Here is a 144,179-nt window from a genome sequence, read left to right as displayed (position 1 = left end):
GCCCTGAGGCAGGACAATTTCTTGACCTAGGAGCTCCAGGTCTCAGTGCGTTGTGATCGTGCCATGGCACCCCAGTCTGAGTGACACAGCGAGATTATATCTTAGAAAAAAATAGAAAAAAGAAATGAGTGAGTATGGCAGGAATAGGGACAGATAGCAATATTAAATAGAGTGGTCAGGTTGGCCTCCTAAGTGAAAATTGAGCAAAGACTTGAAGGAGGGGAAGGAGCTGGCCAAGGTACTGAGGGAAGAGCATTTTAGGCAGAAACAACAGAATAAAGATGCTAAGAGGGAACTCCGTGGTGTGTCTGAAGCTCAGGAAAGAGGTCTGTGGAGTAGAGAGAGGGAGAGAAGTAGGGAAGGAGGCCAGGGAGTTGTTGGACTCAGATCAGTACAGATTGTGTAAGCCCTGGGAGGCTATTGCTGGGGCTTTGGTTTTTATTCTGTCTGAGATGGGAGATGCAGAAGGGTTCTGAGCAGAGAGGTGACACGAACTGTCTACTGATTTAAAAGCATCCCATGGCAGCTGAGTTGAGAAAGATTGTGGGAAGATTTGGGTAGAAGCAGGGAGGCCATGCTGTGGCAACCTCCAGGAGGGAGATGATTGTGGTTCTGACCAGGTCCCTGGCAATGGTGAGAGATGGTTGATTCTTGTTGAAATGCTAAGTAATTAAAAAAAAACCACTACTGCTTTTCCCAATTATATGAAGTATGGGATGCTAGATTACAGAAATCTTAAGTCGGGCCAGGTGTAGTGGCTTATGTCCGTAGCTTCAGCACTTTGGGAGGCAGAGATGGGAGAATGGTTTGAGTCCAGGAGTTTGAGACCACCCTGGGCAACACAGCAAGACTTCCTGTGTACGCAAATAAAAATTAATAAAATATAATTATCCCGGCATAGTGGTATTTTCCTGTAGAACCTGTTACTTAGGTTGTTGAGGTGGGCAGATCTCTTGAGGGCGGGAGTTTGAGGCCAGCTTGGGCAACATAGCAAGGCTCCTCTTTCTACAAAAAAAAAAAAAAAAAAAAAAAAAAAAAAAAAAAAATTAGCTGGGTGTTTTGGTGTTCATCTGTAGCCGTAGCTATGGTGAGGGTGAGGCAGGAGGATCCCCGGAGCCCAGGAGGTCACAGCTGCAGTTAGCTATGAGTGCACCCCTGCATTGCAGCCAGAGTGACAGAGTGAGACCCGGTCTCAGAATACAGATACAAGTAAAGAAATCTCAGCTCAGAGCAGTCTGTTTGTCACTATGCAGCCTTTGCAACCCCATAGCTGCGCGATTGGGTTTGTGTTGCTGGAGGTGAGGAGACCCGTGCCCAGGTGTTGTTGCCTGTCTAATCAGTTTATTTTAAAATATATTAATGAAATTTATTTCATCATACTTTATGGCCTCATACCTGAGTGGTTTTTTGAATTCTCCTTTGAATAGCTTGTAACTATTCAAACCTCTTATTGGTTCTATAATTAATTCTTTTTCTAATTAGCTTTTTAAAAATCAGAATTGATATTAGACTAATCAGTTATTAATGAGGAGATGAAATTGAGTTGTTTGTACACTTTATCTAAGATAGTGTTATATTGGCTAACTCAAATCAGTAGTTCAGCAAATGCAGAATCAGAGCTTCTTCAGTGTGGAACTCTCTTGTGGTTCTTGAAGATGCCATTTCTTTCTTTTTTTTTTTTTGAGACAGCATCTTCCTCTGTCACCAGGCTCGAGTGCAGTGGCACAATCTCAATTCACAGCAACTTCTGCCTCCCGGGTTCAAGCATTTCTTTTGTCTCAGCCTCTGAAGTAGCTGGGACTACAGGCACATGCCACCATGCCCGGCTAAGCTTTGTATTTTCTGTAGATACGGGGTTTCAGCATGTTGGACAGGCTGGTCTTGAACTCCTGACCTTGTGATCCACTGGCCTTGGACTCCTAAAGTGCTGGGATTACAGGTGTGAGCCACCGTGCCTGGCCTCTTTTTTCAGTCTTTAATAAACTGCTGCCATCATTTCAGACCACTTGCTATTTTAGGCACTTAGAAATTTTTCACTGGAATTCATGTAAAGAAAGACCATGGGTGTTTGTACTGGATTTAGTATTCATCCTTCGACTGCATGACTCACCCCTAGTGCCATAATTTTACTAATGAATTTTTCAGATACTACTCAGCTGGCCACTGAACCTAACCAGCAACCCACCCTCAACCATTCAGTGGTCTTTTGTTCTTGTGTGTTTCTCCTGAATGTTGATTACTCTCAGAAGGTGATAAAAACTTGGATTTCTTTTTTTTTCTTTCTAGAGACAGGGTTTTGTTCTGTCACCCAGGCTGCAGTGCAATGGCATGATCATGGTTCACTGCAGCCTGAAACCCTGGACTCAAACAGTCCTCCCACCTCAGCCTCCCAAGTAGCTGGGACTACATATATTTGCCCCTATGCCCAGCTAACTTCTTTATTTTTTATTGTACAGATGGGATCTTGCTGTGTTGCTCAGGATGTTGTCAGACTCCTGGCCTCAAGTGATCATTCTGCCTCAGCTTCCCAAAGTGCTTGGATTATATGTATGTGGGAGCCACCTGTGTTCAATGCCCATTTTCTTTTTCTTTCTTTCTTTTGGAGATGGACTCTCACTCTGTCATGCAGGCTGGAATGCAGTGGTGTGATCTCAGCTGACTGCAACCTCCACCTCCCTGGTTCAAGCAACTCCCCTGCCTCAGCCTCCCGACTAGCTGGAATTACAGGCCCATGTCACCACTCTCAGCTAATATTCTTGTATTTTTAGTAGAGACAGAGTTTCAGTATGTTGGCCAGACTAGTCTCGAACTCCTGAAATCAGGCAATCCACCCACCTTGGCCTCCCAGTGTGCTGAGATCAGAGGCGTGAGTCACCACACCATGCCCAGCCATTTTTAAAATAATAACGTTATTGAAATATGATTAACGTATCATGCAATTCATTTATCAAAGTACACAATTCAGGCCAGGTGCAGTGGCTAATTCCTATAACGCTAAGACTTTGGGCAGCTGAGGCAGGTGGATCGCTTGTGTTCAGGAGTTTGCGACTAGCCTGGGCAACATGGCAAAACAGCATCTCTAGCAAAAATACAAAAATTAGCTGGTGTGGTGGCTCATGCCTGTAGTCCCAACTACTTGGGGACATGAGACTGGAAGATCACTTGAGCCCAGAAGCCATAGGTTGCAGTGAGACCAGATGGCACCACTGCACTACAGCATGGGTGACAAAAGGAGACCGTCTTTAAATAACTAAAGAAAAAAAAGAAAGTATACAATTGAGTGGTTTTTAGAATATTCAAGGAGCTGTGCATCCATCACCACAGTCTTTCTTAGAAGTGATCACCCACTTGTGAGTTACCCACTTATGAGTGAGAAACCCTCACCTCTTAGCCGCTACCTCCTACGTACCCCATGTTCATAGGCAACCAGTGATTTATTTTCTGTCATTGTAGTTTTGCCTAATCTGGACCTTTTATAGAAATAGAATTGTACAATGTGTGATCTTTTGTAATTTGCTTTTTTTTCTCTTAGCAGAATGTTTTCAAATTTCTATCATGTTATAGTGTGTATCAGGATTTCTTTCCTTTTGTAGCTGAGTAATAGTTTATGTTTATCCATTCATTAGTTGATGGACATTTGTGTTGTTTTTGAGTATTCACCATCATGAGTCAGGCTGTTATGAACACTCGTACGTAAGTTTTAGTGTGAACATATATTTTTATTTCTCTTGGATTTACACTCAGGAGTGAAATTGTTGCATTATGTGATTACTATACATTTAGTCTTTGAGAAACTGCCACGTTGTTTTTCAAAGTGGTTACACTGGTCAGGCACAGTGGCTCACACCTTTAATCTCAGGTATTTGAGACGCTGAGTTTGGAGGATTTTCTTAGCTCGGGAGTTCAGGACAACCTTGGGCAACATAGGGAAACAATATCTTGATTTTTTAAAAAAATCAAATGCCAAGAAAACACCCAAATTGATTACACCATTTTATATTCCCACCAGTAATGTATGTGAGTTCCAATTATTCCAATTGTCACCAACTTTTTTTTTTTTTGAGACAAAATCTTGCTCTGTTGCCCAGGCTGGAGTGCAGTGACATGAACATGGCCAGTGCAGCTGTGACCTTCCAGGCACAAGTGATCCTCTCACCTCAGCCTCCTAAGTAGCTGGCACTTACAGATGCATGCTATCATGAGCAGCTGATTTTTACAGTTTTTGGTAGAAATGGGGTGTTGTCATGTAGCCCAGGTTTGTGTCAAACTCCTGAGCTCAAGTGATCTGCCTGCTTCAGCTTCCGGAAGTGCTGAGATTACAGGTGTGTGCCACCATGCCCGACTGGTGTAACCACTTTGGAAAGCAGCCACTGAGCCCGGCCTTCACCAGTATACCAATATTTGTTAATATCGTTTTATTTTTTACAATTTTTCCATTTTTAAAAACTTATTATTTTACCTGTATTATTGATTATAATAAACAACGAATAATTTTGTAGTAGAGTTGAGTCCCCCCAAAAAGTATTTATTGTTTAACTGAAGTAGTTTTTTTTTTAACCTGGATATATATTTTTTCATTTTCACTTTATTTTTAGTGTTTATTTTTAAAAATTATTTATATGTATTTTTATTTTAATAGGTGTTTGAGAAACAGGTGGTGTTTGGTTCCATGAATAAGTTCTTCAGTGTTGATTTCTGAAATGTAGTACCCCTCATTACTCATTAAATTATATATTAAGTCATTATAAAATCATTAATAAACCAAGGACTTTAGTAAAATGGGAATTTTATTTTAACTTGCAACCTGGGACGTAACTGTCAAAACAATTAGAGAAATTACCACATTAAGGTTTTCAAATCTTGAACTGAAAAATGAAAACCTTGATGCACCTAAGAACCACCAGCCCACTGGTCAAAGTGAACAAAACTAAATGAAAAAATAAAACCAAGAAAACCAAACTCAGGATTATTAGGTATTCTGTAATGCTATTTTATCTTTGGACTCACAGAAAATAGTTATTATTATTATTACTATTATTATTATTATTATTATTTTGATATGGAGCCTCACTCTGTCACCCAGGCTGGAGTGCAGTGGTGCAATCTTGGCTCACTGCAACCTCTGCCTCCTGGGTTCAAGTGATTCTCCTGCCTCAGCCTTCAGAGTAGTTGGGATTACAGGCAGGTTCCACCATGCCTGGCTAACTTGTATTTTTGATAGAGACAGGGTTTCACCATGTTGGCCAGGCTGGTCTGAAACTCCTGATCTCAAGCAATCTGCCTACCTCAGCCTCCCAAAGTGCTGGAACTACAGGCATGAGCCACTGTGCTCAGCTGAAAATAGGTAATTTTATGTATATTCCAAGTCAGAATACATCCTATTTTTGAATATTTGATGACTTTAGGATACTATATTAACTCTTAATTGAATTAATACAAGTTTAGGTGTAAAAATGATGTTTATGTTGACAAAAATTATTAGTGTTTTACATATATGAAAGTAACAATATCATATATTTTTCGTACTTGTAGAATACTTTGAAATCTATTATTAGCTAACATTTTATATTCATTTTGGGTTTTCACATTATTGTTAGATCCAGAGAAAAGTAATATTTTGTGAATACTCAAATCATAAACATTTTGCTGGATGCATTCATAGATACTTTATTTAAAAAGTACACTAATTGAAGTTTTACACCATTTTATGATTCATCAAACACAGCAACTGAATACTGGCGTATAGCAACATTACAGATGATGTTAGTCTAAGATAAAACTCATAACACATTTTAAAAAGGGTGAAAGGAAGGAAAGGAAAAAGGATACAAGGCTGTAGAAAGATTTTAAAAACAAACGTCGTATGTCTGAACCTTTGCCTGGAGTTTCATATTTTGTGAAAAGCAGTTTGTAAGTAGAGGACTCGTAAGTGCACCTAGTACACTGCAATGGCACAGACACGGCAGATAGTCAATAAAATGATCTTTAACTTCTGATCTAGGTTATTTTTGTTGTTGTTCATGTATTAACCTAGTGAAACTCAGCCAATAGATGGAGTGGCATTGACCTGTACAACTTCCAAAATCCCATCCAACCTTAGTGTCCTCTGAAGTTCTCCATAACTTATTGTCTGTTCCTATCAACATTTAGCATAAGCTACAGCTTATATTGTTAATAATTCTTCTATGTTTATGTGATGATTTGCAAATAAATGGGCCTATATAGTCTTTATCTAGTGTTGGATTGGGATCAAAAGCTTCATGAAATCATTGTTTTTAGTATACGTACAGATGGATAATTGTATAAATAAGTACAGATGTGTATAAATGTGTGAGTATACATACATATATTTTCTAGCTCCTCTAACAAAAGGGCCTAGAAACAACATCATCCCAGTAACAATGAGAACACCACTCTCCAATTAAAGGAACCAAGGCTCCTTGTGGACATATTTGATATCAGGATCGGGCAGGGAAAATACAAGATTAGTTTGAAATATTTTGTCATGTTAGGAAGTAAGGAAATGCTCACAAAATGGGGAAAATGTGAAAGGGAAACAGATCCACTTTGAATAAACTTCCATAGCCAAATTTGAGAAAATTGGGGCAATAAAATAGATAACAATAGTAATATATTACAATCTACAGAAGAAAATTTTCAATTAATCCATGCCGGGTGCGGTTGCTCATGCCTGTATTCCCAGCACTTTGGGAGGCAGAGGCGGGCAGATCACTTGAGGTCAGGAGTTCGAGACCAGCCTGACCAATGTGGTGAATCCCTGCCTCTACTAAAAATACAAAAATTAGCCGGGCATGGTGGCACATGCCTGTAGTCCTAGCTACTCCGGAGGCTGAGGCAGGATAATGGCTTGAATCCCGGAAGGTGGAAGTGCAGTGAGCGGAAATCGCACCATTGCACACCAGCCTGGATGACAAAACAAGACTCCAACTCAAAAAAAAATCCATATTGACATAAATAATAAACCAAAGATTGAGAATGGGTAGTATTTTATTACAGTAAGATTTCATTAAATGTAGGAGACATAAAATATAAGAATCATCACTTTGCAAATATCATAGTAATAATTGTTGCAAGAAAGAACCTTGGAGGGATGCTAAGATTAGTGGTGAATATATGTTGGGAAAGAACATATTTGCATAATATGAAAGTATCTTCCCACAAGATAATTATAGAATAGTAACTTCAAAGTGGAGATGTCAACTTAGCCAAGTGATCAAAGTTAACATTACTAATAATAAGATAAATGAACTTCATGTAACTTCTTATATGATGCACTGAGTAGGACAAAACATCAATTCTATGGTATTCTTAGACAAAATGTATAACTTTAGTCCTAACCGTGAGAAAACATCAGACTAACTGAAATTGAGGAGGGACATTCTACAAAATAACTGCCAGTATTCATCAAAAGCATTTTAGAAAGACTGAGGAATTCTCCAGAGACATGGAGGCATGTTATCTAAGTGCAATGGAGAACATGCATTGTATCATGAACCAGAGATGGACAACAGTAGGATATGTACAATAACACCCCAACATTTGAACATTAAACAAAATACTTCAGAAAAACCCATTGGCCAAGAAAAGTTTCACACACAAAAAAAATAGTTTAAACTGAAAGAAAATTTTTTAAAAACTTAATAAAATGTGGGATGCAGATAAATCGTTTCTTAAAAGTACATTTATAGATGTAATATATTGAAAATAAAAGGCTTCAATCAATGACCTTTAGGTTCTTTTTTAAGAGGCTAAAAAATGAGCAAAGTATATCCAAATTAAGAAGAAGGAAGATGATAAAGATAAAAATGTAAACCAACAACATAGCAAATAACAAAAGGTGGAGCTAATTAATATACCCACAAATTGGTTCTTTGAAAAAAATTTTTTAATAAACAATGGCTAGCAAGATTTATCTCGAAAAAAATTACAGAAGCTACATAATGTAGATAATGGGAATTAAATAGAGGATGTAACTACAGAACCTACAGACATCAATATAATTATGAAAACTTTAGGCCAATACATTTGACAATTAAAATAACATGGGAAATTATTTGTAAAACTAATTCTTAAAACTGATGCAAAATGAAATAGAAAAAGTAATAGCTTCTCTATGTATTGAAGAATTTTTTTAATTTAAAAAGATTTCTATAATTACAGGCTACATGCTTTCTTAGGTGAATTCTATCAAACATTTAAGAAAGTACAGAGAGTCCTCAACATACAGTGGTTTGACTTGTGCTCTTCTGACTTGATAATGGTGCTTTCATCTGTGTACATTAATGATGAGCATCAATATGACCAGTTTTTCACTATCAGTATAGTTTTCAATAAATTTCATGAGATACTCAATATTTTAAAATGGGCCTTGTGGTAGATGATTTTGCCCAATTGTAGGATAATGTAAGTGTTCTGAGCAAGTTTAAGGTAGGCGAGGCTAAGTCATGATATTCAGTAGGTTAAATATATTAAATGCGTTTTAGACTTACAATATTTTCAATTTAGGATGAGTTCATTAAGACATAAGACAATTGTAAGTTGAGGAGTATCTATAATATCAATCTTGAAAGGACTCTTTTTAAGAAATAGAATTTAAGGGCCGGACACAGTGGCTCACACATGTAATCCCAGCACTTTGGGAGGCCAAGACGGGCAGATCACCTGGGGTCAGGAGTTTGAGACCAACCTGACCAGCATGGAGAAAACCCCGTCTCTACTAAAAGTACATAATTAGCAGGCCATGGTGGCGCTTACCTGTAATCCCAGCTCCTCGGGAGACAGAGGCAGGAGAATAGCTTGAATCTGGGAGGCAGAGATTGTGGAGAGCCGAAATTGTGCCATTGCACTCCAGCCTGGGCAACAAGAGTGAATCTCCGTCTCAAAAAAAAAAAAAAAAAAAAAAAAGAAAATTTAAAGGGACATTTCCTATCTTATTTTATGAACCCAGTATTGCCGATTCCAAATCGAGACAAAGGCATTATATAACTTTGATGTTTATCCCTCATAAACATAGACTCAAAAGTCCTTAAAACATAATAACCAGTTGAATGTAGCAGTACATAGAATGGATAATAAACTGTGAACAAATTAAATTTCTAGCAAGTTTGCAAAGTTAATTTATTATTTGAAAGATCAGTTTAATCAATTTTATTCACCTGGATGGTTACACCTGGCAAAACTCAGCAAACTGTGCACTTTAAAATAGTATTTATTTTATGTCAATTATGTTTCAATACAATTGATTTAAAAAAAAAAAAAAAAACGTTTCCCAGAGTGATCAAAATGGAGGGCAGGGAACAGTAAACATCAGTGCTTATGTTATAGCTACTAGAAGCCTCCCAATTCCAACGACATGCTTTCAAGCAGGTCTGATCCTTCCCCTGGAGGATACCTCTGACCCAGGTGTGCTACAAATGCATTGCCCCTAGTTGCTTCTGTCACCTTAGTGATGGAAGTGACAAGAGGGTACTGGAGAAAGAAAAGGTGTACAAGGTTCCAAATGTACATTCTATTTCCAAAGGACATTTGTGAAGCCAGTGGAAAGCGAACAAACAAGCTGCTAAATAAGTCACAAGTGTGTTCTCGTACAGTTTTGCGATTAACTAAATAGGACATTCAACAGATAAAATTTGTTTTACATAGTTACTCCTCTAATAGGATGAACTTGTGGATTGTGAGATAGGGCTGATATAACCTGTTTTCTCTCTGCCTCTTTTTTTTCCCCCAAGTTTTGTGTGCAATACATTAGGAAAAATATAATTGGGCTACAAAGCTACAAAAATGGCTTCCTGGCAGTTCCATGCTTGTTTCCATGTGGTGCCTATGTTTGGCACTGTGTTCTCATTTGCACTTTCCTACTTGATTAGTTAATGTATGAAGGACAAGCCTGATCTCTACTGTGAATTTTTACCAAGGTATTCTAGTAGAAAAATGAGTATGTAACGGTGCTGTGGAATTCTAAAGTGTGTAAAACATTAAGAATCTAAAAATATGCTCATTTCCAAGTTTTGTCCCAGAGCAACTGTGCACTCTGATTATATCGCTACTGCTATTTAAAGTTATCCATTTGCATGTCTAAAAAATAGATTCATACTGATTGTCCCATTTTGATCTCAAAAAACTCCTGAATATGAGAGTCGTGATCAAGGGACTCTTCATGAAATGTTCCAAAGTTAAAGTGTGCAATGAAACCAGATTTATCATAGCCTTATTTAAAATAATTATTTCTAAAATTGTTATTGTTTAATTATAAACGGTATCCTTTCAGGATACTTGGAAGATCCATAGCAGTGTTTTTATTTTCACAGAACAAGCATAAATTATTTATGAAATAATAACTCAGATACAGAGATTACTTCCTATTGGCCTTACATATGAATATAAAGAAATACATATTATGAACATGAGCATACTTATTTTATAATTATGTAAATGTTTGTGTAATGTTATATATAAGTGCAATAAAGTCATGCTTATACATGGTTTCAATTCATGCTTCTAAAAACCACTCAATGTAGTCATTATCATATGTTAATAAATAATCTCTGAAAATGTGCTTCTAGTAGTTGCACAATATCCCATCATAAAGATTGTCATGCTGTTTTTAAGTCATACTTTTGAGTATATAAGTTATATCTGATATTTTTCTGCTACATATATACTATTATAAATCTAATAGTAGCTGATTTTTTGTCAACACATATGATTGTTTCCTCACAATAGTACAAGAGTTGGTTGTAACTTTATTTCCTTCCAACATTTATTTAGGTTCAGCGGGTACATGTGCAGGTTTATTATATGGGTAAAATGTGTGTCAATGGGATTTGGTGTACAGATTACGTAGTCATCCAGGTAGTGAACGTAGTATCTAATAGGGAGTTTTTTGATCCTCACTCTCCCCCCACGCTCCACCCACAGTAGACCTTGTGTCTATTGTTCCCTTCTCTGTGTCCATGTGGACTCAATGTTTAGCCCCCACTTATAAGTGAGAACATGCAGTGTTTGTTTGGTTTTCTGATCCTGCATTAATTCACTTAGAATAATGGTATCCAGCTCCATTCATGTTGCTGCAAAAGACATTATTTCATCCTATTTTATAGGTGTGTAGTATTCCATGGTGTATGTACGCTGCATTTTTTTAATCCAGTCTTCTGCTAACAGGCATCTAAGTTGATTCCGTGTCTTTGCTATTGTGAATAGTGTTATAATGAAAATATGCGTGCATATGTCTATGACGGAATGATTTATATTCCTTTGGGTATATACCCAATAATGGGATTGCTGGGTTGAATGGTAGTTCTGTTTTAAGTTATTTCAGAAATCTCCAAACTGCTTTCCACAATGGCTGAACAAATTTACATTCCTGATGAAACTGGAGACTTCCCTGACTCCCCTTGGCAGGATGTGCAACAGGGGTGTGGCTTGTCTGGCCACCGTGTGTGCTGTCAAACCCCTTACTGGGCAGGGGAGCATGCAGACAGGCAGGTGCAATAGGCAGGGCAAGTGGCCATGGTACTGTCTAGGGGTGGGTTCCTGCGACTCCCACAGCCCAAGTGGGCATGTGTTACAGTGCACTCTTTTAGCTTTGCCATCCACAGACGGCTTAAGTGTTAACCTGTTCAGTGCCCTCTTGGTACCCAGTTCCTTGTCCAGCATCCAGAAAGAATTAAGTTGCACACAGACTTGAGGATGGTGAATGTGGGGGTTTTATTGAGTGGTGGAGGTGGCACTCAATGGGATGGATGGGGAGCTGGAAAGGGGATGGAATGGAAGATGATCTTCTCCGGGAGCTTTGCCATCCGGAGGCTGATCTCTCCAACCACTGCCAGCCAAACTCCTCTTGGCATTCAGATGCTCCTTCTCTTCTTTCTGCCACATCATTCTGCAATTCTGCTCTTCTGTTCATCTCCTCATCTGCTTGTCTGCTTCTGGAGCCTGAGGTCTGGGGCATATATGGGTACAGGACAGGGGGTGCATGGTGAGCTGAAAGACAACTTTTGGGTGCAAAAGCAGGAATGCCTGTTCCCATTTAGGGCCATGGGTTTCCAGGCTTGTGGGCAGGGCTTTGCCAGAGAACCACTCTCTTCTACCCAGTATTTCCCTGTCTCCTTTCTATATCACCACCAGCAGTGTATAAGCATTCCCTTTTTTCCACAAACTCGGCACCGTCTGTTATGTTTAGATTTTTTAATAGTAGCCATTCTGACCGGTGTGATATGGTATCTCATGGTTCTGATTTTCTGATGATTAGTGATGTTGAGTATTTTTTCATATGGTTGTTTGCCATACATACGTTGTCTTTTGAAAAAAGAATCCACAGACGGCTTAAGTGTTAACCCGTTCAGTGCCCTCTTGGTACCCAAGTCCTTGTCCAGCATCCAGAAAGAAGTTGCACATGGACTTGAGGATGGTGCATGTGGGGGTTCATGTTCTTTGCCTATTTGTAGTGGGTTTGTTTTTTGCTTATTGATTCTTTATACATGCTAAGTATTAGACCTTTTTCAGATATGTAATTTGAAAATATTTTCTTCTGTTCTGTAGGGAGTTCTCTGTTGATAGCTTCTTTTGCTGTGCTGAAGCTCTTTAGTTTCATTAGGTCCCACTCGTCAATTCTTCTTGTTGCAATTGCTTTTGGAATCTTCATCATGAAATATTTGCCTGCGTCTATATCCAGAATGATATTTCCTAAGTTTTCTTCTACGGTTTATATAGTTTTGGGTCTTACATAAGTCCTTCATCCATCTTGAGTTGATTTTTGTATATGGTGAAAGGAAGGGAGTGTACATGCCCCTGTGATATTGTTCCTAATATCCAGGTTGGTAGAGGATATTATACTCAATATTGCAGGAAGTGTCGACCACCCTGAATATTGCTTTTAATATCCGGGGAGAGAGGGTGATATTACTCCCAATATCATCCTCTCCCCCCACACCCTGCATAGTACAAGCAATAGCAAAGGGGGTCTGTGCAACACGTGCAATATTGGGAGTAATATCCTCCCCCAACATGGATATTAGAAACAGTATCACAAGGGGTTGTACACCACCTGTGATATTGGGGAGTACTATCATTTTCCTTCCCCATGGATATGTAGAACAATATCACAAAGGTGGTGTACAACCCCTGCTATATTGGGAGTAATACTGTACTTTCCCCACCTAGATATTAGGAACAATATCACAGGAGGTTATACACCACTGCAACATTGGGAGTAATATCATCCTTTCCCTCCCTGGATATTAGGAACAATACCTCATGGGTGTGTACACCCTGTTCCATATTGGGATTAATATTTTCTCCCTTGCTGGACATAAGGAACAATATAACGGGGGGTATACACTCCTTATGATATTGCCAGTAATATTATAGACTCCCCCCAGGGATATTAGAAAGAGTATCAGAGAGGGGTGTACATCCCCTGCGATATTGGGAATAATATTCTTTCTTTCCCTGGATATTAGGAATAATATCACAAAGGGGTTGTATACCCCCCGTGACATTTTAATTAATATCATCTTCCCCACTGAATATTAGGAACAAATTCCCAGGGGGTTGTACACCACCTGCAATATGGACAGCTATATCATTGTCTCTCCCCCGAATATAAGGAACAATATCACAAGGGGGTTGTACAACCCCTGTGATATTGGGAGTAACTTTTTACCCTTTCCACATGGATATTAGGAACAATATCACAGGGTGGGTGTACACCCACTGCGATATTGGGAGTAATATCATCCTCTACCCCCTGGGTATTATGAACAATATCATGGGGAGGGGGTGTATGCCCTCTGTGATATTGGGAGTAATATCATCCTGTCCCCTCTGGATATTAGGAATGATATCACAGCGGGGCTGTACCTTTTCTGCACTATTGGGAGTGGTATCACCCTCTACCCCTATGGATATTAGGAACAATATCACAAAGGGGGTGTACACATCCTGTGATATTGAGAGTAATATTGTCCACTCTTCCCCGGGATATTAAGAACAATATCACAGGCGGAGTGTACACCCCCTGCTATTTTACCTGTAATATTTTTCTCTCCCAACCTGGATATTAGGAATAATATAACACGAGGGGTGTACACCACCTGTGATATTGGGAGTAATATCATTCTCTCCCCCCATGGATATTGAGAACAATATCACAGGGGCGGTTTACAACTCCTGCGACATTTAGAGTAATATCATCCTTTTCCCCCATGGATATTAGGAACGATATCGCATGGGAAGTGTACACCCCTGCCATATTGGGAGTAATATTTTCTCCCTTGCTGGACATTAGGAACAATATCATGGGAATGCACACACCCTGTGATATTGCCAGTAATATCATAGTCTCCTCCCAGGATATTAGGAACAATATCACAAGGGGGGTGTACATGCCCTGTGATATTGGAAGTAATATCATCGACTCCCCCCACGGATATTAGTAACAATATCAGAAGGGGTGTACACCCCTTGCGATATTTATAGTACTATCATCCTATACCCCCTGGATATCAGGAACAATACCACGGGGGGGTGTATACCCACTGTGATATTGGGAGTAATTTCGTCCTCTACCCCTTGGATGTTAGGAGCAGTATCACAAGGGGGGTGTGCAACCTTTGCGATATTAAAAATAATACCATTCTCTCCTTCTCTGGATACTAGGAATAATATCACAGTGCTGGTGTGCACCCTTTACACTATTTGGAGCAATATCACCCTCTCCCCAACTTGATATTAGAGACAATATCATGGGGAGTGGCGTGTAACACCCTGCACTATTGGGAGTACTATCATCTAGTCTTCCCCTGGATATAAGAAACAGTATCACAGAAGGGGTCTACACCTCCTGAGATTTTGGGAGTAATATCATCCTCTCCAAATCTGGATATTAAGAACAGTATGATGGGGTGTGGGGAGTAATATGGTGGGAGTAATACAATCCTCCTCCCCACTAGATATTAGGAACAATATTGCAAAACGTGTGTACACCCACTGTGACATTTGGAGTAATATCAACATTTCCCCACCTGGTATCACGGGGAGAGTGTACACTCCTTACGATATTGGAAGTATCATTGTCTCTCACTCTCGATATTAGGAAAAATAGCACAGGGTGTGTATACACTTCCTGTGATTTTGGGAAGAACATCATACCCTTCTGTCTTTGATATTAGGAACAATATCACAGAGGGGGTGTACAACTTCTGTGATATTATAATATTCTTTCTTCCCATGGATATTAGGAATGATATCCTGGGGGGCTTGTTGTACACCCCCTGTGATACGGACAGTAATATCATTGTCCTTCCCCCTACATATTAGAAACAATATCACAAGGGTGGTATACACCCCCTGGATATTAGAAACTATCACAGGGGGGCTCTACAACCTCTTTGATACTGTGAGTAATACCATTGTCTCCTCTCCTGGGTATTAATAACAATATCATAGGGTGGGTGTACACCCCCTGCAATATTGAGAATAATATCATCCTCTCTTCCCCAGGATATTAGGAATGGTATCACAGGTGGAGTTTACACCCCCTGCAATTTTGTCAGTAATATTACTTCTGGATGTTATTGAATATATCACAGTGGGGGTGTACACCCCCTGTGATATGGGGAGTAATAGCATCCTCTTTCCCACTGGATACTACAAACAATATCGCAGATTGTGTACAACCTCCTGTGATATTGTTCACAATATTTAGGGAAGGAGAGGATGATATTACTCCACATATCGCAGGGAGTGTTACATCCCCTGTAATATTGTTCATAATATTTAGAAGACGACAGGATGATATTACTCCCAATATAGTAGGAAGTATACACTCCCCTGTGATACTGTTCATAATTTTTAGGGGATTAGAGGATGATATTACTTCCAATATCACAGGGAGTGTACACTGGTGATATTGTTTATAATTTTCAGTGGATTAGAAGATATTATTCCAAATATCACAGGGGTTGTACATCCCCAAGTGATATTGTTAATATCCAGTGGGAAAGAGGATGATATTACTCCCCATATCACGGGGGATGTAAACCCATTTGTGGTATTGTCACTTACATCCGGGGGAAAGAGGATGATATTACTCTGCATATCATAGAGGGTGCACACGGCTGTAATGTTGTCCATAATAACATCCAGAGGGGAAGAGAATATTATTCCCATGTTTCAGAAGGTGTACACACCCCTGTGATAGTCTCTGTAACATTTAGGGAAGAAGGGGATGATACTACTCCAGATATTGCAGGGGGTGTACACCCCCCTGTGATACTGTTCGTAACGTTTAGGGGGAAGAGGATGATATTACTCCCCATATCGAAGGGATTGTACATCTCCCTATATATTGTCCATAACATCCAGGGCAGGAGAGGATATTACTACTCCCCATATCACAGGGGGTGGACACCCCCCTCTAAATATGTCTAACATCCAGGCGGGGACAGGAGGATATTTTTCCCCATAACCCAGAGAAAGTAACCTCCCGTGATATTGTCCATAACATCCAGTGGGGAGAGGATGATATCACTCCCCATATTGCAGGGGGTGCACACTCCACTCTGATATTGGCCGTAATATCCGGGGGGGGGGTGAAGTATGAAGTCACAACACATATCGCAGGGATTATTAGTATCAGATTGTTTGAAGGGCTCACAGTAAGGGTAGTAGTAGGGCGAGTTCTAACTCAAATAGGGGAAATGTGATGGCTACTAGAAAGAATTTTATGGAGAAGGGAATGTGGGCAGAGGATAGAGGGTCAAATCTGCATTCATAAGGGCTAGATTTTTCTATATATATTTATTTTATACTATATATATATTTTTTTTTCTCTCTCTACATATATATATTAAGTTGTGGGCCAAAATGTAATAATTATTAGTAACAGGGCTAATAGGGTGTTGATTACTAGGGTTAATGCTAGGTGAATTACTGTTTTTTGGATGCTATCAAAACTTTGGAAATCATGGTACTATTTATACTAAAAGAGTAAGATCCTCATCAATAAATAGAAACATACAAGAATAGTCATACTACATCTACAAAGTGTTGATATCAGGCAGTGGCTTCAAAGGCAAAGTGATGACTAGATGTAAAGTAGTGGTATTTTAATTGGCGGAGAAGGCAGACTGAGGAATGTTGATCCAATAATGACGTGAATTCTGTGAAAGCCTGTAGCTATAAAAAATGTTGAGCCATAAATACCATCAGAAATAGCAAAGGGAGCTTTGAAGTATTCTGAGACTTGTAGGAGGGTGAAGTAAATATCTAATATAATTGTAACAAGTAGTGCTTGGATTGTATGTTTTTGATTATTTTTCGTTAGGCTGTGATGGGCTCAAGTAATTGAAACTCCTGATGCAAGTAATACAGATGGATCCAGGAGAGGTACTTCCAGGGGGTCAAGAGGAGAAATACCTGTTGGGGGTCAATGCCCTCCTAATTCTGGAGTAGGGGCTAGGCTAGAATGGTAGAATGCTCAAAAGAATCCAGCGAAGAGGAATATTTCTGAGATAATAAATAGGACTGTCCCATATTGGAGGCCTTTTTGAACAGTTGTTGTATGGTGACCCTGAAATGTACTTTCTCAGATACAGAACACCCTTGGTCAATTGAATACAGATCAATCACTTTAAGTAAGCTAAGTCCTTACTAAATTGATGAGACTTAAACCCATGAAAACTTAACAGCTAAACTCCCTAGTCAACTGGTTTGAATCTACTTCTCCAGCCACTGGGGGAAAAAAGGTGAGAGAAGCAGGATTGAAGCTGCTTCTTTGAATTTACAATTCAACATGAAAATCACCTTGGGACTGGTAAAAACAGGCGTTGACCTCTGTTTTTAGATGTACAGTCTAATGCCCTACTCAATCATTTTACCCTTTTTTCTCACTTCATTTATGTTGGCTGACAGTTGACTATTCTCAACCAACCATAAAGATATCGGGACATTATATTTATTATTTGTCACATGAGCAGGGATAGTCAGTACAGCTTTAAGTCTTATTCGAGCTGAACTCTACTAGATGATCAAATTTATGTCATTGTTATAGCCTATGCATTTGTCATAATTTTCTTTATAGTAATACTATAATTGGAGGTCTTGGCAACTGATTAGTCCCCCGATAATTGGCGCCCCCGATATAGCATTTCTCTGCATAAATAATATGAGCTTCTGACTCCTCCCACCCTCCTTCCTATTATTACTTGCATCCACTATAGTAGAAGCCGGCACTGGAACCGGCTGAACAGTCTCTCCTCCCTTAGCAGGAAACCTAACACATGCAGGTGCCTCTGTAGATTTCACTATCTTTTCACTCCACTTGACAGGTGTTTCTTCTACTTCAGGGGCTATTAACTTTATTACCACAATTGTTAATATAAAACCCCCAGCCATGTCCCAATATCACACACCCCTCTTCATCTGATTAGTACTAATTACAGCAGTTCTTCTACTCCTTTGTCTCCGAGTCCTAGCCGCCGGCATCACTATATTGTTAACTGACTGCAATCTTAATACTACTTTTTTCTACCTGGCTGGCGGAGGTGGTCCTATCTTGTTTTAGCATTTATTCAGATTCTTTGGTCACCCTGAAGTCTACATTCTCATCCCACTGGGCTTTGGGATAATTTCCCACGTCGTAACATACTATTCTGGAAAAAAAAAGAACCATTCAGGTATATGGGCCTAGAGTGAGCTATAGGATCAGTTGGGTCCTTACGGTTTGTTGTATGGGCCCACCGTTTATTTACGGTAGGGATAGATGTGGATACATGAGCCTGCTTCACCTCTGCTATTATAATTATTGCTATTCCTACTAGCGTCAAAGTTTTTAGCTGACTTGCTAGCTACACTTCACGGCGGTAATATCAAATGATCCCCCGCAATGCTGTGAGCCCAGGGATTTATTTTCCTTTTTACAGTAGGAGGCCTAACTGGCATTGTATTGGCCGAGGCTTATATTATGGTTCATTCATATATTTAGAAACCTGAAAGTTTCTAAATAAGTTGTAAAAAAGTTGTAAAAAAAACCCCAGCTGAAATAACTACTAAGGTGCCTTTAATATTCTGAAGACAAAATAGCTAAGATCCAAACTGGGAGTAGATACCCCGCTATGCTTAACTCTAAACTCGAATAGTTAGATCAACAAAACTGTTCGCCAGAACACTACAAGCAACAGCTTAAAACTCAAAGGACTTGGCGGTGCTTTATATCCCTCTAAAGGAGCCTGTTCTATAATCGATAAACCCCAATTTACCTCACCACCTCTTGCCCAGCCTAAATACCTCCATCTTCAGCAAACCCTGGAAAGGCCACAGAGTAAGCACAAGTATCTACATAAAAACTTTAGGTCAAGGTGTAGCCCATAAGGTGGCAAGAAATGGGAACGTTTTCTACATCCAGAAAAATGTCGCGACAACCGTTATGAAATCTAAGGGCTCAAGGAGGATTTAGCAATAAATTGAGAGCAGAGTGTTTAATTGAATAAGGCCATGAAGCATGCACACACCGCCCGTCATCCTCCTCAAATATATTCTAGAAACTCATTGTACACCCCCCTGTGATATTGTCCATAATATCCAGGGAGGGAGAGAATGATTTGATTTTTTTTTTTTTTTTTTTTTTGAGACAGAGCCTTGCTCTGTCGCCCGGGTTGGAGTGCAGTGGCCTGATCTTGGCACACTGCAAGCACTGCCTCCCAGGTTCACACCATTCTCCTGCCTCAGCCTCCCTAGTAGCTGGGACTACAGGCGCCCGCCACCGCGCCCGGCTAATTTTGTATTTTTAGTAGAGACGGGGTTTCACCATGTTAGCCAGGATGGTCTCGATCTCCTGACCTCGTGATCCACCCGCCTCGGCTTCCCAAAGAGCTGGGATTACAGGTGTGAGCCACCGCTCCTGGCCAGAGAGAATGATTTTACTCCCCATATCGCAGGAGATTTACATTCCCCTGCATTATTTTTCGTAATATCCAGGGGGAAGATGAAGATGTTACTCCCCATACAGCATGGGAGAACAATTCCTTGCGATATTGTTCATAATATCTCTGGGGGGAAAGAATTATATTTCTCCTTTTATCGCAGGAAGTTTACACCCCCTTGTGATATTGTTTATAATATCTAGTGGGGGAGAGAATGATGCTACTCCCCATATTGCAGGGGGTGTACAACCCCCTAGAATATTGTTCATAATATCCACGTGGGGAGGACATGATGTTACTACCCATATCGCCAGGGTGTACTGCCCCCTGCCATATTGTTTGTAATATCCAGGCTGGGAAAGGATGATATTACTCCCTGTATCACAGGGGATGTACACACCCCTGTGATATTATTAGTAATATCCATGGGGGAGATAATACTACTTCCAATACCATAAACACCCTGTGTGTACACCCTCTGTGATATTGTTTGTAATATCCAGGGTGGGAGAGGAGTATATTACTCCCTATAAGGCAGAGTGTGTATACACCCCTCTGTGATATTGTTCATAATATCCACTGGGGGATATGAGATTACTCCCAATATCGTAAACACCTCACATGTACACCGTCTGTGATATTATTTGTAATATCCAGTGGGGGAGAGGATGATATTACTTTCCACATCGCAGGGGGTTTACACCCCTCTGTGATACAGTTTGTAATATCTAGAGGGGGAGAGGGTTATATTACTCCTCATATCTCAGGACATGTACACCCCCCTGTGATATTGTTTGTAATATTGTTCCCAATATCATTTTCCCCCATGGATATAGGAACAGTATCACATACGACGTGTACACCCCCTGCCATATTGGAAGTAGTAGTGTTTTCTCCCTTGCTGGACATTAGGAACAATACCATGGGGGGGTGCACACCCCCTGCGATATTGACAGTAATGTAATCCACTATCCCTAAATATAGGAACAATATCACAATGAAGATGTACACACTTGGCGATATTGAAAGTGATATGATCCTCTCCCCACCTGGATATTAGGAACAATATCACAGAAGGGGTGTACACCCCTTGCGATATTGACAGTAATATCCTCTCCCACCCCTGGATATTAGGAGCAATATCACAGAAGTGTTGTACACTCCCTGCGATATTGACAGTAATATCCTCTCCCCCCCGGATATTAGGAACAATATCACAGAAGAGGTGTACACCCACTGTGATATTGACAGTAATTTCCTCTCCCCCCCCCCCCGAATATTAAGAACAATACCACAGGGGGTGTACACCCCCTGCGATATTGACAGTAATATCATCCTCTCCCCCCCCAGATATTAGTAACAATATCACTGAAGGGGCCTACACCCCCTGTGATAGTGACAGTAATATCCTCCCCACCCCCAGATATTAGGAACAATACCACGGGAGGATGTACACCCCCTGTGACATTGACAGTAATATCAACCTCTCCCCCCACCCCGGATATTAGGAAGAATACCACGGGGGGTGCACACCCCCTGTGATATTGGGAGTAATATCACCCACTATCCCCTAAATATTAGGAACAATATCACAAGGCGGGGAGTACACCCTCTGCGATATTGGGAGTAATGTCATCCTTTCCCTGCCCCTGCATGCTAGGAATAATATCACAGGGGATGTACACCCCCATATGCTATTGGGAGTAACATCACTCTTTCTTCCCATGGATATTAGAAACAATATCACAGAAGTGGTGTACACATGCTGCACTGTATAGAATAAAGCAGGCGGAGGAAGATGGGATAACCTTGCTAGCTGAAGCTTCTGTCTCTCTTTTTTTCTTCTTCCCGTGCAGGACACTTGCTTCCCTTCTTCCTGCCCTCGGACATGAGACTCCAGGTTCTTATGCCTTTGGACTCTGGGACTTGCACCAGCAGCTTCCCCGAGGCTCTCAGGCCCTCGGCCTCATACTGAAGACTGCACTGCGGGCTTTCCTGGTTTTGAGGCTTTTGGACTTGGACTGAGCCACTACTAGCTTCTCTCTTTCCCTACCTGGCAGACAGCCTATTGTGGGACTGCCTTCTAACCGTGTGAACCAATTCTCTCTGGTAAACTCCCTTATACATATACATGCATCTTGTTGGTTCTGTCCCTCTGGAGAACCCTGACTCATACATTTTGTTTATTTTTTCTCCATTGCCCTTTCCTCTGCTTCTAGGCTTACCTAGACCACCACCATTCTTTCCCCCTTTCTAAAGTAAAAGTTGTTTTTTTCTCACTAAATGCATGGTATTCTGCCCATTTTCCATGGCTTCCCTCAGCCCTGCTCTGTTTATTCTTGCTATCTTAAGAGGAAATCCCTGCCTCTTCCGTGGCTTTTCCCACTTGGTCTACACACTGGTTTCTGTTGTTCTCAGAGACACACTGAGACTTTTCACATCTCACTGTCACTTCTTGGAAGGGCTCTCTACCTCGTCTGCCTGCTGAGCAACCTCTTGGGGAGACACGGGCCCTCTTGAGTCACTGAACTTGAGCTATTTGGTGTTGGTATGTTAATTTATCTTCTTAGACCACTTACCACTTCTTTAACTTCAAAAGAGAAGAATAAGTATTATTTTCCATGGTTGATATGAAGAGTAGAAATAACTTATACAAAATGCATTGCAGTTAAGTGATAATAAATGGCCGTGAATGCCCTTATTAATGTTATTCTATCAGTCTCGGCTCAGATACCATCTGCTCTGTAAGTTCTGCTCTGAATCATATCTGCTTCTTCTCTGGGTTCCTTGTGCTCTGTTCTTAACTACTTTAAAGCAGTAATTGTTCTGATTCTAATTAGTGATCCTTCCCAATAAAATTTTAATTTTGTAGATCTCTTCCCCCCACCCCTGCCCCAGCCTAACCAGTGTTTTCTTACTTTTTTGTGTACAGGCTACATCACTGGTCTTTTATTTGTGGCTAAATAAATGTTGTGTTAGAAGAGTAAAGAGTTCCCAGTTACATGGGATCTATAGTTCTACAAAATGAATGTATACGTAATCCATGTAAACATTTCACTTATTTTAAAACAATTTTTTAATTTTTAAATTAAATTTAATTTGTGCATGTGTGTGAGACCAGAGTGAGACCAGAGATGGCGGCGGTGAGGGGCGGTGGTCTCACCATGTTGCCCAGGCTGGTCTTGAACTCCCCTTCAAGTGCCCCCCTCCTCACCTGGCCCCCCTCACCTTGCCTCCTCCCCCTCACTCCTATGCCAGCCCCTGCCATTCCCTATCCCCTCTGTTGACCGCAAGACTCAACAAGTGACTTGCTGAGCAAGCCCTGCTGAGAAGAGGTCTGTTTAGGGACACAGGAGGCCAAGTACACAAAAAAGCAAAAGAACTAGCATGCCTTTTTCATTGGATGTCTATTTTACAGGGCTGGCTTCATATTATTGTTATAGCTTTAAATAAAAGGACCGTTTTGTCATCTCGGCCCGTGGCCTACATTATTTCTCTACTGTCCATTGCCCTGGGCGCTTGACTAATAATTTAACAGCAATTTTTTTTTTAAATTTTAAATCATGATTCATTGCATTGCTGTAAGAGTAATTAGAGGTAAATTAGGGCTTGAAACTGCCTGTAGTGGGTTACTTTCTGAGATCTTAGCATAATTATCAGGTGAGAGGGTGAAGTTTTAATTAGCGCTAAGTGGGATAGAAATTCAATGCACTGAAACTGCAGTGTCCAATTCAGTAGGCGCTAGCCACCTGTAACTGTTGAGCACTTGAAATCCTGGCTAGTCCTAATTGAGATATGTTGTGTTAAATATACTGGATTTTGTCATTGGAGTGGGAAGAACAGCGAAGAATATCTGCTTGATATTTTTTTATATTGATTACATGTTAAAATTATTACTATGATTACTATTTGGGACATACTGAGTTAAGTATATTTAAAATTAATTTCACCTTTTAATGGGGCTTACTAGTACATTTAAAATTACATATATGGCTCACATATTTATTGGACAGCACGGCTCTAGAAGCTTAGGAAGAAATAAGAAAAATATTGAGAATAGGTAGCAACAGTAGGAAGTTTGAACTCCTGTAAGACTGATTCCAATAAAACTAATAGGTGATAGTTTTAATTGGCTTTTTCCTACTAGAAAAAGTAAGTGTACTTTACATGTCTCTTTGTTCTCCCTCTTTCCCCTTCAATTCAGTGGTTAGCGTGTATTTACTATATCAGGCTGAATATTCACTAAGCAGTGTTAAGAAGACTTAGGTAAATGATTCCCTGATGAACACACTTGATTTTCAAAGCACTTTCCTAACCCATTTTTAATTGGAATAGAGTCAAAGGTAGATGGCTTATTAGTAGTCATCTCTTTTAAACCTCATGGAATTTTCCCGTTAAATCTCAAAGTAAACAATTTGTTATAGGCTGTTTTGTCAAGTGCATGGAAGGGACAGCATAAGACATGTGGTACTTCATTTCAAAATTACTTGAGATGGTTTTCATTATAATCATACATTATTTGCTTCTGGTTTTCCGGAAAAGCCAGCTAAACCTGTGGTTCATTTAGATATAAATGAAATATCCTCAAAGGATTGCTCAAAGTGACTTATGCAACTTGAATATATATTTTTTTCTGTAGGGTGTTTATTCCAAATTATCTGGCCATTTGTGGCAATTTGCAGTTTTTTAGAAAACACCAAATATTTTTCAAGTTAGAGATGTTTTAATAAAAACAGTCATATTGAACTAGAAGCAGCCAAATAAAATGGCCCTTTATTTCACAGTTGAGAATTTGAAATTGGAAGGTAATTAACATATGTAAGGATGATGTATTTGCTGCCTGGCTTATAGGAATGAGCCAAGGTGTTTTTTGAGGGATGTTGTTGCTGTGTATGTCCCACCTATTTTGCTTCCTTAATGAACAATGCAAGTTTGAGACAGAAATATTTGAGAACATTTTTATCAGTTGCGACATTTTGATAGTGAACATTTTATATCTTCTGTCAACTTAAAATGTTTGCATCTTCTGTCTGCTTAAAATGTTTAATTTGTTATAGCCAAATAATTTGGCTATAATTGATAATTTAATTTATCAAATTAAATTGCTTTTTTTCCCTTTAGACTTTCTTCAGTCACATCTGAATAAATCCCTTAGAGGTAAGCTAGATGTAATATAATGAAATGCTTAAAAGGGCTGTGTATCTTCATATTACACTTACAGTGATTTTCTGTTGTACCCATTATATTCTACCTGCAGCTAGTTGAGGTAAAGAGAGGGCATTTAACTGTCAAGGGAACCTGTGAGGAGACTGTAGAAATCTGGAAAGTCTCTTGGGTCTTTGAGGGATTTTGGGATGCAGAGAGTGGGGCTGGGATCTCTGGCTAGGTTGGAGCCAGCCTGCATTTGTATCTTTATCTTGTAAGCAAACTTAGAATGCAGAGATAGATGTGGCCTGGATGCTGCTAACTTTAGCCAACCACTAAATCTTAAGGTGGGAGAGATGCAGGCTTTGGCTGGGTGCTAAGCTGCTGTAGCTGGTTGAATGTAGAGGTCACTATCTTTTCTGAATACTTGTAAGTAAATTAAATCATTCTCTACCCCTGTATGCCTGCCAACCAAATGGGAAATCGCTATAGAAAAGATGGTTTAAATTTTAGTCTTTGAAGTGGTTAATGCACGTTTCTGGAATCAAGATTTAATGTGGACTTGGATTGGATATTGAATGTTTTTGATTTGTCTACTTTTCTCTCCATAGGGAGCTTATAGCTTCATTGCACTGTGTGTGGCATTTGGGTCCTGTTTGGCAGCAATGACTGCCTTTCTGTTTAGTGTCTGTGTGCTATGAAGATTGCACACAGGGGTCCAGATGCATCCTGTTTTGAGAATGTTAATGGATACACCAGCTGCTGCTTTAGATTTCACCCATTGGCGGTTTCTATAAAAACTTTAGACACAGTGAGCCACTCTTCTCAGGGAATGGTGGAAACCCTCCCAATTCCAATTTCCTAAACACCAGCCAAGGGCCAGCCTTGCATGCAGGCCTTTCTAAGGATGGCAGTCTCTTGCCTGTTATATGAAATCTTTTCTGCACACTTTGTATAGCCCCAACTTAATTTTTGGTGTTGTTTTAAAATTTCATTTTAATAACATATTATAAGATAAGGTAACTTGGTACTAATTTCTGTTGTATGATCCATCTTAAGTTGCAGCGCTGGTTACTTTTTTGACTTTCGGTGACGAACAGCTATTTGTACATAAGTTACCATAGCAATGTTAGGTAATTATAATCTGTCCTATTTATCTCATTTACCTTTCAGTAAAATTGTTAAATAAGCAAAATAATTTCTGAGTTAAAATTAGAATAAAAATTGTCTTTTATTTGGATTACATGAATAATCTAGTTTTCATATTGTGCTAAAGCCCTGCTTAGAATTATGAAATAAGATAAAATATTCAATCATTTTTATCAATATTTTCTTACCTAAGCATGCAATTAAATTTACTTATTTTATATATTTTATATACTTCAATTTGAGAAATAATGACCACATGTTGTTACTTTGGTCTTCAATGATCTCTAATTTTTAGGGTCACCGTGTCTTGCTTAAATATATCATAGTAACAGGTTCAGTGAATATCTTTATTTTTAATTTTATTTACTTATTTTTTTTTGAGACAGAGTTTTGCTCTTGTTGACCAGGCTGCAGTGCAATGACACAATCTTGGATCACTGCAACCTCCACCTCCCAGGTTCAAATGATTCTCCTGCCTCAGCCTCCCAGGTACCTGGAACTACAGGCATGCACCATCATGCCCGGCTAATTTTTTATATTCAGTAGAGATGAGGTTTTACCATGTTAGTCAGACTGGTCTCGAACTCCTGACCTCAGGTGATCCACCCACCTCAGCCTCTCAAAGTGCTGGGATTACAGACATGAGCCACTGCCCCCAGCCATCTTTTTTATTTATTTATTTTAATTGTTGTTCTGGAGATCCTGGGATGCATAGACAGTGAATATCTTTTTTGTTTTTTGAGACAGAATCTCACTCTGTCTCCCAGGCTGCAGTGCAGTGGTGCGATCTTGGTTAACTGCAACCTCTGCTTTCTAGGCTCAAGCGATTCTCCTGCCTCAGCCTCCCGGGTAGCTGAAATTACAGGTGCCAGCTACCATGCCCAGCTAATTTTTGTATTTTTATTAGAGATGAGGTTTTGCCATGTTGACCAGGCTGGTCTTGAACTCCTGACCTCAGGTGATCCACCCACCTTTGCCTCCCAAAGTGCTGAGATTACAGGCATGAGCCACTGAGCCCAGCTGAATATTTTTTTAAAATCAATAACCTTGTTTCTTAGAGTAGTTTTAGGTTCACAGCAAAATTGAGAGGAAGGTACAGAGATTTCTCATATATCCCATGCCTCCCACACACGCATAGCCTCCCCCATTATTAGTATTTTCCACCAGAGAGTGTTCCATTTGTTACAACTGATGAACTTACATTGACACATTATAATCACTTGAAGTTCATAGTTTACATCAGGCCTCACTCTTGATGCTGTACATTCTGTGAATTTGGACAAATGTATAATGACATGACATGTATCTATTACTGTAATATTATCGACAGAACAGTTTCACCGCCCTAAAAATTCTCTGTGCTATGCCTGTTCATCTCTCCCTTTCTCCCTAGCAACTCGTGACAACCATTGATGTTTACTCTGTCTTCATAGTTTTACTTTTTTCAGAAGAGTCATATAGTTGGAATAAGAAGAGTGGATATCTTTTTGAGTAGTTAAAAAATTAAAGCTCCATGGCAGTTGAATGTAGTCATTTAAGATGTTCTTTGTCCTTTTGTTTTTCTTTTGCTTCTTTATCATTGTAAAGAATGATGTATTCTGATGAGATATGATTTACATACTTAGAAAACATGATTTGTATAGATATGTGGCACATAATAGAAAGGGTTGAGGAAAAGGACACCACTCCGTACTACACAGCACAACCTGGAGCATCTTGCTCTGTGAGGTGGGTCCAGATAGACTCTTTAGCAATGGAAGAGGACAAGTGCAAAGGGTTGTGATTTATAAAACTGGAATCACAAAGTCTTTCATACTTACCTTCGGTTGGAAATAAGACCAGGCAGTGAATGCTATTAGGTAAATACATAAGTTCCTCACTGATCCTCTTCCTTTGAGGGATGAGGTTGACAACAGCCTGTATTATGATGACATGACTCACCTACAACTAGATTCTGTCATGAGAGATGACAAGGGAGTTTTGCTTTATGCGAGGTGAAAAAATTTTTTTCTCCTACTAGGGAGATGGGCAAGCATTAGAACATTCTGGTAGTAAAAGGGCATTGATAGTTTTCTTTCTATATATTTTTTCACATCAGATAATATTGCCCGACAGCCTGCCATACCTCCCCAGTGTTTATTCAGCTTCTCTCTGAATGTGGATAAGCTCTTAAAGGAGTGATCTTTCCAGTGGTTCTTTCTGTGGGAGGTAAAATGGCAGGTGAATTTGGGGCTTGTTATACGTAGGCCAGAGCAAATAGCTACAACTAAGGAAACCACCCAGCACCTTACCCAGAAGAGTATTAGCCAGAGTAACACACTGATCTCTCTTGAGATCTTCTCCACTGGTGGCTGGAAAGTATTTGCAAGGATTCCTGTTTCTGGTCTGATTCCTATGTTTTGTTGGTTTCTGGCGATAGCATGTTTTATTCTAAACTAAACAGTTTGAACTGAAGAGCTAGAGAGGCTGTGTGGTGTTATAACAAAATAAGTGCAGTAACTACAACTTAACTGTGGGAGATACATTTCAAGACCCCCAGTGCATGCATGAAACCATGAATATTACTGAATCACAAGCTGTTTTTCCCTATACATACATATCTATGACAAAGTTTAATTTATAAATTAAATTAAATCTGATGTTATCTGTAGATAGGGTGTGAGAATTGAATTGTGTCATCAGCAGGAATGATTGCTTGTTTGTTGGTGGGGAAAAACTCTCCACACATTTGGTTACAGAAGCCTTCTTTGTTGATGATTGTTGCTGTGGTGTGACAGCAGAGAAAAACGTGTCAAGTATGTCTTTCTGCGCATATAGTGGATAAGGGGTACTAGTGTATACTCTGTTGTAATGGCCCCTCATATTTTGGTCCAGAAATCATGCTCTTTGACACTGTTGACTCATCACACCTGTTCTGCTAACAATACCATTTTTACTCAATCTCATAGGCTTTGGCTAGGATGACTTGTATACTTCAGTTCACTTGTAGATACCAAATTTTAATAAATTTATTCTTCTTTGCATCTAATAAATACAGAGGGAAGAGTTCTTACTGCATTAATTACCTACCAATACTTATAATGAATGTTAATTCTAATAAGTTCCCAGGCATGCTCCCAAAGGAATGCTTTGTAACAAAACGTCAGTCTTATGCTTTAAAAAACCAAACCAAACCAAAACAACAACAACAAAAAACAGGATCTAAAGCATACACACAAGTGTGCACAATTTTTTTACGAAGGTAGAGTCTTACTATGTTTCCCAAGCTGGTCTCAAACTTCTGGGCTCCTCAAGTGATCCTCCTGCCTCATCCTCCCAAGTAGTTTGGATTAGAGGCATGCATCACTGTGCATTCTTATGATTTTAATATTCTGTACATTTATTATTGATTTAAAATACATTTTACCTTTTTCTTTAATAGATGTTGGAATTTCTGATGAATCTGCAGTCAGGTAAGATTTCATAGATTTAAAAAATTATGTTAACTAAGAAAATATAGATGGAAGAAACTAATATCTGTTGAGTGTTGTATTCTGGGCTAGACATCCTAATATGTTCTATGCATTTATCATCTCATAAAGCCATCATAACATCTGTGTTCCTATAACCTACTGTTAAATAAACAACTATGGATTAGAGCTGATTAATTGCCTCATGATCCCATAGTTAACAAAGTAGCTGGCCTACAGTTTGACCATCAGCCTGTCTGCCTTCCAAATCCTTTCTCTTGCTCCTCAGCATAGATTGATAGATATCTGTGCAGCCCTTGGATCAAAGTATAGGTCTGAATCAGATCAATCAGATTCATTAATTTGATTAACTTCTAAATTAATGAGAGTTTAAATACCTTGAACTCTCATTTAAGTTTATTGTTAGAATGTGGTTAGTCCTAATAAATTTGACGATTTCAGTGGTAACCAGTATCTTATTTTTACCTTCAAAGGCTCTAGGGCAGATCTGACTTAGCTTTGGCCATAGGACTGTAAGTTTTACCAAAGCAAGTTTAGGCAAGTCTTAGAGACAAATTATTTGACTTCCCAGTTTGGTTTTCCATTTAGGCAAGTATTTCTGCTTACTTCCATAATACATTTTTTAGTCTTGTTGCTTTTTCCATGACTTTTATATAATCTTGTCTTCATTTTTTAAAACTTTCTTCTCTGTTTTTCTTGGTGTTTCTTTTGTTCTATTATTTTTTCAAACTCTGCTGCCCATGTATTCCAAGTTTTTCTATAGACAGAATCAAGAGGACATAGAATTACAGAATTTTAAGGAATCTTGGAATGAATTAAAATACCTTCTAGTATTTTTCTCTGCGTTGAACATTCTGGTCAAGTGATTCTCTAGATAGAGAATGTGAGGCTCAAAGAGATTACGAAGCTTTTTTTTAGACATAGGAATTGGCAGAAATGAGATTTGAACTCATGGTAAAGCCCAGTACTCTTGCTTCTTTTTATGTCCTATTGGCGTGTGTTTTCATAATACAAACGGGAGTGAGTCTGTGGATAGAATGAGAATGGAATTAGCTGGTGAACCCAATGGAAGTAGATAAGAATGGAATGAGCAGGGGCAGTCCAAGTTTGAAGATAAACAACACTGGATTGGATAGGAGTACGGACTCTTCTACAAGAGATCAAAGTATTGGGGTTTATGACAAGTTTGATAAAGATAAATTATAAAAATGAAGGACACAAGATGTTGGGAATTATCTACAAAGGCACATTAAAATAGAAGGTTCAAGGGAGCTCTAAAAATTTTGCTGCTTTTTTTTTTTTAAATCAAGGACTGACAAACTTGAAGATTTTTACTGAAAGATGCCAAAACATATTGAGACACTGGGAAGAATGTCTACAGCAGATAGAAATGTGGTGTCATCTACTTCCATCCTGACTTACAAAGGGGTGGCTTAGAGCCCCTGGAGTACTAAGGGGCTGGAAATTGCTGAACTACATAGATGTGTGGCACAGGGCAGGTGTCTCCTCACCTCTGCCTCTTTTCACAGTTCACTGATGTCCTTCCCATGTCCATGTGGGCTGGGTCAGGGGCATGATTAGCTGGCAAATCAGTCATGGAGTTCAGTTGGGTAGTTGGTAGTGTGTATAGCTGGTGGCAGGTGATGGAGACTCCAGTTAGCTTGTTTTTCAGGAGCAGGGATATAGAGAGCTCCTACTCCTGGTCATTTGAGGCCATTCTTTCAGGAATCTGTGCTTTCATACACTGAAGATTTGAAGACTGGAGACTTCTGTGGAACCCTGCAGAAGTAGAATCTGGAAGTGGGTGTCCATAGGAAGAAATATACTTAGATAGTACTTAGGGAAATAGAGGTACAACTATCATGACTCTGTTTCTTTTCTGGCAGTCTCTCTCCTTGGGTGTCTGAGTGCCTATGAAAATTTTTAAGGGCTTGCTAGTTTATGTGGACCTGAATAAGGTAGGACCTATAGAGTGAAAATAATGGGATTTTATAATTGTTAATATTTTAATCTTTCTGGGAAAAGTATTCTCAATAAGAACATACATCTTTGCTATTTGACTTCTGTACATTTAGCTTTCATACATTTCAAATATTGTGGGGGCTTTCCTGTACCAATTTAGGGTAAAGGAAATCAATAGGACCTTCCTAAGTTGGATCCATGCTGAGGAATCAAGACTACCATTTTGAAGTGATGTAGATTAGTGTTTTATCCAGAGACAGATCATGGAAAAGAGACAGTGGATCTTTCTACCTTGTTTTAGGTCATCAGTTTTATTCCAGTTTAGGGAACAAAATTTATGTCATCCATTAATTGAATTTTAAGTTCAGCTTCAGGACAGATAATTTGTGAGGGCACATTATTGTCAGGCTCTGCCAATATATTGACTGTCACTATTTGTTATAAACCTCAAGGTTAGCTTTCATTGAATATTTTATAGATTTAGACAGGTGGAGGCAGAAATAGGTAACTAAAATCTCTTTTTAGAACAGAGGACATATTTTAATTATATCAAGAATCATAATTTAATATATAGATCACTGACCTTTCCCCAGATTATGTTTTCCTTTTTTTGAGGGGGAAGCTGGATATAAACTGGCAATTAAAAAAATTGTAAAGAAATCAACTTGCTCATTTTCATTGTGTATTTTTGCTCTCAAGCATTTTGCATGAACTGTGTGTGGATTCATTGCCTACATTGGATGATGAAGACTTGAGTGTTGCTACTAAGGTAAAGTGGTCTCTTGTAAAATTAATCTTCTCACTCTGAGTGTAGTTTTGCATAGTATTTACTTTTCAAATTTAGCAGTGGTTTACCTATCATTGTTTTATGGTGGTAATGGAAAGCTGGTCAGAGAAAAACATACACATGGCTAGTTGATTCAAAAAATGTGTTAAACTTTGGTAACTAATAAAGATTGGTAAGTACTGTGACAGGGTGGGAGCTGAAAAAAAATGAACTGGAAAATAAGTAGTCACGGGAAAATCACATTAGGAAATGCTTTCTCCAATAGAGGAAATATGAAATTTGGTTAAAGTTTATTTGGATAAATACTAATACTTTGACTTTTAAATCATACGAGTGTGACTTTCTTAATATTTATTCCTGTATAAACCTTCAGTGGATCAAATTGTTTGCAGTAATCATGGAATCCTCCTGGTAATTTTTAGTGGCAGAAATGTTCAGCACATAACATATAGCTTTTGTTCTTGGAAACTTATCATTTTGGTGTCATATAGTTTTTAGGAGAGATTGTTTCTCTACTTATATTATTGGTTCTGTAGTGAGACTAAAAAAGTATTAAAAGTTGTAGAAAAATAGCTGAGTTTGGTGGTGTACACCTGTAGTCCCTGCTACTTGGGAGTTTGAGACAGTAAGATTGCTTGAACACAGGAGTTTGAGAACAGCCTGGGTAACATTGTATCTGATTTAAAAATATAAATTGTGGAAATGTAGAAATTTAAATTTATGTTCTCAAGATTTGTATTGCAAAGGGATTTTTATGTGATTTATGAGTTGTCCATGAAGAGTTTATATAAAACACTTCATCTAATTGAATAACATGTATTTTCCTGCAAATAACCAGTTCTAGAAGCAGAGACTCTTAATACCAATATGGTAAGTCTTTATCATCATAATTTTGTCATTGTAGTTTATTTAAAATATTTACTTGGCCAGGCGTGGTGGCTCACACCTGTAATCCCAGCACTTTTGGAGGCCGAGGTGGGTAGCTCCCCTGAGGTCAGGAGTTCAAGATCAGCCTGGCCAACATGGTGAAACCCTGTCTCTTAAAAAAAAAAAAAAAAAGCACAAAAATTATCCAGGCATGATAGTGCATGCCTGTAATCCCAGTTGCTCAGGAGGCTAAGGCAGGAGAATCGCTTGAACCCAGGAGGCAAAGATTGCAGTGAGCCAAAATCGCACCATTGCACTGTAGGCTGGATGACAGAGCAAGACTACATCTTAAAAAATAAAATAAAATAAAATAACCACTCAAAGTCCTTATATCATATTCTGAAAGTTTGAATGTCAGAAGGTTTTCTATTTAGTTTTTTAAATGATCATTGGAAGCTCCTGCATACCATAAGCTACTGGAGGTCAGTAAACATATTTGTGTGTATCCTGGAGTACCTAGAATACAGTCTTCCATGTAAGAAGCATTTTACTTGTTGTTTTTTGAGATGGGGTTTCACTCTGTCACCCAGGCTGGAGGGCACTGGTGAGATCTTGGCTCACTCCGATCTCCATTTCCTAGGCTCAGGTGATCCTCACACCTCAGCCATCCAAGTAGTTGAAACAATAGAGCTATGTCACCATAGACCTGTGTCACCATGCTGGGCTGAGTTTTGTAGAGATAGGGTTTTGCCTTGTTGCCCAGGCTCTTCTTTAACTGTTGGGCTCAAGTGTTCTGCTCGCCTCAGCCTCTCAAAGTGCTGGGGTTACAGACATGAGACATTCAGCCTTAATAGTTGTTTAATCTGAATAAATAAACAAATGAATTTTTATATAATGGAATGTTATAAGTAATATAATAAACCTAATGTATCTAATCATTAAATATTGTATTTAAAATATTGCTTACATTGTATTATTTTTTAATATTTAACGGTGTATAAGTTTTGACATGTTATGTTGAGAAATTATGCCATAATTAAAAAGGAAGTAAAATAGAAATAGGCCATCGGTAGCAAAGAGGGTTACAATATATTTTCTAGTATCATTCAACTGGAATCTTAACACTGAGATTTTAGATTAATATTTCTTAAGCTTTTTATTAAACCCAACTCATATTCCATTAAATACACCGTTTCAAGCCATACATTACTCTTTATTATTATTATTATACTTTAAGTTCTAGGGTACATGTGCACAACGTGCAGGTTTGTTAAATATGTATACATGTGCCATGTTGGTGTGCTGCACCCATTAACTCGTCATTTATACTAGGTATATCTCTTAATGCTATTCCTCCCCTCTCCCCCCACCCCATGACAGGCCATGGTGTGTGATGTTCCCCATCCTGTGTCCAAGTGTTCTCATTTTTCTGTTCCCACCTATGAGTGAGAACATGTGGTGTTTGGTTTTCTGTCCTTGCAACAGTTTGCTCAGAATGATGGTTTCCAGCTTCATCCACGTCTCTACAAAGGACATGAACTCATCATTTTTTATGCTGCATAGTATTCCATGGTGTGTAAGTGCCACATTTTCTTAATCCAGTCTATCATTGATGGGCATATGGGTTGGTTCCAAGTCTTTACTATTGTGAATAGTGCTGCAATAAACATACATGTGCATGTGTCTTTATAGCAGCATGATTTATAATCCTTTGCATATATATCCAGTAATGGGATGGCTGGATCAAACGGTATTTCTAATTCTTGATCCTTGAGGAATCTCCACACTGTCTTCCACAATGGTTGAACTAGTTTACAGTCCCACCAACAGTGTAAAAGTGTTCCTATTTCTCCACATCCTCTCCAGCACCTGTTGTTTCCTGACTTTTTAATGATTGCCATTCTAACTGGTGTGAAATGATATCTCATAGTGGTTTCGATTTGCATTTCTCTGATGGCCAGTGATGATGAGCATTTTTTCATGTGTCTGCCATACATTACTCTTTAGAATTCTGGTGACCAATTCTTTTTCTGGGTGGAAAGTTGATGGAAAGTTCCAGTTTTCTCTCTCTGTTATAATAATGTTCTTTCAGGTAATGGTAGATGACCATATTTAGTTAATTGAATGTCTTATAGTAAGAAACACTATCACAGAAGTACTTACAAAAAACTAATTGCAGCATAAATATTAATTAGTATTATCAGAGTTATGAAAGACCGAAGGCTCTGTTATAGATCTATTTCCCCATGTACTTTATTGTACTTCATGTTTTTCATTTTCTTTCTTGGCTTAAGCTCATATTTCATTGACTAATTAGGCTTGTTTTTTGTTTGTATCTCTCTTTGTTCTCACATTTTAAATTGAAATTTTTGGGGAGGCAGGATCTTGCTCTGTTGTCCATGCTGCAGTGTAGTGGCATGATCTTGGCTCACTGCTGTATCCACTTCTCAGGCTCAAGTGATCCTCCCACATCAGCTTCCCAAGCAGCTGGGACTACAGGCACACACCATCATGCCTGACTCCTTTTGGTATTTTTTGTGTAGAGATGTGTTCTCATTATGTTGCCCAGGCAGGTCTCCAACTCCTGAACTCAAGCAATCCACCCACCTTGGCCTTGCAAAGGGCTGAGATTACAGGTGTGAGCCACCATGCCTGGGCAACATTGAGATTGATTTAAAGAAATTGATTAGGGCTGGGTGTGGTGGTGCACACTGCTTATCTCAACATTTTGGGAGGCAGAAGTGGAAGATTTGCTTGAGCCCAGGAGCTTGAGACCAGCCTGGGAGGTATAATGAGGCCTTGTCTCTACAAAGATAACAATAAAAACATTAGCATGACATGATGGTATGCACCTGTAGTTCCAGCTATTCAGGAAGTTGAGGTGGGAAGATTGCTTGAGGTCAGGAGTTTGAGACCACAGTGAGCCATAATCAGGCCCCTGCATTCTAGCCCTGGGTTGACAGAGTGAGACCCAGTTTCATAAAAAGAGATTGATAAGAAACTCTTGATGCAACTCATTATAATTTTAAATGGAAACTAATTCTTGATATTACCTTAGCAGTGTGTCCCCGAGAAAGTGTCAGAGCCTTTACGTGGACCTTCTCATGAAAAAGGAAACAGAATAGTCAATGGAAAAGGAAAAGGTGAGAACCGTATTTTATTTAAAAAGTCATTTGATGGAGACCAGGCGCGGTGGCTCACGCCTGTAATTCCAGCACTTTGGGAGCCCGAGGTGGGCGGGTAATGAGGTCAAGAGATCAAGACCATCCTGGCTAACATGGTGAAACCCCATCTCTACTAAAAACACAAAAAATTAGCCGGGCATGGTGGCGGGTGCCTGTAGTCTCAGCAACTCAGGAGGCTGAGGCAGGAGGATGGTGTGAACCTGGGAGGTGGAGCTTGCAGTGAGCGGAGATCGTGCCACTGCACTCCAGCCTGGGTGACAGAGTGAGACTCCATCTCAAAAAAAAAAAAAGGCATTGATGGAATGTTTCTTTTAAAATATGAGCACTAATAGAGTTTAATAGCTAAAGAAAATGTCCTATTAACTGTATCATAAGTAAAAGAGAAATGAAATGTTGATAAGTGGTGTCTCTAACCAAGGGTCAGCAGTTGATTCTATTGGAAGTACCACTAAAGGAGCTGAGTTATGAGTTCCATTTTAACATACTCTAAGACCTGAGGCAAGTCAGGAGAGAGGGAAGAGGAAATGAATAAAAGAGAAAGAAAGAATGAGGAGGGCAGAGTGTACATGGAATAAATAAAAAAAAGTGGATGTATGTAATGGAGGGTAGTAAAGTCAAATTGATCTGTAGAAGAAGGAAGAACAGGGTGTTAGAAATAGGAAGGAAGATAAAGTGAGCTTCCAGTACCAAAATGTGTCATATAATTACAGTAACATTTTCCTTCTCTTGCTGTCATTCTCGCTACTGGGGAGGCATTAAGGATTGAGGTACTTTACCATGCAGACCTGTGTTTTATCTACCATAGATGAACATCACCATAAATGGTCAGCCATGTATGACTGTAATTTGTTTTCATAGAAAATGTTGTAACTTCATAGGATAGTATCATATTAACATAATTGAAAAGAATAGTGTTGGGTGATTTATTGGGAAGAAATTAATTAGAGAAGCTTTGCCTGATTAAAAGTTCATTAGAAACATTATGGCTTATAACGTAGTATTAAATTCAGGGACATAATAGGAAAGAAGTTGAGGCTAGGCCAAAAAGGCCAATTAGGGTAAACCAATATGGAAGCACACCAGTGTAGAACAGGGCATTCAAATTGTCATGAATTCGTTGAGGAGCTTCTGGAAAGTGCACATTCTGACTCAGCAGGTATTGGAGTCTGCATTTCTCATGAGCACTCAGGTGATGTTTGTGCTGGTCCTTGGACACAGCTCTGAATAGCAAGGGAATAGCCTTCCTTTAGAGAAATCTGGAAAAAGAACCACTGGAGAGCAATTTAAAAGATAACAGAATCCAGGGAAAGCTTTAATTTCCTTTTATTTCTGAGCATGATTCTAGCCACAGGGGAAGGAAAATGAGATGAAAAAAGAGAGATTACAGGTGTATACTACTGCTGAATACAGATGAAAAAAGTGGTCACAATCATCCATAAAAAGCAGTTAGGAAGGGAAACATCAGGATGACAGTTCTGATAATCATTTTTTCAAAGGAAGAGGGATGGTGAAAGGACACAAAAGGAGGAAAGAAAGACATTTGCTGGGGTCTTGGGAGTTAAAGCCAAGTTAACTTGAGACAACTCACTTCCAGTTGCTTCAGCATATGCCCAGTCTCACAAAAGAGGTTATTGCTGTGGAGAGTACTGGAGACAGGAGGGAGTGCTAGAGTTGGGGTAAACCACAGCAGCTCATTTCACTTGATATCTGTCAGGCCTCAGGGGGAGAAGTTTCACTGACATGAGTGAATAAGATATGATTAAGTTGCATATAGATGCTTTGGCGAAATTTTTTTGAGACAGCCAGTTCTTTGATATGATAGCTGTTTTATAAAAGTCCTTTACAGTGTAAGATAATATACCAAACTTAGTTAATTTTAGAAGTAATCATAAAATTCATTCCATGAAAACCAAAATTATCATTTTCATAAATACTGCACTGATTTTGAAATATAAATATGTATTAATATCCAGCAAGTCTGTGGTCATTTAATGTTTTCTTTTTTGATAAATATTTTCATATCAGAAGCTTATTCGACATGGTTTATTTGATGTGTTTTATGGACCATCTTGCATGAGTGGATCAAGGAGCTCTAATTCAAGGCCAAATGAGGGGATAGGAGAAATGTAGGTGCTGCAGTAGCCCATGTGATCATGGGAAAAATGAGTAGTTTGATTAGCTGTTATTTCATAAGTGTGTATCCTAGCTGATCAATGTAGAACCCTTTCTTTGATGAGAGGTGAATCACACATTCACCTGAACTGTCATCCCAACTGCGTATTTCCTCAGTGACAAGACAAGGGGAATTTATTTGTGCTGTGCTGCCAGCAATGCCTCTGGTGTGTGGAGTTAAAATACTCTGTACATTCACCATCAGCTTTGACATTGATTCTCTCAGGTTTGATTTGCCCCTCTGTTTAATGGTCCCTTTTCTCCTCATCAGTCCACATGTTCACGGTTATATCAATGCTTTTCTATTTTAAGTATAGGCATTTGAAACATAATCTCACTACTGAAATGTAAACTGTGCATTTTGTGAATCCTATATTCTTATTTTCCTCATTGTGTTTCTGTCATGTTGCTGTCCTAGGCAATGAAAAGAAGAAGCCAAGAAGAACCCTCAAAACCTTAAGTAATTATTTTTATAGCCAGGCCTGAGAATTCAGCTCGACAGTAACACTGCATGAATGTTTGGTTGGCCTTGTCATACTTACATATAATTGATGACATATCCCCTTTGCTTTGTAGGGCCTCCTGCAAAACATCCTTCCTTGAAGGTAATTAATTATGTATATTTTTGAATCACTAACTCCATGTTGTATAAAATATATATGATTTATGAATCGTTATCTTTTAAAACCCATTCAGCCTAGCACTGAAGTGGAAGATCCTGCTGTGAAAGGAGCAGTACAAAGAAAGAATGTACAGACATTGAGAGCAGGTACATTTAATGGAATACTGGAAATAAAGTACATTCAATGATTGGATGTACTCATATTATTCTTATTCCTAATTCTATTTGTTCAATATTGAACAGAAGGTATTGACATAAATGTTATTGTTGGTATCCATATTTGAATAAAAACAAATTTAGAAGCATAAAAAAGATTTTAAAAATGTAAGCTTTAAGTCAGATGTTTCTGTTTTAATGTTTTGAATAGCATGAAGTTTTCAGTATAAAATTTTTATACTTGTCAGGGATTCAAAGCAGTGAATTTTGAGACTCTTAAGATATTTCCAGTGAGTTAAGTGCTAGTTGGAGTTCTGATCTTTACCTAGAGGAAAGCTTTACTTATTAAAGTGTCAGTTTCTGTTTTAACTTCAGAGGCTTGCTGCTAGTGTTATTACACTGATGATCTGAAGCCTATCAGATGTTCTAATGAGCAAGACTGTGTGTGTAGGTGTATATATAGATGTGTGTATGCGTGCGCTTGTGGCATCTTTGACTATTACAAATGACGAAAGTAATGATTCATTTATGACTGGTAGACACAGTCTTTTAAAATGGTGATTTTGAGCATTTTTGGTGTTAAAGTTTTTAAAACATGATTGCATAGAGGCTACCAACATCATAAGTTGGTTGTTTTTCATTTCAATGCCCTTTTGAAATCTTTAACTACATTGTGATGCTCAGAAATAATATGCAGAATTTTTTGTGTCCTAAAATGGTATGTGAGTGGTTATACACTTTATATACCTTTCTGCCACTTTCTTTGGTGTGTTTTGTATTATATTTTCCAGTTGTACCCACATTGGTGTGATTATCCCTGGTTTAATTCATTTTACACTGTTCATTGTATTCCCTCATACCACTTTACCACATTTAGTTAGACTCTCCTGTTGCTGATAAATGAAGAAATAAAAAGAAAAATAATGTCAGATTAAGAGGGCTTTTCTTTAATCGGTTTGTATCTATTAGCATTTACTATATGAGAGTTTAAACCTGAAAAGTTCAGAATACAAGCATACACCACCATATTTTATTAATACCCTTAGAACTCATGAGCCTTTAGCCTATGAAGTTAGCACAATTCATTTCTCTGAAGAAGAATGCTGGGCTGTTCTCAGAAAAGAAAACTGAAAATAGCAAATGATATTGTCTTATTTTACCTCTTGGACATCCTTGAATGAAACTGCTACTAAAGGGATACTCGGATCAAAATTCAGATCTAATGTTTTGAACAATATAGTTTGTGAATGTCCAGTGATCATGAGCCCTTGATGGGGAAATGACCTTTCGAGTTTCACTTTTGCATTCTCTTTTCGTTGACTTGTCTTGAAAGCTTAAATTCAACTATTTTATTTTTACAGAAACCAGGAATATAACTTTTAAAATATATGTCTGTCCTGTCTCACGGTGTTGTGTACTCTTCAGATCTTGTATGAACATAGACTTATATGGGAAAAATTAGGTTGTTTGTTTATTTGTGTTTTTGAGACAGAGTCTTGCTCTGTCACCAAGGCTGGAGTGCAGTGGCTCAGTCTTGGCTCATTACCACCTCTGTCTCTCGGGTTCAAGCAATTCTCCTGCCTCAGCCCCTCGAGTAGCTGATACTACATGCACGTGCTACCATACCCTGCTAATTTTTCTATTTTTAGTAGAGATGGGGTTTCACCAGGTTGGCCAGGCTGCTCTTGAACTCCTCACCTCAGGTGATCTGCCCACCTCGGCTTGCCAATGTGCTGGGATTACAGGTGGGAGTCATTGTGCCAGCTACAAATAAGATTTTTAAGGCTATTATATTTTATACAATTCTTTGGTCTATGTGAATTCTGAAGGTATTCATGCATTGAGGGAAGATTATCTCAGTTTAATGAAAGCAGTTTTTAATTTAACGTATATTCATTAAAATTTTTTTTGAAGTTTTTGTCTCTAGTACACAGAAACACACAATAATGTCATGGATATTTGACCTTAATGTGTTTATGCACAAACTTAGTTATTCAAATATTTTCTTATACCTGAAGAATCTTAATTACTAATAAACAAATTTCTCATGGAAAACAACATATATAACAGAGATGGTTGAGTGATTGAAAGTAAACTGTAGTAAATACCAGAAGCTTAGAACAAGTTAAGTAAACTTGTCTGAGTTAATAGCAATTACAAGACTTTTAAAATACATTAGACCAAGGGGGAGTAGTGCATTTGTGGGGTAGAGGACAACCCCACACTGCTTCAGTGAAGAAAGAACTTTTACACCTTATTACAATTTGTATTATTATTTACATTCTAATAAATAAAAACTTTATTTTCAGATATTTTACATCATGTTTCTACTAGTTGAACCATCAATAGTAAGACTTTTCAAAGATTTGGGAAGTTGTGAGTTGATGATAAATATCTGTATCACAATCAGTGATCAAAAATCAGACAGCAACTACCACAGATTTTGGACACGCGAACTTCATAGTTAAAGAAAGGATTAATCTTGGAGCTGTGTTTCTATCAAGGAATTACACTCTTCTTTACCTGTGTGAATCGCAGTTATTAGAGTAGCAAGAGAGCAAAGAAGGGAAAGAAGCATAGAAAATTTTATTCTAGATTACCTCGTTTGGCTTCATGCTACCATAGTTCTGACTTTTAAAAAGTCATTTTGTGGTCAAATGTACTTTGTGTTTACTCCTCTTATGCAGCCTACAACCAAACAGAATGGTTCTTAGCAAGGCATTTGTATTCTTCCCTTAAGGAAAGCAACATATAAATAACAAAGAGAATGAGAAGAAAGAGTGATTTCATTGAGGTTGGTATTTAACATAAATTTGAGTGCAGGTACCATGATTATATTTAGAATTTTGCGGCTGGATGGGAAAACCAGCTAGATGTCTATAGATTTCCTACTCAAACACAATGTGCCTTTGTTTTACTTTTACGTCTCTAATTTAGCAATTATTAGGTACAACTGTATGCAGTGTCACTAAAAATACCTCCCAAAACCAAATATTAAATAATGTCTATGGCTTTCTGTTTTATAGTGTTGATTTTTGCAATATTAATGGGAACCACTTAGCATTTGCCTTGTGGTGTCTCCTCAGCTGTATTCACATATTCCATCACCTTTTCTTAATGGATAATCATGCACTATGAGTAAGGGTTTTCAGAAAAGCTGTGTCTTTTAAAGATAACACAGGAGCATCAAATTTAATTCTGCTAGGACGCCTGGTCTACTGATTAACTGCAGCTAATATGAGGTCTACTTCACATCCAAGTTAAATTCAGTGCCCTTAATCAGTCATATGATGAGGTCAACAGTAATAAATTATGCAATATTTTTTCACCCACCCCTATAGTTTTAATTTCTTTTTCCCCTTGTGTCTGTGTTTAACATTTTGCTTTGCAAAACATGATGATAATCTTCTAGAGTAGTGAGGACAAGCTATAAATCCAAAGTTTCTTACCTATGCAAATGACTTGTTTGCTCTATTTTCTCATGAGCTTGGTAGATCCAGGAAACAGAACTTTTAAAACAAAATCCCCATATATTGCTGGGTGCAGTGGCTAGTGCCTGTAATCCCAGCACTTTGGGAGGCTGAGGCGGGCAGATAACCTGAGGTTGGGAGTTTGAGACCAGCCTGACCAACATGGAGAAACCCATCTCTACTAAAAACACAAAATTAGCTGTTCATGGTGGCACATGCCTGTAATTCCAGCTACTAGGGAGGCTGAGGCAGGAGAATCGCTTGAACCCAGGAGGCAGAGGTTGCCATGAGCTGAGATCACACCACTGCACTTCAGACTGGGCAGGAAGAGTGAAATTCCATCTCAAAAAACAAAAACAACCACAACCACAACAACCACCACAAAACCCAAATGCATTTCCTTGGCACAGTAAAACTGAAACAGAAAAAGGGTAAAGTAAATACAAGTAACTGAAAGAGTTTATGTATATTATTTTACTTCTCATTTGATAAAATTTGTAAAGTAATGAGCAGAGTGTATTTCTCCAGGGACCCAGATATATACATTTATTTATTCAATAGAAATTCATTCTTATAATGGCCACTGATACCTATATCCTAAATATTTCTGAAAACATCTCCTCAGGCCTGCATCATCTTTGCAACATTGCCTTATATTTTATCTTTGTTCATTGATTTATATGCCTCAGAATTTTATGCTCCTCACAGTATTTAGAGTGAATTATCCCTAATGCAAATAGATCCGTGAACCACTCCTGAATACCTAATGTCCAAGCATCTTAAAGGTTTATATAAGGATTTCAGAAACTGACTTCTGGGTTGGGCAAGGTGGCTCATGTCTGTGATCCCAGAACTTTGGGAGGCTGAGGCAAGTGGATCATTTGAGGTCAGGAGTTCAAGACCAGCCTGGCCAACAAGGTGAAACCCCATCTCTAATAAAATACAAAAATTAGCAGGTGGTAGTGGCACGCGCCTCTAATCTCAGCTACTCAGGAGGCTGAGGCAGGAGAATTACTTGAACCTGGGAGGCCGGGTTGCAGTGAGCTGAGATCATGCCACTGCCCTCCAGTCTGGGAGACAGAGTATAACCTTGTCCCAAAAAAGAAAAGGAAAGGAAACTGATTTCTGCCCAAATCTCCATCTGTATCCCTTTCCCCAACTGCCTTTATCTCTGGAATTACTGAGATGCTGGTAATGGCCCCTCACCATTCCTCTTCTGCAGAGAAATACATACTCTCTTGGAGGCTTCTCTTCCTCTCTTGTTGCCGCCTGGCATGTGCTCACCCTTTCCTGCCCTCTGCCTCACTTAATCTGGCTAACCTCACTCTCTAAGTCTCAGCTCATGGGTGATCTTTAGGAAAGCCATCCCTGACAGCTTCTATTTTCCTTCCTTATTCCCCAGTGCCTAACACTTAGCAGGAACTCAATAAGTAATTATTTAGCAAAATTAAGACTGTTTATACAAAGATGATTCAAAAGATTGTCCTCTACAGTCTAGCAGCAAAGGGGGTCAACATGTAAAGACATGATGTGCAGGTCAGGTGGTAAAGTGACACTAGAAAAATTGACAAGGTACTAAGGGACCCCAACGAAGCAGACACCTGTGTGTGTGGAGAAAGATAGCTAGAATCAAGGAAGATTTCACATAGCATTCTGAGCCTTTTTTTCTTCCTCTTTTTGGAGACAAGTTCTTACTCTATCACCCAGGATTGGAGTGCAATGGCATGATTGAGACTCACTGAAACCTCAGACTTCTGGGCTCGAGGGATCTTCTCATCTAAGCTTCTTGAGTAGCGGGGACAACAGGAACATATCACCATACCTGTCTAATTTTTTGTAGAGTCAAGGTTACCTATGGTTCCCAGGCTGGTCTTAAACTCTTGGCCTTGAGCAATTCTCCCATTTTGGCCTTCCAAAGTGCTGGGATTACAGATGTGAGCTATTATGCCCAGCCTACTTTCTGAGTCTTAAAAGATGAAAATAAATTTTTCAGAATAGCAGGGGAAAACATTTGTGATGTAAAAAATGGGGTGCACACTAATTGAGGTATAAACAACAATAATTTTGCAAATTATTAGTAACTGCCAACTCAATTAGTGTCTTGTTAAAAAGATACTGTTATGAAGTATAGTAAAGCATTACATTGTATATTTTGACTGTATTTCAAATTTCTGTTTTGTTTCCAACAGTTTTGTTGACTTATGTTGGGTGGAACAATTTGTGAGTGACCCTGAGATTTTGCATGGCTTGAATCTGGTGATATCTGGTGTCTCCCCAAGTGGTTTGTTGAAGTTTTGGATAATTAGAAGTATTTCTTACAGAAGTAAATATTTCAGTAAACATTGTTTCATTCAAACTCTCAAAATATAAAATACAAAGAAATGTTATTCTCTATTTATTTTTATAAAGATTATAGTCTTTATCTAACTCTTCTTAGTTCATTTGAACTAAATCAATGAATTTGTCAACAGAACAAACCTTACCAGTGGCTTTAGAGGAAGAGCAAGAAAGGTGTGAAAGAAGTGAAAAGAAGCAATCACAGGTATATGAAAATTTAAGTTCTTGTTTAATATTAGTTTTTTTTTTGCTTTACTAACAAAGCACAGTCCAAATGACATGACCTTTCAGACTATACCTTTAGAATCCAATAGATCATAATTTTATATTTAATTTTTAAAACATCTTAACCAGTTATGAAACTTAAGATATTCTTACTATCTCTAGTAACTATTAGTTATTCTAGTAATTCTTAGTATCTCTAGTAACTCATAGTTGTCTTTACCCTTGGAATTGAGGCAAGAAATTTTCAGAATTATCTTGCTGTTTTATTTATGTAACCTTACTCATAATACACAAGGTAACATGAAGTATTGGGTCATATTACTGAGGAATAGAAATTATGAACAGTTTAACAACAATGACCACTGAGTTAAACTAGTGTTAAAGGAATCATCATTGCCAGTGTTTCAAATGTTGCAGTTTTATATTGCTGGTCACCAGTGCCGAGGTTAAAGATTTATTCTGTTTTGTGGTCACCAGCTGACTTCTGTGTCTGTGTTCAGGGAGTGAATGGGGTCATAAAAGTCAATGCAGTTGCCCATTAAGAGAATCCTACCTTGCAGAATGGGACCTTTGGTGTCAGGGTGTGAACAATAACTTTATTTCAACATAAATACATAGTAAACATTACTAAAATTTAAAAAATCCAAACCCTATCACTACCGGAACTTAAAATATATTAGAAGTGGATATAAGCAGAAATTCTATCTAGATACATAACACTATCATAGTATATCATTTGAATTAGAATTTAAAATTTTGCTTCTCTTTCTTATTGGTGTTCAGTTTAGCTCTTAATAATTTAGTGTTTGCCTAGTGCTCTAGTTAATCTTCAGAAATAAACATGCACTGTAGGGGCTCACTCTTTCTGATATGCTGAGGTAAAGTCTTTGTAAGAGAGGAAGCTTTTATAATACTACCTATCATCTTTGAATTCATTTCTGGTAGATTTTACACAAATGCATTAAGTTTAGTCCAAACAGACACTAAGAGTTCAGCTTGCTGTTTCATATTTCTGTCCTATGTTAAGCCAAGGCAAACTATTTTTCACTTTTTAGTTACAATCCAATAATTTAAGAGTAGCAACACATAGATTAAGTTTCACAGTTAAATTTTAATTATTTTCTAATATTTCTTTGTTTATACTTGATTAAAGCTAATTTTAAAACATGCACTCTGACAGAAAAGACATCTGAGAAACAAAACAAGCAAATTTGTTTTCCATTTTGCACCTGCCCCCCCCCAAAAAAAAGTCTCAAGAACCAGAACTGGGTAAGAACAGTGATAAAGGGAATCAATCTATATATTCATGACTTTCTTTAAAATTCATTACAAACAAGTTCAAGCTGAATATTGGTAAAAGTTCTGAAAACTCCAAAATTACTGCTTGCCCTGAGGAAGAGCTCCTACATGGTAACTCTAAAGAGGGATGAACAAAAAAGGAGTGCCCTCTAGTCTGATGAATCATGTCCTTGATTGTGAGGAGAAAAATGTATCTGGAGGGTCTAGCTCTGTGGCAGTCCAGGCAGCGCCTGAACAGAGGAAGCCCATGTCAAATGTCTTTTTATTCCATTCACACTCCAGGTCCCTGAAATACACTTACCAGTCATCTTCTAAGCTTCATTTAAATTAAAATAAATCAGACTATAAAAATGATAACAAACCAGACACACAGCTTGTTTCTAACACAGATGATGAAAATTTTTGTTATGATATAGAAACTGAAAAAGTAAGGAACCCAGTAATTATGATTGAAATGAAAGATGATTAAGAGTTTGACATGCAAATGGAAAAATATATAAACCCAAATACCACTAATTGGAAATTAGACATTAGGCATTGGTCTCAGTCTAGAGATCCAGAAAGTCTTTTTGATTTGTGGTTTACCCACCCCAAAGAAATGAAGCATATGATTCAGATAGAAAGTCACAGTATTTCTGCTGCTACAGATACTTATAAAAACAGAAAACCAACACAGTGCTTATTCCAGAAGCCGCTGTATGACAATCCCAGTGTTAATAACTACAAAACCATGAATCTTGAATTATAAAATGCGGGTTATTCTTTGCCACATAGTGAGAGAACATCAAAAATATAGCTAGAAGACTTACAGCAAGATATTCCAAGGTCACTAACATAGCACATGTATACATACGTAACAAACCTGCACATTGTGCACATGTACCAGAACTTAAAGTATAATAATAGTAAAAAGAATGAGGTAGGCATGTTACAAGTAGAGTTCCTGGCTTTGGAGAAAGAGAAAGTCCAACTTCAAAAAGACAGAGGTTCACTTGCTGCTTCTTTTTTCTCTTTATCAATTATTTGATTTAGTCAAATTTTCTATTCAAGAAAATCTCATGTGTACAGTTACAGCGGGGTTTTCTAAATGTGTAATTATGTGTCAAAGTAGATTAGTCCTGCTATCTAAACAACGGTCCTGGAGAATGTTCTCATAATGTTTCTTCATTAATCAACCTAAGTCTCACTCTCAGTCTTCCAAGTGGCATATGAGCTGGGAAACTAATTCAGCCATATACCATGTCACCTTCTGAACCAGATCAACATAAAGAAATTGCTAAAGAAATAAGCTTTAGATTCTAGATTCTTTTTCCTGTATTCATTTAGAGATGAATTACATTTATTTAATGATAGAATGGGAATACAATGGGAGGGAAGCAATGACTGAGATGAGCCACAAAAACACGTCTAGCCTTGAGAGTTGCAATGAATATTCCCAGCCAAATGAGTCTGTTTAATGTGTTTTCATGCACGCCAGTTTATCTGCTTAGCTCAAACTGTTTGAATTTATAGTTCCATCATGGTTATTTCCAATATTTTGAAAACAAATATATACTTCCACATATTTTAAAAAATCACCACTCCAATATTTCTGTTGAATCAGACCTTACATTATGTTGTTTAATAAAGTATGGTAAGTTTTGGCAAGTATGATTTTTATCATGTAAGAAAGAAGCATAATTTCTTAGCTAAAAATTTAGCCTTTGACTCTTTAGTAGAAAGTTGAGTTCTGTACATTGTGTTCTAAAGATAGGCAAAAATCTAGAGATTTTCTTCTTTCAAAGTAAAAGCAGATGAGGCCTTTTTCCACCCTCTGAGGTGTTAAATTGCTTTGCTCAGGTTAGACTTTTAATATATCTGACTAATTTGATAAATTTATCTGGTAATTTATGTAATTCAGCAATATGGAATTATATCATGCTATTTGGTGCCGTGAAATGCTAGGGAATGCCACCTCAAGAGCTCTGGATGAAACATTTCATATGTCTTGGTTGGTTTGACTCCCATTTTCAGTAGATAATGGAGCTATAGTAGATAAGTGTACCGTTTGTTTTCCACCTATAAACGTTTGTGGTAATTGAATGTGAAATCTGGGAAGCATCTCGTTTTCCAGAATTCTGCACTAGAAACTCAGCAGTTTCACTCTGCTTCTTGTGTTGTGACAAACATTGGTTCCCATAGTTCAGGGAGAACTTTCACTTTTTTGATATCCCAGGATCCAAAAAAAAAAAAAAAAGAGAGAGATAAAAGGCAGTAGGGAAAAGAATAGCTCAGTGCAGAAAAGGAAAACTTCTTTACTCTTCCTGAAGGCCTACAAGGTCACATCCTCTTAATCTGGCTATTTCATGTAAAATCCAGGTGGCAATGACAGAAGATATATGTTATGCCTGTGTCTTTTTATTTCTCTGTTTCTGCCAGTCAGATAGCATAAACATTTATATCAGATAGCAAAGAGTGGATGCGAATAAAAGCACAAAATGGAGAAGAGTCCTTTTTGAAATTTTGGAAAATTATTCCATTCACTCAAACAGAAATGAGCAGACTTGACAAAAATTTCAATGATAAAATGATAAGTATCTTATAATTATTATGTATAATGATAAAATTAAAGTAAGCACAAAATACTTTTATCATTAAAATGGTGATAGTTAACCTGAATCAAGTGAAAAAATCAGGGAAAAAGTTTTTTTATTGAATAAAATAATAATTATTATTCATATTACTTTTATTAAAGGTCAAAGAAGGAAATAATACAAACAAAAGTGAAAAAATACAACTATCAGAAAATGTATGTCATAGTACATCTTCTGCTGCTGCTGACAGATTAACCAAACAAAGAAAGGTTGGGAAAACGTATCCTCAGCAATTTCCCAAGAAACTGAAGAAAGAGCATGATAGGTAAGTAAGCCTATAGCAGTGTGTTTTTGTTTGTTTTTTGTTTGTTTGTTTTTTTCTGAGATGGAGTTTCTCTCTTGTTGCCCAAGCTGGAGTGCAATGGTGTGTTCTCACCTCACTGCAACCTATGCATACTGGGTTCAAGTGATTCTCCTGACTCAGCCTCCCTAGTAGCTGAGATTACAGACATGTACCACCATGCCTAGCTAATTTTTTGTATTTTTAGTAGAAATGAGGTTTTACCATGTTATCCAGGCTTGTCTCGAACTCCTGACCTCAGGTGTTCTGCCCACCTCGGCCTCCCAAAGTGCTGGGTTTACAGGAGTGAGCCACCGTGCCTGGCCACCTATAGCAGTATTTCTCAGCAGATAATTGTAATTGTGCTATAAACTAATTCAAAATTGGACTAATGTTCCTTATGATTAACAAGTTTTATAGTTTTACCAGGGATATTTAGCCCTGCCTGGTAATCAGAAAAATGCAAATTAACATAAAATAAGATATATTTTGTAAAGTCATGCTGATATTGAAAAAGTAATTACTACCATTGAAAATGTGAGGAAAAAGGCATTCTCATACACTGTTGGTATATGAAATTGGTAAATTATTTCTGAAGGGTAACTTAGTGCTGTGTATCAAAATTTCAAATAACCTGACATCCCTTTAACTCATCAACTCCACTTCTGGGACTAGATTTCACAGGAAAACATAACTTGTGTAAACATACACACACTTATTAAGGGCATTAATTATATATTACACATAATGAACAATAGCTTAATAAATATATAAAATATATGTAATAAGAAGGTGAATTGGAAGTATTAAGAAAGAATTATAAAAAGTGTGGGGTAACAGATGTTAGACTCTTTAGCCTAGTTTTAGATGACAATCATCTACAGATATAGTTTGTGTGAGAGACATCTTACTGTGTAAATCATTTGGAGAGACACATACAATATTTCATAGAGATGAAAATTTATTTCTAGTGAACTTACACGCTTGTCAATAAATAGTAACTTTAAAAATTTAGTTGATTGTAAATGATCTTTTCTAATCGGGGAGTAATTATGACTGTGTGATTTGAAAAGGTAATTTTGAACTTCTAACTATACTGAATTATTTCCAGTATCCTTTTTTATAATACATACTAGAGTGACTAGTAACAAAAACTTTAGCAGAATATTCTTTCCTTACTACTTTTCAAGTATATACATTCGTTTGAAGATGTTGGAGTGAGAAATTAAATATCTGAGAACTACAAAGGAAAAATAATCCAGAACATAGAAATTTTATTAGGATGATAAATAGCATCTGCAGAGGTAGATTACAGGATGATCTCTTTGTTTTTTAACAAAATGAATTTTAAGATAAATGTCTTTATCTGCAGATGCATCTTAAGACAAGAAAGTGAAGAAAAAACAAATGTTAATATGCTGTACAAAAAAATAGAGAAGAATTAGAAAGGAAAGAGAAACAATATAAGAAAGAAGTTGAAGCGAAACAACTTGAACCAACTGTTCAATCACTAGACATGAAACTGAAGACTACAAGAAATACTCCAAATCAGATAAATCAATCTTTGGTAAAAATTCTATATTTTAAACTTTATTTTTTCAATGTCACTTATAATATCTTCTTGATTTAATATATAATATTTTGGTATAAAACAAACCAGAAATGTTATCTCATTTTCAAAAAATGAATGATGACACTTACAGGTACAATTATTAATATTTATTATAAATCTTGGCATCCACATAGGATATTATTTTATTACAAAGAGCTTTTGAAAACAATAATATGCCATAATATATACTTAGTGATAACCTATTGATAAAGATTTTGTTCCCAGTAAAATTGTTCCTTGTACTTCCAGCTATTTCATATTGATTACTGTACCTAATACTATAAAGAGGAAATAAATTATTGCAATCACAAATAATCTCATGATATTCTAAGAAGAGCTCTATAAATTTTATCTTATTTACCATTGGTGTTTTGAAAGAAAACTTTTCTTTCTTATTGATACTTTTACACCACAGAAGTAACTGTGATCTGTCAGAGAACTAGAAGTAGAGTCAGAAGTCCTGGGGAAAATCCTGTAGCTTGCTTATATTTTTAACATTTCTTTTTCAAAATTGTGGTAACTAGATGAGTTCATCAATGAATGTATACAGGAGTGACTAGTATAATGTCTAGATTTATGATTTAGTAAATGTAATTCTTACAACTGACTATAAAAGTGTTAAAAGAGTCAAATTGAAATAGAATGTTATCAGTGAAACAGAACTGTAGTAACTCTGGGAAATTTTATCTGTCCAAATACGTGTGAAGTAAGGTTCTTACTATAGGGTAGTGTATGGGTTAGATATCAAAGTGTAAATGCAATTTTTTGATATATTTTAATTTAGTCAAATTTGTTAATGCTTTAATTTATGCTTTTGAGTTTGTTGTAATTCAGGGAAAGGCTTTTCCAATTCTGAAATTCTTAAAAATTCTCTGGTGTGCGTGTGTGTGTGTGTTTACTTTTATAAATTCATTGACTTTAAATAAATTTCTGAACTTTTTTGAACTTATGCTCTATAAGGTTCAAAGTTTTGCTTCAACTTTTTCTCCAGTTGGATATCCACTTACAGTAACCTTTTTAGTATATGGACGTGCAGGTTATTCTTTAACTTCAGAGGTAATCATGATATGTTATTTTATTGAGTACTAGCTAAAACTTTCTTTTGTTTTATTTAGGATTTTCGTAATCACGAAGAAATGAAAGATCTGATGGATGAAAATTGAATTTTGAAGACAGATATTGCTATACTCAGACAGGAAATATGCACAATGAAAAATGACAACCTGGAAAAAGAAAATAAATATCTTAAGGACGTTAAAATTGTTAAAAAAACAAATGCTGCCCTTGAAAAGTATATAAAACTCAATGAGGAATTGATAACAAAAACAGCATTCCGGTATCAACAAGAGCTTAGTGATCTCAAAGCTGAGAATACAAGGCTCAATTCCGAACTGTTGAAGGAAGAAGAAAGCAACAAAAGACTGGAAGCTGAAATTGAATCATCAGTCTAGACTGACTGCTGCTATAAGTAAACACAGTGAAAGTGTGAAAACAGAAAGAAACCTAAAACTTGCATTAGAGTGAACACAAGATGTTTCCGTACAAGTAAAAATCAGTTCTGATATTTCCGAAGTAGAAGATACGAATGAGTTTCTTACTGAACAACTTTCTAAAACGCAAATTAAATTCAATACCTTAAAAGATAAGTTCCGTAAGAAAAGAGATACTCTCAGAAAAAAGTCATTGGCTTTAGAAACTCTCCAAACGACCTAAGCCAAACACAGCAGCAAATAAAGGAAATGAAAGAGATGTATGAAAATGCAGAAGCTAAAGTGAATAATTCCACTGGAAAGTGGAGCTGTGTAGAAGAGAGGATATGTCAACTCCAACATGAAAATCCGTGCATTGAACAGCAACTAGATGATGTTCATCAGAAAGAGGATCATAAAGAGATAGTAACTAATATCCAAAGAGGCTTTATTGAGAGTGGAAAGAAAGACCTCATGCTAGAAGAGAAAAATAAGAAGCTAATGAATGAATGTGATCATTTAAAAGAAAGTCTCTTTCAATATGAGAGAGAGAAAGCAGAAAGAGTAGTAAGTATCAAGGAAGATAAATATTTTCAAACTTTTGGAAAGAAAATTTAAACATTTGGTTCTGGATACATGTTGAACTTAGTTGAATATAAAAATCAATGGATAAAAAGTGTGTTCACCATACTGTATAATTCCATTTACATGAAGCATCCAGAAAAGATAAATGTATAGGGAAAAAAGTAGACTAATGTTTGCAAAGGGCTGGGGCTGAAAGCTGGTAGTGACTGCTAATGGGCGTGAGGGATCTTGCAGTGATGGAAATGCTGTAAAGTTGGATTGTAGAGATGGCTGCACAACTCAGTAAATGGACTAAAAAATCTTTTAACATTAAGTTAAAACAGATACATTCTATAGTATGTAAATTATATTTCTACAAAGCTGTTTTAATAAAAAAAAAGGAAAACCGTGTTTACTATACCAGCTTAGAAACGTGCCTCATTTCTAGGAAATAAAAGGTAGAGGTGAGAGATGATTTACTTTGAGAAAAGACATTGTGTCACCTATGAAATTTTATTAGGCACAGAGTCATATTTTAAGGTAGATAGTTCTGTACTGCTGAAATAATAATTTTAATGACTTTATGTTGCCACATGTTAAGACCATAATGTAAGTATAAATGGAAATGTTTACACCTGAAATGAGTATTTTCAAATTAAAATTTAACTGATTTTCTTTGACACTTAATTCTAGATTTCCCAGATGAACTGAAGTGTATTGCTGTGTCTTGTAATACCTTGCTTTAAGTAACTTTTTATGTATTTTAGTTGGTATATCTTTGTTATTAATCATATTAATTTAACAAATCTGAAAATATGTCAAATTACATATTTTTATGACTATGTAATGTTATAAAGACACCTGCTTGTTATAAAATCATAATTTAGGATACATGTGGTAATATTTAGCAAAACTATATTTGGTTTAGTCTTCCCACTGGTATTTATAGTTTACTTTGAATATTTATATTAATAATTAGCTCCTAATTTTTATTTCAAGGCTCAATGACTATCATTGGAATATAATTTTGTTCAGTACAAAGATACTTGTAGCTGCCTGTGATTTATGAGTAAGGCATTAGATCCCTATTTTCAGACTGAGGGGTGGCAGGCTTCACGTACAGTGGGAATGGAGTAATTACAGGAGGGAGTTGTAGGACCTTTGAAGTCAGAGAGAGAGGTAGAGACCTGTTTACCTAGGACCTCAAAGGCCATTGGAATTTTACTTTTATTCTGAGATAGGAATCTGTTGGAAGGATTTGAACAGGTGATTGAATATGTCAGGAACTTTGAGGTTGAGTTGAGCTTCTAAGATGATTGAATGGTGGGATGAATCTGTTATGTAAGTAAGAGAATACCAACTTGGCAGGAAGAGAACATATTGTGCATCCCTCTCTGAATTCAGTAATAAATAAAAATGTGTACATGTGATTAAAAGAAGGTGAATTGATATGTGTGGTGATAATTTTCAAAGTAGGTATGTTAGAGTTAAATATTATTAACATAATTTAATAATAAGGCAATTTATAAAATCAGTAACAAAAATATTTTTCTCAGGTGGTTGTGAGACAACTTCAACAAGAAGCGGCTGACAGCCTAAAAAAATTAACTATGTTAGAGTCTCCACTGGAAGGCATATCACATTATCACATTAATTTGGATGAGACACAGGTCCCAAAGAAGAAATTATTTCAAGTGGAAAGTCAAGTATGTATGGAACTTAGCATGTCAACTGTTATTCTGTAGCTAGTTGAATTACATAACATGTTTTAGGATACTAATTATGGCAGAAGCTTGATTTTTTATTTTCATTACAATGAATTATTTCCATTTTACTATCTCTATAATGTACTTATTTTTTTATATAGTGACTTTCATTCTACCATTTTGAAAAACCATTGCATACCTTTTCTCTTACAATATGTACCCTTGGAAAAGTTGAGAATTATACATCATTCCTCATAGAAAACTGACTTTTGTCCTGTTAAAACAGTATTTTTAAGTAATTTTTGTATTGCTCTGATGAGGCAGGCCAGATTAAATCAGAGAAGAATGTTTCATGGAATGTTCCAGAAAATTGTCTTATTTCTTCACTTTTGTGAGTGGACACAGAATCTGTGTCTATTTATTTCACAGATTCTAGGTTAACTTGTACAGAAAGGTCATTATACTATTCTTTTAAAAGTGCATGTTTTAGGTTAATTTGCAAACTATTTGAAAAGTTAGGTATTTTCTTTATCTTTTATTTAAAATATACTATAAAACTGTGGAAATATTTAAATTTGAGATAACATGTACATCAAAAATTGAGAGTTGAGAAAATTATCTTGATCCTGCCTTTGGATTTTAAAAACAATTTCACTGAGATAACATTCACATTTCAGAGAGTTCAACCATTTAAAATGTACAACTCAGTATCTATTAGTATATTCACAGCATTTTCATCACCCTGAAAAGCAACCCCACATCTCCTAGGCATGACTGCAGCCTTCCTCCATGTCCCTCCACCTACCTCTGTTGTAGGCAACCACCATCTATCTACTTTTGTCTCCATATGTTTGCCTGTTCTGCTTATTTCATATACATAGAGTTATACAATACGTAGTCCTTTGTGACTGGCTTTTTCACTTAGCATAATGTTTTCAGAATTCATTTAGCATAATGTTTTAGCACACATTGGTAGTTTATTTCTTCTTATAGTTAAATGATATTCTATTCCATGGCTATACTGGTTTTCCATTCATTCATCAGTTGATGGACCTTTAGGTTAGTTTCCACTTTTTAGCTCTTATGAAAAATGCTGCTGTGAACATTCACTTACAGGTTATTATGTGGACACGGGTTTTTATTTCTCTGCCATTGGACTTTATCCTCAGAGTTAATTGGGCAGATTTCAGCACTTATCTTGCTCATGCTATTCTTTCTACGTTCTCAGTTTCTGTTCATCTAGCCTCATTCACTCAGACGTGGCAGACAATTTATTGTTTTCATGAAGCTTTCTCTGACTGTTCTCTCATTGACCTTATGTGTTAGCAATCATTGTCTAGTCTGTGCAGAAAAACTTAGTTCTTAATTTTACATGGCTTTTTTTATGGAAGATAATTTTCTCTCATTATAAATTTGCTTAATGGGGGAATAATATATAATATGTATGCCACCTATCCTTGCATACATTGAAAGTATTTTAGCTTAGAAGTTTGTAGCATACAATTCAATACTTTATACCATACCAATTATTTCTTCTTTGAGACCTTGACACAGTAAGGTTTATATTCTAAGTGTGTTTTTAGCAATTATATATCAAATCTAAACCAATTAGTTTAATACAGGAGACTTGTTAAATCACATATTTATGTTTTTCTCTCTATGAAAAAGAATCTAAATTGGCCTTTTTTCACTATGCAGCAGAACTGTATTTCTGGACTGCTACCAGTTTGTCAGCTGAACAGTTCTGGGTGCAGCTTGTCCGATGACGGATAGCACAGCACCTCAATCTGAGTGCTCAGCAGAGTGATTGTGAAGGCAGCACCACAGCAACAGTTGCTCAGAGGGAACGGATTCAGGAGCCTTGATTTAACAATAGAGTCCAGGGTTTTCAGCTCAGTGTCTTTAGCCTGTCTCTGCTGGTCATGTCAGTTATGTACTATTCAATCCAGGAGGTGCTGTTTACATTGTAGTACATACATAGTCATTGCCTAATGAGTCATACAGAGAGAAAAGTAAGTTATAAATTATGTCCCCCATTTGCTGCAACTCTCAGTGGTAAGAATGATTCAGTGCAGCTATAGGAGAGTACTTTCATTGGCATGCCACCTGCCTAAAATACACAATTTTGTTAAGATATACAATAAAATTATTATGCTAATAGCAAATATTTTATGTAGCTCACTATGTTCCACGTAGTCTTCTAAGTGTTTCGTGTTAGTCCCCAGTTAAACACCTGGTTTTGGAAGGCTGAAGCAGGAGGATCGTTTGAGCCCATGAGTATGAGACCAGCCAGAGCAATATAGTGAGACCCTGTCTCAAAAAAAAAAAAAAAAAATTAAACACTTATCTGAGGCATGGTGGTGCACGCCTGTAGTCCCAGCTACATTGGGAGGCTGTGGTAGGAGGGTCGTTTAAGCTTGGAATATTGAGGCTGCAGTGAACAGTGATCAAGCCACTGTGCTCCAGGCTGGGTAACAGAGGGAGACTCTGTCTCATAAATAAAACGTTTTGTATAGATTCCCATAGAAGTGAGTTAGACATCAGTCATAGAATTATTAGCCACTTTGATGTCTACCTTGGGAGTAAAACATATAATAAGGGGCAGCGTTAAACCATCTCAATCAATAGCCTCCAACTTCTCGAGAAGGTTCTTATTTCATGAATTTCTAAACAAGGGACTACCTGGATTAAGACATTTGGTGGACCCCATTTTGAGACGAAGAATCTTGAGTGAGAAGAAGGGAGATCTCTACTTACTGAAGCTTCCCAATGACATAGTTAAGTGTCCCCCAAAATAAACTTTAGAACAAGACTTTCATCATGCCATATCTCTATGGAAAAGGAATTTCTTTAAAAGAAAACAAAGGCAAACAATTGATAATATGATTCTCATGGGAAAGTTTTCATCATAAAAGAAAAAGAGGGCTGGGTGCCATGGCTCACGTCTGTAATCCCAACACTTTGGGAGGCTGAGGTACGTGGATTACCTGAGGTCAGCAGTTCAAAAACAGCCTGGCCAACATAGTGAAACCCTGTCTCTACTGAAAATACAAAAATTAGCCAGGTGTGGTTGTGTACACCTGTAGTCCCAGCTACTTGGGAGGCCGAGGCAGGAGAATCACTTGAACCCAGGAGGTGGAAGTTGCAGTAAGCCGAGATGGTGCCACTGCACTCCAGCCTGGATGACACAGTGTGACTCCATCTCAAAAAAAAGAAAAAAAGAAAAACAAAAAAGGGACAAAGTATACTGGTCCAAAAAAGAAGAAAGCAAGGAAAAAAGGACAAAGTATACTGGTTACTATCATAACAGTGAGATAGTCCCCCTTTGAGATTAGAAAATAATAGTATACTCAAAGTAACATTAATGAGAACCAACATAAAATAGACAACATTCACTATCTACAAAAGTAATCTGCACCAATTAGCAATGTATGAGCATGTGGTTGAGAATATTTTCTATAATATGTGTACTAGAAGGAAGAGACCTCAAGAAAATGGTCAGAGCTGGAAATGTAGATTAGGGAATCTAGGTCAAAGTTTTGAGATTTTAGGAATCCTGAGAGAATTTAAAAAGAGAAATAGCCACCAGGCATGGTGGCCACACCTGTAATCCCAGCACTTTGGGAGGCCAAGGCAGGAAGATCATGAGGTCAGGAGTTCAAGACCAGTCTGGCCAACAAGTTTCTTATATAGGTAAACGTGTTCCATGATGGTTTGCTGCACCTATCAATCCATCACCTAGATATTAAGCCCTGTGGGCATTAGTTATTGATCTTGATGCTCTCCCTCCTGACCCCAACAGGCCCCAGTGTTTGTTGTTCCCCTCCCCGAGTCCATGTGTTCTTATCGTTCAGCTCCCACTTATAAGTGAGAAGATGCAGTGTTTGGTTTTTTCTTCCTGCATTAGTTTGCTGAAGATATCAGCTTCGGGTTCATCCATATCTCCTGCAAAGAGCATGATCTCATTCATTTTTATGGCTCCATAGTATTCCATGGTGTATATATACCACATTTTCTTTATCCCATTATCACTGATAATGTCCATCTGGGTTGATTCCATGTCTTTACTATTGTGAATAGTGCTGCAGTGAACATGCAAATGCATGTATCTTTATAATAGAATAATTTATATTCCAACGTATGGTAATTTTAAATCAGTTTTGGTATTAAAAATCATGCATTTTGGAAAATATTGATAATGGAAAAATCCAAATTCTGCCAAAATATGTTGAGAAAATAGAGGGTAAATATATCTTTTCAAACTTTAAATGCCTCAGGCTCTTAGTTAATCTTCCCCAGATCTGGGAAGACCTAGAAGGGGAGAGATTGGGCTACCTTAATGAGGGTCATTTCAATCTCTTGGCCCTGCAGCAGCCATTTCAAAATACATCAAAAATATATTTGGGGGTAAAATATTTTGATTTCCTTCAGCTTCTTCTCTCTGTGATGCTGCACCAGAATCAGATTAGCAAGGAAGCCACATTATAAGTGTTAATAAAACCCATCTGATGAGATTTGATAATTTGAAGGGTGTGTTTCCCAGACCCTTTAGATAGAAATTGGGGCCAAAGAAAACAAGGTCTTATTCCTCTATATAAATCTGTCAGTGCTTTAAGCAGTGAAAGAAAGATTTTTCATTTAAGTTTACAGACTTGATACTAATGAAAAGGATAGCTTGTAAAATATAAATCTCTTTTTCTATAAAAGGGACATGTTGTTGATTCTCTTAGACCTTGAACCCTGGCCAGTGATTTGAAACCAAGCAGTACCTATCTCCAGATCTCTAGTACCAAATTAATTTGGGGTGGGGGGTAACAGGTTTATTGAGAAATAATGAACACACCATGCAATTCACTCATTTAAAGTATAGAATTCATTAACTTTAGCATTTTCAGAGAGTTATGCCGTCATCATTACAATTAATTTTAGAACATTTTCATCACCCTAAAAACAAACCCCACAGCATTTAGCCATCTTCACTAGTTTTCCCTTCCTCCCTCAGCCCTAGGGAACCACCCACCTTCTTTGTATAGATTTGCCTATAAGCCTCTGAAATAAAAAGCAAGTGGTCTGCTGGGACTGGCTTATTTCACTTAGCATAATTTTTCATGCTGCATCTGTGCTGTAGCAGGTATTGATGCCGGGTTTTTGCTCCTTAGTTCAGCTACATCTGGGTTCTTCTCTCGTGACCAGGAAAAATTAAGCATGCAGACACATTGAGGAGGGCAGAATTTATTATGTGAAAGGACAGCTCTCAGCAAAGAGAGGGGTCCTGCAAAGAGGTTTCCACCTCACAATTGAATACCAGGATCACATGAGCTGAAGCGGCCAGGCTCCTCCTCTGCATAAGGCGTGAATTCCTGGTGACTCCACCCCATCCCCCCACTGCATGTTGGCCTCCGGTCTGCTGTGGGCATGTCCAGGCAAGACAAGTCCAGGTTCCCTTATCTGCACATAACATCTGGTGTAAACACTTGTGGGGCTGGTTGGAGATTCTCCAGGGACCCTTCCGTATCTGCCTAGGCATTTTGCTGTCTCCTCCTAATACGGTATCTGTACTTAATTTCTTCTTATTGCTGAGTAATATTCCATTGTATGGATACATCAAACATTTTATTTATCCATTCGCCAGGTGATGGACCTTTGGGTTCTCTCCCACCCAAAGGTGACAGACCTTCTGGTTCTTTCCACCTTTTGACTACTATTAATAATGCTGCTGTAAACATTTATGTATGAGTTTTTGTGCTTGGGTATGTTTTTATTTTTCTGGAGTATATACTTATGACTGGAATTTCTGTGTCATATGGTAACTTCATGCTTAACCCTTTAAGGAGCTGCCAGTTTGTTTTCCAAAGTGGCTGCATCACTTTACATTCCCAGCAGCATTAGATAAGGGTTTTAATTTCTTTACATTTTTCCTAACACTCTTTTTTCTTGAACAAAGATTTTATCCTGTGGTGTGAAGTGATACCACATGTGGTTTTGATTTACATTTTCCTAATGACTAATTACATTAAGCATCTATTAATGTGCTTATCCATCTTTATATCTTCTTTGCAGATATATCTATTCAAAATCTTTGCCCATTTTTAAAAATTGGCTTATCTTGTTATTTATTAATTGCAAGAGTTATTTATATTTCCTATATATGTAAGTCCCTTATCAGATACACGCTTTTCAAATACTTTCTTCTACTTGGCGTCTTACCTTTTCACTTCTTCATACTGTCTTCTGAGGCACAGCAGTTTTCAATTTTGAAGTCCATTGAATCCATTTTTCCTTTGGAGTCATAGCTAAGAAAAAACTGGCAAATGCTGTCACAAAGATTTATGCCAGTGTTTTCTTCTGAGGGTTTTATAGTTTTAGCTTTTACAGTTAACTATTTTATTTTGAGTTAATTATTAAATAAGATATTTGGTCAAACTTTATTTATTTTTTGCTTATGGATACCCAGTTGTCCCAGCACCATTTGTTGAAAAGACTATTCTTTTCCCATTTTGTTCTTTTGTTAAGCTTGTATAAAATCAAGTGACTGTAAAAGTGCAGGCTTATTTTTAGATTGTCAATTCTTAGCTTTTTTATGTCTATTCTTATGTCAAGGCCCAATCGAATTGAATGAGAAGTTTTTTTCAATCATGTTGCATATTACCAGTTGTCTTATGTCATAATAAAAATTAAATTTAGTGGAATGTCTGTAACTTCACCTTTTGTGTCACAAAGGAGTCTCTGGCCAGCTTATACCTTACTTCCTCTAAGACATGATCAGACACCAGGCTTACAAGACACACTTAATTTCTTTTTTTCTCCATTCAAGCCTTTAGTCTCTTTTCCATTGCCTCCCACTATAGTTATATTTTCAGTAAGTTTTTGTTACAGGATCTGCTGACATAGTCTAATATTCAGTGCATTATGTTTTACTAACTCATTATAATTCATAGAACCTTCCATAGATGTTTACCATCTAGGAAGGGGAAGTTTAAGTCTGAGCCACCAGCTTTCCTCAGTGGAAATCAAGTGAAGTCATCATCTTGCAGTTTACAGACCCTCTTTCCTCCTGGTAGCTGGTTCTCTTGGGTAGCACTGTGGCTAATCCTTTTCTTAGTGCAGATCTTGCATTCTCAGAAACCACAGTTCCCTGTATTGACCTCCTTTTACTGAAACAGAGATGCACAGCTCTGCTTTCTAGCTCAGTAGAGGATTCTTGGAATAAAACGTTTAACTCATTCCAAGAAAAAGTCTTAGGAGTGCAGCACTTCAAAATCAGGTAACGTTCAGGCAATTTATCAGAGACACATAGTAGATTAGTATTTTGACTTTCAAAATTTCAGAGCCAAGTTGTGTGCTATAGAGAAGCATTGTGGCATAACAAAGAGATGGGATGGTCTTAACTTCTCCATACAAACAAGCTTGGAGTAAGGTAAAGGAGAAATTGCATTTGTGTCTTAACACTCAAAATACATTATGCTTATTTTACTTCTGTGAAGAATAAAAATCATTCCATAATATTCTCCTTATTTCCTCATTTAGAAAAGAAAATGAAAATTGAATACTAGGTTGATTAATAAATACTCAAAACTTCTTCTTTTAGAATTTTAGTTAATTGAAATCAGGTAAATGTCTGATTTTGCCTATGTCACCCAGTATTTCTAGTTGTTTTTCAAATCATACATCTTCTTGCTTCCCAGTCTTACTTCCTAACTTGAGGAGAAATTGTAAGAAGACACCCTTGTCTTGTTATCAGAGTTCATAATTGAAGGAGTTTTAGGAAAATTCCTCCTCAGCAGCTTATGTCTCTCTCCTGGTTATCTACTGCTTCTCAATAATGTTTGACATCATTAAATAAATATCAACATTTTTTAGATCCTGCTTTAAAGGAGACTCTTTTCTGCTGCATAAGTTATGTTTCCTGTTGTCTCTTTTTAAAACTTATTTTCCTAACAATTACCCAGAGTCTTGTGGTTTGAAGGAAAAACATTTATTTTGTTCATGAACCTGTGGTTTGGGAAAAACTTGGCCAGGACAGCTTGTCTCTGCTCCCTTCAGCTTCCCTAGGAACAGCTGATCAGTTGGGGAAATGGAATCCTCTGAAGCTTTGGTCACCCACTTGTTTGATGGTTGATGCTGGCCATCGGCTGTAAACTTGGTTGGGACAGGCAGCATGAACACTAACACAGGCACTTTCAGGCTCTCACAATTGGGGCTGGGCTCCAAGGGAAAACAGTCTGAGATAGGGAAGCCACATGGTATCCCTTTCACTACATTCAACTCATTAGAAGGAAGTCAGTAAGGCTGGCCCATATTCTGTTTTTTAAATGGGATGAATGTAGCTTCTCTTTTGTTTTAATTGACACATATATACATAATTATGGGCTATAGAGTGATATTTTTATACACGTATATAGTGTGTAATGATCAAACTAACTAGCACATTTACTACTTCAACCATTTTTCATTTCTTTGAATTGTGAACATTGAAAATTTTCTGGCTTTTTAAAAATATACAATAAGTCATAGTTAACCATATTCACCCTACAATGCCACAGAACACCAGAACTCACTCCTCTTATCTAACTGTAATTCTGTATCCATTAACCAGCCTCCCCTCCCCTACTTCTGTGAGCTTTTTTTTGTTAAGAGACAGGGTCTTGCTAGTGTAGTCTGGGCTCTGGGCAACTGTAGTCACCGAGACTGGAGACAGTGGTTTGATCATAGTTCACTGCAGCTTCAAACTCTTGGGCCCATCTGATCCTCACACCTCAGCCTCCTGAGCAGCTGGCATTATGGGCATGCACCATTGCACATGTCTGATTTTTGACTTTGTAGAGATATCTCCCTATGTTGCCCAGGGAGCTCTGGAACTTTTGGCCTCAAATGATTCTCTTGCCTTGGTCTTACAAAGAGCTAGAAAATTACAGGCATCAGCCATATTTCCCAGCCTTCAATTTTCCTTTAGCTCCCTTACATGAGTAAGAATGTGCAGTATTTATCTTTCTGTGTCTGCACTTAACATAACATCCGTCAGACTGATCCACTTGGCCACGAATAACAGGATTTAATTCCTTTATACGGTGAATAGTATTCCACTGTGTTTGTGTGCCACAGTTTTTCGTCCATTCATTTGGTGATGGACATGTAGGTTGATTCCATACAGAAGCTGTTGTGGATAGTGCTACAGTAAACATATGAGGACAGATATCCTTTTGATCTATTGTTTTCTTTTCTATTGCCTGAATACCCGGTAGTGGGGTTGCTGGATCCCTCGGCAGTCCCATTATTAGTTTTTTTGAGAAAACCTCCTGTTGTTCTCTATAGTGGCTGCACTAATTTACCTTCCCACCAACAGCATGTAAGAGTTTACTGTTCTCTGGAGCCTCACCAGCATTTGTTATTTTTTTTGTCTTTTCAATGACAGCAATTTATTCAAATTGAAGCAAGATTATATCACATTGTAGATTTGATTTGTATTTCCCTGAGGATTAGTGATACTGAGCATTTTAAAATTTATTTATTGGCTATTTGTATTTCTTTTTCTAAAAAAAGTATAGTTAGATATTTTGCCCAATTTTAAACTCAGATTTTTTTTTACTGTGAAGTTGTTTGAGTTTTTTTGTATATTTTGTATATTAGTCCCTTATTAGGTGAATAGCTTGACAATATTTTCTCCTATTCTACAGGTTTTCTCTTCACTCTGTTGTGTGCTGGACAGAAACTCTTTAGCTTAATGTAGTGTCTTTTGTCTATGATTTGTTGTTTGCCTATGCTTCTGATGTCTTACCCATAAAAATCTTTGTGCAGACTAATGTCCTCAAGCATTTTCCCTATATTTACTTAGAGTAGTTTGATAATTTTGGGCCTTACATTTCAGTCTTCAATCGATTCTGAGTTTATGTTGTTATATGGTGTTACATAGGAAGCTAATATCATTCTTCTCCATATGGATATTTAGTTTTCCCAGTGTCATTCATTTGAAGAGGCTGTCCTTTCCCCAGCGTATGTTCTTGGCATGTTCGTCCAAAATCAGTTGGCTGGAAATATGTGGATTTATTTCTGGGTGCCGTATTCTATGGTCTTTACCCCAAGAAACATTACTTCTTAAAATGCAATTCAAATTAGCATGAAACATTTGCAGTTTAAGGAAAGGCTTATAGCATCAGAATCCTTAATCATAGATTTCATTATTTTGTGGTTTTTTTTGAGATAGGTTCTTTGTCTGTCATCCAGGCAGAAGTGCAGTGATAATAATTCACTGCAGCCCTGAACTCTGGGTACAAGCCATCCTTTTGCCTCAGTATCCCAACTAGCTGGGTCTACAGGCATGAGCCACCATGCCCGGGTAATTAAAAAAATTTTTTTTTGTAGAGATGGGGGTCTCACTATGTTGCTCTGGCTGATCTCGAATTCCTGGCCTCAAGTGATCTTTCTGCCACAGCTTTTTAAAGTGCTAGGATTACAGGCATGAGCCACCATACCTAATATAGAGTGTAATATCATTTTCAAAGTCTTATTCCTAGACCCATTTATTGACTTTGGCCTAAATAACTCAATATGATATCTCTGAAACTTTTTTTGACATACTGTGGGGAATGATAATGAAGGAAGGGGGTTAGACACTTTTTACTAGGAGATAACTTTGTGCCATTTAAGGAGGAACAAAAATGAATTATCAGAAAAATAAAAGTAAAATGAAGTACAAAAATTCTGTGGCAAAGATGATGATAGTAAAGAATATATTTTTATGACTCATGGTAGCTTTAACTTTGTTCTTAAAATTCTGAGTAATTTAAGGGTTCACATTTGAAGAATCTGCTGCATTACAGATAACATTTTATTGCAAGTAAATGCATTTCATAATTTGCTATTGGTTTTGTATTCGATTATTCTCAGCCTACTTCATTATCAAGCTATACTATTTTATTCATGCAGTTTGATGATTTTATGGCGGAGAAGGAAGCTGTATCTTCAAAATGTGTCAATTTGGCTAAAGAGATTCAAGTTTTTCAACAGGAGTTATTATCTATGAAAAAAGTACAACAGGAATGTGAAAAACTTGAGGAGGATAAAAAGATGTTGGAAGAAGAAATATTAAATCTTAAGACACATATGGAAAACAGTATGGTAGAACTTAGTAAACTACAAGAATATAAATCAGAGCTAGATGAAAGGGCAATGCAGGCAGTAGAAAAATTAGAAGAAATCCATTTACAGGTGAGTTGTTTAAATCAGGTAAGTTTACTTGTAATGTGCTTTCATTTATTTCACTGCAAATTATATTTTGGATATATATATATATATATATATATATATATATATATATATATATATATAGTGTTTCCTCTGCCTCTCTTGTAGCAATCTGCTTTGTAGAGTTCTAGAAAAAAATGGTATCTGTTTTTTCTTTTAAATATTTAAATTTCCATTATTATTATAACAAAATCAATCTTTCAGAGTAATGATTCTCATTATGGAGTCATTTGATGATTAAGACCAGTTGGCATAGGAAAAAATTGTGATTTAGAAATTATGTGATAATTATGAATTGGTCTTAAGCTACAGTGTTCATTGATCACTTTTTAAAACTATGAATGGATTCTATTACTTTTTATATGACCAGATTACATTAATACTAGCATAATTATGATTTCAAATTTTTACAAATCAGACTTAATTCTGAATTCAGTTATTAGTTTTGATATTGCTGAAATATTTTAAACTTCATCCTCTTTTTTAACATATTCAAAAATACTCTTTGAATCACTGACTCAAAATGAAAGGCAACAAACATAATAATTAGGTTATAATTGTTTTAAAAGTGTATTCTTTTCCTCTGTTTTAGGAACAAGCAGAACATAAAAAACAATTAGAGCAGTTAAACAAGGATATAATACAGCTTCACTAAATAAGAAGGAACTCACACTTAAAGATGTGGAATGTAAATTCTACAAAATGAAAACTGCTTATGAAGAGGTTACAACTGAGTTAGAAGAATATAAGGAAGCCTTTGCAGCAGCATTGAAAGCTAATAGTTCCATGTCAAAAAAATTAACTAAGTAAGTCAAAACATACACTCATAGAAAATGAATTAAGCTCATTAATTTGTTTCAAAAGCATAATTTTTAGTGAGATGGCTTCAGGAGATTAGAAGCAAGTGAATGCTAATTTGACAATGTAATTTTGAAAAATAATGTGAGTAAATAATTTTACCTTTAAAATGTTAGTCAAAGATAGTTTTTGTCTCTCCTCTCATTTTTTTTTTTGCTTTTGTATGGCTTTTTTTCCTGAAAAGTCTCATGTAATTAACCTGATCTGTTAGTTTTTTTCACTAAGTATTTTTGAAGCTTTATAATTAATGAAGTGATCTTGTTATAAAATTACTTGTCAGAATTTCCCTAAATAGAAATATTAATGTGTTTAATTTACTTTTCAGTGGATCACAACCTAAATGCAAAGTGGTACTGCTACTCTGGGCACAATTGTTTTTGATTGTGATCTTTAGTATTATCACCAGAGGGTGCCTCAAGAAAGACTATTTGTGTAACATATTCAAGATGCTGCAGAAAGGCACCCTTGTGAAATAGGGAATAATTATCACAGGAATTTAAAGAAGTGTAATTCACAAAGCGGTTAAAAAATAACACCTTGTTCAGCCTGAAGCGGTGTGTGGAAGGCAGAAAGAACATGCCCCACCTCCAGGGCCTTGGTCACAGTGTTGGGGACTAATTGCCTTCAGAGATGCTTTAGTTCTTTTTGATCACCAACCAGACAATCTAGTTCTCCCCTAGGAGTTGTTGCTCTGAATTATTCCTCAGTGCCAAATGTTTAATTGGTCCTAGATAATGGGTGAAATGTACAAAAGTGAAATCTAAAACTGGTTTACTAAACACAAGTATTCCTAGATTTTTTTTCGTTCATTTTAGTTTTCTTAACCTACATTAAGGAGTATAACATGATGTTTTGATATAATTATTTCTAGTGAAGTGGTTCTTATAATCAAGCAAATCAACATATTCATTTTCCCACATTATTACCCTTTAAATACAAGTATTTCTAATTGAATCTTCAGAATCTTACAAGTAGAACCATTTTAGAAGGCAGGAAGTTTTACCTGTTGAGCCATAAATCACTGATAGCCATTTCTCTTCCCTGTCTACTTTGTTTGAACTGCTTGTTCAGTAGAAATCACCTTAGAAACAATGGTGATTCTTTAGAACGATTTTAAAATTATAATTCCTTACAACAGGTATGCTCTTACACATCTTCTATGTGAAAACACTATTTAGTGGGTAATTTGGTTTACTCTCAGGGTAAGTTTTTAAAAACTTCAAGTCATTAAGAATCATTTAAGGAAAAATGAAATATTAAACATTTGTCTTTGCTATCTTTACAGATCGAATAAGAAAATAGCAATGATCAGTATCAGCTCTTTATGGAGAAAGAGCAGGTGAAATATTTTCTCAGCACTCTTCCTACAAGGCGAGGTCGAGAGTCACCTTGTGTTGAAAATCTTACTAGTATAGGACTCAACAGAAAATATATTCCCCAAATGCCCGTAAGAATTCCTACTTCAAACCTCAGACTTCAAATAACTGCCAGAACTACTTGACTGAGGTTAGTTATATGACCGTTTCTCTTTAGGGTTTCATTTCTCTAGCGTAATTCTTGTTTATAATTTGGTGAAATACTGAGTTGTTCTGTTGACTTTTGCATGTGAAGTAAAGATCATAATTAGCTGTGTTAACACAGAAAGGAAATGGGAACTTTACATTTTTTAATTCCCTGGAGCTCTCATTTTCAAGAGATATCCATTTGCTAACTTTATTCAATAAATGTGACTAAACTGACACGTTTGAAATGTCTTTAAAAGCTGCATTTAAGTTAGGTTTTAGAAATTGCATGTTATTGCCTGATAACTGATGATATACTTTGAGATGCTTTGGCTTACTCTCTAATTGATTGTAGTTTAGCTGTGGTTCATACCACATTTTTTTTCTTTTTTTTTTGAGGCAGTGTCTCACTCTGTCATCCAGGCTGGAGTGTCTTGGTGCCATCTCCACTCACTGCAACCTCCACCTCCCGGGTTCAAGTGATTCTCCTGCCTCAGCCTCCTGAGTAGCTGAGACTACAACCACCCACCATTACACCCAGCTAATGTTTGCATTTTTAGTAGAGACAGGGTTTCACCATATTGGCCAGGCTCTTCTTGAACTCCTGACCTTGTGATCTGCCTGCCTGAGCCTCTCAAAGTGCTGGGATTACAGGCATGAGCCACCGCACCCGGCCCATGCCACTTTTAAAGTTTCTTTGCACCAGCCAGGTGTGGTGGCTCATTCCTGTAATCCCAGCACTTTGGGAGGCTGAGGCAGGTGTATCACGAGGTCAGGAGTTCAAGACCAGCCTGGCCAAGATGGTGAAACCCCATCTCTACTAAAAGTACAAAAAAAAAATTAGCCTGGTGTGGTGGTGGGCACCTGTAATCCCAGCTACTAGGAAGGCTGAGGCAGAGAATTGCTTGAACCTGGGAGACGGAGGTTGCAGGAGCTGAGATTGCACCACTGCACTCCAGCCTGGGTGACAGGGCAAGACTCCATCTTGAAAATAAAAAAAAAAATTAAAAAAGTTTATTTGCACCATCTCAATTCTTCCCACCCATAATCACAACTGAATGATTGGCATCCAAACACTTTGCCACATATGGATGTTTATTATTTAGTAGAATCCAAAATAATTGCATTTTATGAATTAAACAAAACACTAAAATGTTCATTTCCATTTTTATGTTAAAAGCTTTGTGCTTGGCCAGGCATGGTGGCTCACACTTGTAATCCCAAAATTTGGGGAGGCCGAGGCAGGTGAATCACCTGACGTCAGGAGTTTGAGACCAGCCTGGCCAACATGATGAACCCTGTCTCTAGTAAAAATACAAAAATTAGCAAGGCGTGTTGGCAGGCATGTGTAATCTCAGATACTCAGGAGGCTGAGGCAGGAGAATCACTTGAACCCAGGAGACAGAGGTTGCAGTAAGCCAAGATCATACCACTGCACTATAGCCTTGGTGATGGAGACTCTGTCTCAAAACAAAACAAAAAAAAGGTTTGTGCTTTCCTTACATAAGAGTACATCTTCTGACTATAAAAATCCTGGAAGAAAACCTAGGAAATACTCTTCTGGAGATCATATTTGTCAATTAATTTATGGCTAAGTCCTCAAAAGCAATTGCAAGAATAACAAAAATTGACAAGTGTGATCTAATTTAGCTAAATAGCTTCTGCACAGCATGAGAAACTATCACGGGATTAAACAGACAGCCTAAAAGAATGGAAGAAAATATTCACAAAGTATGGATATAGCAAATGCCTATTATCCAGAATCCATAAGAGACCTAAACAAATCAACAAGCCAAAAATAATTAAGACCATTAAAAATGGGCAAAGGACATGAACAGACAGTTCTCAAAATAACACACGTAAGTGGCCAACAAACATTAACAAATGCTTACCATTGCTAATCATCAGAAAAATGCCAAACAAAACATCAATGAGATACCATTTCACACCAGTCACAATGACTTTTGTTAAAAACAAATAATAAATAAAAACTTAAAAAAGGATATTGGGATAGGCTGTGGAGAAAAGGGAACACAAACCGTTTGTGGCAATGTAAATTAATTCAGCTACTATGGACAGCAGTTTGGAAATTAAGAACTAAGAATGACTGTTGGATGCAGCAACCCCATTACTATACTAGGGGTATACCGAAAGGACAATAAATCATTGTAACAAAAAGATGTATACACATGTATGTTCATTGCAGCACTATTCACAATAGCAAAGATGTGGAGTCAATCCAGGTACATCCAAGGTAGATTGAAAATCCAAGGTAGATTGGAAAATTCTATATATACCATGGAATACTATGCAGCCATGAAAAGAACAAAATCACGTCATTTGCAGCAACATGAATACAGCTGGAATCCACTCTCCTAAGCAAACCAACGCAGAAACAGAAACCAAATATCTCATGTTTTCACTCATGTGGGAGCTACATATTGGGTGCACATTGTCATAAAGGTGGGAATAATAGACACTGGGAAATAAGAACGGGGAGGGACAGAGTGGGCCAGGGTTGAAAAACTACTTCTTGGGTCCTATGCTCACAACCTGTGTGATGGGTTTAATTGTACTGCAAACCTCGGTATCCCTCAATATGCCTTTGGAAGAAACTTACAGAGGTACCACGTTAATTTAGAATACAAACTAGAAAAAAAAAGAAAAGTTTACTATAAGTAGAGAACAGAAATTTCTTTTTAAGATAAAATTTATTGAAGTAAAAAATGGATTAAACTTTTATAAAGGGCAGACTTTTCTAAGAATTTCAAAGCAATGCATTCATTGCAAAAGATGGCTTTAATTACTTAATCTTTTTTTTTTTTTTTTTTTTTTTTTGTGAGACAGGGTCTCACTCTGTCACCAGGCTGGAGTGCAGTGATGCAGTCTTGGCTCACTGCAACCTCCACCTCCTGGCTTCAAGCAATTCTCCTGCCTTAGTATCCCAAGTAGCTGGGACTACAGGTGCACATCACCACGCCCAGCTAATTTTTGTATTTTTAGTAGAGATGGGGTTTCCCCATGTTGGCCAGGATGGTCACGATCTCCTGACCTTGTGATCTGCTTGCTTTGGCCTCCCCAAGTGCTGGGATTACAGGTATGAGCCACCATGCCTGGCCATTGTTTAACCTTTGTACTAATAAAACACTACCTTTCTAAAATCATGTATATGCAATAGATTAGTGTTAACTGCATTTTTGTCAGATTACTCTAAACAGCATTACACATATACATCCTCTGTTATCTAAACTTAAAATAAGTAGAAATTTTATTTTATTTATGTGATTATTTTTCTATTTAAGCAAACTTCAAGTTATGTCTAGTCACTAAAAATACTAAAGGCCACATTTTGTAAGTGATACATGATTTTCATGATAATGTTTCTTGTTTAATTTAGACATTACTATTATTTTTACTTATTTTAGATGGGGCCGGACTGTGTAGAATAAATAATTAGAGAAACAAAGAGAAGTACGATGACAAAATTTATTAATTAAATTTAGGTTTATTTTAGAAATAAAGTGTAAATAGCAAATGGCATTCCTTTTCATTCTTGGGTTAGTAGATACTACATCAATATTTTTTTTCTTACACACATCTAATGAAAGATGTGAAAACAAAAACTTTCACAGAGAAGACTGTACTTATGCACCATAAATTCATCATGTTCCAAAGCTTAAACAGTTCCCAAGATGTCTGTGCATCTCTTTTTCATTGGCTCTACACTTTCTTAAGTTTTGCCATCCTCATGGAACTGTCAGCCAGCACACTGAAACGATTCTCAGAAAACAAAAGCATCATCAAGTTCTCAGGGTTTTGGTAGAGATTGAAGGCCAACAGACCTAAGACTCATTCAGAAATACTTAGCTGAGCAATAACCCTTCATAAGCAGTCACTTGACAGGTGACATTTTAAATCTCCTCTAATTAACTGTGTCATTGGCTTACACTTGTTCTCAGGAAAAGTTCCAAATTTTTCACCATGAAATAAAAACACCCATGTCAATGTGATTCTTGTCAAGTTACTCAGTCTTGTTTCTCACCGCTTACTGCACTCTGCCCTTTGCTCTAGCACCAAACTGGATGGAGTGGAACTCTGCAGGGCTCTTCCTTACCTCAGGCTCTTTGCCTTTGCCTCTTTCCTCTATCTGGGAAGCTTTTCCTTGTCCTTCAGGTATCAACCTATGTTATCTCCTCCACCAGAAAGCCCATGATATTGACATAAAAGTGGGTAGATGTCCCTTCTCTGTGTTCCAGTAGTGCCCTGCTCTATATCTGTCATGGTATATATGACTCTATATAGACATTGCCTGCCTGTCTGTTTTTTAGATTATAGCTTATGACTGTTGAGAGGTGGACCATGCCATCTTCATCTTGTAATTCCACTGCTGGTTCGAGTACCTTAGCATGTGGCTGTTGATTACATGAATGAAGCCTGAAAAAGCTCTGATATTTAAACACAATTAGAATTAATGCCATGTGTAAATTATTAAATAGTAATTTTGTATTGTAAATGTACATACATATTTCTCGTTCTTATTAACTCTGATAAAGTTCTCAAGTCTTTAGTTTTTAAACTCACACTTAGTTAACTGAAGTGTTTTAGGTAAAGAACAAAATTCTTTATTTTTCTTTCCAGCTGTTGCTGTATTGGACACTTGCTCCCATCTACTTTCTTCTCTGGAATCCACGGGTAAGCCACATCTAATGAAGAGAATATTTAACCATAAAGTCTTAAGGAAAAATTGTATGATGATTTAAAAGATTATAAAACTTTATCACTGGGCTATTTACACATTTTAATTGTTTCTCATAAAATATATAACATTCCAATATTTACTGAAGTAGGATATTTTTGTATCATATGTATGATTATAATTTATAGGGTATTTTAAATGATGTTTTTTGGCCTCCTTAAGTTTTAAGTGGATCTTGCAAATGAAAACCAGTATTATTGAGTTTGACATACTCAAATTGCCCAAATGTCAGCTGTTTAAACAACCAAGTCATCATTGATACTTTAGTAAAGGTTAGTAAAGGTCATCGAAGGCTTATTTGCATTTTACAGTTTTTATTACTTAGGAGACTTAAGGAGTACCTACCAGGTTTGTCCATGCTAATGTTACAATTTTCTTTTAGTAGTTCAACCGTATTTTGTATGGAGATACTTTGAGGCTCTGTAAATATCTGGTTACTCCTCAGAACCCACTAGATTTAGCATTTCATGGATGACTTGTGTTTGAACAATTATTACTATGATGGTTACCAGATGATTATTTTCTTATTATCTTCTTTGTTCTACATGGAGAAATAAAACCAATAAATAAGGGAGAAGGAAAGCTCATGATTCTGATGCTCCAATTCCCCAAGATTAGGCCAGTAGTAGACATTCCAAGCTGACTTTATGTCTCTTTGATTTGTCTCCATTACTCTGTCGGCACTTTTTTACTTTGTGGCAGAAGATGTTCTAAGCTCAGCTTGTATTTTCTCTGCGCTAGCTCTGGAATGAGTAATTTTTTTTAGAAGCAGAGGTGGAGCCACTGAGGAAGCACAGGTGAGCCCTCCCCAGTGTGTACTCACTGGTCCCCAACAGAAGAACCACTGCCACATCCACTGAGGTACCAAGAAACTAGCAAAGGGCCTTCTGGCTGTCTGGGGAGAGTCCTCATGTGGTCCCTGGCTGTCTCAGAGGTTCTGGATTAGTCTTCCTGTAGCCTCTGTGTTGTGTCTTTAGATCGGGGCTCTGTGGGAAGGGCCCTGAGAGACCCAACAGCACAGCGTGCCTTATCTGCTAAATGTCCCTCCCTTCCTCACACTCTGACACTCAGGAATAGGGTAGATGGTGTGTCCAGGCAGTGTCAGGCCATCTCACTTTCTCCTTTGAGACGGGCCCAGAGGGCCTTTGGGGTGAGTGTGGAGCTGGGAACCTGGAGCCTGAGGCCAACTGTCTCTCCCTGTGTCTTGGAGGAAAGGCCATGTCCCAAAAAAACCCCCAGGGCCTGACCTCTGGGCACACATGCAGGGAGGGAGGGTCTATGAGCTGAGGGGGACATTGTAATGAGACTTTGAGCCCCGTTGCTCCGGGGCCTGGTCAGTGGACCATGGTCAGAGATGACCTGGTCATCAGGACCTAGTCATTTGGGACCTGATCAGCAGGGGCCTGGTTAGTGGCGGCCTCCTCAGTAAAGGCCTCATCAGTGGGGACCTGGTGACCTAGCCATAGGAAGCCTGGTCAGTGGGGGAACCTAGTCAGTGGTGGCTTTATTAGTGGGGCCTGATCTGTTGGAACATAAACAATGAAAAACTGGTTGGTGGGGCATACACAATATATCACTGGCCTGGTCAGTGTGGGGCCTTAGTGGCTTGGAGGCTGGTCAGTGAGGGCCTGGTCAGAGGGGGCTCGGTCAGCTGGGTACTCGTTCATGGAGAATTGTTCAGTGGGGGGTCGGGTGAGCAGCAACCTGGTAAATTGTGGTCTTGTCAGTGGGAACCCGGTCTTGTCAATGGGGACCAGGTCAGTGGAAAATTGGTCAGTGGGGTCTGGCCCATGAGGCCTATTAAGTGTGGGCCTGGTTAGGAAGACATGGTCAGTGGGGACTTGATCAGTGGGACCTGGTCAATGGAGGAGTGGTCATTAGGGGCCTCATCACTCATCACTGGGAACCTGGTCAGGGGCAGTTGGTCAGTAACTGGCCTGCTGGCCACTATGTGACCTCAGGCAGGGGGGTTGTCTGTGGAGGCTCCTTGCCTCCATCTGCAGGGAAAGTGAGTTGGGGCACCCTGGAGGGTGGCTGGAAAGAGAAGGTGAGAAGATGTGTTGAATCCAATACTGCTTGGCAGACCTACAACTTTACAAATGACCTGTGTTCCACCTAGAGAGGGTGCCAGGCCTCTCAGCATTATGCAGTGCCCCTCCTCTGTCTGCATCCCCAGGACCACCATGGGTGGGGAGGGTAGAGATTGGGGAGCAACTATAGAGGCTCTAATGCTCTAAGGTGACAGTGATGAGGACCTGGGTGCACCCATGAGTGGAGAAGCTAGGCCTGTCCAGAGAAGCAAGACACATACACACACACACACACACACACACACACACACACACAGGCACACATGCATACACAAATACATTGCATACACACATGTCAGTTCAGGGGATAGAGGACACTGACTCTGGGCCCTGTTGACCCAAGCAGACTCCCATGGTTGTGGGTTGTGTCACCCCACAATGTCACTGTTGCTGAGTCCCCATCGCCTCTGTGTTGTGGAGCAGTTAGAGACACACAGCAGTGTCTGTGAGTAGCTCTGCGTGAAGGACCATTTTCTAGATGAGAGGCACATCTCAACACAGCTCACTGATCAGATTCAGGTGAGTGGGACCTGCTCTTTTCTCTTCCTCCTGGTTTGGGAAAAGTCACTATCAGGTGGATGGTTTTGGCCTCTGGGCAGCTACTGAGGGTAATCCCTGAACACTCACCAGCTGCCTGTTATGTGCTGACAGTCATCTCATTCATCCTCGCAGCAATTCCATTCTGCATCTTTTCTGATCACCTCCGTGACCACACAGGACAACCCCATCAGGGCCCTGTCACCAGGCCCAGTCTAGCTCCATGATAACCAAGACACAGGTCCAGAGACAATCATCCTACATTGTGCCTGCATCTGACCCCCCTTGGTAGGTAGTGACCAGCACTACATGGAAGAAGCCAGGGCAGCTAGCAGCCAGCTGCTCTGCAGCCCCAAATGGCTCCTGGGCCTTGGGAAGTCATTCATAAAGCGGAAGCTGGTCACTTTGAGGTCCCTGAAGGTAAGGGTGAACGTGCATCCTAACAGCCCTGGCAGCCAGCAGCATGCCATACATATTCTCACCCAACGTGTGTGACAGAGGTCCCCTCCTGGGGCACAAGTCCCATACCTAAAGCATCCTGTCCCAGTCGGACCTCATCCTGAGCCCTGGGAGGGGAGGGGCACCATGGGCCCCCCTGCAGCAGCCAGGATTACCACCCATGGGACTCGGCCTTCTGTGGCCCTGGCCAGACTTAGAATTTGGCCCAAGACAAACTTACTCGGAGCAGCTTCTCAGTACCTGGGGCCTGTGCATGCCAGGCAAGGCCAAGCTGGCTCAAAGAGCAACCAGCCACCTCTGCAAGGGTGTGCCAGGAGCAGATGGAGCAGTCACCAACCTCACCCACTCAAGGAAATAGGGATGGCCAGTTTACCACAGTCTGAGTGACCACCACCTGACAGCTGATGGAGTGCAGGCCTGAGGAAAAGCAGATGGCACTGGGGCTCCACCTCCAGGGCAGAAAAAATGATTTACCCTGACTGGCAGAGAGTCACGTTGGTGGCTGGTCCACTGGCTCCTGGCACACCCTTGCAGAGGTGGGTGGTTGCTCTTTGAGCCAGCTTGGCTTTGCCTGGCATGCACAGGCCTCAGTGCAACAAATGTGCTGCAAATGGAGCCACATAGAGGAAATGAGCAGCAGGCTCAGAACTGGGGTGTGTGCCGCCTTTGGGGCTCTAGTCCAAGCATCGGGGCTTCTACAGCACTGTGGGCTTCTCGGGTGCCAAGAGGCAGACCACAGGCCATCTTGAGGAGGACTCTGGTAAGAGCTTCCTTGTGTATGTGGATGATGTCCAGAATGTTGGCCTGGTGTCCCTGAGACAGCACTAACAGGTCCATGACTGGGTCCAGATCCTGCCTGGGCTGATGGGCAAAGAGCTCACTGACAGTGTGGAAGGCATCTATGGTGAAGTGGATCTATGTTCAAGTGCAGAAAGGGCCCAATCTTGTAGATGAACCACACAGCCAGCTTCTGGATGCAGGTGCAGTGCCACATTTTTTGTCACTTCCTGATGTGCCCCACCAGCACTGAAGAGATAGCCTGGAGACAGGGCAAGAGGAAGGCTGAGAAGGATGAGATGGTGAGTGCCAGATTCTTCCTGGCCCTGAGCCCACCCCCAGTGTGACACTCAACTTTTAGGAGTGGAAGAGCAAGATTGACGGCTTCAAGTGCTTCACCAAGAAGATGGACAACAGGGCACTCAGCTCAACTTCACAGCCAATGAGTGGTGGCAGGCTTTGAGAAAGAGCATCAGAAGCCTGACAGTTCTTCTTCAGCCTCAGCCAGGCCTTGGAGCTGGACCAGGCCATCCACTTCAGTATAGATGCCTCCCACTCTGTCAGTGAGCTCTTTGCCAGTCAGTCCAGGAAGGACCTGGACCCAGCCATGGACCTGTTAGTGCTGTCTCAGGGACACCAGACCAACATCCTGGACATCATCCACATACACAAGGAAGCTCTTACCAAAGTCATGGAGAGCAGGCAACATGTGGCAGAAGGAAAGACAGAGGTGCAGAGGCTGATGACGTCAGAATCACAGGAACAGGATTTCTTTGGCCACTTTGGCTGAAATTCACCACTTCCATCCAATTCCAGTGAGAGACATGGACTCACAGATGCAGCATTTCTTGCAACAAGAGATACTACTTTTTCAAAAAGTCACCCAGGAATTGATAGTGTTGAATGCCTCGATACTCGATCGTGGACGGTTTCCAGTTCAAGGATACTTTCTACAGCAGAATAATAACACTAGCAAAGAGCTAGTACAAGGATGGTTTTGTGCTCAACTGAAATCCAGCTGAATACAGAATTGTATAGGAAACAGTTAATATGGTGATAGAATAGAAACAGTAGCAATCGTGAACTAAATCATACTATGAATGCCTAAACTACTGCTGTAACTTTTGGAAAAATGATAATACCACTTTATTGCTTTTCGAAGTATGAATATTTTAGTGTATATGCTCTAGACTTCAAACTCTATAAAGAGTCTCAAAGAAGTTGGCTGGATAAAGCCTGCTGTGGATGTCTTTATATTCAAAGATTGATGATGCAATTTGAATATGTGTCCCCACCGAATCTCATGTTGAATTATATTTCCTAATGTGGAAGGTGGATCCTGGTATAAGGTGATTGAATTATGAAGGCAAATTTCTCATGAATGGTTCAGCACCCTCCCCTTGTACCATCCTCACAATAATGAGTGACTTCTCATGAGATGTAGTCACTGAAATCTCTATATCACCTCCCCACTCTCCGTGTTTTCCCCTTGCCATGTGAGACAATTGATTCTTTCTTCGCCTTCCATGATTATTGAAAGATTTCTGAGGCCTAGAAGCAGAAGCACTGTGCTTAGAACCATGAGCCAATTAAACCTCTTTTTCAAAATAAATCATACAGAAAATGGCAAATGAGGACTGGAGCGTTGCTTTAAAGATACTTGGAAATGTGGAAGCAGCTTTGGAACCAGGTAATGGACGGAGGGTGGAAGACTTTGTAGGGCTCAAAAGAAGACAGATGAGAAAACTTTTGGACTATCTTAGAGTCTGGTTCAATGGTTGTGACAAAAATCCTGACAGAAACATGAACAGTGAAGGCCAGGCTGAGGAGGTCTTAGAGAGAAATAAGAAGCTTTCTGGAAAATGTCTTCCTTTTGGATATGGAAAGCTTACACAATGCCTGCTTTTTATTTCAGAGACTCATAGGCAAAAGAGACTGTAGCCTTGACCCAGATGAGACTTTGGACTTTGTAACTTTGAGTTAATCCTGAAATGAGTTAAGACTTTGGGAGACTGCTGGCAAGACATGTTTGTATTTTGCAATGTGAGAAGGACATGAGATTCATCGGGTCAAGGACAGAATAATACGGTTTTTGTCAATGTCCCTACCAAAACTCATGTGGAATTATATTTTGTAATGTTACAGGCAAGGTCTAGGTGGAAAAAGATTTAGTCATAAAATGGTGCAGGTAGATACTTCACAAATGATAAAGAACCATCACCTTGATGCTATCCTCCTGATAATGAGTGAGTTCCCATGAGATCTGGTTGTTTAACAGATCTCATCCTCCTGCTCCTGCTTTAGGAGACATCTCATTGTCACTTGGCTTTCTGATATAATGAGGAGGCTTCCTGATTCCTCCCAGAAACAGAAGACACTATACTTCCTTCACAGCTTGCAGAACCATGAGTCAATTACACCTCTTTTATTTACAATAATACAGAAAAGTAGAACTGCAGAGAGGAGCTGTGAAATGCCTTCAAGGCCTTTTTCCCTTTGTTTTGGCTATTAGCACAGGGCTTCTTTATATGCAAATTTTTGAAATCTTCTTGAATGTTTCCCCTTAAATGGGATTTTTGTTATTGCTACATAGCCAACCTGCTATACAGATTTCTGAAAAAGTAGAAGCAGGCTCAGTAGTGGGTAGCAAACAAAGATTGGAAGGGTTTGGAGGGATTAGATTATGACAGGGAGTGGGAGGGAGTGATTTAATCATGGATGGGTGGGGGTGGATGTGGAAGGGAAAAAGGGGTGGGTAGGGTGGGAGGGAGTAGACTGGCTGTACGGTGGTGGGAGGGTGGTGGGTAGTAGGAAGGGGTAGTAGACTGCTGCAGAGGCAGAGCCTCATGGAAAATCCCTACTAGGGAAGAGCACCTGTGGCTTTGCAGGTTTGAGCCCCAATGGCTGCTCTCATGGACTGGACTAGTGTTGAGTGCCTGTAGCTTTTCCACACGGAGGGTGAAAGCTGTTGGTGGGTCTATGTATCTGGGGTCTGGAGGGTGGTGGCCTCCTGCATGGGGGCTCCAAGTCCATATTTTCTTTCTGCACTGCCCTAGTAGAGGTTTCCCAAGAATGCTTCATCTGCAGCAGGCTTCTGCCTGGAAACAGTGGGAGTTGCGGGTGGGAGGCAGATCCTTCACCAATGGTTAGGCAACATCTTCTTGATGCTGTCTTCATGATAGTGTGTTCTCATGAGATCTGGTTATATAACAGGGGGTGGCACCTCTTTCCTCTCTCAGTATTTCTTCTACCCCTGCCATTTGAAACATCTCATTGCTCCTTGGCCTTCTGGTATGATTGGAAGGCTTCCTGATCTGATCCTCCCAGAAGCAGAAGCCACTGTGCTTCTTTTACAGCCTGCTGGACCATGAGCCAATTAAACCTCTTTTCTTTATGATCATGCAGAAAATTAGTACTATGAAGTGGAGCCATGAAATGCCTTCAAGGCCCTTTCCCCTTTGTCTTGGCAACCAGCACTCAGCTTCTTTTCATGCAAATATCTGAATCCTTCATGAACTTTCCTCCTGAAAATGGACTTTTCTGTTTTACCACATTGCCAGGCTGTGATAAAGATAGCTGACAATGTAGAACCAGGTTCAGAAGTGGGTAAAAGACAGAGGTCAGAAGAGTTGGGAAAGCTTAGAAGACAGCAAGATGAGGAAAATATTGGACCACTATAGAGAATTGTTAAATACTTGTGATAGGAAGGCTGACAAAAGTGTAAACACTGAAGTCCAGAACTAAAAGTTCTCAGATGAAAATGAGGAATTTCCTATGAACAAGAGACAAGATTACATTTGATTGGCCTTAGCAAAGAAGCTGGCTGCATGGGGACCCTGCCCTGGAGATCTGTGAAACTATGAACTTGGGGGTGATGATTTAGGATGTATCTGGTGAAATGAACATCTAGGCAGCATAGCACAAGAGGTGTCCTGCCTACATTGAACAGCTTGTGTTCTTATGGGTGACCTAAGAAGTGACTTCAAGTTGGAACTTCAAGTGGAGATCTAAAGTTTGGAAAATTTGGAGCCTGGCTAAGTGGTCAAAAAGAAAAGCCGATTTTGAGGGGGAAAATTCAAGAAGGCTTAGGGTATTTGTATAAAAAGGAACCCAGTGCAAAAAGCCAAGACAGTGGGAAACCAGCCTTGAAAGCATTTTAGAGATGTCTGCAGCAGCCCTTGCTGTCACAGGCCCTGGGGCCTAGGAGAAAAGAATGGTTTCCTAGGCCAGTCCCATGGCTCTGCTGCTGTGCTCAACCGCAGGACACTGCTGCCGGCATCCGTGCAGCTCCAGCACCAGCCATGGCTGAAAGATGCACAGGTACAGCTTGGGTCATTGCTTCAGAGGTGGCTCAAAGTCTTGATGGTTTCCATATAGTGTTAAGCCAGTAGGTGCACAGAGAAAGAGATTAGAGGCTTGGGAACTCCTGTCTAGACTCCAGAAGATGCACAGAAAATCCTGGATGTTCAGGAAGAAGCTTTTCCAAGAGGCAGAGCTTCATGGGGAACCTCTACTAGAGGAGCAAAGAAGGGACCTATAGGGTTGAAGCCCCCACACAGGGAGGCATCATTCTCTAAACCCCAGATTCATAGACCCATAAACAGCTTGCACCCTCAGTGTGGAAAAGCTATGGGCACTCAACAACAGCCCTGTCCATGAGAGACAGCCGCGGAGGCTGAACGCTGCAAAGCCACAGGTGCAGATCTGCCCAAGGCCTTGGGAGCTCAGCCCTCACAGCCCTGTGCCATGGATATGGGACAAGGATTCAAAAATGGCGATTTTGGAGCTGTAGCATTAAGTGACTGGCCTGCTGGGTTTTGGACACTTATGTATCCTATGAGTCACCCACTGCCTGTACAATCATTGTACCTTGGAAGTAGTAAACTTGCTTTATAATTCACTGGCTCATGGGCAGGAGGGACTGTAGACTTGTCTCAGATAAGACTCTGGGCTTTGTGCATTTGAGTAAATGCTGGAATGAGTTAAGATTTGAGAGACTCTAGGGAAAGCATCATTACATTTTGCAATGTGAGAAAGACATGAACTTTGGGGGACCAGAGACAGAATAATAGGTTTTGGCTCTCTGTCTCTACCAAAGCTCATGTGGAATGTTAATGCAAAATGTTAAAGGTGGGGGCTGATGGAAGGTGATTTAATCATGGTGGAGAGTGGAGGTTGGATGGTTGGGGGCACCGGGAGGGTGGGGGGGATTCTGGGGTGGAGAGGGTTGGAGGGAATCGGGGGTGGGGAGGGTTGGAGGAGATTGTGGTGGGGTTGGGGGTGAAAGGCAGGGGTGGGGGTGGATCCTTCACAAATGGTTAAACATCATCTCCTTAATGCTGTCCTTCTGATAGTGAGTTCTCTTCATGATTTTGGAGCTGTGAGATTGAATGAAAACTGACATACTGGATTTTGGATGTCCATTGGGCCTGTGGTCCCATTTGTGTTATTTTTCTTGGAAATTTCTTCCCTTTGGATTGAGAAAGTTTACCCAGTACCTGTACCATCATTGTACCTTGAAAGAAACAAACACCCTTTTAACTTCAGGGACTCATAGGCAGAAGAGACTGTAGCCTTGTCTCAGATGAGACTTGGAACTTTTTACATTTGAGTTAATGCAGGAAGGAGTTAAGCCTTTTGGAAACCTTTGAAAAGGCATGATTGTATTTTATTCTGTGAAAAGGATATGATACTTGGGGGGTCAAGGTCAGCATAATATGATTTGGCTGTGTGCCCCTGGAAAAACTCATGTGGAATTGTAATCCCAAATTTTGGAGATGGGGCCTGGTGGGAGATTATTTAATCATGGATGGGAGGGGTAGGGCTGGAAGAAAAAAGGGGTGGGTAGGGTGGGGAAGAATAGGCTGGCTGTAGGGCGGTGGGAGGGTGATGGATAGTAGGAAGGGGGAGTAGCCTGCTGCAGAGGCCAAGGCTCATGGAAAACTTCTACCAGGGCAGTGCACCTGTGGCTTTGCAGGCTTTAGCCTCCATGGCTGCTCTCATGGGCTGGGCTGGTGTTGAGAGCCTATCACTTTTCCATACTGAGGGTGTGAACTGTTGGTAGGTCTATGAATCTGGGGTCTCGAGGATGGTGGCCTCCTGCATAGTCAGTCAAAGCCCTTATTTTCCTTCTGCACTGCCATAGTACAGGATTCCCAAGAGCCTCTGCCTCTGCAGCAGGCTTCTGTCTGGAACACTAGGAGGTGGAGCTGTGTTGGGGGGTGGATCCTTCACCAATGGTTAAGCACCATCTTCTTGATGCTGACCTAGTGATAGTGAGTTCTCATGAGATCTGGTTATATAACAGAGTGGCACCTCTTTCCTCTCTCAGCCTTGCTCCTACTCCTGCCATATGAAATATTTCATTGCTGTTTTCCTATTGGTATGATTGGGAGTCTTCCTGAGTCCTCCCAGAAGCAGAAGCCACTATGCTTTCTTTACAGCCTGCAGAACCATGAACCAATTAAACCCCTTTTCATTATGATCATACAGAAAATAAAGTACTGCGAAGTGGAGCTATGAAATATCTTCAATGACATTTCCCCATCGTCTTGGCTATTAGCACTGGACTTCTTTTTAATGCAAATATCTGAAGCCTTCTTGAAGTTTCCCCCTGAAAATGGACTTCTTTTTCTTCTACATTGTCAGGCTGCAACAAAGATAGCTGAAAACGTAAAGCAGGTTCAGAAGTGGGTAACAGCCAGAGGTTGGAGAGTTTGGAGAGCTTGAAAGAAGACAGGAAGATGAAAGAAATTTTGGACCATCGTAGGCACTTGTTGAATAGTTGTGATTAAAAGGCTGGCAGAAGGATGGACAGTGAAGGCCAGGCTTACAAGGTCTCAGATGAAAATGAGGAAATTACTGGGAACAGGAGCCAAGGTTACTTTTGTTTTGCTGTAGCAAAGAACATGGCTGCAGGGCGACCTTGCCCTCGAGATCTGTGAAACTTTGAACTTGAGGGTGATGATTTAGTGCATATCTGGTGGAATGAACTTCTAGGCAGCATAGCACAAGGGGAATCCTGTCTGCATCAAACAGCCCGTGTTCTTGTGTGACCAAGGTTATGTGTGACTGAGGAAATGACCTCAAGTTGGAACTTATATTTAAATGACAAGCAGAGATCAAAAGTTTAGAACCATTTGCAGCCTGGCCAAGTGGTCAAAAAGAAAAGCTGATTTTCAGGGGGAAAATTCATGAAGGCTCCAGAAATTTGCATAAAATGGAGGCCAGTGCTAATAGCCAAGACAATGGGGGGGAAAAGCCTTGGAGGCATTTCAGAGATGGTTGCAGCAGCCCTTGGTGTCACAGACCCTGGGGCCTAGGAGAGAAGAATGGTTTCTGGGGCCAGCCCCATGGCCCTGCTGCTGTATGCAGCCTCAGGACACTGCTGCCTGCATCCCAGCAGCCGCAGCTCCTGCTCCGACCTTGGCTGAAAGATGCACAGGTACAGATTGCATCACTGCTTCAGAGGGTACAAGCTATAAGGCTTCACGGCTTCCACATAGTCTTAAGCCAGCAAGTCCATAGAGCACCAGCCCAGAGGCTTCAGAGTATTCATATAGATTTTGGAAGATGTATGAAAATGTCTGAGTGTCCAGACAGAAGGCTGCCAAAAAAGCAGAGCCTCCTGGGAAACCTCTACTAGGGCAGTGCAGAAGGAAAATATGGGGTTGGAGCCCCCACACTGGAGGCCACCATATGCAGACCCCAGATTCATAGACCCACCAAGAGCTTTGTACACTCTGTGCGTAAAAACTACAGGCACTCAACACCAGCACAGGCCATGAGGACAGCTGTGGGGACTGAAAACTGCAAAGACACAGGTGCAGATCTGCCCAAGGCCTTGGGAGTCCAGCCCTCATGCCCTTGTGCCCTGGATGTGGGACAAGGATTAAAAAAGGATGACTTTGGAGCTGTAAGTTTGAGTAACTGGCCTGCTGGGTTTTGGATTTTCCTGGGACCTGTAAGTCCCGTTTGTGTTTCGTTGTTCTCTCTGGCAAAAATCTTCCTTTAGGGTGGGAATTCTTACTCAATGCCTGGACAATCATACCTTGGAAATAGTTAACTTTCTTTGTATTTCAGAGGCTCAGGAACAGAAGGGACTGCATCTTTGTCTCAGATGAGACTTTGGGCTTCAGACATTGAAGTAAATGCTGGAATGAGTTAAGACCTTGGAGGTCTTAGCCAAGACGATGGGGAAAAGTCATTGAAGGCGTTTCATAGCTTCACTTCACAGTACTAATTTTCTGTATGATCATAACAAAAAGGGGTTTAATCGGCTGATGGTTCTGCAGGCTGTAAAAAAAAGCATAGTGGCTTGGGGAATTGTAAGTAAGGCATCACTGTATTTTGCAAAGTGAGAAGGACATGAGATTTGGGGAGGCAGGGACAGAATAATAAGATTCGGCTGTGTGTCGCTATGGAAACTCATGTGGAATTGTAATCAGAAATGTTAAAATTGGGGCCAGGTGGAAGGTGATTTAATCATGGAGGGCACTGGGTGTTGCAAGATGGAGATTGGGGAGGATGGGTGGATTATGCTGGCGGTGAGGGGTGAAAAGTGGGGGTGGGGGTATGATCCCTCACAAATAGTTAAACAGCATCTCCTTAATCCTTTCCTCATGATAGTGAGTTCTCGTGACGGTTTTGGAGCTGTGAGATTTAATGGATACTTGTCTCCTGGGTTTTGGACTTGCATTGGCCCTGTAATTCCATTTGTGTTATTTTCCTGGCAAACCCCTACCCTTTGGATTGAGAAAACTTACCCAATGCCTGTACCATCATTGTACCTTGAAAGAAAAGAACTCCCTTTTAAATTCAGGGACTTATAGGCAAAAGGGACTGTAGCCTTTTCTCAGGTGAGACGTGGAACTTTTTACATTCGAGTTAATGCTGAAATGACTTAAGACTTTTGGCAACTTTTGAAAAGACATGATTATATTTTACTCTGTGAGAAGGATAGGATATTTGGGGGATCAGGGTCAGAATAATATGGTTTAGCTGTGTGTCCCTACCTAAACTCACATGTAATTGTAATCCCGAATGTTGCAGGTGGGGCCTGGTGAGAGGTGACTTATTCATGGATGGGAGAGGGGTGGGGTTGGAAGTAAAAACAGGTGGGTAAGGTGGGGAGGAGTAGGCTGGCTGTAGGGTGGTGTGTAGCAGGAAGGGAGTAGACTGCCACAGAGGCAGAGGCTCATGGAAAACCTCTACTAAGGCAGTGCACCTGTGGTTTTGCACCTGTGGCTTTGCAGGGTTTAGCACCTGCTGCTGCTCTCATGGGCTGGGCTGGTGTTGAGTACCTGAAGCTTTTCCATACTGGGGGTGTGAGCTGTTGGTAAGTCCATGACTCTTGGGTCTGGAGGATGGAGGCGTGGGGGCTCCAAGCCCATATTTTCCTTCTGTACTGCCCTAGTAGAGGTTTTCCAAGGGGATCTGTCTCTGCCTCAGGCTTCTGCTTGGAAACAGTGGGTGGTGGATATGGGGAGGTGGGCAGATCCTTCACCAACAGTTAAGCACAATCTTCTTGATGCTGATCTCCTGATAGTGAGCTCTCATGAGATCTAGTTGTATAACAGGTTGTCTCACCTCTTTCCTCTCTCTGTCTTGCTTCTACTCCTGCCATATGAAATATTTCATTGCCGCTTGGCCTTCTGGTATAATTGGGAGGCTTTCTGAGTCCTCCTACAAGCAGAAACCACTATGCTTTCTTTACAGCCTGAAGAACTGTGAGTCAATTAGACCTCTTTTCTTTATGTAGATACAGAAAATTAATGCTGTGAAGTGAAGTTATGAAATGACTTCTAGGCGTTTCCCCCATTCTCTTGGCTATTAGCACTGAGCTTTTTTCAATGCAAATATTGGAGGCCATCTTGATGTTTCCCCTGATAATGGACTTTTCTTCTTTTACCATATTGCCAGGCTGCAACAAAGATAGCTGACAGTGTAGAAGCAGGTTCCAAATTGGGTAATGGCCAGAGGTTAGAGAGTTTGGAGAGCTTGGAAGAAGATAGCAAGATGAGGGAAAGTTTGGACCATTGCAGAGACTTGTTAAATAGTTATGATTAAAAGGCTGACAGAAGGATGGACACTGAAGGCCAGGCTTGTAAGGTCTCAGATGAAGATGAGGAACTTACTGGGAAAAGGAGTCAAGGTTTTTTTCTTTTGCCTTAGCAAAGTAATTGGCTACACAGTGACCATTCCCTGGAGATCTGTGAAACTGAACTTTAGGGTGATGATTTAGGGTGTATCTGGTGGAATGAACTTCTAAGCAGCAAAGCTGAAGGGTTGTCCGGCCTACGTCGAACAGCCTGTGCTCCTATGTGTGATGAAAGAAATTACCATAAGTTGGAACTTATATTTAAATGAGAAGCAGAGCTTCAACATTTGGAAAATTTGTAATCTGGACAAATGGTCAAAAAGAAAAGCTGATTTTCAGGGGGAAAATCAAGAAGCCTTCGGATATTTGCATAAAAAGGAGCCCAGTGCTAATAATTCAAGACAATGGGAAAAAGGCCTTGAAGGCGTTTCAGAGATCTTTGTAGCAGCCCTTGCTGTCACTGGCCCTGGGGTTTAGGAGAAAAGAATAGTTTCCTGGCCCAGCCCCATGGCTCCACTGCTGTGTGCAGCCTCAGGACACTGCTGCCTGCATCCTTGCAGCTCCTTTTCCAGCCCCAGCCATAGATGAAAGATGCACAGGTACAGCTTGCGTCACTGCTTCAGAGGATGCAAGCTCCAAGCCTTGGTGGCTTCCACATAGTGTTAAGCCAGCAGGTGCATAAAGCACAGGACTAGAAGCTTCAGAGCCTTGGTCTGGACTCCAGAGTATATATCAGAAATCCTGAGTGTCTAGCCAGAAGCTTTTCCAAGAGGCAGAGCCTCATGGTAAACCTCTACTCGGGCAGTACAAAAGGAAAATATAGGGTTGGAGTCCCCATACAGGGAGGCACCATTTTCCAGACCCCAGTATCATAGACCCACCAGCTGCTTGCACCCTTAGTGTTGAAAAGCTACAGGCACTCAACACCAGCCTAGCCAATGACGGCAGCTGTAGGGGGGAGATTCTGCAATGCCACATGTGCAGAGCTGCCCAAGGCCTTGGGATCCCAGCCATCACAAAACCCTGTGCTCTGGATGTGGACATAGATTCCAAAAAGATGATTTGAAGCTGTATGATGGAATGCCTGGCCTGCTGGGTTTTTGACTTGCAGGGGGTGTGTAAGTCCCATCTGTGTTTTGTGCTTCTTTCTGGGAAATTTCTTCTATTTGGCTTGGAATGCTTACCCAATGCCTGTACAATCATTGTAACTTGGAAGTGGTTAACTTGCTTTGTATTTCAGAGGCTCAGGCCAGAAGATATGGCAGCCTTGTCTCAGAGGAGACTTTGGCCTTTGGACATTTGAGTAAATGCTGGGATGAGTTAAGATTTGGGGGACTCTAGGGAAGGCCTCATTGCATTTTGCAATGTGAGAAAGACATGAACTTTGGGGGACCAGGGACAGAATAATATGTTTTGGCTCTGTCTCTACCAAAACTCATGTAGAATTTTAATGGGAAATGTTAAAGGTGGGGGCTGGTGGAAGGTGAGTTAATCATGTTGAAGAGTGGAGGTTAGATGGTTGGGGGGTGGGGAGGGTTGGGGGGATTAAGGGGTGGGGAGGGTTGGGGGCGATTGTGGTGGGGTTGGGGTGAAAGGCAGGGGTAGGGGGTAGATCCTTCACAAATGGACATTTGAGTAAATGCTGGAATGAGTTCAGACATTGGGGGACTGTAGAGAATGCATCATTGTATTTTGCAGTATGAGAAGGATGTGAGATTGGGGGGCCAAAGGGAGAATAATACGATTTGGCTCTGTGTCCCTACCAAAACTCATGTGGAATTATAATGGGGAATGTTAAGTGTGGGGCTTGGTAGAAGGTGATTTAATCATGGTAGAGAATGGGGGTTGGAAGGGGGATGTGGGAGAATGGAGGTTCATGGTGTGGGTGAGGGTGAAACATGGGGATGGGTGTCAGATCCTTCACAAATGGTTAAATACTATCTCCTTAATGCAGTCTGTGTGACAGTGAGTTCTTGTGATAAATGAATGCTGTCCTGCTGGGTTTTGGAGTCGGATTGGGCCTGTGTCCCATTTGTGTTATTTTTCTAGGAAACCCTTCCCTTTGGTTTAAGAAAGCCTACCCAGTGCCTGTGCCATCATTGTAACTTGAAAGAAAAGAATTGTCTTTTACATTCAGGGACTCATAGGCAGAAGGGATTGTAGCCTTGTCTTGGATGAGACTTGAACTTACTACATTTGAGTTACTGCTGGAATGAGTTAAGACTTTTTGAAACTTTTGAAAAGGCATGTTTGTATTTTTCTGTGTGAGAAGGACATGAGATGTGGGGGTGTCAGGGTCAGGATAATATGGTTTGGCTGTGTTTCCCTACAAAAACTCATGGGGAATTGTATTCCTGACAGTTGTAGGTTGGGCCTGCTGGGAGGTGATTTAATCACAAACGGGAGGTTGGTAGGGGTGGAAGGGAAAACAAATGGGTAGGATGGGGAGGAGTAGGCTGGCAGTAGGGTGGTGAGAGGTTCGTGGGCAGTATTAAGGGGGAGTAGCCTGCTGCAGAGGCAAAGCCTCAAGGAAAACCTCCACCAGGGCAGTGCACCTATGGCTTTGCTGGGTGTAGCCCCCATGGCTGACCTCATAGGCTGGGCTGTTATTGAGTGGCTGTAGCTTTTCCATACTGAGAGTGCAAGCTGTTGGTGAGTCTATGAATCTGGGGTCTGAGGATGGTAACCTCCTGTGTGGGGCCTCCAAGCCCATATACTTTTTCTGCTCTGCCCTATTAGAGGTTTTCCTAGTGGCTCTGCCTCTTCCTCAGGCTTCTGCCTGGAAACAGTGAGGGGTGTGGGTGGTAGGGGGCAGAACTTTCACCAATGATTAAGCAACATCTTCTTGATACTGACCTTGTGATAGTGAGTTCTCAGGAAATCTGGTTGTATAACAGGGTTATACAACGTGTGGCACCTTTTTCCTCTCTCTGTTTTGTTTCTACTTCTGCCATATAAAACATCCCATTGCTGCTTGGTCTTCTGGTATGATTGGGAGGCTTCCTGAGTCCTCCCAGAAGCAGAAGCCTCTATGATTTATTTAAAGCTTGCAGAACCATGAGCCAGTTCAACCTCTTTTCTTTCTGATTATACAGAAAAATAATGCCATAAAGTGGAACTATGAAATGCCTTCAAGGCCTTTTTCCTATTCTCTTGGCAATCAGCACTCAGCTTCTTTTCAGGCAAATGTCTGAAGCCTGCGTTAATTTTTCTCCTGAAATGGACTTTTCTTCTTTTACCACATTGCCAGGCTGTGACAAACGTAGCTGAAAATGTAGAAGCAGGTTGAGAAGTGTGTAATGGCCAGAGGTTGGAGAGTTTGGAGGTCTTGGAAGAAGACAGGAAGATGAGGAAAAGTTTGGATCAGTGTAGAGACTTGTTAAATAGTTATAATTAAAAAGGTGACAGAAGGATGGACAGTGATCACCAGGCTTAGAAGGTCTCACATGAAAATGAGGAGCTTGCTGGGAACAGGAGTCAAGGTCACTTTTGTTTTTTCCTTAGCAAAGAATGTTGCTGCACGATGCCCCTAACCTGGAGACCTGTGAAATTTTGAACATCAGGGTGATAATTTAGAGTGTATTTGGTGGAATGAAATTTTAGGCAGCAAAGCTTAAGAGGTTTCCTGTCTGTGTCGAACAGCCTGTGGTCCTATATGTGACCAAAGAAATGACCTCAAGGTGAAACTTGTATTTAAATGAGAAGGAGAGCTTAAAAGTTTGGATAATTTGAAGCCTGGCCAAGTGGCCAAAAAGAAAAGCTGATTATCAGTGGGAAAGTTCAAAAAGTCTTCAGAAATGTGCATAAAAAGGAGTTCAGTGCTAATAGCCAATACAATATTAAAAAGGTCTTGAAGGCATTTCAGAGACTTTTGCAGCAGCCCTTGCTATCACAGGCCCTGAGGCCTGGGAGAAAAGAATGGTTTCCTTCTCCAGCCCCATGGCCCCACTGCTATGTCCAACCTCAGGACACTGCTGGCTGCATTCCTGAAGCTCCAGCTCCAGCCTTGGCTGAAAGATGCACAGGTACTGCTTGCATCACTGCTTCAGGGGTGCAAGCTCCAAGGCTTGGTGGTTTCCACATAGTGTTAAGCCAGCAGCTGCACACAGCACAAAACTAGACGCTTGCAAGCCTTTGTCTAGACTCCAGAGTATGCACGGAAGAACCTGGGTGTTCACACAGAATCTTTTCCAAGAGGCAGAGCCTCATGGGAAACTTTTACTAGGGCAGTACAGAAGGAGAATTTAGGGCTGGAGTCCCTAAATATGGAGGCACCGTTCTCCAGACTCCAGATTCATAGACTCACCAACAGCTGGCACCCTTAGTATGGAAATGCTACAGGCACTCAACATCAGCCCAGCCCATGAGGGCAGCTGTGGGGTATAGACCCTGCACAGCCACAGGTGCAGAGCTACCCAAGGCCTTGGAAGCCCAGGCATCACACACCTGTGCTCTAGATGTGAGATGTAGATTCAGAAAAGATGATTTGGAGCTGTAGGATTCAATGACTGGCCTGCTGGGTTTTTGACTTGCATGGGGTCTGTAAGTCTTTGTACATTTCAGTAAATGCTGGAATGAGTTAAGTCATTGGGGGACAGTAGAGAAATCATCAGTGTATTTTGCAGTGTGACAAGGATACAAGATTTGGGGAGCAAGAGCCAGAATAATATGATTTGATTCTGTGTCCCTACCAATGTTCATGTGGAATTGTAGTGGGGAATGTTAAAGGTGGGACCTGGTGGGAGGTGATTTAATCATGGAGAAGAGTGGGTGTTGGAGGTAGGGGTGTGGGGAGAATGGGAGAGATTATTTTGTGGGAGGGAGTGAAAGGTGAGGGTGGGGGGCAGATTCTTCACAAATGAGTAAACTCTATCTCCTTAATGCTGTCCGCACGACAGTGAGTTCTCTTGATGATTTTGGAGCTGTGAGATTGAGTGAATACTGTCTTGCTGGGTTTTGGACTTGCATTTGTGTTATTTTTCTGGGCAACTTCTTCCCTTTGGATTGAGAAACCTTATCCAATACCTGTTCTACCTTGAAGGAAAAGAAATCCCTTTTAAATTCAGGGACTCATTGGCAGAAGGGACTGTAACCTTGTCTCAGATGAGATTTTGAAATTTTTACATTCGGAATGAGTTAAGACTTTTAGAAACTTTTGAAAAGGCATGATTGTGTTTTGCTCTGTGAGAAGGACATGAGGTTCTGGGGAATCAGGGTCAGAATAATATGAGTTGGCTGTGTGTCCCTATAAAACTCACATGTCATCCTTAATGTTGGAGGTGGGCCAGGTGGGAGGTGACTTAATCTTGGATGGGAGGGGGTTGGGGTGGAAGGAAAAGGAGGGATAGTGTGGGGAGGAGTAGGTTGTCAGTAGGGTGGTGGGAAGGTGGGAGTAACCTGCTGCAGAGGCAGAGGCTCATGGGAAACCTCTACCAGGAGAGTGCACCTGTGGCTTTGCAGGGTGTAGCCCCCATGGCTGATCTCATGGGCTGGGTTGGTGTTGAGTGCCTGTAGCTTTTCCATACTGAGAGTGTGAGCTGTTGGTGGGCTTATTAATCTGGAGTCTGGAGGATCGTGGCCTCTTGTGTGGGGGCTCAAAGCCTATATTTTCTTTCTGCGCTGCCATAGTGGAAGTTTCATAAGAGGTTCTGCCTCTGCAGGAGGCTTCTGCCTGGAAGCAGTGGGCAGTGGTGTGGTTGGAGAATCCTTCACCATTGGTTAGTCTTCTTGATGCTGATCTCCTGATAGTGAGTTCTCATGTGATCTGGTTGTCTAACAGGATGTCACACCTCTTTCCCCTCTCTGTCTTGCTCCTACTCCTGCCATATGAAACATCTCATTGCCTCTTGGTCTTCTGATATGGTTAGGAGGGGCCTGATCAGTGTGGGCCTGCTCAGTGGACCTAGTCAGTTGGGACTTGTCAGTGAGGCCTATTTAGTGGGGGGTGGTCAGCAGGGGTCTGCTTAGAGCGGGTCTCATTAGAGGGATCTAGTAGTGTATGTCTTGGTGAGTGGGTTGATAGTGGTAGACAAATGTTTGGTGTCTGGTCAGTGCCAATCTGGGCTGTGGGACTTGGTCAGTGGAGACCTTGGGACCGAGTCAGCAGAGACGCTTGTCAGTGGGGCCCTGGTCAGGGCAGGCTGGTCCGTGGAACTTAATCAGTGGGGGCCTGGTCAGAGAGGACTTGATCATTGGTGGCTTTTGTAGCACTGGTCTACGGGGTGACCTGGTCAGCGGGGATCTGAGCAGTGTGTGCCTGTTCAGTGGGGCGTAGTCATTAGGGTCCCAGTCAGGGGCATCTTGTCACCTCAGTCCTGGTTAGCAGGGGCCTGGTCACTGGCTGCCTATTCCCTGCAGGCCTGGTCAGTGGGGCTTCGTCTGTGGGACCAGACGATGAGGTCATGATCGGCGGAACCTGATCAGTGAGGCCTTGTCAGTAAGGACCTCGTCAGTGAGGCCTTGCCAGTGAGGCCTTGTCAGTAAGGTCCTCGTCAGTGGAGTCCTGGTCATTGTGGGCCTGGCAGCGGGAATCTAGTTAGTGAGGCCTGGTGATGGGGCTCTAATCAGTGAGGGTGTGGTCAGGGAGGAAGTGATATGCTGGATCTGGTCACCAGGGACCTGGTCAGTGGGGGCTGCTGAGTACTGCTGGGAGATGTCAGGGGAAATGCATGTTATCGAGGAGCCTGTGGACAGCTGGGGTGGCCCAGTGGTGTTCAGTGGCCCAGTCAAAACTGGACAAAGCAGGTGTTTGGATGGACCTGGGAGATCTTGCTCAGAGATTCTGACAGGACAAAGGTAAAGGAAGGGCCAGAGTGGTCGGAGAGATAGTCACAGTCTATGGTCTGCACAGGATGGAGGAGGCCAGGGAACAGGCAGGTTGGGCAGCTTGGTTTCAGGGAGAGGCAGGTGCATGCTGGGAGGTCAGACCCTATGAGGGTTGTGGGGGCGTCAGGTGGTGTGGGCTCCAGGTGCACCCTCAGCGCACTGGGCAGGTCTTGGCCCAGGCTCCCTGGACCTTGGCCGGGTGATGTGGTCACTTGCTGGGAGACTGTTGTCAGGTGCTGGCCACCCACCCTGGGTAGCACTGTCCCATCTCAGGACTGGACTTCCTCAGATACTGTAGAGAGCACAGCCTCCAGCCCAGGAGGGGCAGCCCCTTGGTGCAGCCTGAGCTCTCCATGGGCCTGGAGCATCCCCTGCCAGCCCTGCACTCCCTCTTCTCCCAGGTCCCACTTTTCCAGGGTCAGCCAGTGGGGAGGCCCCTTCCTCACTTCCCTATGTGTCTCCTGGGCTGAAACTTGCAGTGCACTGGGACAGGGATGAGGCTTCCCTAAGGCCCATTTAGGGAGAGGACTGGCTCCCAGCCTGGCACAGGTCCTCAGCTCTGCCTTGGTTGCCTTAGAATGAGATGTATCAGTACCTTTACCTGAAGGTAAAGGTAGGAGACTGTCCCTGCTGTTGGGAGGCTGGTCTAGGGATGGAGGACTTCACAGGTCCTCCCAGTCTGTCAGGCCTGGGCAGCACTGTCCTGTTTTAGGACTCAGAAAGTCCAGTTCTGGGATGGGACGGTGCTGCCCAGGGAGGGTGGCCAGGGTCTGACAGCAGTCCCCCAGGGAGTGACCACATCACCCAGCCGGGGTCCAGGGAGCCTGGCCTGAGACTTGCCCTGTGCACTGAGGGTGCACCTGGAGCCCACTCCACCTGATGCCCCCACAGCCCTCACAGGTCCTGACCTCCCAGCATGCACCTGCCTCTCCCTGAATTCCAGCTGTCCACCCTGCCTGTTCCCTCACTTCCTCCATCCTGTCCAGCAGGATGGGATGGGCAGGGGGACAGCCTGTGTGCACATTTCATGGCAAGCAGGAGTGACACACCATCCCTGGGAGGCGCCTTGGTTCCTCCAAAACCCGGCCCCAGAACTCTGTCCTTGGGGTGGTTTTACCAAACCCCAAACCCAGAACTGTGGTTGTGGCTCAGGGGTCAGCACCCGCTAGTTCTACAATGTCGCCAAGGACTTTGATTGTACAATGTTCTTATTTTCAATAGTCATTCCAAATATTGTGAGATGCATTGTTTCAGGAAGCCCCTTGCCCTCCTAAAAGCCACCCTACTTCTCTCTAAGGAGAATGGCCCAGTCCTCTCCCGAGTTCACACATGGTAGGCGATAGCATTGCTTTTGTGTAAATTACATAATGCAAAATTTTTTAAATCTTTGCCTTAATACTTTCAAATTTTGTTTTATTTTGAATGACTAGCCTTCATGGCCCCACTTTTTTGTACCCCAACTTGTAATGTATGAAGGGTTTTGGTCTCCCTGAGAGTGGCTCAAGGCAGCCAGGGCTTACCTGTACTCTGACGTGAGAAAAGTTGGATAAAAGTGTTCACCTTTAAAAAATTGAATGACGAAGCATTAACAAAAACAGTATTTCAGTACAGTGGACAGCTTAGCTTTTTGACAATTGGGAATAAAATGCTCATTTCTGAACTGTACAATGTAAGACACAAAAACAAAACACTGGAAATGGAAATTCAATTATGTCATTATAGACTGGCTACTGCTCTATATGACTGTGACCAAAGTCAGATAGTTGAAAGAGATTTCTTTCCAGAGAACAAGACATGAACAGGTTTATTTACAGAAAACAATGAATTCTCATATATCTAACCTAAAATATAGCAGATTCTTTCCGAACAAGTCTAATGTAGACAGTAAAATTAACAGGCTAAAAATTAAGCTCCATCAAACAAGATGAACTCTGAGAGAATAGATGGGGCAGGCCGCCATCTTTCCTGTTCAGGCAACTTAGTCATTCCAGCCTGAGGGCTTTGGAGAGTATAAACCGACAAGGGGCAGAAGAGATCCCACAGCACAGCTAGCTGCTTTACCAAATCATGGCCAGAATGCTTCTGTAAGCAGGCCCCCGACCTTGTTGCACATCACTGTACAGGACCTCCCAAATGGGGCCTCCAGCTACCACCACCAGCATTCCTTGGCCAATAGAAATTTGAAGTGTTCACGGGACAGAGCTCCCAGAGAGAGGGGCAGGCCACCACCTTTGCTGTTTGGGTGACTAGCCGTTCTGGTTTGCGGGCTTTGGAAAGCCCAAGGTGACAAGGGGTGGAAGAGGAACCTCAGCGCAGCACGGCCACACTACAAAAACGTGGCCAGACTCTTGTTTAAGTCAGTCCCCGACCACATTTCTAATCAGCAGGTGAAGGCTTTCAACCAGGGTCTCCAGCTGCCCTCACTGCTGTTCTCTGGCCGACAGAGGTTTCAGGCCTCCCTGAGTCAGAGCTCCCAGGGGGAGGACCAGACTGTTGTCTTTGCTGTTGGGGCAACTCAGCCATTTCAGCATTAGGGCTTCAGAGTGTCTGAGGCAACCAGGAGTGGAAGTGAACACCCGGCATAGCACAGCTGCTCTAGAAAAACGTGCCCAGACTTTTTTTTTAAGTCAGTGCCTGTTTTTGTTCCTCCTGACTAGATAAGACTTCTCAACTTGTCTCCAGTCACATCTTATAGGTGTGTTCATACTGGCAACAAGTTCGTACCTCAGTGGCACAGAGCTCCCAGAGGAAGGGGCAGGCTATCATCTTCCCTGGAAAATACAAGGCAATTAGGGACTGGAGGGGACCCCCAGCATACCACAGCAGCCTGACAGAAAAGTGGCCAGACAGTCTACTTGATGGGCAGGTCCTACTGACCTGGGTCTCCAGCCAGTCCACCATCAGAGCTATCCAGCCAGTAGCAACTCAGCAATTCCCTGGACAGAGCTTCCAGGAGCAAACGAAATTCTCTCTTCCATTGCCTCTGCAGTGAAACTGCCCTTTCTACCCTCAGAATATCAAGGGAGCAAAGACCCTAAGTGCCATATTGACACCTCCAATAAGCTGCGGTTGACCCAATGAACAAGCCAGTCCATCTCCCACGGGTACCACACACCCCCCACTGCTCATCACCAGAGAGGGAACACTGGCTTGACCTCACAATACAGACCCTCCATCCTGGGCTGATTACGCTAAGTGATTGCTAACTCACATCTCTATGGGATGGAGCACCCAGGAGACAAGCAGAGTGGTGGAGCAGCAAGTCAGGTGATGTGGAGCCCAGAGGGCAGGGACAGCTATCTCTCTAGGCTCCACGTGCCCTTGTGAGATACTTTATCCCAGCACTTTAGGAATGCTAAGTTCAGATCAGCCCCATCTCATGTTCAAGATTGCCCAGCAGAGATCAGGTCCCAGAGTTCCCCTCTTCAAAAAGGGGACTTGCTTAAAACAGAAGCCTGGCCATGTTTGTGTAAAGCAGCTATGCTGTGCCGGGGGTTCACTTTTGAGAGAGTTCTCCTCTGAGACCTGATCTCTGCTGGGCAGTCTTGCACATGAGATGGGGCTGGTCTGATATCAGCACTCCTTAGTCTGCTTGCCTCTCCCAGGACCCCAGCCTGGCCACACCTGCATACAGGGCACTCTCGGATGCCCACAGCATAGCTTCCATGCTAGTGGACTGTACCTGATCAGTGGAGAGCTGCAGCAAGGTGGCCCCAACAGCCACGCACCAGCCTGCACATTACCTCTCCGTACTGCAGCCCTTTATATGGAAACTTCCTACATCACTTTGCTGTGTGTGTTTACACATGTGGGTTTTGCTGTACTTGCCCTGACAGCACAGGGGAGTGCAGGACACACCCCAACCCACACCAACTGCCATTGAAGACAGAGCCTTGGTGGGCACAGAACCAAGAACCCCACCCCTGCCAGCACCTAACCCTTGAGCTAATGCTGTGCAGAGAAAAAGGGACCTTCTTATAACCTGAGTGACCACGGTTGCTTTGAGGGGCACAGAGAAGGCACCATGGCCTGCACTGGCCAGCAGCCCACCCTGAACCAACACTACCTCCAGTGCAACACACACACAGCAGGGGACCCCTGGCCCACACCCCAGCTGTCTTGCCTCCACCACTGGGTGAACGCCCGCAGGGAGGCAGGGACTTTTGCATCCACTAGCATTCTGCCACAGTTGACACACTTTGGTCCCCTCAGTGCAGTGGACTCCAAACCTCCAAGAGCCAGAGAACAAAGTTGGGGCTCAAGACAAGTTCCCCAGAGTTAAAGCACAAAGTCCAGGAATTGGGAGCTGCACATTGGCCCCCCTAAAATCCTCCAAAAACAAAGCCAGTTGGTTGAATCCACCTTATCCCACAATGAAACCCTCAAGATCATCAAATACAATAAAAGAAAAATACCCTGTCCGAAGGTCAGCAACCTCAAAGATGGAAGGTGGATAAGCCCATAAAGATGAGAAAGAATCTGTGTGAGAACACTGAAAACTCAAAAAGTCAGCATGCCTTCTTTCCTCCAAATGACTGTATCAACTCTCCAGCAAGTGTTCAGAACTGGGCTGAGGCTGAGATGTCTGGAATGATACAAGCAGGGTTCAGGATATGCGTAGGAACAAAGTTCACTGAGTGAAAGAAGTATGTTGTCATGCAATACAACAGAGCTAAAAATCATTGTAAAACATTGTAGGAGCTAACAGACAAAATAGCAAGTATAAAGAAGACATAACCGACCTAATAGAGCTGAAAAGCACACTACAAGAATTTTCATAATGCAGTCACATAGTGATTATGTGTGATTGCATTATGAAAATTATTGTAGTGTTTGTGGGCACCCGAGATTGCCCTGTAAGCAGGTGTGGCCAGGCTGGGGTCCTGGGAGAGGCAAGCAGACTAAGGAGGGCTGAGGTCACACCAGCTCCATCTCATGTGCAAGACCACCCAGCAGAATAGACCAAGCAGAGGAAAGAATCCCAGAGCTTGAAAACTGGCTTTCTGAAATAAAACAGGCAGACAAGAATGGGGGAAAAAAGAAGGAAAATGAATGAACAAAACATCCAAGAAATATGAGATTATATAAACGACAAAATCTATGACTGATTAGTGTACGTGAAAGAGATGAGGAGAATGGAACCAACTTGGAAAACATACGTCAGAATATCATTCATGAGAATATCCCCAACCTATCCAGACAGGCCAACATTCCAATTCAGGAAATCCAGAGAACCTCAGTAAGATAAGCCACGAGAAGATCATCCCCAAGACATATAATCATCAGATTCTCCAAGGTCAAAATGAAAGAAACAATGTTAAAGGCAGCCAGGGAGAAAGGCAACGTCACCTGCAAAGGGAATTCCATCAGACTTAGCAGACTTCTCAGCTGAAACCCTACAAGCCAGAAAAGATATTCAACTTCTTAAAGAAAAGAAATTTCACGTAGTATGGCAGAGACAGATATACCATATAATAACATGGTGTTATTATAAATGGTTAAAAGAAAAAGAAATTTCAACCCAGAATTTCATGTCCAGCAAAATTAAGCATCATAAGTGAAGGAGAAACAAGATCCTTTTCAGACAAGCAAATGCTGAGAGAATTCATTATCACCAGATCTACAAGAGCTCCTGAATGAAGCACTAAATATGGAAAGAAAAGACCATCACCAGCCACTACAAAAATGCACCGAAGTACACAGACCAGTAATGCTAAAAACCAACCACACACACAAGTCTGCAAAATAACTAGCTGACAGCAGGACGACAGGATCTAATCCACACATACCATTACTAACCTTAAATGGAAATGGGCCAAATGCTCCGATTGAAAGACACAGGGGGGCAAGCTGGATAAAGAACCAAGACCCATTTGAGTATGCCGTCTCCAAGAAACCCATCTCACCTGCAGTGCCATACATAGGCTCAAAATGAAGGAATGGTGAAAAATCTTTCAAGCCAATGGAAAACAGAAGAAATCAGGTGTTACACCCTCAGTTTCGACAAAACGTATATACCAATAAAGATAAAAAAAGACAGAGAAGGACATTACAAAGGTGGTCCTGACCTTTGATAAATCTCATTATTGATTGCTACCAACCTGGGCTATCTTTATTGCCCAAACCAACAGGATAATTTGCTGAGGTTGTGGAGCTTCTCCCCTGCAAAGAGTCCCTGATCTCCCAAAATCTGGTTGAGATCTAAGTTTGATTTTGCTGTACAACTCCTTTTCTGAAGTTTTACTCATTTCCAACAAGGAAGGCAAGTTTTCCTGCTTCTGTGGTGATGGAGAGCAGGCACCTCCTTTCCTGAGTTTCAGCTTGCTTCTGACAGGGAAGGTGAGTGTAAGTTGTTTCCAGCTTCTAAGATGGCAGAGAACGATCCCCAGCCTGAGCCTTGTTTCCAGGTAAGTAGCTGAATTAGAGTTTTGTCTTAAAATTTTTCCTTAATGACTAAAATTTAAGATTACTCACCAGCTGCTTTTAATTTCTGCTTTTAGTTTCTCCTTACCATTAGAACACTCAGTAATCATATGAATTGTGCATTTGTTGTTTTGCTTAACTCTTTTTGTCTGTTTATGCTTGGGGCTTTATTGTTGTTGTTTCACTTTTCTCCCGTCTCTTCCTGACTTGGTCAAATCCAAAGGAATTTTCCAAATTGTGGGCAGCAAGGCCTCTGAATTGGCTAAAACTCCTATGGCTGCAAACAAACAAACAAACAAATAAACAACAACAAAAAACATTCCAGTTAGCAGAAATTATTTTTTAAAACTTTTTTTTTTTTTTACATAAGTGGTCTCATCTACATAACAAGGCCACCCTTTTGCTAGCCAAGGCTAAACTGAAGGAGTAGTGGTGGTGACCCAATGTGAAGATTCTGCCCTGTTCACTACAGAAACCTGAGTTTGGTTCCTAAGTCTAGTTCTTTCTGTTTGATATTTGTGTTACTTTTAAAGCGTCAGCAGTTTGTCCCAGCTATGATGTGGTAATAAAAGATTCAAAAGGATTTTCTTTACAAGTTCTATGATTAAAAGCTTAATTAAAAGCAAATTTCTTTTTTTTAATTATACTTTAAGTTCTGGGGTACATGTGCAGAACATGCAGGTTTGTTACATAGGTATACACATGCCATGGTGGCTTGCTGCATCCATCAACCCATGATCTACATTAGTTATTTCTCCTAATGCCATCCCTCTCCTAGCCCCCCACCCTGACAGGCCCTGGTGTGTGATGTTCCCCTTCCTGTGTCCCTGTGTTCCCATTGTTCAACTCCCAGTTATGAGTGAGAACATGTGGTGTTTGGTTTTCTGTTCTTCTGTTAGTTAGCTGAAAATGATGGTTTCCAGCTTCATTCATGTCCCAGCAAATGACGTGAATTCATCCCTTTTTATGGCTGCATAGTATTTCGTGGTGTGTATATGCCACATTTTCTTTATCTAGTCTATCATTGGTGGGCATTTGGTTTGGTTCCAAGTCTTTGCTGTTGTGAACAGTGCCGTAATAAACAGACAGGTGCATGTGTCTTTATATTAGAATGATTTATAATTTTGGGGGTATATACCCAGTAATGGGATTGCTGGGTCAAATGATATTTCTGGTTGTAGATCCTTGAGGAATTGTCACACTGTCTTCCCCAATGGTTGAAGTAATTTATATTCCCACCAACTGTGTAAAAGCTTTCCTATTTCTCCACATCCTCTCTAGCATCTGTTCTTTCCTGATTTTTTAACGATGACCATTCTAAGTGGTGTGAGATTGTATCTCATTGTGGTTTTGATTTCCATTTCTCTAATGACCAGTGATGATGTGCTTTGCTTCACATGTTCGTTGGCTGTATAAATGTCTTCTTTGGTAAGTGTCTGTTCATATCCTTTGTCTACTTTTTGATGGGGTTGTTTTTTTTTTTTTTTTTCTTGTAAGTTTGTTCTTTGTAGATTCTGCATATTAGCCCTTTGTCAGATGGATAGATTGCAACAATTTTCTCCCATTCTCTGGGTTGCCTGTTCACTCTGATAATAGTTTCTTTTGCACTGCAGATACTCTTAAGTTTAGTTAGATCCCATTTGTAAATTTTGGTTTTTGTAGCCATTGCTTTTGGTGTTATAGTGATGAAGACTCTGCCTATGGCTATGTCCTGAATGGTATTGCCTAACACAAGGACATTTCTGTGCCTGAGTGCTATACCACCCAAAGTAATTTATAGACTCACTGCTGTCCCCATCAAGCTACCATTACTTTCTTCACAGAATTAGAAAAACTACTTTAAATTTCATATGGAACCAAAAAAGAGCCCACATAGCCAAGAAAATCCTAAGCAAAAACAGCAAAGCTAGAGGCATCACAGTACTTGACTTCAAATTATTCTACAAGGCTACAGTAACCAAAACAGCATGGGGCTGGTAACAAATCAGATCTATAGACCAATGGAACAGAACAGAGGCCTCAGAAATGACACCACACACTTAAAAGCATCTGATCTTTGACAAACCTGACAAAAACAAGCAATGGGAAAGGATACCCTATTTAATAAATGGTGTTGGGAAAACTGGCTAGCCAAATGCAGAAAACTGAAACTGGGCCACACCCATACACCTTAAACAAAAATTAAGTAAGATGGATGAAAGAGTTAGAAGTAAGACCTAAAACCATAAAAAATCTATAAGAAAACCTAGGCCACCAACCTCAGGGGAAATGACCTGTAGTGAAATGCATGGTACAAACATGCATTTCCTGCTTCCTTGAGTGGGCAACGTTGATGGCTAGTCCAACCACTTCAGGCACACCCTTGCAAACGCGGCTGGTTGCTTTTTGAGCCAGCTTGGCCTTGCCCAGCATACACAAGCCTCAATGCAACAACTGTGCTAAAAATGGAGCCACACAGAGGAAATGAGCAGCAAGCTCAGAAGCAGGGTGTGCACTGCCTTTGGGGCTCCAGTCCATGCCTCAGGGCTTGTATGGGACTGCAGGATTCTTGGTTGCCAAGAGGTAGACCATAGACCAGCCGAGGAGGACTTTATGTTCAAGGGCAGAAAGCAGCCAGGTTTACCACCCAGGGGACTCGGCCTTCTGTGGCCCCGGCCAGACTTAGAATTTGGCTCAAAGCAGGACCAGCTCACTCGGAGTACTGTGTCAGTAGCTGGGGCCTGTACATGCTAGGCAAGGCTAAGCTGGCTCAAAGAGCAACCAGCTACCACTGCAAGGGTGCTTCTGGAGGAGGTGGAGCAGCCAGCAACCTCAGCTGCACAAGGAAGCAGGGATGGCCAAGTTCCCACAGCATGAGTGGCCACCGCCTGATGGCTGATCAAGCAGAGGCCTGAGGAAAAGGAGATGGCAGTTGGGCCCTACCTCTAGGGTAGAACAACTGATGTACCCTGACCGGTAGTGAGTGAGGTTGGTGGTGGGTCCACCGGCTCCTGGCACACCCTTGCAGAGGAGGCTGTTTGCTCTTTAAGGCAGCTTGGCCTTGCCTGGCATGCACAGGCCCCAGGTACTGACACGCTGCTCCCAGTGAGCTTGTTCTGCCTTGGACCAAATTCTAGTGGCTTGGAGTTTGCCCAGCATGCACAAGCCTCAGTGTAATAACTGTGCAACAAACGGAGCCACATAGACGAAACAAGCAGCAGGCTCAGAAGCAGGGTGTGCCCTGCCTTTGGGGCTCCAGTCAATGCCTCAGGGTTCCTATGGCACTGCGGGTTTCTTGGTTGCCTAGCTGCAGACCACAGGCTGTCTTGAGGAGGACTTTATGTTCAAGTGCAGAAAGTAGTCAGGATTACCATCCAGGGGACTCTGCCTTCTGTGGTCCTCTCCAGACTTAGAATTTGGCCCAAGGCAGGACAAGCTGACTCGGAGAAGAGTGTCAGTACCTGGGGCCTATGCATGCCAGGCAAGGCCAAGCTGGCTCAGAGCAACCAGCCACCTCTGCAAGGCTGTGCCTGTAGCAGGCAGACAAGCCAGCAACCTCACCCACTCAAGGAAGCCCGGATGGTGAGGTTCCAACAGCATGAGTAGCTGCCACCTGATGCCTGATGGAGCAGAGGCCTGAGGAAAAGCAGGTGGCATATTTAACTCTTTAATCAATCTTAAGTTAATTTTTGTATAAAGCAGATGGCACTAGTCCATGCCTCATGGCTCATATGGCACTGCAGGCCACAGAAGGGCGAGTACCCAGGGTGGTAATCCTGCCTGCTTTCTGCACTTGAACATAAAGTCCTCCTCAAGATGGCCTGTGGTCTGCATCTTGGCCCCACCTTTAGGGTAGAAGAACTGATGTACCACGTCTGGCAGTGAGTGAGATTGGCAGCTGGTCCATCTGCTCCTGGCACACCCTTGCAGAGGTGGCTGCTTGCTCTTTCAGCCAGCTTGGCCTTGCCTGACATGCACAAGCCTCACTGCAACAAGTGTGCTACAAATGGAGCCATATAGAGGAAATGATCAGCAGGCTCAGGAATGGGGCGTGCACTGCCTTTGTGGCTCCAGTCCATGCCTCAGGGCTCGTATGGCACTGTAGGCTTCTTGGTCGCCAAGAGGCAGAACACAGGCTGTCTTGAGGAGGACTTTATGTTCAAGTGCAGAAAGCAGCCAAGATTAGCACCCAGGGGACTGGGCCTTCTGTGGCCCTGGCCAGACTTAGAATTTGACCCAAGGCAGGACAAGCTGACTCGGAGCAGAGTGTCAGTACCTGGGGCCTATGCATGCCAGGCAAGGCCAAGATGGCTCAGAGCAACTAGCCACATCTGCAAGGCTGTGCCTGTAGTAGGCGGACAAGCCAGCAACCTCAGCTACTCAAGGAAGGAGGGATGGCCAGGTTCCCACAGCCTGAGTGGTTGCCGCCTGATTACTGATAGAGCAGAGGCCTGAGGAAAAGCATATGGCACTGTGGCCCTACCTCTAGGGTAGAATAACTGATGTAACCTGACAAGCAGTGAGTGAGGTTGGTGGCCGGTCCACCGGCTCCTGGCACAACCTTGCAGAGGTGGCTGGTTGCTTTTTGAGCCAGCTTGGCCTTGCCCAGCATGCACAAGTCTGTGCAACAACTGTGACACAAATGGAGCCACACAGAGAAAATGAGCAGCAGGCTCAGGAGCAGGGTGTGTGCTTCCTCGGGGGCTCCAGTCCATGCCTGAGGATTCATATGGCACTGCGGGCTTCTTGGTTGCAAAGAGGTAGACCACAGGCCATCTTCAGGAGGTCTTTGTGTGGAAGTGTAGAAAGCAGCCAGGATTACCACCCGTGGGACTCGGCCTCTTGTGGCCCTGGCCTGACAGAATTTGGCCCAAAGCAGGACAAGCTCACTCAGAGCAACATGTCGGTACCTGGAGCCTGTGCATGCTAGGCAAGGCCAAGCTGGCTCAAAGAGCACCCGGAGCATCCATTCTGGTGGATGAGCCAACCACATGGCCAGCTTCTAGGTGTGGGCACAGTGCCACATCTTCCATCACTTTCTGATATATCCCACCACCACTGAAGAGACAGCCTGGAGAGAGTGCAAGAGGAAAGCTGAGAAGGATGAGATAGTGAGTGCTGGCTTCTTTCTGACCCTCAGCACACCCCCAGGTGGTGACCATCAACCTTTAGGGGTGGGAGAGCAAGACTGATGGCTTCAAATAGTTCCCCAAAAAGATGGACACAGGCCACTCAGTTCAACCTCACAGCCAATGAGTTGACAAGCAAGCAAATGACAGTGACAGGCTTTTAGAAAGAGCATCAGAAGGTGGCCAGTTTTTCTTCAGCCTCAGCCAGGCCTTGGAACTTGACTAGGCCATCCACTTCACCAGAGATGCCTTCAAGAACATCAGTAAGCTCCTTGCCAGTCAGTCCAGGAAGGACCTGGACCCAGCCATGGACCTGTTAGTGCTGTCTCAGGGACACAAGACAAACATCCTGGACATCATCCACATACACAAGGAAGCTCTTACCAAAGTCACGGAGAACAGGCAACATGTGGCAGAAGGGAAGACAGAGGTGCAGAGGCTGATGGCGTCATTATCACAGGAACAGGATTTCTTTGGCCACTTTGGCTGAAATTTACCACTTCCATCCAATTCACTCAAGTGAGAGACTTGAAATCACAGATGGAACATTTCTTGCAACAAGAGATACTATTTTTTCAAAAAGTCACCTAAAATTTGATAGTGTTGAATGACTAGCTATTCAATTGTGGACTTTTTCCAGTTCACGGGTACTTTCTACAGCAGAATGATAACAGTATCAAAGAGCTGGTGCCAGCTATCGGTGGTAGTACAAGGATGACTTTGTGCTCAACTGAAACCCAGCTGAATATAGAATTGTGTAGGAAAGTGTTAATATGGTGATAGAATAGAAACAGTAGCAAATGAACTAAATCATACTATGAATGCCTACACTACCATTATAACTTTTTGAAGAATGATAATACCACTTACTTTATTGCCTTTTGAAGTAGGAATATTTTAGTGGATATCCTATAGATCTGAAACCCTATAAAGAATCCCAAAGAAGCTGGCTGGATAAAGCCTGCTATGGATGTCTGTATACTCAAAGACTGATGAGGCAATTCGAATATGTGTCCCCACCAAATCTCATGTTGAGTTATGCTTCCTAATGTTGGAGGTGGATCCTGGTATAAGGTGACGGAATCATGAAGGCAAATTTCTCATGAGTGGTTCAGCACCATCCCCTTGGTACTGTCCTCACAATCATGAGTGACTTCTCGTGAGATCTGGCCACTGAAAACTCTATATCACTCCGTACTCTCCGTGATTTCCTCTTGTCATGTGAGACAATTCACTCTTTCATTACCTTGCACAATGATTGAAAGATTTCTGAGGCCCCCCAGAAGCAGAAGCACTAAGCTTCCTGTCCACTCTGCAGAACCATGAGCCAATTAAACCTCTTTTTCAAAATAAATCTTACCAAAAATGGCAAATGAGGACTGGAGCATTGCTATAAAGATACCTGAAAATGTGGAAGCAACTTCGGAACTGGGTAATGAGTAGAGGTTGGAAGAGTTTGGAGGGCTCCAAAGAAGACAGACAGATGAGAACATTTTTGGACCATCTTAGAGACTGGTTAAATGGCTGTGACAAGAATGCTGACAAAAACATGGACAGTGAAGGCCAGGCTGAGGGGGCCTCAGATAAAAATAAGAAGCTTTCTGGAAAATGTCTCCCTTTTGGATATGGAAAGCTTACACAATGCCTGTACCATCATTGTACCTTAGACACAGTGAACTTGCTTTTTATTTCAGAGACTCGTAGGCAAAAGAGAATGTAGCCTTGACCCAGATGAGACTTTGGACTTTGTAACTTTGAGTTAATGCTGAAATGAGTTAAGACTTTGGGAGACTGCTGGCAAGGCATGACTGTATCTTGCAATGTGAGAAGGACATGAGATTTGTGGGGTCAGGGACAGAATAATACGGTTTTTCTCTATGCCCCTTCCAAAACTCATGTGAAAGTACACTCCCTAATGTTAGAGTCGGGGCCTAGGTGGAAAAAGCTTTAATCATAAAGGAGTGGGAGTGGATCCTTCACAAATGGCAAAGCACCAAGCCCTTAATGCCATCCTCCTGATAGTGAGTGAGTTCTCATGAGATCTAGTAGTTTAAAAGGCTGTGGAACCTCTTTCCTCTCTCTGTCTTGTTCCAACTTCTGCCATATGAAACATGTCATTGCCGCTTGGATTTCCGGCGTGGTTAGGAGGGACCTGATCAGTGTGGGCCTGGTCAGTGGACCTAGGTCAGTGAGGACTATTTAGTGGGATCGTGGTCAGCAGGGGTCTGCTTAGAGAGGGTCTCATTAGTGGGGTCTAGTAGTGGGGTTTTGGTGAGTGGGGACCTATTGGCTGCCAGTTGTTTGGTGTCTGGTCAGTGCAAACCTGGGCTGTGGGGCTTGATCAGTGGAGACCTGGTCAGCTGGGGCTTAGTGCTGGCCTGGTCAGCATGGGTTGGGGCACTAGTGACCAGGTCAAGGGGTGCTATTCAGTGGAGGAGTGGGCACATGGGACTTAGTCAGCAGACTCTGGTGGGCGTGTCCTCATCAGTGAGGCCCTTGTCAGTGGGGCCCTGGTCAGGGCAGCCTTGTCGGTGGGACCTAATCTGTAGTGTCCTGGTCAGAGAGGACTTGGTCAGTGGTGACTTTTGTAGCACCGGTCTACAGGGTGACCTGGTCAGCGGGGATCTCAGCATTTGGTGCCGGTTCAGTGGGGTCTACTCACTAGGGTCCCAGTCAGGGGCATCTGGTGACATAAGGCCTCGTTATTAGGGGCCTGATCAGTGGCAACCTGTTCCCTGGAGGCCTGGTCAGTGGGGCCTCATCTTTGGGGCCAGGGAATGAGGTCATGATCAGTGGAACCTGATCAGTGAGGCCTTGTCAATAATGACCTAGTCAGTGAGGACTTGTCAGTAAGGACTTAGTCCATGAGTCCTTGTCAGTGAGGCCTTGTCAGTAAGGTCCTGGTCAGTGGAGTCCTTGTCATTGTGTGCCTGGCAGTGGGGGCCTTGTTAGTGGGGCCTGGTCATGAGGGTCTAATCAGTGAGGGTGTCATCAGGGAGGACCTGATGTGCAGGGTCTGGTCAGCAGGGACCTGGTCAATGTGGGCTGCTGAGCACTGCTTGGATAAGCCAGGTGCAATGTGCATTATTGAAGGCCTTGTGGACAGCTGGGATAGCCCAGTGATGCCCAAGGGCCTAGTCAGAAGTGGACAAAGCACGTATTTGGATGGACCTGGGAGATCCTGCTCAGAGATTCTGACAGGACAAAGGTAAAGGAAGGGCCAGAGTGGCTGGAGAGAAGGTCACAGTCTATGGGCTGCACAGGATGGAGGAGGCCAGGGAAAAGGCAGGGTGGGCAGTTGGGGTTCAGGGAGAGACAGGTGCATGCTGGGAGGTCAGACCCTGTGAGGGCTTTGGGGGCGTCAGGTTGGGTAGGCTCCAGGCACTCTCGCTCACATAGGATTCCAGAACACTGCTACAAGGCTCTGAGTGTTTGTCCCTCACATAGGATTCCAGAACATTGCTGCCATTGTCTGAATGTTTGTCCCCCACATAGGATTCCAGAAGCCTGCTGCTGGGGTCTGAATGTTTGTCCCCCATCTAGGATTCCAGAACACTGCTGCGAGGGTCTGAATGTATGTCCCTCACATATGATTCTAGAATATTGATGCTAGGGTCTGTATGTTTGCCCTTAACATATGATTTCAAAACACTGCTCCTGGATTCTGAATGTTTGTCCTTCACATTGGAATACAGAACACTGCTGCTGGAGTCTGAATGTTTGTCACTCACATAGAATTCCAGAACACTGCTGCGAGGATCTGAATGTTTGACCCTCACATGGGATTCCAGAACACTGCTGCGAGGGTCTAAATGTCTGTCCCTTACATAGGTTCCCAGCACAATGTTACGAGGTTCTGAATGTTTGTCCCTAACATAGGATTCCAGAGCACTCCTGCTGTGCTCTGAATGCTTCTCCCTCACATAGGATTCCAGAACACTGCTATGAGGGTCTGAATGCTTATACCTCATATAGGATTCCAGAACACTCCTGCTGTGGTCTGAATGTTTGTCCCTCACATAGGATTCCAGAACATTCATGCTGGGGTCTCAATGTTTCCCTTAACATAGGATTTCAGAACACTGCTCTTGGGATCTGAATGTTTTTCCCTCACATAGGATTACAGAACACTGCTGCTGGAGTCTGAATGTTTGTCAGTCACATAGAATTCCAGAACACTGCTACAAGGGTGTGAATATTTTTCCCTCACCTAGTATTCCAGAACACTGTTGCAAGGTTCTGCATGTTGGTCCATCATATAGGATTCCAGAACACTGCTGCTGTGGTCTGAATGTTTGTCCCTCCCATAGAATTCCGGAACACTGCTACAAGGGTCTGAATGTTTGTCCTTCACATACCATTCCAGAACACTGCTGCCGTGGTCTGAAGGTATGTCCCTCACATAGGATTCCAGAACACTGCTACTAGGTTCTGAATGTTTTTCCCACACCTAGGATTCCAGAACACTTCTGCTGGTGTCTGAATGGTTGTCCCTCACATATGATTCCAGGACACTGCTATGAGAGTCTTAATGTTTGTCCTTCACATAGAATTCCAGAACACTGCTCCCGTGGTCTGAATGTTTGTCCCTCACATAGCATTCCGGAACACTGCTACAAGGGTTTGAAAGTTTGTCCCTCACATAGGATTCCACAACACTACTGCTGGGGTCTGAATGTTTGGCCCTCACATAGGATTCTAGAACACTCCAGCTGGCTTCTGAGTGTTTGTCCCTCACATAGGATTCCTGAAGACTGCTGCTGTCGCTATAGTCATTGTGAGTGTCTGAATGTTTGACCTTCAACAAACACCAAATATCCTGGCCCTTTAGTCTTGGACTTTCCAGCCTCCAGATCTGTGAGCAATAATCTCTGTTGTTTATGAATTACTCAGTCTGAAGTATTTTGTTATAGTAGCCTAAAGAGACTAAGAGAGCATCACCTGCCCTGTCACCTCATCACCGCATTACTGAAGCTATACTAACAGCAGTCACTTTTCGTGGGTGCTTCATGCATGAGAATAAAGGGAAAAAATTGCAAGGCATACTAAAATCCAAAAAAAGAAAAAAATACAATTTGTGTCAAAAGAGCAAGCTTCAGAAGCAGACAAAGATATGATTTTGGAATTTTTTTTTAAACCTCTGGAGAATATGCTAAGGGCCTAATGAATGAAGTAGACAGTATTCAAGTGTAGATGGGTAATGTTATCAGAAAGACAAACATCGTAAGAACTTTCAACATAATGTAGTGATGAAAAACGTGGTAAATAACTGAAGAATACCTCTGATGGCTTATTAGTAGACTGGACTCAGCTGAGTAAAAATCTCTGAGCTTGAGGATTTATCATCAGAAACTTCAAAACCTAAAGAAAAGAAACACTGAAAAGAACAGAAGATGATATTCAAGACTGTGGGACAACTACAAAAGGTGAAACAGAGTAATGAGAATACCAGGAGGAGAAGAAATAGAAGAAAGTTCTGCAACAACCATGTCTGAGAACTTCCAGTATTAATGTCAGACACCAAACCAAAGATCCAGGAAGCTCCGAGAACACCAGGCAGAATAAATGCCAACAACCTACACTTGGACATATAATTTTCAAACTATATGAAATAAAAGATAAAGGAAAACTCTGAAAGAAACCAGAGGTGGGGCAGAAAACACCTTACCTACAGAGACACAAAGATAAGAACTGCATTCAACATTGCAGAAACTGTGAAAGCAAGAAGACAGTGAAATGAAAAATTCAAAATGTTGACAGAAAAAAACCCACCAACCTAAGTTTCTGTACCCACTGAAAACACCCTTCAAAAGTGAAGGAGAATTAAGGCCTTCCTCAGAAAAATAAAAATTCAAGAAACTTGTTGCCAGGAGACCTGTCTTGCAAGAAATTTTAAATGAAATTCTTTAGGGAAACAAAAGATATGTAACTGAAACCTGGATCAACATTTTTTTAAAAAGAGCATTAAAGAAAGAATTGTGGTACAATAAAAACCTATGTATTTATTCTTAATTGATCTGACCAAGAAGTTCATAGACAATAACAAATACACACAGATAGATTATGTATGCTTATACACAATTGAAATGAGTAACATTAATACAAGGAATGGAATGGAAGGATGGGAGGGAGGCATTGTGGTACAATAAAAACATGTATTTATTCATAATTGATCTGACCAATAAGTTTGTAGATAATAATGAATACACACAGATAGATTATGCATGCTTATACACAAGTGAAATAAGGAACAATAATACAAGGAATGGAATGGAAGGATGGGAGGGAGGAATCAGGTGTTTTCTTTGTTAAGCAGGTAGTCACCCGTGAAGTGGGATAGTGTTATCTGAAAGTGGACTTGAATTGGTTGTAAATGTATATTGAGGAATTAGGTGTGTTCTTTGTTAAGCAGGTAGTCTTATTTGTGGGATAGTGGGATAGTGTTATTTGAAAGTGGACTTGAATTGGTTGTAAATGTTACTGAGGAATTAGGTGTTTTGTTTGTTAAGCAGGTAGTCTTATTTGTGGGATAGTTGGATAGTGTTACTTGAAAGTGGACTTGCATTGGTTGTAAATGTATATTGCAAATTCTGTGGCAACTAGTTAAAAAAGGTTTTAAAAAGAGAAGTACGTGCTAAGAAAGACAGGGAAAATGTAGTCATCTAAAATCATCAATGAAAACTGCAAAAGGGAGAAAAAGAGTGGTAGACAAAAGAATGGAGACTGAGGAGAATGAATAGAAAACAGTAACAAATATAGTAGATATTAATCCAATGATATCAATAATCACTTTGAATGTTAATGGTATGAATGTACCAATTCAAAGGTAGAGATTGTCACAGTCTATCAAAAGACAGACACATCTTGTTTCACTGCACTTTGCTTTATTGTATTTTGTGACCATGTGTTTTACATATTGAAGCTTTGTGGCCACCCTGCAATAAGCAGTTCTCACTGGCACCATTGTTCCTACAGCACGTGCTCACTTCACGTCTCTGTGTCAAATTTCGGTCATTCTCGCAGTATTTTAAGATTTTTATTATTGAATCTGTTGTGGTGATCTGTAATCAGTGATCTTTAATGCTACTGTTGTCATTGTTTTGAGAACCACAAATCACACCAGGATAAGACAGCAAACAATTGACAAATGCGTTTGTTCTGACTGCCCAACCAACGGGCCATTTCTCTTTCTCTTTTTCTCTGGCTTCTTTTTATTAATATTAAAATGTGGCCCATTAATAACCCTACAATAGCCTCTATATGTTCATGAAAGAAGAGTTGCATGTCTGTCACTTTAAACCAAAAGGAAGAAATAATTAAGCTTAGTGAGGAAGGCATGCTGTAAGCAAGACAGGCCAGTAGCTAGACCTCATGCAACAAACACTTAGCCAAGTTGTGAATGCAAAGGAAGTGTTCTGGAAAGAAATTTAAAGTACTGCTCCAGTGAACACATGAATGATAAAAAGCTAAACAATCTTGCTGCTGTTATGAAGAAAGTTTAATTGGTCTAGATAGAAGATGAATAAAAACAAAAAACATTCCATTAAGCCTAAGCCTAACTCTCCTTTTACTTTTTTTTCTTTATTTTTGAGACAGAGTTTCATTCTTCTTGCCCAAGCTGGAGTGCAATGGCATGATCTTGGCTCATCGCAACCTCTGCCTCCCAAGTTCAAGCCATTCTCCTGCCTCAGCATCCCGAGTACCTGGAATTACAGGTATGCACCACCACACCTGGCTAATTTTTTGTATTTTTAGTAGAGATGGGGTTTCTCCACGTTGGTCAGACTGGCGTCGAACTCCCGACCTCAGGTGATCTGCCCGCCTCGGCCTCCCAAAGTGCTAGGATTACAGGTGTGACAGCCACCGCACCCGGCCTCTCTTCAATTCTATGAAGACTTAGAGTGGTGAGGCAGCTGCAGAAGGAAAGTCTGAAGCTAGAAGAGCTTGTTTCTTGAGGTTTAAGGAAAAAAGTCATCTCCATAACATAAAAGCGCAAGATAAAGCAGCAAGTACTGATGGAAAAGCTGCAGAAAGCTATCTAGAAGATAACTAATTAAGATGGCTACACTAAATAGATTTGCAATGGAGACAAAACAGCCTTCTACTAGAAGGAGATGTCATCTAGGATGTTCCCAGCTAGAGAGGAGTTGATGCCTGGCTTTAAGGCTTCAAAGGACATGCTGACTCTTTTGTTAAGGGCTAATGCAGTTATTGATGTTAACTTGAAACCAATGATGATTTACTATTCTGAAAATCCGAGGGCCCTGAAGAATTATGATAAAACACAGCTCTGTCTGTACTCTACAAATGGGAACAAAGCCTGGATGACAGACTATCGGTTTACAAATACGGTTTACTGAATATCTTAAGCCCAGTGTTGACACCTACTGCTAAAGAAATAAGATTCCTTTCAAAGTATTACCACTCACTGACAATGCCCCTTGTACTCAGGGGCTTTTACAGAGATGTATAAAGAGCTGAATATTGTTTTCATGCCTACTAAACCAACATTCATTCTGGTGCCCTTGGATCAAAGAATAATTTCAACTTTCAAGTCTTATCACGTAAAAAATATATTTCATAAAGCTATAACTTCTCTAGAAAGTGATTCTTTTGATGGATCTGGGCAAAATAATTGAAAACCTACTGGAAAGGATTCACCATTCTAGATGCCATTGAGAACATTCATGATTTAAAAAATAAGATCAAAATAGCAACATTAGGAGAAGTTGGGGCCAGGCGTGGTGGCTCACACTTGTAATCCCAGCATGTTGGGAGGCCAAGGAACGTGGATCACGAGGTCAGGAATTTGAGACCAGCCTGGCCAACATAGTGAAATCCTGTCTGTACTAAAAACACAAAAAAATTAGCTGGTCCTGGTCGGGGTGACCGTAATCCCAAACACTTGGGAGGCTGAGGCAGAATTGCTTGAACCTGGGAGATGGAGGTTGCAGTGAGCTGAGATCGCATCACTGCACTCCAGCCCAGGCAAGACTTCATCTCAAAAAAAAAAAAAAAAAGAGAGAGAGAGAGAAGTTGGGAAGATTATTCCAACCCTCACAGATGACACAGGGGTTCACGACTTCTGTGGAGGAGGTAACTGCAGATATGGTGGAAATAACAAGAGCACTAGAATCAGAGACAGAGCCTGAAGGTCTGGCGAGATTGCAGCAGCCTCCGGAGAAAACGTGAGTGGATGAGTTGCTTCCACGGATGAGCAAAGAAAGTGGTTTCTTGAGATGAAATCTACTCGTGGTGAAGACAGTGTAAACAATGTTGAGATGACAACAGATTTAGAATAAACTTAGTTGGTACAGCAGAAGGAGGGCTTGACAGAATTGAACCCAATGATTTACAATAATACATAAACTTAGTTGGTACAGCTGTATGAAGGTTTGACAGGATTGAATCAAATTTTGAAAGTTCTACTGTGGGTAAAAAGCTATCAAACAACACCGTATGCTACAGATAATTCTTTTGTGAAAGGGAGAGTCAATTGACACAGCAAACTTCAATGGTGTCTTATTTTAAGAAATTGCCACAGCCACCCCAACGCTCAGCAACCACCACCTTACATTAAGGCAAGACCCTCCATCAGCAAGAAGACTGAAACTTGGCCAGGTGCAGTGGCTCACACCTGTCATCCCAACACCTTGGGAGGCCAAGGTGGGTAGATTGCTTGAGCCCAGGAAGTCAAGGCAACATGGCAAAACCCCATCTCTACAAAAAAAAAAAAAAAAATACAAAAATTAGCTGGACACGGTGGCATGCAAATGTAGTTCCAGCTAGTCAGGAGTCTGAGGTGGGGGTTTGATTGAGCATGAGGTTGAGGCTGCAATTACTCCAGCCTGAGCCACAGAGTAAAACCCTGTCAGCACACAAAAAAAGATTGCAGCTTTCTGAAGGCTCAGATGACTGTTAGCACTTGTTAACAATAAAGTATTTGTAAATTAAAGTGTGAACACTTTGTAGACATATGCTATTGCACACTTTATACAGCACAGTATAAACATACTTTTACATGCGCTGGAAAACCAAAAGAAATTGTATAACTCACTTTATTGCAGTGGTCTGGAACCAAACCCACATATATCTCTGATGCATGGCCGTCCTGTATTGTACACTTAAAATAAAACTTAAGAGGGTATATTTTAGGTGAAATGGTCATCTCATTTTTTTTTTTTTTTGAGACGGAGTCTCACTCTGTTGCCCAGGCTGGAGTGCAGTGCAACCATCTCAGCTCACTGCAAGCTCTGCCTCCCGAGTTCACACCATTATCCTGCCTCAGTCTCCCAAGTAGCTGGGACTACAGGTGCCCGCCATCACGCCCAGCTAATTTTCTGTATTTTTAGTAGAAACGGGGTTTCACTGTGTTAGCCAGGATGGTCTTGATCTCCTGACCTCGTGATCCACCTGCCTCGGCCTCGCAAAATGCTGGGATTACAGGCGTGAGCCACCACTCCCGGTCTCATTTTTTAAAAAGGGTGAGAATGAGAAATATATGGGGAGTGATGGTCAAGTTTACGGCATTATTTGTTGTGATGAGTCCTGGGGCGAATACTTATCTCTAAACTCATTAAGATGTATATATTCGGTGTCACGCGCCTGTAATCCCAGCACTTTGGGAGACCGAGGCAGGTGGATCATCTGAGGTCAGGAGTTTGTGACCAGCCGGGCCAACATGGTGAAACCCTGTCTGTACTAAAAAAATACAAAAATTAGCCGGGTGTAGGGGCGCACGCCTGCGATCTCAGCTACTCAGGAGGCTGAGGCAGGAGAATTGCTTGAACCCGGGAGGCGGAGGTTGCAGTTAGCTGAGATCATGTCACTGCACTCCAGCCTGGGCAACAAGAGTAAAACCTCCGTAACACACACACACACACACACACACACACACACACACACAAAGGTATATATTAAATATGTGTAATTTTTGTATGTCAACCACACTTTAGTTTTATTTTATTTTTTTTTGAGACAGAGTCTTGCTCTGTCACCCAGGCTGGAGTCCAGTGGTTCAATCTCAGCTCACTGCAAGCTCCAACTCCCAGGTTCACACCATTCTCCTGCCTCAACTTCTGGAGTAGCTGGAACTACAGGCACCCGCCAACACGCCCGGCTAACTTTTTGTATTTTTAGTAGAGATGGCGTTTCACCGTGTTAGCCCGGATGGTCTCGATCTCCTGACGTGATCTGCCTGCCTCAGCTTCCCAAAATGCTGCGATTACAGGTGTGAGCCACCGTGCCCAATTTTTATTTTTTTGAGACAGAGTCTCATTCTGTCACGCAGGCTGGAGTGCAGTGGCACTATCTTGGCTCACTGCAACCTCTGCCTCCCATGTTCAAGCAATTCTGCTGCCTCAGTCTCCTGAGTAGCTGGGACTACAGATGCATGCTATCACGCCTGGCTAATTTTTTTATTTTTAATAGAGATGAGGTTTCACCATGTTGGCCAGGCTGGTCTCAAACTCCTGACCTCATGTGATCTGCCCACCTCAGCCTCCCAAAGTGCTGGGATTACAGGTGTAAGTCACTGCATCCGGCAATTTTTAAATATATATAATTAAAAATTAATAAAAAACAGGTATTTGCAAGTTTCCGTTTTGTTATATGCTTATTATTCTTTATCTTTACGTCAGGTTGCTGTGTCAATACACTTAGGAGATCATAGTTTCTAAATTGAAATACAAATAAATATGTCTGAAATTTTTTCTTTTTTCTTTTTTTTTTTTTTGAGATGGACTCATTCTGCCACCCAGGCTGGAGTGTAGTGGTGCAATCTCAGCTCACTGCAACCTCCGCTTCCCAGATTCAAGTGATTCTCCTGCCTCAGCCTCCAGAGTAGCTGGGATTACAGGCACCCGCCATGACACCCAGCAAGCTTTTTTAAATTTTTTTTCTATTTTTAGTAAAGACAGGGTTTCACCATGTTGGCCAGGCTGGTGTCCAACTCCTGACCTCAGATGATCCTCCCGCCTCAGCCTCCTCAAGTGCTGGGACTACAGGTGTGAGCCAGTGTGCCTGGCCTGGAATTTTTTTCTAAAATTTACATTTCTGAGTTAAGAATGCTTAAAATATTATAAAAACAGAAGCACAATTCATTATGTGTTTCATTAATTACCTCTATTAAAAACAACACAATTATATTACAATAGGACAAAAAAATGTTTAAGCAAATGAAAACAAAACCATGACATACCCAAACTCAGGAGGAGGCAACAAAGGCAGTGCTAAAGGGAAGCTTACAGCCGTAGATGCTTAAATTAAAAAGAAGAAAGATCTCAAACCCATGGTAAAGGGAAGCTTACAGCTGCAGATGCTTAAATTAAAAAGAAGAAAGATCTCAAAGCCATGCTAAAGGGAAGCTTATAGTTGCAGGTGCTTAAATTAAAAAGAAGAAAGATCTCAAATCAATAACCTAATATTACACCTAAAGGGAAAAAAAAAAAAAAAAACTAATGACAAACCAAGCAAAAGGAAGAAAGTAACAGATTAGAATAGAGATAAGCAGAATAAGATCAGAAAAAAAGGAAAAAAAAAAACACTGAGTTTGCTTTTTAAAGATCAATAAAAATTTTAAAACTCACAGCTATATTAAGAAAAAAGAGAAATCTCAAATACTAAAATCATAAATAAAAGAGGTGACAGTACAACAGATTCCACAGAAATGAAAAAGATTACAAGAGACTAATGTGAGCAACCATATGCCACAAAACTGGGCAACCTAGAATAAATTTATAAATTCCTAGATACACAAACCACCATACTGCATCATGGAGAAATAAAAAATCCAAAGAGACCTGTAACTAGTAAGAAGATTCAACCAGTAATCAAAAACCCCCCAAAAAAGAAAATTCCAGGTCCAGATAACTTCACTGGAGAATTTTACCAAACATTTCAAGAAGAATTAATGCCAGTCCTTTGCAAAATATTCCAAAAATGTACAAAAACCAGAAGGGGACATTCCAATCCATTCTATCAGGTCAACATTTACCTGGTTCCAGAACCAGATGAACACCTTTTGTAATAAAAACACTCAAAGAATTAGTAATATATGGAAACTCCTCAGTAAATAAAGATTATACATGAAAAGCTCACAGCTAACATCATACTGAATGGTGAAAAACTAAAATCTTTTCCTCTAGGATCAGGAATAAGATAGCAACATCTCTTCCTGCCACTTCTATTCACAACAGTACTGGAATTTCTACTCAGAATAATTAGACAAGAGAAAGTAATAAAAAGCATGCAAATTGGAAAGGAAAAAGGACAAAATTTTGTTCACAGACAACATGATGTAATGTGTAAAAATCCTGAAATTCCACAAAATACTGGTAGAATAATGAAATTCAACAAAGTTTCAGGATACAGTAACACACACAAGTCAGTTGCATTTCTATAAACTAACAATGAACAATCTGCAAATAAAATTTTAAAAAGAGGCCAGGTGCAGTGGCTCACAGTTGTAATCCCAGCACTTTGGGAGGCCAAGGCGCGTGGACCACCTGAGGTCAGGAGTTCGTGACCAGCTGGGTCAACCCCATCTCTAATATAAATAGTAAAACTCTATCTCTGTTAAAAATACAAAAATTAGCTGGGCATAGTGGCAGACACCTGTAGTCCCAGCTACTTGGGAGGCTGAGGCAGGAGAATTGCTTGAACTTGGAAGGTGGAGGTTGCAGTCAGCTGAGATTGTGCCACTGTGCTCCAGCTTAGGAAACAGAGTGAGACACCGTCTCAAAAAAAAAGAAAGAAAGGAAAGAAAGAGAGAGAAAGAAAAGAAAGGAAAGAAAACAAAAGAAAAGAAATTTTTAAAAAGAATGACATTTAGCTGGGTGCGGTGGTTCATGCCTGCAATCCCAGCAGTTTGGGAGGCCGAGGCGGGCAGATCACCTGAGGTCACAAGTTCAAGACTAGCCTGGTCAACATGTAGAAACACTGTCTCTACTAAAAATACCAAAAAGTTAGCTGGGCATGGTGGCTGGCACCTGTGATCCCAAGTACTTGAGAGGCTGAGGTTGGAGAATCGCTTGAATAAGGAAGGTGCAGGTTGCAGTGACCTGAGATAGTGCCACTGCACTCCAGCCTGGGAGACAGAGCAAGACTCCATCTCAAAAAAAAAAAAAAAAAAAAAAAAAGAATTATATTTACAGCAGCATTATAAAAATTAGGAATAAGCTTAACCAAGAGGGCAAAAGATTTGAACACAGAAAACTACAAAACACTGTTAAAAGAAATTAAACACAAATAAATGAAAAGAAAAGCTGGGTTTGCAGATTAGATGATTTCATCTTGGAATGATGTCAACACTACTCGAAGTGACCTAGATTCAATACAATCCTTATAAAGATTCCAATGACATTTTTGATAAACAGAAAAACCTATCCTAAAACTCATATGGAATCTCCAGGGCCCATGAATAGGCAAATCAATCTTGAAACAGGACAAAATTAAAGGTCTCTAAGCAATTACAAAACTGCAATAAGCCAAAAAAAAATGTGGTAATGGCATAAAGACACTCTTGACACACTTATGGACCAACACAACAGAGACCTCAGAAACCAACCCTGGCATATATGGTCCGATGATCTTCCACAAGGATGCCAAGACCACTCAATGGCAAAGCACAGTTTCTTCAACAAATGGTGTTGGGAAAATTGTATAACTACATGCAAAACAATGAAGTTGGACTCTTACCTTACACGACGTTAAAATCAATTCAAAGTGAATTATAAACCTAAATGTAAAACTAGAACTATCAAACTCCTAGGGAAAACAAATTTGGAAAATGCTTTATGACGATGAATTTGTCAATAATTTTTAGGATATGACATTAAAAGCTCAGGCAGTAAAAGCAAAAATATATCAAACCTAAAAACTTCTGTACCTCAAAGGTCACAACCAACAGGGTAAAAGGCAAACTGCAAAATTAAAAAAAATACCAGTTGAGTGTCCCTTATTTGAAATGCTTGGGATATGTTTCAGATTTTGTAATATTTGCATTATTCTTACTGGTTGAGGATCTCAAATTCAAACACCTGAGTCTGAGATGCTCCAATAAGCATTTCCTTTGAATGTCATGTTGGCACTCAAAAAGTTTCAGACTTTGGAGCATTTGGGATTTCAGATTTTTGGATCAGAGACATTCAACCTATAGTTGCTCATCATGTATCTCATAAGAAGTGAACATTCAGAATATGTAAAGAACTCCTACAGAGAGACTACCAGAAGCAGAGAGGAGCAAACACATTTTCACACTAGGGAACCTCCTATCTCTCCTGGATTCCAATTAGGGCAGAATAAGTGCTAGTTCTCTGCCAACCCAGGATTAGGCCCTGCAGCTGCAGTGAAAATAATCACAGAAGAAAACTAAGAAATAAAAAATGGAGAAAGTGAGACATCAAACTAGAATTACTAGAAACCCCCAGGAAGAAGGAAAAAAAAATCCAAGAAAACAGAAAAACAATCAAACCAGATAATTAAACCTTGGTGTGACCAGAAGATCAGGGTTTCCTAAAGGAGTGGAAATTTATTGACTTGAAGACGATTTATTGATTACTGATTTGAAGAGGAATAAAACCATGACTGGTCTAAAGCAAAAGCCTAGTGTCTGAAGAAGTCAGTAGGGTGAAAACAAGAGCTGGCCAGAATGTCCACAGATGGTGACAGGTTTGCAAAGCCTTTACTAGACTACTTGTGAAGCTAACTAGAGGCCAAGAAGCCAACACTGACCCTGTCCTTACAGAGAGACCCTACACAGGATTCCCAGATATACATGGAAGGACAACATCTTATCAGGTCCTCTCTGTGCAGATGTGGTTATCATTCCAAATAATGAGCTCCAGCACCAAGACTGTTCCATCCTCAATTGCTTTGAGTGGGCAATGTAGGCTTTCCACACACGAGCTACATGTAGGTTCTTTGGGTACCCAGATGGGAGCCGTGAAACATAAACCCTCCATGGTCAGGTGCGTATCTGTTTCCTGCCTTTTTCCCAGCAATCCCCAGGCCTCAGCAGCAGTGGTCTACCTCTGCTGATTCTCATTCAGAATCTAAACTTAGAAACAATTAGAATCCAGACCCCAATTCTACCTGAAAGTAACAGAATAACATAATCTATACCCTGCAGCATGACTGTTTGCCCAACGTAATGAGGATGAACTGAGAGATAATGAATGATCATGACCCTGGCCCAAGTAACAAGAATGAACTGTGAGATAAATGAATGATCATGACCAAAAAACCCCGCTACAACACAACAAAATAAAGTGATTAAAAAATGGACAAAGAGCATTCATCCAAAGATGCAAACATGATATACAAATAGCCAACAGATACATGAGATATATGAGAAGATGTGTAACATCACTAATCATTAGAGAAATGCAAATAGAAACCACAATGGGACATCACTTCAAACCCAAAAGAAAGTAACAAGTGCAGGTGAAACTGAAACACTTGAACACTGTTGGTGGAAATATGAACTGGCTCCTCAAAAAAATAAAATAAAATGACCATATGATCCAGCCATCCAACTTCTACAGAGACAGAATAACTAGTAGCAGGAACTCAAACAGATATGTGCACACCTATGTTCACAGGAGCATTACACAGCCACTAGGTGGAAGAAACCAAAACGTCCATCCAGGAATAGATGGATAAACAAAAGGATATACATATATATATATAGAGAGAGAGAGAAAATATATATATATGAAGAAATATTATTCAGCCATAGAAAGGAAGAAAATCCTGACACATCTGCACATAACATGGAACCTACTTAAAAAACAAATATTATATAACCCTAGGTATATAAGCCAAATTTTTAGGAACACAAAGTAGAATAGTACTTGCCAGGAGGTGGAAGGAAGGGGAAATTAATAGTTGTTGAATGGGTATAGAGTTTTCCAAGATAAAAAAAAATCTAGAAATCTGCTGCACAACAATGTAAATATTCTTAACTCTACAAAACTGTATACTTACAACTGGTTATGATGGTAAATTTTAAGGTAAGTGTTTGTTACCAAAATTCGAAATTATAAATTATTTATAAAAAATGATCTTTTTTGACACACGGTCTTACTCTGTTGCACTGGCAGGAGTGGAATGGCATGATCACAGCTCATTGGAACCTCAACCTCCCAGGCTCAAGCAACCCTCCCACCTCAGCCTCCCAAATAGTTAGAACTACAGGTGCACACCAAGATGTAAGGCTAAATTTTGGTTTGTTTTTTTTGTAGAGAGGGTTTTGCCATGTTGCCCAGGCTGGTCTCAAACTCCTGGGTTCAAGCAATCCACCTCCCTTGGACTCCCACAGAGCTGAGATTATGAGCATAAGCCAACATGCCCAGCCTATAAAAAAATTTCAAAAAGCCAAAAGATTAATCAAACTGGAATATTTAGAAATATTTAACCCAAAAGTAGATAGGAAAGAATATATAGAATATCAAAAGACAGACGAAGGCCAGGCATGGTGGCTCATGCCTGTAATCTGAACACTTTGGGAGGCCAAGGTGGGTAGATTGCTTGAGCTCAGGAGTTCAAGACCAGCCTGTGCAACATGGCAAAACCCTATCTCTACAAAAAATATAAAAATTAGCCAGGTGTGGTGCCATGCACCTGTAGTCCCAGCTACTCAGGGGGCTCAAGTGAGGATTGGTTGGGCCTGGGAGGCAGAGGTTGCAGTGAGCCAAGATTGCACCATTGCACTACAGTCTGGGTGACAGAGCAAGAACCTTCTTAAAAAAAAAATAAACAAACAAATAGAAAATATCTAGAAAAATGGTAGACCTAAATCCAACCTTAGCAATGATTAGTTACAATGTAACTGGACAAATACTCTACTTAAGACAGAGACTGCCAGACCTGAGAGGAAGGCAAGACCCAACAATATGGCATCCACAGAGACACAATTTAAACACAAAGACACAAAGTATGAGAAAAAATATGCTATGCAGACACTAAACATAAAAATATGCTATCCAGACACTAATCATAAAAAGCTTCAACAGAGATGTTAACACTAGATGAAAGAGGCTTCAGAACAAAATATATCACCAGAAATAAACAGGGTAATTTAATAAAAATAAAAGAATCAGAGAGGATGATGTTACAATTATAAATTGTGCCTCAAAGTGCACACAAACTACACACACACACACAGAGCCTCAAAGTATGTGAATCAAAAACAACAAAACAAAAGCAGGAAATTGACAATCCAAAATTATAGCTGGTGAATTAATACTGCTCTCTCAGTAACTGATGGAACAACCAGATAAAAATATAGGAAAATACGGATCTAAATGACAAAATCCTGGCCCAAATGGTACTTGGCAGTGCCAAGATAAACTGTATGTCAATCGATTGAGAAAAGGTTCAAGCCTGAAATAGTATACAAAGTATGTTGTCTGAACACTTGAAATTAAATTAGAAACCAACAACAAATTGATATCCAGAAAAGCCTCAAATGTCTAAAAACCAAGTAATAAACTTTGAAATACCCTGTGAGTCAAAAAAGTATTCACAAGGGGAACTGGAATGTATTTGGAATAAACTTGTTATAAAAATCTCATTTCTGGTAGACTAAAGGTGACAAATTCTTTCCTGCTCCTCTCTCTGTGAGAACCAATTCCCCTTAAACCTTGACCAGACTACTGACTTATTTGGCCAACAGAAGGTGACAAAGGGGGTATTTGGGGACTTCAGAAGCCAGGCTGAGAAAACAGAACACTTATCCAGGAGAAAGCCAGTCACTGGGCAGGAAATCCCACTCCCCTGAGACCTCATGATGGAAACCACAAGACCAGTCCATGACTAGCTACACGCATTGACATCCCCCACTGAGCCTCCAGCAACACCGACTCCCAACAACTGGTGAGCCTTCAGCAACATCCACTCCCAACCACTAGTGAGCCACCCTGCACACCACCCCACTGTGCTTTCACACAATCCAACTTGGCTGCAACTGTGTGTGAGATGAGCTGACCACCAAGACTCTCTAAGCCAAAAAACAAGTAATAATGAGTTGTTTTACTTCAGAATAGATAACTGGAACAGAATATGGCAGCTGGAAATGAGCTGCTGTGGTAATCAGAAGCTACAATATGTGACACGACTGTGAGGCTGACCTGTAACTGGGCCTCAAGGAGACCATTCATGCAACCTGGAAGGGCATCAAGACTCTTGGTCAGGGCCTGAAGGACGGTGAGAAAATGTCATTGGAAACTGGAGAAAAGGCCTGAGAGTTACGTGCTGAGGGACTGTGGGAAAACTATGGCCACAACATGGAAACTGAAAGGGCACTGCACCATCTCAGGGATCTGCCTAAGGAGACATCTGGGAAGAACATGGAAAGTGCTACCAGCCTCCCCTAACTGTCACTGAATAAATATGACAGGAGAGGTACATGATCTAAAGAAGAAGGTTCAGCTTTCAAACAGAATTTAGAGAAAATATAAAGAAATAATTTCTTGTCTCAAAAGGCCAAAGTAAAAAAAAAAGAAAAGAAAAGAAAAAAAAAAATGAAAAAGAAGCCATTGAATACCCTATTGACCCTAAGAAAAAGGCAGGGAAAGTTGGTCAACGGCAACCCAGGCACTGAAGCAAAAAGAACATGGAGAATGACAAAAGCCCAGAGGGAGGAGTAAAAGGACACAAACACCATTCTCAGGGACCGGGACTGGGTGCCGTTCTCAGGGACCAGGACTGGGCACTAATCACAGAACTGTAACAGGCCCCCCATGGGAATGACCAACTCTTAGACGAGGCCTGCAGGGCAGCACTTCCCTCTTGCCTCCCACCAAAGCTTCTAAAGGGAAATGTCGACTGTTTTCACAGCAGTCCCCTCACTGCGGCTGAGTTTGTGGGCTCAGATGATAGCTCACAACAACCTGATTCAGTCCCCACTGTGGCTGAGAGTGGGGGGTCAGATGACAGGCCACCACAACCTGATTCAGTCCTCACTGTGGCTGTGTGTGGGGGGGCAGATGACAGGCCACCACAACCTGCTTCAGTCCTCACTGCTGCTGAGTGTGTGTGGGTGCAGATGACAAGCCACCACAACCTGATTCAGGATTCAGTTGGGCTACTAGCCAGTGCCATAAGGAAAACCATTCTGGGGCTCTTGAGAGGGGCAAAGCATAATTTGCATGTGGGAGAAACGTTAATAGTTTGTGGCCAGAAGACACGCTGTGGTTTATTAAAGACTGCTGCAGGTTCCTACTATGCTTCTCATCAAGAGGTGGAATCTAATCATCGTCCCCCCTTGAATCATGGCTTGTCTCAGTGATGAGTACGACTGGACAGTGTGGCAGGAGAGATGCTCTGGGACTTCTGAGGGGCAATCATGAGAGGCCTTACAGCTTCTGCCTGGGCCTCTTGGACACACACCCTGGGAGAAGCCAGACAAACCTGACTACCTGATGCTGCCAGACTGGGAGGAAGTCCGTGCTGGCCACAAAGAGAGGGCTGGGTGCCTGCTCCATGTCCCCAGCCACTAGAGTCCTTCCAGATGAGACCAGGGACATCATGAAGCAACCAACCAACACAGCCCTGTCCAGTGTCTTGACCCAGAAAATTGTGACATGTAAAAAGAATAAATTCCTGGTTTAAGCCAGTAAGGTTACGGGTACATTGTTATATCTCAGATAATTAAAACCTTGAAAAACTCATGAGAGATCACAAGTAGAACCTTGATCTGAAACATGGCATGTGGCGATTTATATTGAGTATTAGGTTAAAAATGCAAGAATGGAGCATAGTTAATATTTTACATTAAAGCTAAAACCATAATTGCCTACTTAAAATTTTCAGTTAATTAGGTTGTCACTTTTTGTTCTTAACCAAGTAATCAACTAGTTTTAGTCCATAAACAGTTAGAACTGATGCACACATCCGTTTTTCCTTACTCATTTTAAACAGCTATCTGAAATAGGAAGTGTAATATAATCTTTAAAGAATCTGAAAACATGACAGAAATGTTTAAACTATAAACATATATTGTATATGTTAGCATATTGTATACATTGCATATTAACATTAAGCTAGAATCATTGACATAAATTTATATAAACAAAAGGTATAAAATATGACAATGTTCTTCTTGTTTTTTGTCTTTGCATATTTCTTTATTGGCCCTTGTCAAATGTGACCCACTAACTCCTGAATGCTTTGTCTCTCCCCATGGATTCCTAAGGATGTCACCACAGTGTTGGCCAGATACACAGGTCACAGGGGACTGAACCTCATCACCCCACAAACATACCATTCAGGTTTTGCCAAGAATGACACTGTAAATGTAACAAAGCTTCTGTGCTTGTTAGTGAACACCAACTCAGCTCCTCTCCTGTATTCAGAAATCAGGATGAGATGAAAACAACAAGCAGGCCAGGCACGGTGGCTCATGCCTGTAATCCCAGCACTTTGGGAGGCCGAGGCGGGTGGATCACTTCAGGTTGGGAGCTCGAGACCACCCTGATCAAAACAGAGAAACCCCATCTCTACTGAAAATACAAAATTAGCCAGGCGTGGTGGCAAATGCCTGTAATACCAGCTACTCAGGAACTGAGGCAGGAGAATTGCTTGAACCCGGGAGGTGGAGGCTGCAGTGAGCCGGGATCACACCACTGCGCTCTAGCCTGGGCAACAAGAACGAAACTCTGTCTCAAAAGAAAAAAAATTAAAAATAAAAGAACAAGGAAACAAAAGTAACAAGGCTTGACACCAGATGAGCCTGAATCTAAGCAAGAAAAGCCCAGAAGAAATCCCATTTTGGGTCACTGGCTGCATGGTAGTAATACCATACACATAAGGGAAGAGAGGAGGATGTGGCTTTCACTTTGAATTTTTTGAGCTTAAGGTAACTTTTGCGTAGCTACAAAGAAGCATTCAACAGAGAGTTAAACCTATGATGGAAAGACTGAAGGGGTCCAAGCTGTAGAGAAACAGGACTGCAAACCACAAAGGGCAGAATCAGTCAAGGAGAGCTGCAGGGCGGGATGAACAGGGACCAATGGAACATTTGGACAAGCTGTTGAGAAGAAAGGAAAATTCAGAGAAAAAGAACTGTCAGTGAGGTCATAATAGGAACTGTTACAGTGAACTAAATATGGCCTGGGAAGGACTCTGTACTTCTAGATTTGAGTCCCTGTGGACAAACTGCAACCTAACTTAATAGGTAGAAAGACTGATAACCTAACTTTGGAGTATGCACCTGTAACTATAGCTGAGTCCTGGCCAATCCCAACAGCCAAACTTCTGCCACTCACACACTGCTGAGTGTTCAGCTGTGTTCAAATAAGGCAAATGCTGAGCACTGTAACCAGTCCAGTTGTTTCTGGACCTCACTGCTGAGAACGGTAAGGGACCCAGTTGCTTCTGGACCTCACTCCTCACTTCAGATTTCTGTACATCACGTTCCCTTTATTCTCTATAAATCTTCCACCATGTAGCTGTGCTGGAGTCTCACCAAATCTGCTGTGATTCTGGGGGCTGCCTGATTCGTGAATCATTCATTGCTCAATTAAGTTTCTTTAAATTTAATTCAGCTGAAGATTTTCTTTTAATAGATGGTGTCAGAAGTGGGATCTGTGGGAGCAGGACTGCTAGGGCCTCCGGAGCTATAGTGTGGTGAGCAGTGTTGCTAGGGCTTCTAATGACCCCCAGGAGTGCTGAGGTACAAGAAAGGCACCTGCAAGGACCGCTCTATGATGGCAACAGTGGCCCATGTGGAGCAGTTGCTACGGAGACACTGGCTGCAGTGGGGAGGAGTGGCTGGGGCTGTGCACTCCTCAAAGTTAGTGGGAGCCAGGAACGGGTGGGAGACCCAGCCCTTCTAAATTGGCAAGCAGGAGCCCCACCCTCCCAGGCACAGCTGCAGCCATCCACCCATGACAGCAAACCCAGGCATCTTTGCACTCTCAGAGGCCCAGCAAGCCCCCCTGCCCCTGCAGGTCCAGTCATACCTGCTCCTACCACCTGGCATCTCTCCGCTCCGAGAGCCCACTCCAACTTCGGATCCAAGTTGAGGTTGAACCCAGGCACAGTTGCAACCCAGCCCAGTTTGTGCAAGCTCAGGGCAGTGCTGACATGCCAGCCCCCTGCCACCTCGGCCCTCTCCACACTTTGGGAACTGATGAGCACAGGAGGGACATTGAAGTGAGGCTAAGAGTGGCTCAGCACTGGCCTGAAGGCACTCCTCTGCTCGAAAAGCCTGGGCACTGTGGGCATAGCTAACCACCATGCATCTCTCTCAGCTGCTGAGAGCTGAACAGACGTTGGGATGACCTGCCTGCAGAAAGGAGCTACCCACTGCACGTCTCCTCTGAGCTGTACTGTTGCTCAATAAAGCACCTCTTCACCTTGCTCACCTTCTACTTGCCCACATACCTCATTCTTCCTGGACTCAGGACAAGAACTTGGGACCTGCCAACTAGCAGGGCTGAAAGAGATGTAACATAAACAGGGCTGAAACGCACCCCTTGCTTGCCAAATTGCAGGCAAGAAGAAGAGAAGAGAGAAGGAGACAAGAGCTTTGGCCCTTCAGGGAGCCCAGACCTAGGAGCTCCCCAAGCCAGGGCTGTGACACCTTATTTGGGGCTCTGCAGTTCCTGCATCTCCAAGCTTCCAGGCACCACTGCATTCCCTGATACCCACAGTGGAAGCTGTTTGCAGTCAGTCTGGTCCAGCTGCAGCCTCACAGGGAGCTGGCACCTGTGCCGGTACCTGGAGCTGCCCACCCCACTGCAGCTGGCATGCTTGGCTGTGTGCAGTGGCCAGATCCCATGCTCACATGCTCACACCCCCTTCACTGCTCTGTACCCAGCTCACCCTTGGCAGGTGTGGGATCCAGACCACTAGCATGAGCCGAGTGGACAGAACGAACACAGTGGGCCCGAGCAAAACACAGGTAAAGGTGCCACCAGCCAGAGGTTTCAGGCAGAAAAGTGACGCCTCAGGATTCTGTAACACTTGTGCCCTTTGACCTCTCAGAGCATCTGGGGATCGTGGTAAATTCTCTCTCGGATTTCAGAGCTCCATGGATTTGTGTTTTGAGCTGAGTTTCTCTGAGCAAATTTCTGTTCCAAACTGCTATCCAGCCATGACTGGCTGGATGTTTTAGAAGTTATGACAGAAATGGGACCGGGTCCAGGATCAGATTTGATCCAGTAGTTAACTGGCTTGAATCCAGTTCCAGTTAGAGGCCTCCTACATCTGAATGGGTCAGAAGGAAAGTGGTAGTAAATGATAATATTGGAGGATTGTAAAATTTGGCTTTTGGAAATTCACGGGGATTTTTGTGTTCTGCCCCTTTGTTTCATTTTCCTCACATGTTTAGGTAGGAAAAAAAATCATTGGCTAAGTCAATCAAGGGAACCTGGGAGTAAAGCCAATATATTAGGTAAAAATAGGATCCTTAATTTCCGGAAAACTAAGTTCTTCCTGGCTAATTCATTAGGCCTGGGAAGCAGCAAAGTCTTACAGAAATGGCAAAATCTTACTAAAGATAACTTATAGTGGAACATTCCAAATGAATAATGCCCTGAAGTGCATTTAAAAATGAGGGCTCCCAAATTAGTCTCATCTAGGGATGCCTATTAACATGCAGAAGCTTCTAAAAAGATTTAGAGATGGCACAGCCTATCTGGGAGCAAGTTTGAGTCTTACCAGTTTGACACTGGGTGGTAAGCAAAGTGGCTCGTGTCTATGTTTTGTCACATATATTTTGCTCTGAGCAGAATGAAAAATGTTAATTTGGTTACTCCAAGCAACCCCTTGGGCAGCATCTTGCAAAGCTGAGTGGATTCTTCCTGTGGCTCCATGATTTCCATTGTGATGCAGCTTGGCCCCCAGAGCTATAATGTGGTGAGAAGGGTGACAGAGCAAGACGCTATCTTTAAAAAAAAAATGGCCTGCGGCAGTGGCTCATGGCTGTAATCCCAACACTTGGGGAGGCCGAGGCAGGTGGATCACATGAGGTCAGGAGTTCAAGGCCAGCCTGACCAACAAGGAAAAACCCGTCTGTACTAAAAACGCAAAATTAGCTGGACATGGTGGGGCATGCCTCTAATCCCAGCTACTCAGGAGGCTGGGGCGGGAGAATCGCTTGAACCTGGGAGGCAGGGGGTTGCAGTAAACTGAGATCGCACCATTGCATTCCAGCCTGGGCAACAAGAGGGAAAATCCATCTCAAAAAAGAAAAGAATAATAGATTTGCCTATAAGGTTTTATGAAAAAGTGGGTGACATTTGGCTTTCTCTCTTTAAAGAAGATTTTCAGAAAATATTAAAAAATAATGGGAGGAGGAGCCAAGATGGCCGAATAGGAACAGCTCCGGTCTACAGCTCCCAGCATGAGCGATGCAGAAGATGGGTGATTTCTGCATTTCCGTTTGAGGTACTGGGTTCATCTCACTAGGGAGTGCCAGACAGTGGGTGCAGGACAGTGGGTGAAGTGCACTGTGCACTAGCCGAAGCAGGGCGAGGCATTGCCTCACTCGGGAAGCGCAAGGGGTCAGGGAGTTAGTTCCCTTTCCTGGTCAAGGAAAGGGGTGACAGATGGCACCTGGAAAATCGGGCAACTGCCACCCTAATACTGAGCTTTTCTGACGGGCTTAGGAAACGGCGCACCATGAGATTATATCCGGCACCTGGCTCGGAGGGTCCTAGGCCCACGGAGTCTCGCTGATTGCTAACACAGCAGTCTGAGATCAAACTGCAAGGCAGCAGCGAGGCTGGGGGAGGGGAACCGGCCATTGCCCAGGCTCTCTTAGGTAAACAAAGCAGCCTGGAAGCTCGAACTGGGTGGAGCCCACCACAGCTCAAGGAGGCCTGCCTGCCTCTGTAGGCTCCACCTCTGGGGGCAGGACACAGACAAACAAAAATACAGCAGTAACCTCTGCAGACTTAAATGTCCCTCTCTGACAGCTTTGAGGAGAGCAGTGGTTCTCCCAGCATGCAGCTGGAGATCTGAGAATGGGCAGACTGCCTCCTGAAGTGGGTCCCTGACCCCTGACCCCCGAGCAGCCTAACTGGGAGGCGCCCCCTAGCAGGGGCAGACTGACACCTCACACGACCAGGTACTCCTCTGAGACAAAATTTCCAGAGGAACGATCAGACAGCAGCATTCGCGGATCACGAAAATCCATGGTTTTGCAGACACCACTGCTGATACCCAGGCAAACAGGGTCGGGAATGGGCCTCTAGAAAACTCCAACAGACCTGAAGCTGAGGGTACTGTCTGTTAGAAGGAAAACTAACAAACAGAAAGGACATCCACACCAAAAACCCATGTGTACATCACCATCATCAAAGACCAAACGTAGATAAAACCACAAAGATGGGGAAAAAACAGAACAGAAAAACTGGAAACTCTAAAAAGCAGAGCGCCTCTCCTCCTCCAAAGGAATGCAGTTCCTCAACAGCAACGGAACAAAGCTGGATGGAGAATGACTTTGACGAGCTGAGAGAAGAAGGCTTCAGACGATCAAATTACTCTGAGCTACGGGAGGACATTCAAACCAAAGGCAAAGTTGAAAACTTTGAAAAAAATTTAGAAGAATGTTTAACTAGAATAACCAATAGAGAGAAGTTCTTAAAGGAGCTGATGGAGCTGAAAACGAAGGCTCGAGAACTACGTGAAGAATGCAGAAGCCTCAGGAGCTGATGCGATCAACTGGAAGAAAGGGTATCAGCAATGGAAGATGAAATGAATGAAATGAAGTGAGAAGGGAAGTTTAGAGAAAAAAGAATAAAAATAAATGAGCAAAGCCTCCAAGAAATATGGGACTATGTGAAAAGACCAAATCTACATCTGATTGGTGTACCTGAAAGTGATAGGGAGAATGGAACCAAGTTGGAAAACACTGCTGGATATTATCCAGGAGAACTTCCCCAATCTAGCAAGGCAGGCCAACATTCAGATTCAGAAAATACAGAGAATGACACAAAGATACTCCTCGAGAAGAGCAACTCCAAGACACATAATTGTCAGATTCACCAAAGTTGAAATGAAGGGAAAAATGTAGAGAGCAGCCAGAAAGGTCGGGTTACCCTCAAAGGGAAGCCCATCAGACTAACAGCGGATCTCTCGGCAGAAACCCTACAAGCCAGAAGAGAGTGGGGGCCAATATTCAACATTCTTAAAGAAAAGAATTTTCAACCCAGAATTTCATATCCAGCCAAACTAAGCTTCATAAGTGAAGGAGAAATAAAATACTTTACAGACAAGCAAATGCTGAGAGATTTTGTCACCACCAGGCCTGCCTTACAAGAGCTCCTGAAGGAAGCACTAAACATGGAAAGGAACAACCGATACCAGCCGCTGCAAAATCATGCCAAAATGTAAACACCGTCGAGACTAGGAAGAAACTGCATTAACTAACTAGCAAAATAACCAGCTAACATCATAATGACAGGATCAAATTCACACATAACAATATTATCTTTAAATGTAAATGGTCTAAATGTTCCAATTAAAAGACACAGACTGGCAAATTGGATAAAGAGTCAAGAACCATCAGTGTGCTGTATTCAGGAAACTCATCTCACGTGCAGAGACACACATAGGTTCAAAATAAAAGGATGGAGGAAGATCTACCAAGCAAATGGAAAACAAAAAAAGGCAGGGGTTGTAATCCTAGTCTCTGATAAAACAGACTTTAAACCAACAAAGATCAAAAGAGACAAAGAAGGCCATTACATAATGGTAAAGGGATCAATTCAACAAGAAGAGCTAACTATCCTAAATATATATGCGCCCAACACAGGAGCACCCAGATTCATAAAGCAAGTCCTGAGTGACCTACAAAGAGACTTAGACTCCCATGCATTAATAATGGGAGACTTTAACACTCCACTGTCAACATTAGACAGATCAACAAGACAGGAAGTCAACAAGCATACCCAGGAATTGAACTCAGCTCTGCACCAAGAGGACCTAACAGACATCTCCAGAACTCTCCACCCCAAATCAACAGAATATACATGTTTTCAGCACCACATCACACCTATTCCAAAATTGACCACATACTTGGAAGTAAAGTTCTCCTCAGCAAAAGTAAAAGAACAGAAATTATAAGAAACTATCTCTCAGACCATAGTGCAATCAAACTAGAACTCAGGATTAAGAATCTCACCCAAAACTGCTCAACTACATGGAAACTGAACAACCTGCTCCTGAATGACTACTGGGTACATAAGGAAATGAAGGCAGAAATAAAGATGTTCTTTCAAACCAACGAGAACAAAGACACAACATACCAGAATCTCTGGGACACATTCAAAGCACTGTGTAGAGGGAAATTTATAACACTAAATGCTCACAAGGGAAAACAGGAAAGATCCAAAATTGACACCCTAACATCACAATTGAAAGAACTAGAAAAGCAAGAGCAAACACATTCAAAAGCTAGCAGAAGGCAAGAAATAACTAAAATCAGAGCAGAACTGAAGGAAATAGAGATACAAAATCCCTTCAAAAAATTAATGAATCCAGGAGCTGGTTTTTTGAAAGGATCAGAAAAATTGATAGACCTCTAGCAAGACTAATAAAGAAAAAAAGAGAGAAGAATCAAATAGACGCAATAAAAATGATAAAGGGGATATCACCACCAATCCCAGAGAAATACTAACTACCATCAGAGAATACTACAAACACCTCTACGTAAATAAACTAGAAAATCTAGAAGAAATGGATAAATTCCTCGACACATACACTCTCCCAAGACTAAACCAGGAAGATGTTGAATCTCTGAATAGACCAATAACAGAAGCCGAAATTGTGGCAATAATCAATAGCTTACCAACCAAAAAGAGTCCAGGACCAGATGGATTCACAGCCGAATTCTACCAGAGGTACAAGGAGGAACTGGTACCATTCCTTCTGAAACTATTCCAATCAACAGAAAAAGAGGGAATCCTCCCTAACTCATTTTATGAGGCCAGCATCATTCTGACACCAAAGCCAGGCAGAGACACAACCAAAAAAGGAATTTTAGACCAATATACTTCATGAACATTGATGCAAAAATCCTCAATAAAATACTGGCAAAACGAATCCAGCAACACATCAAAAAGCTTATGCACCATGATCAAGTGGGCTTCATCCCTGGGATGTAAGGCTGGTTCAATATACACACATCAATAAATGTAATCCAGCATATAAACAGAGCCAAAGACAAAAACCACATGATTATCTCAATAGATGCAGAAAAGGCCTTTGACAAAATTCAACAATGCTTCATGCTAAAAACTCTCAATAAATTAGGTATTGATGGGACGTATTTCAAAATAATAAGAGCTATCTATGACAAACCCACAGCCAATATCATACTGAATGGGCAAAAACTGGAAGCATTCCCTTTGAAAACTGGCACAAGACAGGGATGGCCTCTCTCACCACTCCTATTCAACATAGTGTTGGAAGTTCTGGCAGGGGCAATTAGGCAGGAGAAGGAAATAAAGGGTATTCAATTAGGAAAAGAGGAAGTCAAATTGTCCCTGTTTGCAGATGACATGATTGTATATCTAGAAAACCCCATTGTCTCAGCCCAAAATCTCCTTAAGCTGATAAGCAACTTCAGCAATGTCTCAGGATACAAAATCAATGTACAAAAATCACAAGCATTCTTATACACCAACAACAGACAAACAGAGAGCCAAATCATGAGTGAACTCCCATTCACAATTGCTTCAAAGAGAATAAAATACCTAGGAATCCAACTTACAAGGGATGTGAAGGACCTCTTCAAGGAGAACTACAAACCACTGCTCAAGGAAATAAAAAAGGATAAAAACAAATGGAAGAACATTCCATGCTCATGGGTAGGAAGAATCAATATCTTGAAAATGGCCATACTGCCCAAAGTAATGTACAGATTCCATGCCATCCCCATCAAGCTACCAATGACTTTCTTCACACAATTGGAAAAAACTACTTTAAAGTTCATATGGAACTAAAAAAGAGCCTGCATAGCCAAGTCAATCCTAAGCCAAAAGGACAAAGCTGGAGGCATCACACTACCTGACTTCAAAGTATGCTACAAGGCTACAGTAACCAAAACAGCATGGTACTGGTACCAAAACAGAGATATAGATCAATGGAACAGAACAGAGCCCTCAGAAATAACGCCGCATATCTACAACTATCTGATCTTTGACAAACCTGAGAAAAACAAGCAATGGGGAAAGGATTCCCTATTTAATAAATGGTGCTGGGAAAACTGGCTAGCCATATGTAGAAAGCTGAAACTGGATCCCTTCCTTACACCTTATACAAAAATCAATTCAAGATGGATTAAAGATTTAAACGTTAGACCTAAAACCATAAAAACCCTAGAAGAAAACCTAGGCATTACCATTCAGGACATAGGCATGGGCAAGGACTTCATGTCTAAAACACCAAAAGCAATGGCATCAAATGCCAAAATTGACAAATGGGATCTAATTAAACTAAAGAGCTTCTGCACAGCAAAAGAAATTACCATCAGAGTGAACAGGCAACCTAAAAAACGGCAGAAAATTTTCGCAACCTACTCATGTGACAAAGGGCTAATATCCAGAATCTACAATGAACTCAAACAAATTTACAAGAAAAAAACAACCCCATCAAAAAGTGGGTGAAGGACATGAACAGACACTTCTCAAAAGAAGACATTTATGCAGCCAAAAAACACATGAAAAATTGCTCATCATCACTGGCCATCAGAGAAATGCAAATCAAAACCGCAATGAGATACCATCTCACACCAGTTAGAATGGCAATCATTAAAAAGTCAGAAAACAACAGGTGCTGGAGAGGACGTGGAGAAATAGGAACAGTTTTACACTGTTGGTGGGACTGTAAACTAGTTCAATCATTGTGGAAGTCAGTGTGGCGATTCCTCAGGGATCTAGAACTGGAAATGCCATTTGACCCAGCCATCCCATTACTGGGTATATACCCAATGGACTATAAATCATGCTGCTATAAAGACACATGCACACGTATGTTTATTGTGGCATTATTCACAATAGCAAAGACTTGGAACCAACCCAAATGTCCAACAATGATAGACTGGATTAAGAAAATGTGGCACATATACACCATGGAATACTATGCAGCCATAAAAAATGATGAGTTCATGTCCTTTGTAGGGACATGGATGAAATTGGAAATCATCCTTCTCAGTAAACTATCACAAGAACGTAAAACCAAACACCGCATATTCTCACTCATAGGTGGGAATTGAACAATGAGATCACATGGACACAGGAAGGGTAATATCACACTCTGGGGACTGTTGTGGTGTGGAAGGAGGGGGGAGGGATAGCATTGGGAGATATACCTAATGCTAGATGACGAGTTAGTGGGTGCAGCGCACCAGCATGGCACATGTATACATATGTAACTAACCTGCACAATGTGCACATGTACCCTAAAACTAAAAGTATAATAAAAAATAAAAATAAAAAATAAAAATTTTTTAAGTCATGATTTTAGGTAAATGAATGACTTACGGTGATGTGGAATTCTATTTCATAACATCAAGTGTTTAAACCTTTAATATATTTAATAGGCTTCCCAAAATCAAATTTCAACTTCAAAATTGTCTTTTCTGACCTCTAACTTTGGGATACTACAGAGACCCCTGAAGCACCCAAAAGAGAGGTAAACAGGACTATTTAACATGTTAAGTCACATGGGTCGCACTGTCAAAACAAAAAATAATGTGGAACCTTCCTCAGGTTATATTTAGTGTATGTCATCAATCCATTCTAAAATTGTATAGGATTTCTAAAATTCTTGTATTTTTTTTTTCTGAGATGGAGTCTTGCTCTGTCACCCAGGCTGGAGTACAGTGGTGCAATCTCGGCTCACTGCAACTTCCGCCTCCCGGGTTCATGCCATTCTCCTGCCTCAACCTCCCGAGTAGCTGGAACTACAGGCACCCACCACCATGCCAGGCTAATTTTTGTATTTTTAGTAAAGATGGATTTCACCATGTTAGCCAGGATGGTCACGATCTCCTGACCTCATGATCCTTCCATCTCAGCCTCCCAAAGTGCTGGGATTACAGGCATGAGCCACCACATCCACCCTAATTATGGTTATTAAGTTATTGTAGACCACAGAAATAACCAAATTTCCTTGTCAATTGTCTTTAACTATAACTAAAGTCATTTCACAGTTAATTGCTTAATGGTGATGCAGTTTCTAAAAACTTCACAAGCATGCAAAATTCTAGAATATGGTGTCTCTTAGAAGATTCATGAAAGAATGAAAAGGACCCTGAAAAACACTCGTGAACACAGATTTCTAATAACTTTAATATCATGGGTAAAAATTCCCCATAAGTTCCCCGATACCCCAAGAATTAGACTGGCTAAGAATTCTCAACAGTTAGGCTGGGTGCAGTGGCTCATGTCGGCAATCCCAGCACTTTAGGAGGCCAAGGCTGGCGGATCACTTGAGGTCAGGAGTTTGAGACCAGCCTGGCCAAAGGTGAAACGCCACCTCTACTAAAAATACAAAAATTAGCTGGGTGTGGTGGTATGTGCCTGTAATCCCAGCTACTCGGGAGGCTGAGGCAAGAGAATTGCTTGAACCCAGGAGGCGGAGGTTGCAGTGAGCCAAGATTGTGCCACTGCACTCCAACCTAGGTAACAGAGTGAGACTCTGTCTCAAAAAAAAAAAAATATCAAAAATTTAATAAAAAGTCCAACTGGTTTGTAAAACTGCTAACCCAAGTAAAACAAAAATTGTATACCAAGGAAATATTTTGTCACATTTGCATGCTAAATCACCAATATTGAAATTGTTTAGATATATAATTTAAATAAATTCCATGGTCTAAATCAAATTACCTATAACTACTCATCAGTTACCAGTGCCTTGCACCTAATTTGGAGAAACAGCTGGTATTCAAGAGGATGTAAGTCTGATGTTAATTAAGCACAGACCTATGAAGAACCAGGATGGCCACCTTATCCTTCTTAAGTCCTAAAATCTTTTGTTATTAAAAGTTCTGCATTCCATAACTCATCACGGAAAGAGAAAATGATCCAAATTAAATATATTGGTGTGGTGATTTCTAAACTGCTAAAATAGTTTATAACCAATGTTTGGTTTGTGAAACCTATATTCCTAGGAAAACAATCAAAACTTCAGGTACATTTGGTTATCTGATGGGCCATTTAAACATTTTATAAAGGGATTTCATTCAGTTTTCATTTTCAGTGCATGTTTTCTGATTGTATAAAAGCTCTTCCATGTGAGAGAGTTGATGTTAAAAGAGTAGATTATTACCCTGAAGTGTATTTTCACCAGGTAAAGAAAGCCTTTTATGGTTCACTGAGGACAGTCAAACCCTTCAAAATCTAGAATCTGATGACTGGATCTTCTGAGAATATCAGAGAAGGACTGCCCTCGCCATCCACATGACAGCAAAACTTTAAAACCTTAAACTTTGGGTTCATAGTCTCACAACTCAGAAGGGTCCCTCCACACTCGGAACCACATGCCCATTGGAACCCTTAAGGTAAAGCTAACAAGGACAGTTCCCCCCAGAAGAAGATGACATCCTTAATGTTAACAGCTTTTCCCAAGATCACAGATCAAGACTTCTCTACTATCATGAGACTCTTATCTTAAGTATCTGTGCAGCTGCTAACACTTACAGCATGTGGAGAAAACATGGGGTATTATAAAGATTTGGTTGTAGGGAATTAACAAAAAAACCACTTAGTTAAGCAAGTAAACTCTTTATCTAATTCATTCTTTAATCTATTTGATTTTAGGTGGTTTGATTTATGGGGACCCTGAGTAAGGAGCATATACCAAATTCTTGGTGTTATCCCAATAGTCATAAGAGTCTCCCTGGTGCACTGTACTTACTCAAATGTTTTAAAAGTTTGCATGCAGCCATCTCTAAAATGTCAAATGGTATCTCTTCAACTGGAATGACAAGAGATTAAAAAAAAAATGTGCAACCATAAGGACACCGTAACCTATGAGTGACATGCTAAACCAGAAACCCAAGACAATGGGAGTGACATGCTAAACCAGAAACCCAAAACAATGGGAGTGACCTGCGAAACCAGAAACCCAAACAATGGGAGTGAGGTGCTAAAACCGGAACCCAAAACAACGGGAGTGATGTGCTTAAACCGGAACTGAAAACAATGGGAGTGACCTGCTAAACCAGAAACCTAAAACAATGGGAGTGACTTGCTAAAACTGGAACCCAAAACAATGGGAGTGACGTGCTGAAACCGGAAACGAAAACAATGGTAGTGATGTGCTTAAACCGGAACCCAAAACAGTGGGAGTGACCTGCTAAACCAGAAATCCAAAACAATGGGAGTGATGTGCTAAAACCAGAACCCAAAACAATGGGAGTGACGTGCTAAAACCGGAAACGAAAACAATGGTAGTGATGTGCTTAAACCGGAACCCAAAACAGTGGGAGTGACCTGCTAAACCAGAAATCCAAAACAATGGGAGTGATGTGCTAAAACCAGAACCCAAAACAATGGGAGTGACCTGCTAAAACCAGAACCCAAAACAATGGGAGTGACCTGCTAAACCAGAAACCTAAAACAATGGGAGTGACTTGCTAAAACTGGAACCCAAAACAATGGGAGTGACGTGCTAAAACCGGAAATGAAAACAATGGGAATGATGTGCTTAAACCGGAACCCAAAACAGTGGGAGTGACCTGCTAAACCAGAAATCCAAAACAATGGGAGTGACGTGCTAAAACCGGAACCCAAAACAATGGGAGTGACATGCTAAAACCGGAACCCAAAACAATGGGAGTGATGTGCTTAAACTGGAACCCAAAACAATGGTAGTGACCTGCTAAACCAGAAACCCAAAACAATGGGAGTGATGTGTAAAACCAGAACCCCAAAACAATGGGAGCGTCCTGCTAAACCAGAAACCCAAAACAATGAGAGTGAAGTACTAAAACCAGAAACCCAAAACAATGGGAGTGACATGATAAAACAGAAACCCAAAACAATGGGAGTGACGTGCTAAAACCTGGGAACCCAAAACAATGGGAGTGAGGTGCTAAAATCAGATACCCAAAACAATGGGAGTGTCATGCTAAAACCAGATACCCAAAACAATGGGAGTGAAGTGCTAAAACCGGAACCCAAAACAATGGGAGTGACGTGCTAAACCAGAACCCAAAACAATGGGAGTGACGTGCTAAACTGGAACCCAAAACAATGGGAGTGACGTGCTAAAACCGGAACCCAAAACAATGGGAGTGAAGTGCTAAACCAGAAACCCAAAACAATGGGAATGACATGCTAAAACTGGAACCCAAAACAATGGTAACTAAGAGTGATGCTAAGGCCCTACATTTTGGTCACACTCTCAACTAAGTGAGAACTTGACTGAAAAGGAGGATTTTTTTTTTCTGAGACAGAGTTTTGGTCTGTCCCCCAGAGTGGAGTGCAGTGGCATGATCTCGGCTCACTGCAAGCTCTGCCTCCCGGATTCAGGCCATTCTCCTGCCTCAGCCTCCTGAGTAGCTGGGACTACAGGCACCCTCCACCACACTTGGCTAATTTTTTGTATTTTTAGTAGAGATGGGGTTTCACCGTATTAGCAAGGATGGTCTCAATCTCCTGACCTCGTGATCTGCCCACCTCAGCCTCCCAAAGTGCTGGGATTACAGGTGTGAGCCACCACACCCAGCAAAAAGGAGGAATGTTTTAAGCAAAATTATGGGAGGCCATTGTTTTGAACTAAGCTCATGCAATAGGTCCCAACAGACCAAACCAAACCAAGCCAAAATGGAGTCACTCATGCTAAATGTAACATAATCAAACTAAGACTTTAGGGAAACACATAAATCCTAGAACAAACCAGGTTTTGTTTTTCTCCTGTAAACAGGATGTTCCAGCATAAGAAGATACCTTCTACTCAAGTCCTTGTTCCACCTTTTCAAATCTCACTGGTCTATTTCCCAGTGGGTTTCTAAACCAAGTAAGTACATTTGCAATGGTAATAGTGACACCAGTGACTGAAGTTTTGGCCAATCTCTCAAAATTGAGAAAATAACCAAAGGGAAGGCATTGTTAAAGTGAACTAAGTATGGCCTGAGAAGGACTCTATAATTCTATATATGAGTCCTTGTGGATGAACTGCAACCTACCTTAATAGGTATACAAGAATGAAAAACTAACTTAAGAGTATGCACTGGAACAACAGCTACATCTTGGCCAATCCCAATGGCCAAACTTCAACCACTCAGGCACTGCCAAATGTTCAAAATGTGTTCAAACAAGGCAAATGCTGAGTTGTTTCTGTACCCCACTTCCGATTTCGGTATGCCACTTCCCTTTTGTCTATAAATCTTCTTCCACCACATGACTGCACTGGAGTCTCTGTGAATCTGCTGTGATTCTGGGGACTGTCCGATTCATGAATCGTTTATTGCTAAATTAAACTCCTTTAAAGTTTTTCTTTTAACAGAACTAACACAGAAGAATTTCCAGATCATGAACAGACGTTTTGTAATACCCAACCTTGTATTAACATGAATAGACTCTTCCTTAGACAGCTAACCTTGTTTTTAATATGAATAGACTCTCCCTTAGCTGAGAAAACCAGACAAACTCCATTTGGCTCCTTCATTAACAAGACATCAAGGGCTCCTTACCCACCCCCTTTCCTCAAGGACTTTAACTTGTGCAAGCTGATTTTCAACATATCAAAGCGTGCAATTAACTGATAAAGTGCTGAGACAAGAGATGTCCCCCGTTCCCAGCAATTTACTCAGAGATAGTATCATAAAGCCCCCACATTTGTCCGGCAGATAATGCCCAGAGCCCCCTCACCTATCACTTTGTGGTGAATTTAAAGCCCCTACACCAGGAACAGTTTGTTTTCCTGTAACCATCTGTCTTTCTAAGTTTTTTGTCTGTTTTTTTTCTTCTGTAAAGTTGCTGCAGCTAGAATCCCCCCTCCCCTCTCTAAACCAAAGTATAAAAGAAAATCTTGTCCCTTCTTTGGGGCCGAGATAATTTCGTGCGTTAGCCATGTCTCAGTCGCTGGCTAGTAAAGGACTCCTGAATTCGTCTCAATGCGTGGCATTTCTCTCTAACTCACTCGGGTAGGACAGTTTCAACTATGGTAGAAGACTCGAGTAAGGCAAATACAGTCCCCCTAAATTTGACAATTATTCAGGTTAATGGTGAGTTTAGAAGAAATAAGGCTACACAGAGTGGGCTAAAGTGCAAATAAACACTGGAAATATTTCCCAGAAAATATGACTTTGAACAGGCTGCTGCACATCCTGCATGTAGAGACAAACTAAGAAAAAGTGTGGAGAGTTATTTAAGGACCTTTGGTTAACTCAGTCCTCAAGATGTTCCGGGTTTCATCCATGAATCAAGCAGGACCTCCCAAAGGCTGTTTGGGACCACACTCTTTGAGCAAGGAGCATACATTACGATGGAAGCTGTGCTTTAGCGGCAGATGACCATTTCCACTGCACAACACGCCGTGCTTTAGCGGAAGATGACCGTTTCCACTGCACAACACTACAAGTGTTTACTGCCAGGCCGGTGTGAAATATGTTCCAGCACATAATCTATGTCACCAATGAAGGTGGTGGTTCAGACTTGGTGCACGCAAGCTTTCCTGTCCCACAAGAACAAAGCATGCTCTCTTCTCGGGTTCCATTCTAATCACGTAACAAACATGACTGCCTTTTTTGTCTCGGCATCAGAAAGATCAGAGGAAAATTTGCACTCAACTTAGACAACTCTAAGCTCTTATAACCTGCCTATATTTACAGGTCAGCTTTATCTTATTTATGTATATTTCCTTCAACCTGAGTTTTACTTATTTCTACTTTTCCTTTTTAATTCACAGACACCCATAAACTCAGAAAATACAGTGTAAAACAAAGTGAAGAACAAATAAACAACTCACCAGAGATTTATTCGTTTCTTGTTGCTCTTGGAAACACCCAGAGGACACTGGAAACATAGCTGGGATAGAAGGCAAATGACGTGGATTAAGGAGAGAACTGGTGTGGTTTGGTCCCAGATTCTTCTGCCCAACACTCTAGACACATTACCTGGGAAAGCCCTCCTCCCTCCTGAAAAAGAAAAACTTCCCCAGGGGAGAAGAATCCTTCACGCCTCATTAGGGGCAGCAAAGACTCAAGTTAAGATAAGATACATCTACAAGTACATTAATTGGTAGACATTAGATGCACAATTTATTTTTGAATAAAAATATATATTACCTACTAATTTAGTAACAATATTATCTAAAGATATAATCTAATAATTTAATACAAAGAAACATTATAAGTTCACTAAAATAAATGTTATAGAAATATACTGGGCTATATTAGCTATTTTCCTATTAATATGTAGATTCCACAAACAACTTCATAAGAGTGTTCCCATGACAGTACATCTTGCTTTTCTATACCTGAACATC

The 144,179-nt window shown here is 40.9% G+C and overlaps 3 long non-coding RNA genes and 3 pseudogenes across 5 annotated transcripts, besides 1 other annotated feature; 4 read left to right on the top strand and 2 right to left on the bottom strand.

Annotated features, from left to right (window-relative positions):
* On the top strand, positions 49,520–53,598 carry ANKRD20A13P (ankyrin repeat domain 20 family member A13, pseudogene; annotated as a pseudogene).
* A 1,988-nt stretch (positions 53,599–55,586) lies between these two features.
* On the bottom strand, positions 55,587–60,505 carry LOC124905319 (uncharacterized). The gene is made up of 2 exons (XR_007068531.1): positions 60,074–60,505; positions 55,587–57,041 (listed from the first exon to the last, which is right to left on the bottom strand). It is a non-coding gene; the product is annotated as an uncharacterized LOC124905319 (long non-coding RNA).
* A 10-nt stretch (positions 60,506–60,515) lies between these two features.
* Positions 60,516–76,750, top strand: LOC101060632 (uncharacterized). Of its 3 annotated transcripts, none has more exons than XR_007068529.1 (4): positions 60,516–60,602; positions 66,887–67,100; positions 68,438–68,658; positions 73,293–76,750. It is a non-coding gene; the product is annotated as an uncharacterized LOC101060632 (long non-coding RNA). The 3 variants fall into 3 exon arrangements; XR_007068530.1 differs by lacking the exon at positions 60,516–60,602 and having other exon boundaries at positions 66,397–67,100; positions 73,293–74,207; positions 76,173–76,256; XR_007068528.1 differs by lacking the exon at positions 60,516–60,602 and having other exon boundaries at positions 66,397–67,100.
* Positions 60,863–61,363: an enhancer, noted in NCBI's record as "H3K27ac hESC enhancer chr1:143201417-143201917 (GRCh37/hg19 assembly coordinates)". NCBI's record gives its function as "activates a minimal SCP1, AML or CMV promoter by ChIP-STARR-seq in primed H9 embryonic stem cells {active_cell/tissue: H9 hESC(primed)}" and the evidence as "EXISTENCE:reporter gene assay evidence [ECO:0000049][PMID:30033119]".
* Positions 72,127–143,732, bottom strand: LOC105379854 (uncharacterized). The gene is made up of 3 exons (XR_001756120.3): positions 143,661–143,732; positions 73,756–100,897; positions 72,127–73,357 (listed from the first exon to the last, which is right to left on the bottom strand). It is a non-coding gene; the product is annotated as an uncharacterized LOC105379854 (long non-coding RNA).
* On the top strand, positions 76,590–78,166 carry SNX18P19 (sorting nexin 18 pseudogene 19; annotated as a pseudogene).
* Positions 105,572–106,325, top strand: SNX18P18 (sorting nexin 18 pseudogene 18; annotated as a pseudogene).
* Positions 143,733–144,179: the final 447 nt, after the last annotated feature.

This window comes from Homo sapiens (assembly GCF_000001405.40).
Source record: "Homo sapiens chromosome 1 unlocalized genomic scaffold, GRCh38.p14 Primary Assembly HSCHR1_CTG1_UNLOCALIZED".
Lineage (NCBI taxonomy): Eukaryota > Metazoa > Chordata > Mammalia > Primates > Hominidae > Homo > Homo sapiens.
Note: the sequence above shows the minus strand (reverse complement) of the source record. Positions and strands in the feature narration are given on the sequence as shown.